The sequence below is a fragment of the Sciurus carolinensis genome, chromosome 4, assembly GCF_902686445.1.
Source record: "Sciurus carolinensis chromosome 4, mSciCar1.2, whole genome shotgun sequence".
Taxonomy (NCBI): domain Eukaryota; kingdom Metazoa; phylum Chordata; class Mammalia; order Rodentia; family Sciuridae; genus Sciurus; species Sciurus carolinensis.
The window spans coordinates 109,296,685-109,433,376 of NC_062216.1; the positions used below are offsets into that span (position 1 = coordinate 109,296,685).

The window sequence follows — 136,692 nt, forward strand, 5'->3', positions numbered from 1 at the left end:
TACTATGATTTTATTTAGAGACAGGTTCTCACTGAGTTGCTTAGCGCCTTGCTTTTGCTGAGGCTGGCTTTGAACTCATGATCCTCCTAACTCAGCCTCCCTAGGTTGCTGGGATTACAGGCATAATAAACCACCATGCCCAGCTAAGGTGTTAATTCTGTTAACTGTGGATAACCTAAAAGCATTAATAATAAGAACCCAATGGGAAAACTCCAAGCCAAGACCAATCATTTTGATTGGTCTTTCAATTAAACTTCTGGACAAAGCAAGTATATTATATATTTGTTCATGGCAAATCATAGCTTCTAAATGGTAAGACAATTTAAGATAATCATCACAAGTTGAGATTTCTTACCTCGAACAAGTTGAGTGCACTTTACCACATGTGTATGTGGGTGATCAATTGTTAATTCAAAGCCTTCAACAACAACAACAAAAAAAACTGGTTAAAAAGCCAGATACTCAACACATTTCATATTTCTTTTAGTTGAGTCATTGTTAAAGGCCACCCTCATTTCTCTCTCCCAACATTACTGTTCAGAGACTGAGTCAAAGTATGCAGCATATTCTTCTCTAAAATATATTATCTCCAAAGTTGTTACACTCTAAGCTAGAGAGTACCAGTAAGATCTCAGAAACACTGAAGAACCACAAACCTTTAAACACAAAATATTTAGGGATGGTAGAACATAATATAAGCTAGAAGAAGCTGTCACTGGAATTATGACTACTTTCTAAAGCTTATCCTAGAAAAATATTTTAAAACCTATTCCTCTCTCACCATCTCATCATCTATTTCAATACTGATCATTTTATCCAATCTCAAATGGTCTTCACAAAAATTACTTAAGTGGGACACCAACCACTAGGCCACATCCCCAGCTCTATTTCTGTATTTTATTTAGAGACTGGGTCTCACTGAGTTGCTTAGCACCTCGCTTTTGCCAAGGCTGGCTTTGAACTTGTGATCTTCTTGCCTCAGCCTCCCAAGCTGCTAGGAATACAGGCATGCACCACTGCGCCCAGCTACTTCAGTTCATTTTTGAGAAGGGGTCTCACTAAATTGCCCAGTCTAAATTCAAACTTGCAATCTTTCCATCTCAACCACCTGAGTAGCTGGAAGAACTCAACGTGCATAGATACATGTGCAAAAAAAACACAGTTGTACCAATAACAACTCATGAAATCCTACCATACATAAGGATAAGAAAAAATGATAGCCCTAAAGAACAGGAAAAATAAAATCCTTATTTTCATATTTGCTATGCATCATCAGAGTTGCTCATGCAACCACTACAGCTTGAATTCCTCCACTTTCACTGTGCTGTGCTGAACACTGGTTACCAATTTTACAAATAAATGCTATATCTAAATATAAAAACTGAAAGAACAGAATAATCCATGGGAGGAAACCGTTCTTCAGACACTTTTTTAATTTATTTTTTATTTTTTTGCAGTACTGGGGATTGAACTCAGGGCCTTGTGCTTACGAGGCAAGCACTCCACCAGCTGAGCTATCTCCCCAGTCCTCTTTAGATAGTTTTGACATTATTTATCAGATTAAAAACTGCCAAGCCCTAAAAAAGAAGCCTAGAGTGGGGAAAAAAGAAGAGAAAAAAAAAAACCTCACTGCTATTTCAAAGATTCCCCCTATGGTACAGGTAAGGTTAAAACTCTAAGTTCTACAACCTCTATAATCTGGAAACATACGGGATGCTTTGCAAAAACCTTCCCAAGGTATTTTCTTACTGTTTCCTATTTTGTAATTTTTAATGTCAAGTAATTATATTATACATATGATTTTTAATCTTTTAAAGGAAAATACACTTACCTAAAGTTTGCAAAATTATGCTTTCTAAAATCACCAGATCTTGAACTTGCTGCAGGTAAGCCTACAGATGAGAAGTCAGAAATTATTTCCTTAAAAAGGCATAATATATAAAATATAAACAACTGTAACAATTCCTTCCAGAGAAACCAAACAATAAAAGGCAGAGGTGGAGTCATGAGGTAAAGTAGGAATTGAAATGCAATCCTTATCCCTATTCCCAAGCGGCACAGATTTTCCTTTTTTTTTTTTTTTGCGGTGCTGGGGATCGAACCCAGGGCCTCGCACTTGCAAGGCAAGCACTCTACCGACTGAGCTATCTCCCCAGCCCAGATTTTCCTTTATCTAAAAAAAAAAAAAAAAAAAAAAAAGTAACACGAATGCCTGTAATCCATGAGACTCAGGAGGCTGAGGCATCGAGTTCAAAGCTAGCCTCAATGACAGCGAGGCGCTAAGCAACTCAGTGAGACCTGTCTCTAAATAAAATACAAAATAGGGCTGGGGATGTGGCTCAGTGGTTGAGTGTTCCTGTGTTCAATCCCCAGTACCCACCCCCCCCAAAAAAAAAAAAAAGTAAAGCAGACACAAGTAATAAAACTTTATATATGGCTATAGAAAAAGCACCAGATTTTGTTCATTTTCAGATTAATTTTTTTTTTCATACCAGAGATTGAACCAAGGGCACTTAACCACTGAGCCACATTCAGTTCTTTTTATTTTTCACTGGCCTCTCTAAGTTGCTGAGGCTGGCTTTGAATTTATAATTCTCCTGCCTTAGCCTCCTGAGCCACTGGGATTATATTTGTGTGCCACCACATCAGTCTAACTAACATTTTGTGTTAAAATTAAAATGATTTAGACACAAAAAATTTATGTTAACACCTTTTTCCAACACCATTAAAATACATTTGCAGAATCCTTCCTATACTATCATAAGCATCTCTTTGGGATAATACTAGATTTTTAAAAACTTAATATAAGAGTTCAAAGGAAAAATGAACAAAAAAATACAGATTTGTGCCAGTCAAACCTATAGCCACTAGCCACATGTGGCTATGGAGAACCTGAAACACTGTTAGTCTAAATTGAAATATGTTACTGCTATAAAATAAATAGTGGATTTTAAACACTTGATTTTTAAAAAAGGATGTAAAATTTAGTAACTTTTAAATACTGTGCTGAAATGAAAATATTTTAGAGACACTAAGTTACATAAAATGTATTAAAATTATTTTTTTATGAGGATTTTTTTTTTTGCTAGTGCTAGGAATGGAATCCAGGACCTTATACATGCTAGGCAAGAACTCTACCACTGAGCTCACAAGCCCAGCCTACAAAATGAAGATTTTTAATAAAATTTAATAAAAACTGAAAATGTTTCAATTTTCATAAATGTGGCTTTCATTTTACTTCTATTAGAAAGCAATAATCTCTAGGAAAATGAGATCTGGGTCAGGAATTCAGAGACCTATATTGAAGTTAACTTTCCACTTAGTTCTATGATTTGAATAAATCCAATAAGGACTGAAGCTATGCTAGTTCTCCTTTCCATATAGTAGAGAAAATATCTTTCTCTAACTATTTCAAAAGGACTGAAGGTTCAGGTAAGAAATTATGTAAATATATTTTGGAGAAGGGAAAAAAAAGTGGGGATATGTTTTCATTTTATTTTGTTAACTCAATTATATGAACCAGTGGCATTTACTACTCTCAAACCTAAATAAAAATCTATAGTAATCACTCTTTAACAAGAAGTACCATTGTGAGCCAAAGAGAAAAATGAAGGTCAGACATTGCCATGCAAAACATAATTAGGCTGGGCACAGGGGCGCGTGCCCAAATCCCAGCAGCTGGGGAGGCTGAGAAGGATTCCAAGTTCAAAGCCAACCTCAGCAACTTAGCAAGGCCCTAAGCAACTTAGTGAGACCCTGCGCTGATAAAGTATAAAAAAGGGCTGGGGATGTGACTCAGTGGTTAAGCGCCCTTGCCTTTAATCCCTGGTACAAAAATAAATAAATAAAATAATTAGGAAGGATTATTACTAAAAATAAAACAAACCCCCCCCCAAAGCAAAACTTTGTTCCATATATTCAAAACATACAATTCCATTTATTTCATAAAAGGAGGACCCATGCATTCATTTTAAGAAATTTAAATAATATCACATTAGAAATCCATACTTTTTCCTCAATTAGCTACAAATGTAAATTTTCTCAATACTCCCCAACCACCAACTTCTAAAACCAAGAGTTTCCCTTCTTTAAGAAAGTCAAGAAAGAATGGAAGAAAACAAAAAGCTATATATACAAATATAGAATAAAGGTCTGGAAGAGTATATATGGAACTGTAATCAGTAGCATCATCCCAGGAGATTGGAAGATGAATTTTAACTTGTATTTGAAATGGGTTTTTTTTTGTTTTTTTGGTTTTTTTTTTTTTTTTTTGAGTACTGGAGATTGAGCCCAGGAGCACTTAACCAATGATTCACATCCCCAGTCCATGTTATATATTATTTAGAGACAGTCTTGCTAATAGAGCCTTGCTAAGTTACTGAGGCTGGTTTTGAACGTGAAATGCTCCTGCCTCAGCCTCCCAAGCCACTAGGCTTACAGCATGCATTACTACTACACCCAGTTGAAATGTTTCTTAAGCATCTGAATTTTCTGTGTTTTTACAATTTCTTTAAAACAACCCAGAGATTTAGTTCATTTTCATACTGATATTTTAAGTTGATCTGAAAAAATTAGTGACAGAACTCATTTTTTAAAAATTTTTAGTTGTAGATGGGCATAATACCTTTATTTTATTTACTTTTATATGGACTGAGGATCGAATCCAGTGCCTCACACATGCTAGATAAGTGCTCCGGCACTGAGCTACAACTGCAGCCCCCAAAACTCATTTTTTTTTTAAGTATCCATAACAAAAATCTATCTATAAGAATGACTTCAGGGTTAGGTATGTAACCCAGTGGTAAAATGCATTAGGCACTGAGTTCAATTTCCAACACCACCAAAAAAAAAAAAAGCTACAAGATTAATTAAGATAGGAAAATATGGAACTGTTATATAACTCAGTAGTAGAGGGCTTGCCTAGCACGTGTGAGGCACTGGGTTCAATCCTTAGCACCACATAAAAATAAAGTTATTTTGTCCAACTACAATAAAAATATTACAAATAAAATTAAATAAAATAAAGGTGTGTCCATCTACAACAAAAAAAGATGTTTAAAAAAATGGGTAGGAAAATATTTTGGATATAGTAAGTGGAAAAAAAAAAAAGATATAAATCCACATTCAAAACTTCAGCAAATTAAAGTTATAACACTGTTACAGTCAACATAAAGAAAAACATATAATCAATTGCCTACCTCACTCCTGGTATCAGGAAGTGATTCCTGTGGATGGAGACAAGCATGTGCTACTTTGATGACATGTTCCAATTTTTTTGGCTGTTCCTCCACTTTAGCCGCCAGAAACAAGGCTGCTGGAGCCACAGACTAGGTAGAAAGAAATAATTACTTACAGATCAAGGTAGATGAAAAAACAAGCTGTCTCAAATCAAGTTCTTTGACTTGTCCCAACCTCTTCATCCTGTTTATGCTTTTCCCCCTATGTTTAACACCTTTCCCTCTCCCACCCATTAATCCATGTCCACATTCAAACACCAATCCTTCAAATTGTCATTAAAAGCTATTGCTGGGTAAAGCAACTAGACATAAACAACTTCCTACTTAAAAATGAGATTCTTTAATTTGTATCAAATCATTTTTTTTTGTTTTGTTGTTGTTTTGTTGTATTTTTTTGTACCAGGGATTGAACCCAGGGGCACTTAACCACTGAGCCACATTCCCAGTTCTTTTTATTTATTTTTTTAAATTTAGAGATAGGGTCTCACTAAATTGCTTAGGGCCTCACTAAATTGCTACAGCCAGCTTTGAACTCAATATCCTCCTGCCCTCAGTCTCCCAAGTCGCTGAGATTACTGGTGTTTGGCATAGCGCCCAGCACTCTATGTTTTTTAAATAATAAACTGAAATATGCAGAATAGGCAAATCCATAGAAACAAAAAATTCAGTGGATGCCAGGGGTTACAGAGAGTGGGAATAACTGCTAACAGATGATAAGTTTTTAGGGTGATGTAAATGTTCTGAAATTACACAGTGGTGAGGGTTATACAATTTTATGAATATACTAAACACCAGTGAATTGTGTACTTTAAAACAATGAATTTTACTGTATGTAAATCACATCATTTACATATATGAATATTAAATCTTTTAAAAAATATAAAGCACAGTATTATACTCATGAGACTATGTAAGAAAGCATCTAGGAAGGAAAAAATTCAAGCCAATAAACAAGTAGACAACTTGTAATATAAAAGATTACAAGGGTGTGTAGTTCAGTGGCTGAGCCCTTGCCTAGCATATGTAAGGCCAAGGGATAAAATTTTAACTCCAGTGCTGCAAAGAAAATTAATTAATTAAAAAATGTATCAATGAATCAAAGATTACAATGGTAAAAGCTAAAATTCACCAGGAGTCAACAGAAATGCAATAAATAGTTTTACAGGACTTAAAAATCTATTTCACTTTATTAACTAGAACTGAAACATTCTAATACTTATTTGTATCCCCACTGTTTCCTGTTATATTTTTCTAAATAAAATTTTCTCCACATACTTAATTCATAGTAACAACTCTTTTCTTTCACATTTGTTTCAGTTGTACACTGAGCTTGCTACATATGCATTCCTGACTTTAGGAATAAAGAATTAGCAGAAAATGGGCATGAAAGAAAATGTCAGTATGAAGGGCTAAGCATTAAGATACAAAGTCTCAGGGTATAAAGAATATTTTTTTAAAAAATATTTTTAGTTGTAGGACACAGTACTTTTATTTATTTATTTTTATGTGGTGCTGAAGATGGAAACCAGTGCCTCACATGTGCTAGGCAAGCCCTCTATCACTGAGCTACAACTCCAGTCCATGAAGAACATTTTGAACACTAAACTGAACAGCTAAATGAAATAGATAATGGGCTTTGGGAACACTAAAGATCTTCAACAAGAGTGACACTAAAGATTTTAGAAAAAATGTGGAGTGTAAGAAATATTTAGGAAAATTAGCAGACAGGACTAGAAGGATGAAAATATGAGAAACATTAAAAGTTAGTTTTTAAGGAAGAGAAAATATAGTAACTCAGGTATTAGGAAATAAAGTTTAGAGTGAGCAAAAAGAGTAAAAATTTTTAAAAAAATTTAAAAAACCACAGGCACCACCTCTGGAAAAATAGGGCAGCGCTAAAAATATGTATGTATTTATACACAGAAAAAAAAATCTAATGGAATATGCTTCTCATGGGATCACTTTTCAAGATGGCTTATCAATAATTTTCCCATTAAAGGCAACGTTTCTCTAAGAGAAATTCTTATACTAATTTGAGTAAAAAAATTTCTCCATTAAAAAAAGTTATCGACTGTCTACTTTGACCAGGCACTTTATAAATTAATTTAATTAAACCTTATCAACTATTCTATGAAGTAAATAGACACTATCAATGACTATTAAGAGGAGAAATCTGAGGTCTATGGTCACTTGCCCAGAGGTTCCAAATCTAGACATGTCTGACCCAGAACCCACACTTTTAACCATTAAGCTTTATCTCGGATTTTTTTTTTTCTTTTTTTTTGGTAATACTGGAGATTAAACAGGGATTGAACCAGGGCCTCACACATGCTAGACAAGTGTTCTACCACTAAGCCACATCCCCGGTCAACTTTCTTTTTTTTTTTTTTTTTTTTTTTTGCTGCTTGGGTCTCTACCATTATCTTGAAATACATAAAATACAACATAATAACACAAAAACCACCATTGCTTTTATATTTCATCACTTGAAAGCTTTTAAATATACAAATTCAATTAAGGAGGTTAAATTTCATATCCCAAATAGAATAAAAAGAGTTCCTGAATTCAAATGAAGCAAAGTCTTTTAACCACCTCTACTAAATAAATAAAATTCATTTAAATTAAAAAACATTAACACATCTCTACCACGGTGTTAATTACAAATATATAATGCAAAAATTAATTAATTTGAATGTTTTAGATTTTTGTCCTTTATTGTATGTTATACCTCAATAAAAAAAATTTTTTTAAATAAAATAGCCAGATGCAGTGGTGCACCCTGTAGTCTCAGTGCCTACAGAGGCTGAGACAAGGATTACAAGTTCAAAGTCAGCAATTTAGCAGGCCATAAGCAACTTAGTAAGATCCTGTCTCAATTTTTTTTTTAAAAAGTGGGATCAGGGATATGGCTTAGAGGTTAAGCGCCTCTGGGTTTAATCCCAGGTAACCAAATTGAACACACACCAGAATGCTAAAAAAAGGGGGGCAACAATCAACAGTTTTTCATTCATTTATTTCAGAAGTGTTTTTTTGTTTTTTTTTTTCCATCTCCACATCCTGCTGCCCTGGGGATTGGAACCCCGGTCATGCGTATGCTAGGCAAGCACCCAACGAGATGAGCTATTTCGTCAGCACCATTCATTTATTTCAATATCATGAGAGCAAGAATCAAAAGGCAAAAGAAGTTCAACTTTACTAATTGAAGAAAGGCAAATTAAGAAAATAATTTGACCCCATCTCTCTAATTCACCAATATATTCCTTGAACTTGATGAGCATAGTACTCAACAAATATTTCTTAAATTAATGAATATTTGTGGTTAGTTTGAATGTAGAAAAAAGGACACTTTCCTGAATAGTCCTATCTTTCAGTGAATTACACAACAAAAATTTTACATATGCATACTCTTGGGCCCAGCAAATCTATCTACTAAAATTTACATTAAAATCTCACATAAGTATACTTTATAAGACTATCCCACATAACATTTATAATAAAGAAACAACTTGAATATCCACCAATAGGGAGCTAGTTAAACAAATGATGGTAACACAAAAATTATGTGGCCATTTAAAAAGATGAGAAACTAATATGAGCCGGGCACAGTAACATACACCTATAATCCCAGTTACTTGCTACTTGGAAGGATGAGCAGGAGGATCACCAAGTTCAAGGTCAGTCTTTGGCAATTTAGTGAGACCCTATCTCAAAACAAAATACAAAAAGGGATGTAGGGTGGTGGTAAAGCACTACTGGGTTCAATCCCCAGTATAATGTGAAAAAGAAAAAAAAAAAAAAAAAAGATCTGGGTTTGTAGCTCAGTGGTAGAGTACTTGCCCAGCACATGTGAGGCACTGGGTTCAATACTCAGCACCACATAAAAAATAAATAAAATAAAGTTTGTACGTCCGTGTACAAATAAAAATTTTAAAAAGATATCTAATATACACTATCAAGTAATAAAGGCAAACTGCACTACAGTGGTATAGTTAAGACATGATTTTTTAAATAGAAATCATAAATGCTAGTTTATGTACAGAAAAACGTCTGAGATACTATGCCAAACATTGATGAATGGTAACTCTAGAGGGAGGGATTACAGAGGAGCTTTCACTTTCTGCTTTATGAACTTAATTTTTACCTTGTGAATTTATTATCTTTATAAGTAAGATGAAAAATGCATGAGATTTTTGATGGGTTATATAACATTAATGCTAAAACAATGTGTTAAACCCTCTCAAATCTGAATTTAAAATCATCACAGTTAAATTCTTAGAATTCAGGTAGTAAAGGGGTGATAATTTCAATCTGTAATCCCACAATATGCCCAAAATCAATCTTCTAAAAAGGAACAATGACCCTAAATTAATCTAATGACAGGATTTTTGGAAAAGCTTATAATATGCAAAGGAATACCTCTATGTTAAAAATTATCAGAGCATTAATTAATTCAACCAGTTTACTCAGGATGCTTTGGAGAATGCACAGAAAAGGAAGACTCTGTTCTTGCTAATATAAAGGAAAAAAAAGAAAAGATGCATCTTAAAAGATATAAGCATAGGGAAGCCAAGCCTGCCTGTAATCCCAGCCAAATGGAAGGGTGAGGCAGAAAGACCACGAGTTTGAAGCCAGTCTCAGCAATTTAGGGAGATCCTGTCTCAAAATAAAAAGCATACCAATGGCTCGGGAGGCTGAAGCAAAAGGATCCCAAGTTCCAAGCCAGCCTCAGCAATTTAGTGAGGCCCTAAGCAACTTAGTGAAACCCTGTTTCAAAAAATAAAAGGGGTTGGGGATGTTGGTTCAGTGACTGCATGCCACTGGGTTCAATCCCTGGTACCAAAAAGAAAAATTAAAAATAAAAAGTAGAGAGTTGGGGTTTGTAGGTCAGTAGTAGAGCACTTGCCTAGCACATGTAAAGCACTAGGTTTGATACTCAGTACTACATATAAATAAAATAAATATATTATGTACATGTACAAACTAAAAAAAGAAAAGAGAGTAGAAAGGACTGGGAATGTAGCTTAGTGTTAAAGCACCCTTAGATTCAATCCCTAGTACTATACCATCCAAAAAAAAAAAAAAAGTACAGGGAAGATACAGTAACCTATATAAGAACAAAGTAAAACTAAATTGAGATTTATCTCAATTTATCTCATAAAGATTTCAAATCTTTATCGTAATAAAAAAGAAATACAGAAAACCTTCAAAACTGCCAACAACTCTATAAACCTCTATAAATCTCGCTCTTTATTCACACCCTTCTATTCTGGAGCTATCAGCCTCATTAAAATGCTAACATGTTCATCTCTCTCTTAATAAGGGTGTATTGGCAATCAGAGGAAGGGCATGACTGGAAGTATGGTGGACAAGGACAGAAAAAAGTCAAACTGGATAATAAGCATATAATAGGAATACTTAATCCACAGATCCAAAGTATTCCCTGTGCATTTACTCCCAAATCCTGATTCTGCCAATTTCTTACATTACAGGAACTATATCTAGCTTCACTGATTCTCTTCCTACAGTATTAAAAAAAACTCAAAATGTATTATCCTAAACCTGAAACAAGTCCCACAAAAACATAACCTTTTAAAAACAACAATAATAATAATGAAATGTTTGACTCACGAATCCATAAGTGCTCATAAAGTTTATTCCTTGGGATTTTATTAAACAATTATAGTCTTACCTGCAACTAGGATATTACTGTGTATTCACTTCCAAATCATTTATAATAATGATAAATAAGACCATTTCAGGTAGCAAAATTGAAAACAGCACTACTGTATTTACAATTCTGTCCGGAAAAAAAATCCTTTCATTACTATTATTTTCTTTCTCCTGTTATTTAAGTCATTTCCCCAGTGATTATCACATAATGTACCTTCCCCTCCAGCATTCATCAGAATTTTATCAAAGGTTTCTGAAAGAATCTAAGTAACTTACATTCATTTGTCTTTCTGACCATATATGTATTTACACTTTTAAATATTTTATTTAAATTAAACAAGATTGCCCCTTTAATGCTACTCCTCCAGCTCAAAAACATTAATTTACTAAATGTTCACTTATCTATTTCTTTACTAAAGAATCCATCTACTCTATGGATGTACTAACCCTACCAGAAAATTAGACACTTAACAGCAAACTGCAAGGCTGAATTCAGAACAGTAGTTTGACACATAATGAAAGTGAACAACATTAAATTCTAAAATTCAAATGCCAGTTCAGTAGCAAAGACCTACCAAAAACAGGCAGTTGAAATCAATCACAAAAAAGATTACACCAGACAAGAAAATATACTTACATTTCGATGAAACTGTGTAAAAGACTGAATCATGTAGAATCGATGCATGTATACTATAGCTGTGTTGATAGTCAATTGTGAGCTGAAAAGCTCAAGTTAAGGTCCAAATCAGGTAGACAGGCAGTATAATTCCCAAAATATAATCTCTCTCTCCCAAAAAAAAAAGACCACATGGTCAAGCACGGTAGCTAATCCTAAGGGAAAATCATACTTACCTTTCCAAATCAAAAAGCAGGTCTTGTTTTCTTTCACCAAAATTATTAACCACCTATTGGCAGCACTGTGCCAGGTATTTAATATAAATTAACAGACATTTAATATAAATTTTCTGAATGAATACACAGCAACAAAATAAACTTCTCAGAATGTGTAAATCAAGATGTATAAACAACACTGAATAATTTTTAAATCTTCCTGTCATTTGCCTTCTGCAAATCCTGCAATGATGATCCATTATCTCAGGATATCTCTTTAACATGATTTACAAGGTCTTCCCTAATTTGGCCCCTGGGCATATTTCCACTATCTCTCACCTAAACTCCAGCAATTAACTTTTCAGTTCCACTTCTCCCTGCATTCTCACCTGGTGATCCCAGTGTCTAGAAACACTTTAAAATGACTAGACAGTCATTCACTAAAAGAAAATACTTTTCAAACCCTGGCACTTGCCTGCACTGTTCCTCTGAGTTATACCAACAGCCCCTAGAAAAACTTTTAAGTGCTTTACTTCTAAAGATCTCAGCAGATCTGGGAATGTAGCACTTCTACAATGGCAGAGCACTTGCCTAGCATTGGTGAGGCCCTGGGTTTGATCCCTAGCAGCGCAAAAAAATAAAAACCTCAGCAGACAATGTGCTCAATGCGCAGTATAAAGATGGCACAGTCCCATGATGGCAACAACCTAAATACTACAAAAGGAATTTTAAGGATACAGTGAAATAGAACTGGGGGTGGGGGGCTAATTCCACAGACTGGATGCTTAGGAAACAAACTGGCAATAAAGAGGACACCTATTTTGAAGCAAGCATATCCTTAAGACACAAACATCACAGTCAGCAACATTGTGAAAGTTGCATATACAAAAGTTTCATCCAAGAAAAAAATTTTTTTAAGCAGGGTGGAAATGACTGTAAAAGTATATTATTAGGGTTGGGGTTGTGGCTCAGTGACACAGCGACTGCCTGGCATATGTGAGGCACTGGGTTCGATTCTCAGCATCACATATAAATAAAATAAAGGTCCATCGACAACTGAAAAAATATTTTTTAAAAAATTAGTTTTCTCCACCACAAAATGAGTATATTTTCTGACAAACGAAAATAATTACGGAGGGGGAATCACTAAATTACCTTATCTTTGAAACGTGACTGAAAACGAATACCCTGAGTAACCTAAGGGCACAATATTTGGTAAACTAAACATTAGATCCATGGGTCTACATCCCTACAAACCTAAATTGACATCTTTTCTTCCTCTGAAATTCTGTAACACTCTAGCAAACAATACTACTTGAACGTCTGAATGTTTAGCATTTTGGGGGGCACAGAATCAAAAGCAAGAGGTATCCATTTTACAGACAAGACGACCAAGAACTTGACAGGTTATTTACACAGCTACTAAGTAGGAGGAATGGATTTTGAACCAATGCTGGGGTACTGTCTAGACCAGCTTTGTAAGACTTTCAGGTACTGACTCTGCCGAAACAATTTTTACACACTAAGTTTGGGGGACAGACGTCAACAGTGAAACTTCTACCAGACTCCTAAGACAGCAGAATCTAGGAGAATCTCAAAGTCACGAAAGCAGGTCAGAACACAGTGAAGAAGGCCTAAGAAAATACCGGCTAAAACACAAAGACGGGAAAAAATACGAATTCCCAGCAAGGTTGGTGGCACGGGTGAGCGAGCGGGAAACTGACTCCGCCTCGCTTCCCTAGCGTGAACAGCTTCGGTCAGCCCGATCGTGGGCTCTCCCCACCAGACATTCAGCTTCTGCCGACCTTCTTACCCCCTTCCTTCCCCGCCAGAGCCTGAGGCCTGAACGCCGGGGCACTGCAGAATCAACTCCAAGGCCGAAGGCCTAGGCCACAAGGATACACGTTAAGACGTTGTCCCATGTCCTGGAGAAGATTGGCCGCCTGCTGGCGATAAGAAAGTTCTTTATCTGGGTCCAGGCCAAAACGACGGGATGGGCTATTTTCCAGCTGTTCTCGAGTAAAATACCACCGTTTGTTGTTGTTCTTCCTCTCTCCCTCCATAGCGCTTCTACTAGAAGGCAGCGGCGGAGGCTGCAAGCACTTCCCAGCGTCACCTCAGCGGCGACACACATCCGCTGTGCGGAGACAACTGCGACGTGACGAACTTCCGCTACGAATCGACAGCCAGGTCTGACACGCTTCCGCTAAGGAAGCGAAAGTCAAAGCGTCTACTTCCGTAATGGACCTCGCGACACCCTGTAGCCGAGTTAACAGCCTGTCCGAGCCCAGGAGAGACCTGGAAGCGAAGACGCAGGCGCGAACCACGTGACCCTAGGGGAGGTAGGGTGAAATTATAAATTCTCGTGTAAAAACCACGTTTCTCCCCGCGAGAACGGGATTGAGCCTTCGCGCCCTGGGCTGAGCGTCAAGGCAACAGTTGTGGCGCTGAGAGGCTCAGGCTCTGGTGCCATTGCCCTGCCCATATCTTCCCTCTGGGCGAACGTTGCGATATAAAATGTGGTAGAGGGAGAGCTTGGTAGAGAAAATTGGTGAAACTGTCAGAAAATTGAAAAAAAGTAATAGTGGCCCTATAAAATCTCGAAATGTAATCCCACCAACTCAGGAGGCTGAGCCAGGAGGATCGCGAGTTCAGACCCAGTCTCAGCAAATTAACGAGGTACTTAGCAACTCATCGAGACCCTGTATCTAAGTAAAATATATATGTATGTATAAGGCGGGGGTCTGGGGGTTTGGCTCAGTGGTTACCGGGGTTCAATCCCCGGTTAAAAAAAAAAAAAAAAAAAAAGATGTAGCAAACACGCTAGGCACAGTGGCGCAGCCCTGTAATCCTAGCTACTTAGGAAACTGAGGCAGGATAACAAGTTCGAGGTCAGCCTAGGCAGTGTAGTGAGGCCCTGCCTCAAAAAGTGCTGAGGGTATAGGTCAGCGTTAGAACACTTTTGCTAGTATCCTCAAGTCCCTGAATGAAATCCCCAGTACCACCAAAAAAAAGTAGTGATAACTGCTAAAAGTGAGTTTTTATATACTTGAGTTCAATCCCAGCTATTCCCCCACTCCTACCACCTTTTGTATAACTATTTGTAAATGTACGGTTCAGTAGCTTCAGCTATATTGACAGTCATGCAACAGATCTCTAGAACTACTTTTTCATCTTGCAAAACTGAAACTGCCCAGAGGCTCAGGAGGCTGAGGTAGGAGGATTGGGAGTTCAAAGCTCGTCTCAGCCACTTTAGCAAGTCAGCGAGATCCTGTCTCTAATAAAAATATAAAAAAAGGGGTTGGGGTTGTGGCTCACTGGTTAAGCATCCCTGGGTTCAATCCCCAATAGCAAAAAGAAAAAAGAAAAAAACTAAAACAAAAAAACGCTGAAGCTGCCAGTTGAACAGCTCCCCATTTACTTTTCTGCCAGCCTCTGGCAACTACCATCCTTCATTATTTTTGACTTCGACTACTTGGATGCTTCACATAAGTGGAATCTTGCAGATTTTGTCTTTTTTGTGACTGGTTTATTTTACTTAGTGTAATATCCTTAAAAATCTCAGCTGTTCTTTTACCTAGTTCAGTGACGTGGAATGCCACCTCTGTGCCTTCAAAAAACACCAACAGGCACATAGGAAGTGTTCATTGCATGTTGATTCCCTAAATAATGTTAGCTTTCAGATACATTGCCCTTAAAGGACAACTGATAAAAATCTTAAGCCAGAGGAATTTTCCTTTTCTCTTAAAAATTTACTAATATAAATGATACATAGTATGCAACTTAATATAAAATTTATAACCTTTATTATAAATTTCCTATAGCCAACTGAATCTCACAAAATGCTTTGAGTTTTGCCTATCTCTTGAATCACAAACCAACCTACAATTGCATTTGACAAGTCCAATAGTTTGGACTATTCACTGATATTTTCATTTGCATGAATAAGATGGAAATGAAACAATGAGACTTATATAGGAACTTCATTAATTTTCAGTGACTTGAGGAACATCTTTGCTGAACTGTATAATTTTTGGAACACTGGAAGAGTATCTCAGTGTTGCCATTCACAGTGTAATGGCTATAGATATGATACACTTTTAATATACATTATTAACATTTTCTCTACTTTCTTAAGTCTAGACAGTCAACAAAATAAGTAAGTCCAGCCTTGTCTAACATTGCCAATTTCTGTGATGTACATTCTCCCACCATGGCTGATTTCAGTCTACCATTATGCAGCATCACTGATGATGAAATTGAAAAGAGACGTATGCATCATCGCATAGTGTTTCCTCCAGACCAATTCAGTAGATTAGGCCTTCTACTCTTTAGTCTTGATATGTAAAGAGCTTAGAAATCATCACTCCCAGACTTGGGATGGAGTTCAGTGGTTGAGCACTTGCCTGGCATATACTGGGCCCTGGGTTCAATCCCTAGTACTGCAAAAAAATTTTAAAAAGTCATCATGTCTGTCCTCACAACAAGAAAAAAGACAAATGTAACAATACCTCTTCACTCAGAATTGAGATCACAGGGCAGATCTCACCCCCAAAGATGGAGAGACAGGTGAAATCAGAAAAAGTTAGAATATAAAGTCATGACTACTGAGAGCAAAAGCTACTATGGGAACCAGTAACTCATAGGAATACTTATAGGACAATTGACTAATTGCTGGCAACTAAACACAGACTAGCTTGAGAGATTTAAGAACTCTTAGGGGCCCATCCTTAAGGGGTTCCTCACATTTTTATGCATTTTACCTTCAGGAGTCCCACCAGAGTCTCACTGAAGACTAAAGAAAAAAATCCCTTCATGCTTCCAGTAGGGAGAGGGGGAAAGTAGTCATTTTGTAGTATGGCATTCACAAAGGTATGCTTCTGGAGAAATTTTTAACAGAAACTTGGTTTTTACCAGATCCTATCTAATGTGGGAGGAAGGAATTACCCAACTGCAATCTCCTGTAACCTTGTTTCTCTTCATATTTTTCCTTCTGGGAAAATACTACAAACAGACACACATACGGCAGAAATTTTGGACTTATGAGACTGAGAATTTAAAATAACTATGATTAATATGCTGACGACCCTAATGGAAAAAGTAGACTATACACAAGAACAGATGGGTAATGTTAGCAGAGACATGAAAACTAAGAATCAAGCTGGGCATGGCAGCACATACCTGTAATCCCAGTTATTAGAAGACTGAAGCAGGAGGGTGGCAAGTTCAAAGCCAGCCTGGGCAACTTAGCAAAACCCTGTCTCAAAAGTGAAACAAAAGGGCCAGGTGCAGTGGTGCACGCCTGTAATCCCAGCAGCTCGGGAGGCTGAGGCAGGAGTATCACGAGTTCAAAGCCAGCCTCACTGATTAAGCAAGGCCCTGAGCAACTCAATGAGACCCTGTCTCTAAATAAAATACAAAATAGGATTGGGGATGTGGCTCAGTGATCGGTGCCCTTGAGTTCAATCCCCAGTACCCCCAAAATAAAAGATCTGGGGATATAACACAGTAGTAAGAGTACCCCTGGGTTCAATCCCCAGTGCAAAAAAATAATAAAAGGAAAAGGATAAAGAAAGAAAAGGAAAGGCTAGAAATCAATAGAAAAGAATACCTTTGGTGGATCAATAGACTGGAGATGACTAAAGAAAGAATCAGTTGGCTTGAAAATACGCCAACAGAAACTTCCCAAGCAGAAAAGCAAAGAGAATAAAAAATGAAAAAATAGTGAAATATACAGATAACAGTAAAAGTAAATAAACTCATGATTATAGGAAATAGTATAATAATTAGGAAGTGATGTTTTTAATATTTACTGCCCTTATTTTTAATGGTTTTTATTTTATTTATTTATTTATGCATACCAGGGATTGAACCCAGGGGCGCTTAACCACTGAACCACATCCTCAGACCTTCTTATATTTTATTTAGAAGCAGGGTCTCACTGAGTTGCTCAGGGCCTTGCTTACTCGGTGAGGCTGGCTTTGAACTTGTGATCCTCCTGCCTTAGCCTCCTGAGCCGCTGGGATTACAGGTGTGCACCACTGCACCCAGCACTACCTTTAGTTTTTAAGGTAAAATTCAATGTTAAGTTTAGATCGTTTAATTTTTAATAATGACATTTAACAACAGCTTGTAAAACCAATGAAAATTTGACAAGCTCTTCAAAGCATCAACTGGCACGCCACTGATAAATATTCATTGGAAGTATCACATTTAGATTTAAATACTATTAGTTTTCATTACATGCTGAACCCTGTGGTAAGGAATTTGTGTAGATTATTTCAATTTTATAACTGAGATATCATCATTGCCATTTTTTAAATAAAAAACTAAAAACTGAGGCTTAATTAATCTTAAGGCAGACCCCTAGAGTATGACAAAACTTACATTTGAGCCCAAGTTAGTGTTCTTTCTACTCCCTGCTTCCTGAGGCTTACAGTGTGAGACTGGCGCAAGAAAAAAGATACTGACACTTGGTTCCTCCATTTTCCTCCAACTCCACTGTGAACCCAGGAATCCTGTGCCTTATTAGACAAAGGAAGTGTCAACCACAGTAATTCTTCAGGACATTGCCATGGTTACCAAACAGTTCAGTGCTCAAGGCTGGACATTCCAGAAGAGGACAAGGAGGAGTCAAGATGGCCTTCTTCAATTTATATCTATTGGGATATCAAAATTCCTTTCGGAACAAAAAAAGGGACACAATGGAAGAAACAAGTAAGGGTAATATAGAGTAGAGGGTTAGAAGAACCACTTGTTTTCCTAGCCACTTCTACTGGTCACTTTGTAGCTACTTCCTTTCCTACCTTGGGTTAGAGATTTATCCTCCAAGGTCAACCCTTGCCCTAATTAAAATTCTGGAGCAAGTATATCCATTCACTTTTCTATCATTTAACATCAAATAAATGTATTCTTATTCATTCATTTGCTCACTTAGCCAACATTTATTAAGCACCAACTGTGTGCAAGGCTTTATGTTGGTGACCAGGGTTACAAAGACGAAAAGGCCTCTGCTACAAAATGGCTGAATATCTAATTAGGAATATAAGTATACAAACAAAAAATAATATATGATTAAATATGAACTTATGCAACTGCATAGGAGAAAGTATCTCATACTATTGGGCTTAGAATAAGAATAGGGGAATCCTGGGCTGGGGAGATAGCTCAGTCCGTAGAGTGCTTGCCTTGCATGCACAAGGCCCTGGGTTCGATCCCCAGCACTGCAAAAAAAAAAAAGAAAGAAAGAAAGAAAAAGAATGGGGGGATCCTTTAGCAAAGACTTCACAGAGGAAATGCTTCTAAACTAAGTGTTAAAGGATGACTAAAGTTCATTAAGTAAACAAGAAGGGAATATAGTACAGACAAAGGAACAGATCTGGGGAGAACTATATTAAGTGAATTCTAAGCATTAATACAGATGCTGGGTAAAGTGGAAAGGTGCTAGGAGGCAGACCTTGAAAACTAGTCACAGGTAGATAATTGAAGATGCTGTTAACCATGCTAAGCATTTAACTTTGTAGGGAAATACTGAAGAATTTCTAGTAGGCAGTGAGTAAATATTTGATCTGTATTATATTCATGATGCCTAGTTGCGCCCCATACATAATATATGTTTAATAAATACTTGTGTAAATGAATAAATGATTTTGAATGGCTATAAAATAGGAAGTTAGAGGAGACTTTGCAGATGATATGACAATTTGTTTAGATCTTAAAAGATGAATTGTCCGAAAGCACAAAATTGAGGGAAAAGGGTCTTCCAGATAGAATGGGAACAAGTGAATGAAAATAAGTATAGTTGGATGCTAAGCAAAAGCTAAACTGGGTTAGGGGAAGAGATGACCAGGAAAGTATACAAGCACAAAGTAAATATTATGAAGGACAATCTATATATTAAGTAGTCCTCCAGTAGGCATTCTCTGACCTCTTTCTAATTCCACCAAAGTTCTATTCTTCTACTCATCTTCCAGGTAAGATTTATACAAAGATCCCAGTGATGGACCCTAGAAATCCCTTAATAGTTCTATTCCAATCCTTTCCATGCTTGTTGCCCACATTCCACCTGGGTCCCAGCATTATGTCATGGGGCTGTTTTTGAATAAAGAAGAACTCTTCTGATCCTCTCAGAAAAACACTCCTCTTTGGGAAACAAACAAATTTCCCTTGTTCCAGCCTCTCCTGGCTGCTGTAACTGTACTACTTTTACTAGATGGGCCTGCATCACCAAAAACAAACTGATATTTTCCTACCCAGTGAGCCATTTAAACACTGGTGAGGACCGAGGGTGTAGCTCAGTGGTGCAACACTTGCTCAGCATGTGCAAGGCCCTGATTTCAATCCCTAGCACCCAAAACAAAAATATAAAAGCCCACTGAGGCCTGGGCCTTTGAATTAATTTCTTTGTAGGTGAGGCAGAAAGGAAGACTATAAAGACCAGAGTCCTCACCAAGTGTGGTGGCACACACCTGTAATCCCAAGCAGCTAGGGAGGCTGAGGCAGGAAGATAGCAAGTTCAAAGCCAGCCTCAGCAAAAGCAAGGCACTAAGCAACTCAGTGAGACCCTGTTTATAAATAAAATACAAAATAGGGCTGGGGATGTGGCTCAGCAATCAAGTATCCCTGAGTTCAATCCCTGGTACCTCCACCTCCAAAAAAAAAAAAAAAAAAAAAAGACCAGAGGGCTGGGGCTGTAGCTCAGTGGCAGAGCACTTGCCTGGCATGTTTGAGGCACTAGATTTGATCCTTAGCACCACATAAAAATAAACAAAGAAATTCTGTCCATCTACAACTACAAAAATTTTTTTAAAAAATCAGAGTCCTCTATGGGGTGATAGGGAAGTATCTTGATATCATCTGCTTACTCAAGTTTTCTTATTCTGGTGTTGGAGCATCAGAGGCAGGAGCCTTGGTCAAATTGGTGGCCTACATAGAATGTGAGGTTAAAGGGAAGGACTGGACTGTCAAATTTGCTACCCCTACTCCCTGCTCATTTCCCCTGATTCCCAAATTATCTTCTTAAGAGGACAGAGGGGTAGGCACAGTAACACACAGCTGTAATCCCAGCTATTCAGGAGTCTGAGGTAGAATGATCACAAGTTCAAGGCCAACCTCAGCAACTTAGCAACACCCTGTCTCAAAATTAAAAAATAAAAAGATCTAGAGATGTAGCTCAGTGGTGGAGTACCCATGGATTCAATCCCTAGTACTAATAAAATAACAGGACAAAAGATTTCTACTTGATAATTTCCAATTAATTTATACTTTTATTGATTGAAGTATTTAATAATAAATATTTACTACATACATAATAAATATATTTATGAATCCTGAATGACTTAGATTCCTTTGTATCTTTTTTTCTTTAAACTTGGAATTGAACCGAGGGTGCTTTACCACTAAGATGCATCCCCAACCCTTTTTATTTTTTATTTTGTGACAGGTTCTTATGTTGTCCTTAAAGGTTAATGCCATCACATTGATGATGAGGAGGAGGAGGAAGATGAGGAAGAAGATGTCAGTTTAATAAATTTGAAAAGGAAAGGAAATAAACTCATATGGTCAATCCACCATTTTTCAGAATTTTTTAATGATATAATTTCAAAATTATAGAAAAGTTGTAAGGCTAGTATAAGGAGATTTCCTACACCTTACCCAAATTAGTCAATTATTAATATTTTTCCTTCTTATGAGACTGAGATGTAGTTCACTGGTAGAGCACTTGTGTAGCACATGCAAGGTCCCAAGTTCGATCCCCAGCATCACACATGCACACGTGTGTGCACATGCACACGTGCAAAAAAAAAAAGCCACTTTCTTTGTCTCATCTCATCTATTTATCTAATATCTATTTTTCTCAGCTGAGAATAAGTTGCTCATAACCCTTTACTACTAAATTTTTTTTTATTTCCTCAAAACAACAACCTACACACGGTACAGGTTTCAATTCAGCAAATCTTAATGTGGATACAAGATTATCTAACTACATAGTTCATATTCCAATTTTTGCCAAAGGTTCCATTAATATTCTTTAGAGTGCATTTTTTTCCTTCCATGATCCAGTAAAAGGATCAAGAGTTGATAAATTGTTGAATTTAGTAAACTTGTCCCTTTAATCTCCTTTAATCTGGAACAGTTCCTCTGTCTTTATAATACTGACATTTTTGTAATAATACAGGCATATACATATAATACATTTTGTGGAATATTCCTTAATTTGGGTTTGTCTGATGTTTCACATGATTAGACATCATGGTTTAAACATTTTTGCAGAAATAGTGACATTATGTCCTCAGTACACCATATAAGGATTTATTGTGTTATTATTATCCCATTACTGGTGATGTTAACTTTGACCACTTAAAGTGATTTGCCAGTTTTCTCCACTGTTGGGTTACCATTTTCCTTTTGTAATTAATAATTTCTGGGATGATACTTTGAAAAAATGTAAATATCCTCTTATTCATCAAGCTTTCACCCACTAGTTTCAGCATCCATTAATGATTCTGTGCAAATCAGTTATTTCTATGATAGTGGTAAAGTGGTGATTTTTCTAATTCCAGGAGACTTTAATTCAAAATTTACAGCAATGTGGTTTTTTGTTTTGTTGTGCTCTGTGTGTATGTGTGTTTGTATGTGTGTGTGTTTTGGGCTATGTGGGAGAGCTGTTGGGGATAGAACCCAAGGGCGCTCTACCACTGAGCTATATCCCACTTCTTTTTATTTTTTATTTTGAGACAGCATCTCACTAAGTTGCCAAGGCTGGCCTCAAACTTGCAATCCTCCTATAACAGTCTCCCAAGTCACTGGGCTCACAGGCATTGTCACTGTTCCTGACTATAGCAATGTTTTAAGTGACCAACCTTCACTGAATTTTTCCAAAACATTCAATTTGGCTTTTGTAGAAACCCCTGCTCTTATTTTCACACTTTTTAATCGTTTAAGTAATATTTCACTAAATTAAAAATTGCAATCATAAAGTTAACCTGAATAAAGTGGGGGTTTTTTTGGAGGGGGGTCACAACAGACTCTGGGTAAGCTTGCAATTCAACTTGTGGGAGCAAAAGAATGCAGATATTCTAGAAATTCCTCTCAGCTACAATGGGAGTGTTGCAGGCATCTTTAAAATGTTTTCAGAGGAAATGGAAACCATAAATTAATTAAATTCAATCCTAATAATTGAAGCATTCTTAAGAGAATTTCTACTGCATATAATTTTGAGTTATTCATATTTAATGTTCTAGAACACTTCAAGAAACTAGGGTATCTTGCCAGGTGTGATGGCACATACCTACAATCCCAGTGACTGGAGCTAAGGCAGAAGGATTGAAGTTCAAGGCCAGCCTTAGCAACTTAGAGAAGCCCTAGGTAACTTAGCAAAACCTTGTCTCAAAATAAAAAGGACTAGGGATGTAACTCAGTGGTAAAGTGCTCTTGCATTCAATCCCCAGTACCAAAAAAAAAAAAAAAAAGAAAAGAAAAAGGAAAAGAAAAAAAAAATACGGAGCGAGAGAGAGAAACTGGGAGACATCTTAATGACTAATAAAAAACTTAAATGACCTTTCCCTAACCAAGTTGGAAACTAACAAATTCAATATGGGGGGACAGGATCAGAGAAAACATTAGATACTTTCCAGACAGTTTAGACTTTCAGAATTCCTTATGATGAAATATCACTCAAATATAACAGATATTGACAAACTATCCCACAATTCAGATGGACTCAGAATAGCCAAGGCAGTCTTGAACAAACACAGTTTTAATTTAAAATATTCTACAAAGCTAAAGTAATCAAGACAATAGGGACTATCATAAGGATTAACATATAGATCAATGGAATAGAACTTAGATTCCAGAAGTAAACCCTATACTTCACGGTCAATTGACTTTCAATGAGCATGCCAAGACACCTCAGTGGTGAAAGAATAGTCTTTTCAACAAATGGTTCTGGAAAAACTGAATATTCACATGCAAAAGAATGAAATTATACCTCTACATCATACCATGTACAAAAATTAACTCAAAATGGATATTAGATATAAGTATAAAACTAAAAATTTAAAACTCTTAGAATAAAATAGAAAAGTAAATTTTTGTAACCTTAGATTAGGCAATTTTTTTTTAGATATGACAATACAAATACAAGTAACAGAAGGAAAAATAGATAAATTAGATTTCATCAAAACAAAAAACCTGGGGCTGGGGTTGTAGCTCAGTGGTAGAGGCTTGCCTAGCACGTGTGAGGCACTGGGTTCGATCCTCAACACCACATAAAAATAAGTGAATAAAATAAAGGCATTGTGGTCTGGGGTTGTAGCTCAGTGATAGAGTGCTTGCCTAGTATGTGTGAGGCAGTGGGTTTGATTCTCAGCACCATATATAAATAAATAAAATAAAGGTCCATCAACAACTAAAAAGTATAAAAAATAAAGGCATTGTGTCCATCTACAACTAAAAATATTTAAAAAAAAAAAAAACCTTGCCAGGTGCAGTGTTGCAAGCCTGTAATCCCAGCAACTCAGGAGGCTAAGGCAGGAGATCATAAGTTAGAGGCCAGCTTTGGTGACTTAGTGAGACCCAGTCTCAAAATAAAAAATAAAAAGGGTTGGGGATGTGGCTCAGTGGTAGAGCACCCCTGGGTTCCATCCTCAATATCAAAAAAAAAATTACATGTTTAGATTATAGGAAAGATTTAAAATAAAGAAGTATAAACCTTTGTTAAATCAATAATCATGAAAGAAAATTAAACTTGTTGAACAATTACATGAAAAATGACTCTGAACCCAGGTAATTTTGATGGGAAAAAATTTTTAAAACACAGATAATTCCATTCTAAAAGGCACAAAAAGCAGTGTAATTTGTTAATTCTATAATGCCAAAACAAAACTGATAAAATAATAAAAATAATAAGAATATAGTACAGGGCTGGAGTTGTGACTCAGAGATAGCATGCTCACCTAGCATGTGTGAGGCCCTGGGTTCAATCCTCAACATCACATAATAATAAAGGTATTGTGTCCACCTACAACTAAATATATATATATATATATATATATATATATATATATATATATATACATACATACATATATATATATATATATATCCCTAAAGACTAAAAATATATTTTTTAAAAAAGAATATAGTACAAAATAAGCGATAAACAAATGTAAATATAAATTAACAAATCACTAGCATATAAAATTCAAGAATATATTAAAAATAACATTAAAATCAAGTCAGGGGGCTGGGGCTATAGCTCAGTGGCAGAGCACCTGCCCAGTTCATAAAAAGCACTGGGTTTGATCCTTAGCACCACATAAAATTAAACAAATAAAGGCATTCTGTCCATCTACAACTAAAAAAATTTTAAATCGTCAGGTTTATTCCAGGAATACAATGATGATTTAATATTGGAGAATATATTAATATATAAGGCATTACACCTATATGTCAAATTAAATACACACACATATGCACACACACACACACACCCTCTCACGAAACTAAAAAGACAATTGATATATTTTTAAAAAACACTTTGTAAATTAGAAATAAAAGTGCCTCCCAGGTACTGAGGAGGTTGAGGTGAGATTACAAGTTCCAGACCAGCCTGGGGAACCTAGAGGGATGTTATCTCAAAATAAAAAAATAAAACGGGCTGGGGATGTAGCTCAGTGGTAAAGTGTCCCTGGGTTCAATCCCCAATACCACCAAAAAAAGAAAAAAAGAATAAAAGCATGACCAAAGCTGGGCCTGGTGATATATTCCTATAGTCCCAGATGAGTCAGGAGTCTAAGGCAAAAGGCACCCTGGAGTTTGAGGCTAGCCTGGGCAACATAGCAAGACCCTTTCTCAAATTAGAAAGGATTACCAATGTGCCTGATGAACACAGATGCAAAAAAATCCTCAACAGAACACTAGCAAAGCAAATCAAGAAGATTATAACTATGATCACATATCTTGGAGATACAAGGATGTTTCAACATATACCAATCCATAAATGTAATAAATTACATCAACAGAGTAAAAGACAAACACCATATGATTATCTCAGAATATGCAGAAAAGGCATTTGATCAAATTCAGCATCCCTTCATGATAAAAAAGACTGAACAAATTAGATATATAAGGAATGTGCTTCAACATACTAAAAGCCATATATAATTATTCAACATCATATTGAATTGAGAAACAAGGATGCCCACTTTCACCACTTTTATTCAACATAGTACCAAATGCATACATATATATTCATACGTATAATTCATGTATTCACTAATATTCAGAATATATAAGAAGCTCATAAGTAAGGCACTAATCTAGACTTCTCCTGTGGATCAGGGAGACCTCCCTTGACCACACAATCCCTTTGCTCTGTTGCACCCATTTCTTTCACCACCATCCTCTCCCCACTCCTATTCCCAATTATAACAAAACTAGAAAGATAATTTTATACTCACAGCCTAGAGAAAAACACCCATGCCGATTGGTCTTGCTTTAAATTCATGATCATTAAACTCCAGTGGGTCTTTATGGCTACCCAGAAGTCACACTACATTTCCATTTTTTTTTTTTTTTTTCTGTGCTGGGTATTGAACTGATGGCCTCACGTGTGCTACACAAGCACTTTACCACTGAGCCACATCCCCATTCCATGACTTACTTTCTATTTCACAGGGAAAATAAAAGCAAATTATATTTCTAGAAGCTCTCACAAACCACATCTGTCTACCCATATCTATGACCATGTCTCTTCTATTATAATGAATAAACTGGGCCACACACCTATTAAGACAAACCCTTCACTTACACACCAGATTCCATCTCTTTTTGACTACTCAAGGACACCTACTCACTCTCACATTAATTTTACCACCTCTGATCATTTCTGTCTATACATAAATGTGATAATTTCTTTTTTCCCTCTTCAAGCACCATGTTTCCTGCTTCCCTGACTCCCATCACCACAGAGCAAAATTCTTCAAAGGAGTTGTCTGTTCTTGCTGTCCTTGGTTCTGCCATTCTCTCTTGAACCTGTTCCAGTCAGGCTCTTGCCCCTACCACTCCACAAAACTGTCAGTATCCAGTCACTCATAACTTAAATGTATGCTAACTTATATAATAAAATTTTATTTCTCATCTTACTTAACACATCAGCAGAAATGTACAACAGAACTCAGATGGTTCTGAATCTTGGTGCTGCTGAGGTTGCTTGAAATAAATGGTTGGCTAAGAGGGATTTAAGCCTGTGAACCAGTAGTAGGGGATATGCATCATACCTTTCTACTGCCTCAGAACTAGTTTGGGAAATTCACAAGGGGAGCAGGGAGATTTTAAATAAAATATATCATTCTCTTTGATTCCTAGCAAGCCCACATCCATTTTGCTCACCCCATTTTTTTGTCATCTCAATTTCTATCTGTATCAATTCAGAGAACCCACAGTTCCTTGACTACTTACCCTTGGTTCCAAAAGCCAAACCATTTTTAAGCCACCCTTGTCTCCAGAATGATTCCTTAGTCCTCAGTTATTTTCTAGCCAAGCTCACCTTGTTAATTTCCCTGTTTATCCTTTTCAGATACCTATCATTAATCATGATCCAAAAATATTAAATGGAAAATTCCAGAAACAATTCCTATGTTTTAAATTGTGTACTCTTTTGAGTATCATGATAAAATCTTGCACTGTCCTGCCTGGTACATAAATTGTCCCTTTGTCCAGTGTATCCATGCTACATATGCTACTTACCCATTAGCCATTTTGTAGTCATCTTGGTTCTCCGAACCATTTTCACAGTGCTTGTATTCAAGGAACTCCTAATGTAGTAGCCTAAGGTTCCATCCCAATGCCTACATCATCCACCTCACTTCATCTCACAGGGTAAACACTGTATCATCTCACATCATCACAAGAAGTGTGAGTACTGTAATAAGATTTTGAGAGACAGATCACATTCACATAACTTTTATTAAAGTAAATTGTCCTATTTTACTTAATTATTGTTAATCTATTACTGTGCCTAATTTACTAATGAAAACTTTGTAATAGGTAATATGTACAGGGAAAAACATAGTATATACAGGTTTTGGTACTATCCATGGTTTCAGGAACCCACTGGGGGTCTTGGAACATGTGTCCCTCAGATAAGAGGAACTACCATACATTCATTCAAGCCACTTGACTTTTATCTGTCTACCTGCTCCAGCACTTCCATCTGTTCTCTATGCTCAAATCATCCACATTCTTACCTGGCTCCTCAGCTAAACCTTTTACTACAACTGTTAAAAACCTATTAATTTTCACCCTTTTCATTCTGAATATTCTATCATTTGTTTTTAGGTCATTCAGTTTTTCTTTGAAAGATAGGTTGTTTTGTCTCCTAGTAGGTGTGAGTGTATTAACATTCAACTCAAAAGGGCCCACTCAAGCTTCCCTTATTATAGTCATAATGAAAACTCACAGGTGAGTCAACACATGTAATAAAAAATTCTACTAGTCCCACCTTCTTCTTTTCTTCCTGATAACCAAAACAGAAAAACCAAAGAGGAAAATATGGTATGTGGAACATGTTTTGGTCTATCCTCAACTTCAGAAATTCAGTTTTATCAGGTACCCAAAATTGTTCAGTTTGAGGGGGCTGACTCACTAAGCAAATTCACAGTGCCTCTGTTTTCTCACCTATAAGTGGAAGTCATAATGTCTGCCTTTTGTTGTGGAGTTTCAATAATGTGTGTAATATACCTAATACCTAGCATATAAAGGTGTACAACAGATGATTGGAGGAAAAGTCATAAATCATATGAAATTAACTGTATATATATGGAATATGTTCCTTTCCTATGACTTGAATATCTTTGTCCACTGCTTAAGACACACTTGCCAAGACTGGATGCCTGGAAAACAGCTTTTGGGTTTGTTTGGTTATTTTGGTACTGGGACTGAACCTAGAGGCTCTTTACCACTGAGCTACATTCCCAGCCTTTTTTATTTTTTATTTTGAGGAAAGGCCTCACTGAGTTGTCTAGAGCCTCACTAAATTGCTGGTCTCAAACTTTGCAATCCTGCCTCAGCCTTCCAGGTTGCTGGGTTTAGAGGTGTGCACCACTGTACCCAGCTGGAAAACAGTAAACACTGTTTACTGTTACTAAAAAGTGTTTTTAACCCTAAGATTCCTTGAGGAGCAAAAACTGCTAGCTAGTTTCAAAAGATATTTCATCTAGGCCCTGAAAGAACCTGATCAACTACAACTACCCACATAAGAGCACCCCTGACCAATGACGAGAACTCTCATCCACCAATCAGTAGCTTCCTGTCCCTCCCAGACTCACCCTTCCTAATCCTAATCGGAGTTACTCTACAGGTTCCACCTAACTTCCATAATTTGTTCAGAACCTTATGCCCTGGTCTTTTGAGTAAGTTTTCCCTTCCATCCTGCCTGGCAGAGCAAGCCCTTGTATTTATACCCCTTCCTTTGATAAATCTGTTTCACCTCCTGCTTTGAGCCCTGCTTCCCTATTACTCTTAGCTTCATACCTACACACTCCTTTTGATCCAGGAGTGTCTTAGTCTTGATTTCAGACAAACTGCCTCTAATCTGGCCCTTTGCTGGGATGACTTCCTTGCCTTGTTATCTGAAGACTGTAGGCCAAGCTAGATCTCAGCATAACACAAGTATAGGAACTCAGGACATTGCCCACTGAAAGGAGTCTCAGAGGCCAATGGATGAGGGTGAGTGGTAGGGAGAGATTATGCTTGTTCTTGTCTTGAGACAAATTACCTCTCCCTGACAGACTCTAGTGACTCCCCTCTAACCACAGACCCACAGACCTCCAAGCTCTGCACATCCAAAGGTCCTCAATCCATTTTCCTCCACTGCTTGTCCTTATTCCCCTTCCCCTACCAAGTCTTCAGAGTTGCTCTCACTCCTAGTTCCAAATTAATTTATTCAAAGAAAGGCTAAACCTCAAGACTGGTAAATAGCTAAACACAACTCTCTTATGTTCTTATTTTCTGGATCTTGTCACAGGATACAACAGGTGATTTCCCAATCCTGGTTGGACTGTCTTCTGCTCAATCTCCTAGGCCCCCTGGCCCCTCAGCTGCTTGCTTGGTGACCTACCTTTTCTGAGATGGCAAGAGGTGCCACTCTTAATTTCCAGCAGAGGGCACTGTAGGTCTGACTTTTCAAACGAGTATGAATGGCACAATATTCAGCCAAGAATGAACTGGCCACAGCCTGAGCCCCTCTACCTTTCCAAATGGATAGACCTACCAAAGTTATAGATATATATCTTGGAAACAACCCACACTGTCTCATAACTGCTATAGACCACCATGCCCTATCCACATGAAACTAGAGGGGAGGTACTCCTGCTCTGTTGAAGCCTAGGGAGTGGGCTCCAAGCAGGTGACCATGTCTGTAAGCAGCAGACAGGCCACTTTTTCCACAGGGGCTCAGCCTTTCCCCACAAGTCTTCCCCACTGGGACTGGTTTATGCACTGGCAGAATGACCCGCCAGATTCCAGTACTCTTCTCTCCTGAGGCTGGCCATAGGAAATGAAGTTCCACATTTGGTAGAGTTCAGAGAGGCAGGGTTTTGCCTCCATATCAAGTCTATTTTGTCATGTCTCCTACTCAACTCAAGGCTGCTCCAAGGTAGCAGACACCCTTGATAGGATACCTAATCAGCTGTGTGAAAGGAGTTCATCATGGGGCTGGTTCTATTAGTCTAAAATCCTTGGTCCTTCCTCAAAGTCCTGATGAGGTTTCCTAAAGAGGCAGTTCAGTCTTGCGGAGTAAGAGCATGGGCTTCAGAGCCAAGCTTCTTGGGTTAATCTCATGTCTCTATCACAAGCTTGTTATATGACTGTGGGCAAATTTCTAAAATTCTATGTGCCTGTCTCCCCTCTGTAAAATAAATAGTAGAGCTTACCTTATGGAGTTGTGCTAAACACATACATCGAGTATTTGCTTTTATTATCTCTAGAAAATCCGTGCATTCCACTTTACATCAGTCGTCTACAATCAACACTAAGTTCCATTGCTATCTCATGGCCCAGCTACTTCCCCTGTGTTCAGAATTCTGAACAGGCACACTGCTGTGAGGAAGATATTTTTGGATATGGAGGCAAAAGAACTGCCCCCTTATCGAAAACATGCTCCAGGGCCTGGTCTGGTTCCCTGGACATATGCTTCCCTGGGTTCCTGTCCACTTCCTCCCAAAACACCGATAATTTCCTTGCATCAGGGGAAGACAGTAAATCCAAGATAGCCCTCCAAAAACACTTCAGCTGATTTCAGTACATCTTATGTTCCAGCCAACTTCAAGTGTTTAATGTCCAATATTTGATATGACTTCCTAGAGAGGAATTATTTTTATATACAATTTCATGACTTTTTCTCTCAAGCTAACCTTGTATGAATTTCTAGTCAGGACGGTATTACTCTGCTTGCAACAACCAAACTCCAAGACAATTGCAATTAATGTGTTGGATATTATCGCCACCATGTCTCAAATATCTGGAACTAAACCTTAATCTAGAGTCACACTTCTGGAATCCCAAAGTCAAATGACAAACTCAAATGTCACTGCTTTCAGGGAATGATCCCTCATTGTGATAATCTGTGATTAAATATAAATCAGAATCCTGGTTCAGTCCAAGCTTCCAGAAATCTATATACTCTAACCAAGGTTTCAGTACTATTATCTCTTTTTTGCCTCAGATATACAGGGAGGATGTTCAAACTGTGTCCCACTCTGGTGGTAATTATTTCAGATACATAATGTTAAAGGTGATTTTGATTTGAGGGCAAAAGTGAGAGAGGAGGGTCAGAGATGATGAATGAGTGGGGTCAAGCTAAGAAAAAGAGACAAGCAGGAGCGGGAATAGAACTCTAGAACAAAAGTAGCATCCCTATACTACTATTGCATCCCTACACTATCCCTACACCAGAGATGAGTCAGCAGTCCTCAGACATTTCCAGAGAGTATGGCAAACACTGATCTAGTTCTTAACAAGCATCAAAAAGAAAGAAATATAAAAATCTGAAAGGGTGAGACAGAGCCACTGCTCCATGAAAACAGAACAAAGGCATTGAAATCATCAGATGTAGAGCTGGATTTTACTCTACAACAGAGACTAGCTAGAAGAAATATAGCAAGGGGCCTAGCACCTTTTTGGCTTGGGTGACAGAATGGATGTAAGGCCAAGAGGCAAAAATCTTGGAGGAGGCTACCCTGAACACTTCCCTTTTTCTCACTTCCTCACCAAGTCATATCTTCTGCATCTTAAATTTTTCTCAAATCCATCCATTCTTGTTCAAGATTCTGAAATGCAAGCTGAATTAGCCTATTTAAGTAGAACATGAATGTATTCTATTTTCTAAAATATTTTTAGTATAGATGGACATTATAACTTTATTTATTTTTATGTGGTACCAAGGCTTGAACCCAGTGCCTCACACATGCTAGGCAAGCACTCTATCACTGAGCCACAACCCCACCGCATGAATATATTCTAAAATAATATTGGGAAATATATAAAAGCTGCAGGAGGAATGGAAAACCAATTTTGATGTGGAATAACCAGAAACAATGCTCAGAATCATGCCAAAGACTAGGTCTGGCACAGACACTACCTGCATTCAGAGGGCACTGCTGACACCAAGGACACTAGGTCCTGGATACTGCTGTCAGAAACAAGATTTAGTGTCACTTCTCCCAATGCTTGATTCAAAATCTGGAGCAGATGTATTTCATTAGCTTAAACAAAAGTTGTCTATGTCCTTGCCATAAAAGAGGCTAGGTGAGGAAGATCTGGTCTTCTCAGCCTCCAAAGTAAGATACAGGTTTTGTTTCTTAACAGATGATTCCCAAGCATAATGAATGTTAGGTAATCACTACACTACCTTTCCAGTTCCATCCCCTGTCCCTTTCCACTTCACCCAGCACTCCAGGCACCAGATCAACAAAAGCTCTCTGCTGCCTCTCTAAAGCTTCTAATGCATTTGCCATCCTGCTGCCTAAAATGCTCTTCCTGGTTCTATTGTGGCTTAGGGACTCCTACTTATAGACTAAGACTTAGATCAAACATAACTTCCCCTTTTAGACCATTTGAAATTCTATAAACATGCCAATCCCAGGAAAGGAGTATCTATCCAGATAAGAAGCCATCTTCACCAGCACTAACCCTAGGTATCTATCCAATATCCTGAGTTCAGCAGGAGGCAGAGAGAAGCAAGACAACAATAAAGGAGTTCTTGTGATCACTGGGTTCTCCCTTCCTCCCCTCTGTCACAGGCATGGTGATTTGAATCCTGAGATCCTGAGAATCTGAAGTAAGTGGCTCGGAGAGATCCCTGCCATGTACCTTGCTGATATGGAGACTGGGGAATCAGAGAATCAAATAGCCCCATTTGCCAGGTACTCATTGAATGAGTTTGTTCTCGTTTCAGACCAGAGGGAACCACTGTCCACTAGGCTCCCCCCCATTATCTCAGAAGATGGGAATTATTACCTGCACCAGAATAGTCACATGAGGTACCATGAAGCTGTACGGAAGGTGTTGTTAAAAACATGTAAGTACCTTGGAATGGGCACCATGCTGAGGTTCTGTCACAAGGCATGATTATAGGGCAGGAAGAGAGAAAGAAAGCCAGAAAGAGAGACTGAGAAGAGGTGGGAGAAAGCAGACTTGAATGATAGGTGAGCCTGGTGAAATATAAATCGAATCAGACTTGAAAGCACAATATCCAGGTTTAAATCCTAGTTCTGCCTCTTTTTAGACATCTGATCTTCAGTGAGTTACTTATTCATTATTAACCTACTTCCTTATTCATTTTGAGAGAGATAAAGAGAATGCCTGCTTTATCAATCTTAACAGAATTGTTATGAAGATCACACCAAAGCTGAAGTAATTTAGGAAAGAACTTTATGTATTATGACACAGTACCCCATGATGAATACTAGAGGAAGCATCAGCTTTGAAATTTGACTAAACTGAGCTTAAACTCCAGGCAAGTTGTGTGATTTTGGACAAGTTCCATTAGCTACTTAACTTCTCTGAACCATCTAAAAATGGGAATAAAACTCTAGCACTGTTGTGAAAAAGCATGTAGGACAAATTCCTGATGCATGTGATACATTGTAGAAATCTGGAGAGAATTATGCTCTGTAAAGAAAGGAAATCCTGAAAGGTTACAATCTGTACGTCATTTAATAGCATTTTTTTTTTTTTTTTTTTTGTAGTGGGGATTGAACTCAACCACTAAGCCATATCCTCAGCCCTATTTTGTATTTTATTTAGAGACAGGGTCTCACTGAATTGCTTAGCAGCTGGCTGTTTGCTGAGGCTGGCTTTGAACTTGCTATTCTTCTGCCTCAGCAGCCCCAGCCACAGGGATTACAGGTGTGTGCCACTGCACCCTATTTTTTTTCTTAAATTTACAAACTTATAGAAATGAAGAACAGATTATTGGTTACTAAAGGCTATAAAATGGCAACTCCAGGATCAACAGCAATGGAACTGTTCTGTATTAATATATTAATATCTTGGTTCTGGTAGTATACTATAGTTTTGCAACATAATACCATTGAGGGGACCTCCAGGTATTACTTTTAAAACTGTATGTGAATCTACCTATAATGAACTAAAAATTAAAGTTTAATTTTAAAAGCTAAAATGCTTTTAGCTTATTATTAATTAGTAGGAAACAGTTAACTAATTTTATTTACTCAGTGAATTATTAGAAATTTTTTAAAAATCATGATTATAAAAACTACAAAGTAAATCAAAATATTAGACCATAAATCTAATTTTTAAAAATATCCAAATTTTATGCACCAGTAGAATTAGATTTATCCAAACAGTGGAAATTCTGTTTTTGGTACCAGGGATTAAACCCAGAGGCACTTTACCACTAAGCCACATCCCCAGCCTTTTTTTTTTTTTTTTTTTTTTTTAATTATTTAGTTGTAGATGGATACATATCTTTATTTATTTTTATGTGGTGCTGAGGATTTAACCCAGTGCCTTGCACGTTCAAGGCAAGTGCTCTACCACTGAGCTACAGCCCTAGACCCCCTTTTTTTTTTCTATTTTGAGACCTGGTCTCACTAAATTGCTTAGGGCCTCACCAAATTGCTGAAGCTAGCTTTAAACTTGTGATCCTTCTGCCTCAGCCTCCCAGGTCTCTGGGATATAAGCACATACAACTGCAGCAAATATATATAAATATTTTCTTAAATATATATTTTTAAAAAGTATGTAGGTAAGTTTTTAAAAACACCTAATACCTCTTGAATATGATAGGCACTTGATAAACGACATCTGTTAGTATTATCCAACGGTAAGTTGTTTCAGAGAATTACCAGAACAGAGAAAAGGAAGGCATTATTTCAGAGAGGAGGGAAAGAAGTAAGGATGAGTAAGCCCAGAAAAAAAGAAAAAATAATGAATGAATAAAAAGAAAGATAATGAATCAATCGACACCATCTTATACACTTCCCAAGAGGGTCGACCAGTCGACCACTTGTTTTTCCAACATCTTAGCACTTAAGGAGGCTCTCTTGGAGATGGCTTACTAGCAACAGGAAGAACCAAGACTAATTCATCTGACCATGAAAGGTGTGAGATGCTGGAATCCGGAAGTGAAGCAGGGTGTGGTGACCACATTCCTAGGACCTCTGAGCACCTGGTTAGGCCCAGTTGCTGGGTTGGGCTTCTGGGGAGGCAGAAAAATAAGTGGTAAACTTGAAGGAATTCAGTAACCTGCCCATTCAGTCCCCAATCAGGTCTTCAGAGTCCCTCTGACTGATGCTCAGAACTTCAGCTTCTGGCGGTCCCATGATCCAGGAGTACGTCCGGAGGAAACCATGCCATGGATCTGGAGCCCACGCCACTGTCTCATTAAAAGCCCAATGACCAGGTTAGGTTAGGCGGGGTCAGGGTGGGGAAACCAAGGGAAGTATTGCTATTAGGCTATTTTATTGCTGCTCAACATTAGAGAATTAGGAGAGGTTTGGGTCTTACTAGGAAAGGCTGGTCACAGAACCTGGGCAGTGGTGGCATTCAGTGGAGTTAAAGATTTCTTTTATACTGGGGATTACACCCAAGAGCACTTTACCACTGAGCTACATCCCCAGCCCTTTTATTGTTTTTGTTGTTGTTGTTTTGTTTTGTTTTTGTTTTTTCGCCGTGCTGGGGATTGAACCCAGGGTCTTGTGCTTGCAAGGTAGGCACTCTACCAACTGAGCTATATCCCAAGCCCTCTTTTTATTGTTTTTAAAATTTGAGACAGGAACTCACTAAGTTGCTAAGGGTCTCCTTAAGTTGCTGAGACTGGTCTTAAACTTGCAATCTTCCTGCCTCAGCCTCCCAAGTCATTGGGATTATAGGAATGAAACACAGAACCCAGCTAGGCTTTGTGTTTTCACCTTGTGAATATGATTTCTGAGCAGGCACAACACATGTCTATAGCATTTCTGTGACATACCTTTGTTGCTCCCCACAACCACCATCCATTCACTGAAGTCCTGCTTTTTCATCTACCCCTGCCCATTCTGCTCTGAGGCAGTTCTGGGGAATATTTGTAAGGGTTTCCCCCAACTCTCCAGCCTGGCTTGGCTGAATCTAAGACCATTTCTCCCCTTTCCAGGTTTGTGGATCACTCCATTCTTAATGACAGAAACTTCAGTCTATATTGAAGAGGATATGGTTGTACAGGACAAGATATATGGACTATGAAAGAAGTACGAGGAGTGAGAAAGAGGGAGAAGTGTCCCAGTTCCGATGACTGACTAATGGGAAGAGGGAATCAAGAAAGCAGAGTAAACAGATTGGACAAGAAGTCCCTTGTGTGCACTAGGGTTGGGGGTAGGGAAGTCATTCCAAAGCCCTAATTTTTGTGAGAGGAGGTGTGTGAGAGATCCCTGAAGAGACCAGATCTTGGTATATGAGGGGTTTGCAGGGGTCAAGGCACTGGAAAGACAACCATAGGGGTCTGGACCTAAGGTATAGCAGAAGTCAAAGTAACAAATCTTGGAAGACACACACTGGTCCTCATGATGCTGAAGGGCTTAGAGTAGTCAAGCTCTCTGAAGATACTGCAGCTTCACCTTGGCAGGGAGAAAGCCACAGGAAGCCCTCAGACCACAGACCAGAGAGGCCCATAGAGCCCTGGGGCAAAAGATGGCCTCCTACAACCAGGCTTTGCCACTTCTGATCCAACCCAGGACCCAGAACAGCTGCAGAAAACAGGGAATTTTACAAAGAGTTTGATTTTATTGATATTTAAATATATTAAATATTTCACTGAAATACATGGTACAACCACCCTCCCCCACTCCCACAGTGGTTACATTATAAAACCAAAGTCCATAGCTTCCCATCCCCTGACTCCTCCACCAACTGGTGAGGAAAGGGGCAATGGTAACCAGGGGAAGGGCATGGCTGGCACTGTGGTACAGGGAGCAAGGGTATGGACAGGCCACTCCAACTTGGCAAGAAGCAGAGACAAGTCATCCAAGGTTGAGGTCTTCCCACTCTAGCTTAAACCCTCACTCCCACCCCCTGGCCCCAAGTAGTCCCTTCCTATCCAGAGATATCAAAGAGGAATCAATTTTCTGTCAGAAACAGCTAGTCTTTTCCCCTCCTCTGCCTTGGCTAATGATGTGCCTACTGGCCCATTTGGTTGATGCATGGAGATCCCCAAGATAGGCAGTACTGAGCCAGAAACCAGACCTCTGTGCAAGGAGCTGGTGCTGAAGGAATATGAGGAAGAGCAAGAGCAACTACTTTCCCCTTCTACCCCCAAACCCCTTTCTCCTCTGATTCTAATCATTTCTAAGACAAAGTGATCTTCAAGCAAAATTCAGGCTAATGCCTCTGGCTTAAATAGATAGAGATAAAGAAACCAAGGCACCAACTAATTCAGGCCAAAGTTGAGGAGGTGGCAGGGAAAGGGGTAAAAGGAAACAAAGGACAGGAAGGGAATCTGAGTCTAACCTCCTAATCCTTCTACCAGCCCTTGCAGACTTAATGGGGATTGGGAGCCAGGAACATGCTAGACTCAGGCTAATGACTTGGAAAAGCCAAGTTTAAGGTTCCCCTGCCCCATCCCCTAGTACCAGTATCAAGTCCCAAAGCATACTACATTGCAGGACACAAGCTGGGGAACCCAGGACATTCCTGAACCTCTGCCCACCAAACCCCAGACAGTTCAAGTGCACGGAGCACTGGGGCTTAAGCAAGTGCTTGGGTTCCTGCCCTAGGCAGGGAGACAGTCATACTGCACATATGGCCCCCAAACGGCACTTAGGGATTTGGCACAAAAAGGATTCCCCTCCCCAGGCCACCCTCCTTTTGCTACCATGCCCCATCCCATTCCTGTGCAACCTGGGCATCTCTGCATATCCCTTAAACTAGGAAACCCTGCCTTATTCCCAGAAGACAGAGGCCCATGGGAGAGAGGCAACCCTGGTTGCAGAGCTGAGGAGCACAACTACAAGGACACACAGACCTGGAAAACAGATATGCACACAAAGAGCAACATGCACACACAGTTATACAAACACACAGGCTCTCCCCAGTGCCAGAGACCTGGGAGACCAGGTTTGGGGATCAGGATCATCTTCCTCTGTGCCCTGACCCTTTTTTATTTGGCAATGGAAGGGGTAGAGATGCTCCCTGCCCCCTTGCCAGCAGATAGCAAGCGAGCGCTGGGGCCAAGGAACCTGATCCTGGCCACTTCTGAGCCTCAGATCAGTCTGGCACCACCCCCCTCCCTGGCCGCCTGCACTCTTTGGCACCTGCAGGTGAATGTCCAGCTCCTGATCTAACATCCTCACACACAGGCTTGCTCTCTGGCTGGGCATTTTCACAGTACCAATGAGGCCAGACACCCCTTTCCCTGGAGCGTGCAGGAATTGGGGCTAAATCTGAGCTGTCAGAGGTCCCTTTGTTCCCCTTTGGGGACAGATCATGGGACTAGGATTTGGCAAATGGAAACATTCCCCTGAAATGTAGACAGAGCTGGATCCCTAGAGTATCTCCCTCCTGCTCTATGCTTAGGAGTGAGACCTGGCCAGGGCCTGTGCACCCAGGACCAGTGCTGGGGATGCAGGCATAGCAAAGGCAAGCATGGAATAGGCACTCCTCATGCCTGGCCCCAGTATTTGTACAAAATATTCCCAGGGGAAGGAGGGAAAGGAAGGACCCATCCCTGAGCCTATTACCCAAACAGAGAAAGGGTAGGCAAGGCAAGTTGCCATTTTAATCTTTCAGGCAGAAGAGCTCCCCTGCCACTGCTGCTGCCCCTTCCCCTGCTCCCAAAAGCTGGAAGAAAGGAAAGGGAACAGCCCAATGCCAACTGAAAAAGAAAATCACTTGCATAATACTCTTGTTATCCCCTTGATCACCAGTCTGAGGGCAGTTGAGCATGGTCTAAGCACAGCCTGCTGGGTATGTTCCCTTCTGTGGTCAGCAAGAACTGGAGGCTCAGTGCCCCCTGCCACAACTCCACCCAGTAAGCACAGAATCTGCTCAATGCCCACCTTGGTCCCTTCAGTGGAATCTGTAGCTGGGTCCTGCTAGCTGCTGGGGCCCCCATTGAGGAAGTAGGTGGTCATCTCCCCCTTGCCTTTCACCTTGACCACCCCTCGACACTCCAGTTGGTAGCCCTTGGCAGCTAGAACCTGGTACAGGTCCGTGGTCACCTAGGGGAGTGGGAGGGGAGCCCGCTTAGCCTGGAATCCGTCTTTCTGCATTTGCAGAAGCTCAGGGTTTCTCCAGTCAGGTTATCTCCCCTCCCCCGACCCCCACCCCACCAGCCACAGAAGACTGCCACCCTGCCCCTGCCTGTAGAGACCTGTGGAAGCCCTCTGGACCCATACCCCTCCCAGCCTTGGCTCATAACCATCTCACCTGTATTCGGTCAGGGACCCCTGTGCTGTCCATACGACTAGAGACATTCACTGTGTTCCCCCAGATGTCATACTGTGGTTTCCGAGCCCCAATGACACCTGCCACAACTGGACCCATGTTCAGCCCTGAGGTGGGGAAAACAGCAAGGGATTGAGACTAGTGAATGATCCATAGTCAGTCCAGGGAGTTGTCCCACTACTTGGTACCTTGAGAAGGGCTCAGAGAAAAAGTTGAAAAAGAACAAGTCTCCTGGCAATAGAGTGGAAAGTCTGAGCATGTTGGCTGACTCCAAACAACAGTGCAGTAACAGTAGCTAACGTACTGAACACTTGCTCATACCAACTACTGAAATAAACATTTTATGTGGTTGCATCCTCTCAACACTCTCAAAGGGAGGTATTTTTATCTCCATTTTACAGACAAGATTGGTGGGGGGGTGGGGGGGGACTTATTAAATAAACAAGTAGATGAAACAGCCAGTCAAACCAGTCTGAGTGCAGAATCCATGCTGTTAACCAGTCCTCCACCAGCTCATCCAACAGGAAGTAGCTCTATTGAACTGGCCACAGATAAGGACACAGGCATTGGAATTTAGATTAGGTAGGCCTGGTCTCAAATCCCAGCTTAGCCACCTACTAGTTGTTTAATATCTGAGAATCACTCTCCTTACCTTTACAAAGGGAAGAGTAATGTGAGGATTAAAATATACTCAAAACGTCTAGGGCAGAGTCTAGCACAGAGTAGTACCATAATAATTATCTTCTTTTTTTTTTTTTCCCCTTGTAGTACTGAGGATTGAGCCCAGGGGTGCTCTACCACTGAGCTACATCCCCCGTCCTTTTTTTTTTTTTTTTTTTTTTTAATTTTGAGACAGGGTCTCTCTAAATTGCCCAGGGTGGTCTCAAACTTGAGATCCTTCTGCCTCAGCCTCCCAAGTTGCTGAGATTATAGGTGTGCCCACTACACCTGGCTGGACTGTGTGTATATGTGTGTGTGTGACATACACATATATATATATATATTTTTTTTAAGTTGTATATGGACACAATGCCTTTATTTTTATGTGGTGCTGAGGATCAAACCCAGTGCCTCACACATGCTAGGCAAGCACTCTACCACTGAGCTATAGCTGCAGCCCTGGTCTCTCTTCTTAATATCAAATGATATAGAAGGTGGGAGGGAAGAAAACCCTACAGGAGCCCTGATGGAGAACCTGCGACTCCCACTCCAGCCTGTACCCTCAACTTCACCCAGAATCGGTCCTGGGAACACCTGCCAAGGAACCAGGCCTTCTCACCAATCTTCATCTGGAAATTGTTGAAGGAGTGTTCATTGATGTGCTTCATCTGCTCCATGAGCCGCATTGCATAGTCTGCGAGGGCAGTGATGTGGGAGCGTCCCACCTGATCATAGGTGCTGGCATTCAGCCCTGAGGCAGCCATGTAGGTGCTACCAATTGTCTTGATCTTCTCCAGTTGCCTGAACCGTTCCTCGCTGATGATCTAGATAATACAGGGGAATCTGGTCATCAAGGCAAAAAGTCTAAACCCAGCTCTGCTCCAAGGCTCATTCCTCACCATACCTTGGCTCCCTTCCCCTCTTCTCTGTCTCAACAGACCCTTTTAATGAATGAGCTCCCTTCCAGCTGCTGCTCTCACTGTAGAACTGAACAGCCAGAAAAACAGGCAGTCTTGGGACCCAGGCAAGGCCTTGAGAGTAACACTTGAGATGATCAACTGTGATGATCCACTCAGAGACACAGAACAACAGAAGGGCCATTGAGCATCAGCTACACCAGTGCTCACCTCTGGAGGGAACTGAGTCTCATAGGGAGGAAGGGACTTCCCATTCCTGACCTGAATGTTCAGAACATTCCCTCACATTTTGCTTCCATTTTCTCTATTCAGGGAATGATCTTATTTGCGTGGTCCCATGAGGCTCTGTCCACAGGCCTTCCTTTTCATGACATCCACCTAGCACCTATACTCTCCCTCACAAATCCTCATATCCTTCTTTGTTCCCCAACAAGAATGTCCTACCCCACTGGGGCTGACCCCCCTGCTGCCTCTGATACCTTCATGGGTTCTTGCCCTCACCTCCACTGTACCTACTCTTACCCCTAGCCATGACATCACTGGTTCCCTTTAAATCTCCCTTTCTCCTCTAGTACCACCCACCCCCTCCAATTGTGGCCTTCTGATCCAAAGTTCACTTCACTCCCCTGGTACCCAAGTTCCCCCACTCTCTGCCAACACCCTCAACCAGACAAGTACCTCATCAAAGTCAGCGATGATCTCGTTGAGCAGCCGCAGGCACTCGACACCCTCATTGTTTGCCTCCAGCTCCACATAGAACTCAGAGAAGTTGGCAATGGAGGCAAACATAACAGCCACACACTCACACGACTGATAGTAGAGCTCATCATTCCGGCGCTCACGGGCCAGGAAGTGGGCAGCCACGTCCTTGGGTAGAATGTTATGCAGCAACCGCCGATTATATGCCTGGAGCTCCTCCATCTCCTCCTTCTCCCCTGTTGCCTGTGGATACCACACCCATCGCCCATTACCCAACATTTACAAGGAGTGGGTGTAGTGGCCAAGGCCTGGAGATGGGCATCATGCAAAGGAAGAAAAACACTGAGAGATAAGGCCCAAAGATCGGGCAAAGAGGTGAAGAGGGCAAATACAGGAGGGGATAGGGAGCAGGGCACAGAGAAGGCATAGAACTAGTTGGGTTTAGGGCAGCCTGAGCCTTAGCCAGCTAGCAAGAGATGCATTTCTGGCTTGGCCCAGGCTCTGTCCCCAAGTTCCTCCCCGCTCTGCCAAAGGCCCATCCAAGTCACCTGCAGTTTCCAGAGGAAATCCAGGCGAGCAGTTGACTCCACCTGCTGGGCATGCAGATACAGCGCCAGTGCAAACACCAACAAGATCACAGGGGTCATGTATTTGAGTGCCACCCTCCCTGCAGCTGGGCTAAGGATAAGCAGAGACATGCTTGGTATCTGCAGGAGGTAGCTAACGGCCTCACCCTTTGCTTTCCCAGAGCCCTCACTTACCAGTCCAGCCCATCGAAGGTCTCATTGGATGAAGTCCTGGCATGAAAATACAAGAGACAGGAAGCATCATCAGTGCTTCCTGGGTTGCTGGGCAGGACACGGACAGGGGACTGAGACTACATTACTGAGCCCGTATCACTAGTCAGATATTGGACCAGAGCTTTTCCATATATTAACTCATTAAGAGCAGAGGCCTTAAGAGAACCTCTATTCCTAGTGGCTCGTGGTAAGTATACTCCTACTGGTAAGTATATGGTGGTCATATACTTACCAGTTATATGACCTGGGACAAGCTGCTTAAAACTGAGTCAGATCTAAATAATACATAAAAAAATCTTAGTACATGCCTGGCATGCAGTAAACCTTCATAAATGTTAATTACTATTATCTTTATAACTACCCTATGTGGCATCACCATTTTACAGATGAGAAAACTGAGGCTCAGAGAAGTTAACTCACCTGGCCAAGGTCACACAGCTAATAAATGGTAGAGCAGGGATTCAAACCCAACAGTCTCCAGAGGCTCTCTACCACAACAAACTATGGCCACATATCACAAGGGGTAGGGTTTTGCATAAGAAAAGCCAGTGTGGTGTCCCACACAAAGCCCTCAAGCAGGAGTTAGAAATTTTGGTTCCAAGTCAGGGCTCTACCACCAAGCAGCTCTGTGACCCACAAGTGGTTAAGACAGTGGGTAGGAAAGCACCAGGCAAATGTCAGAGGGAATTTTTGTTAATGTCTAGCCTAAAGACACAGGGATTTCTGAGGACTGGGGTGTTCCCTAGGGGTAACTACTTCAGGGTCACATGCCAGGAGTTCCTCCATCTCCTCCCTTTCTCCCAGGGGGAAGTTGTAGCATTCCAAGGGCATAAGGGCCTGGGCATAAAGAGATGCTCTCAGTGACCCAGCAGGGTCAGGGAGACTCCTGGGGTATTAAGGGGTCTGAGGATACACTTACAAGCCATGGACACCAAGCAGTAGGTCATAGTTGTCGAAAATGGTGGCCGGGGGACCCAGAAGAAGCAGCACCAAATAAATGAGCCCCAAGACAAAGATCATAGCCAACTTGCCGATGCTGCTGATGTGCAGGAAGACAGAGCTGGCCAAAAGACTCAGGAGCATGTTCCCAACGAAGTACTGGGGGAGGGACGATGGCAGAGGCAGCGTTGGGTGACGGCAGAGGCAGTGGCACCCGAGGCGGGAAGAGCCCTGAACTCCCCTGCCTGACCTATCTTCCCCTCCAAAACCCTCAAACTCCAATATCCTTCACCCTCCATGCCCAGCCTACACCACACCAGGGCCCCTGGTTACTTCTTGAGTTGGGGAGTCTGGTGAGTTCCTGGGTACCCAGTGCCCATCATTAGGCCTGGCACAGGAGGGCCAATAAGAGTGCCAGGACACCCCCCTCTGCCTGAACACTGCTTGGACACCTCAGGGAAGCCGCAGGTGGGTGCGGTGCCCTCACACAGGGGAGCATCCAGGCCAAGAGAGTAATTGAGCTGTTGCAGATGGCAGGCAGTGATGTCAGCAGGTGTTAAATTCAGCATCTGGGCTGCACAGGTTCTTATGGAGGTACGGTCACAGGTGAACTGCAAAAGCCAGGTATGTATCAGGGTATGTATCAAGGAGAGGAAGGGTTACAAAGGCCATGCCCATGTGCCTTATTGCCTTAGACTCCAGGGGCCAAAGTTATCAGGGGATGACAAAAGATGGAGAAAATGAAGAAGGAAAACTGGCTTTAAATATTCCCCTCATCAATGACAGTAGGCTCCCTGAGGGCAGAAAACATTCCCAGTGCCAGAGTAGAGCTTGGCACAAAGAAGAGGTGGAAGAAGTCCCAGTGGACCCTTACCATGTTAGCAACAGCAGAAATGAACACAAGGAGGACTGAAAAGATGCCAACTGTGGTACTATGTGCCCGCGAGCGTACGATGCTACGGGACAGACGCTGCAGAGCCTTGGGGAACAGCTGGAGTAGCAAGAGACCAAAAGTTAGAGGCCACATCATCCAAGAAGGAAGGCCACCCACAAATGGGACGCAGCAGGAGAGGAATGACTTCTCCTCCTTCTCCCCATGGGACCCCCCTCCCTGCCACCCCAACATCCCTGAGGAAGTCCCCCTACGTACAGAACCACAGGAGTACACAGCACAGATCAGCACAGTGACCAGCAACAGCAGGAAGATACTAGCATAGATCCCAAGCATCAGGGTGGAGCTGAGGGAGGGAAAATGTTGCTCAGGAAGATGTAGGCACCTTATTCCAACCCCAGAACAGGCAGGGGTGCAGGCTCCAGGGACCAGGGCCTTGTGTGGGTATTCAGGAAGATTCTGGGAAGGGTAATGAGGGGTAGGGCTCTCACTGTGGGAAGATGAGGAGCTGGATGAAGCAGATGAAGCAGAAGACCAACAGGGCACAGGCGACATAGGCTCCGAAGCGGGGATCCACCTTCCGTGAGTACTGAGGGACAGGGGGCTGAGCTGAGCACTGGGCACTGATGCCCTGGGGGAGGCAGGGACAGCAAAGGCAAGGCACTACCAGGGGCCTCAGGGGAAGAGAAACAGTTGAACCAATTGATGTGAATCTCTACCCTACTCTATGGTCCCTCCTCATTCCCCAAAATTTTCTCCTGCTCCCTCAGTTGTGTTCAACCTTTCCTGCCTGGATCTGCCCTCCCCCCAGCACTCATCCCCCAAACCTTCTTCTCAAGATCATCTCTCTGGAAGGTGAGCAGGAACCGGCGCACATGGTCCTTACGCAGCTGATCAATACTTCGGGCATCAATGGCACGGCCCAGGAACTCATCCACCTCATCCTCAGGGTTCAGGGCATCTTGGGCACCCCGGCTGAGGGCAGGGGACATGCTTCACCAAGTGCATGAGCAATAGCATGTGATAAATAGTAAGAGGAGGAGAGCATAGGCAGAAACCAAGCCAGGGCATGTGAGCCACGTATGTGGCTCCTGTTCCCACGCACATATCAAAGGCCCAGGAAAGAGGGGATCTCAGGTCCTATAGCTCCAGTCCAGGGTATAAGTGCCTTGTCCCTCCTTGTCCGCCCCTGCCCCCAACAACAACCTGACTTACTTGTCTTTGCTGGAATCATCAATGCCCTGGAGAAGGGAACAGAGTGTTAATGAGGAAAGGGGCCACCACCTTCACCTCTGCAGTTCCTTCTCCCATTCCCAACACTGTGTGGAGGATGACCCCACATATACTTTGGGGTACATGGGACCCCAGGGATGAAGCCATCTTCCTGCCCCCAGTGCAACAAATGAAGTTGGCAGCAGCAGGAAGGACAGGGGCACAGTGTCAAAGGAGGAAAAAAAAAAAGTGTGGCCCCGTGTCCTGGTGCTGAGGGTCCCTCACCATCTGGCGGAAAGCTTTGGAGTCCTTGGTCCGGGAGAAAGCACGGTCAGGCACCCAGCGTGGCATTAGCCCTTCCATGGAGTTGGCCCGTGTCCGCTGCAGCTTGGCCAGCATGGCCTTCTCCTCTTTCTGTAAGGTGGTATGGGCACAGGTTCAGAAGAGGGTCCCCAAGAAGGCCTTTGCCCACTCATCTCCACTGATCCCTGCCAGTCCCTCCCCCCAGCCCTGCCTTGGCCCTGACCCTTTTTTGGCTGGCACCCAAGATGAGGAAGGTCTCAATACGCTGTTCCTTGAGGTATGCGTTGCGCTCACCACCACGGCCTGGCTCCACCTCATAGTCCCCATTCAGGTACTGCAGTGTGGCCCGAGTGATGTGGATACGTCTGTGTGGGGCCAGGAGATGAGTACCTGAATCTCCCACCTCATCCCCATCCCCTGCCACCTGGATCCCTCTACTCACCCAGCCCGGCCCCCTGCCTCCATATGGTTGGCCAGGGTCACATCATTGGACCACACATCAAACTGCCATTTCCGCAGGCCAAGGACACCACAGTGTACACGCCCACTGTGAATGCCCACACGCATGTTCACGTTCACGCCTGTCACCTCACGCACAAGCCTGGGAAGATTCAGCTTGGGATCAGCTCCTGGCACAGTCTTTCCCTCCCCCAGTCCACAACTCAGGCAGCCCAGTGGGCAAGTACAGACACAGTTGCAGGGAACAGAAGCATAGCCTTGGCCGGACATTGGCAGAAGGCTGAATGGGGCACAGGGACAAAGGTTTGAGAGCTATGTCAGCAGGACCTGTAGCATTTTGTGAAACTGAGCTGGGAGAGGAAGAATCACACTTCTCACCCTCGGCCTGCTCAGTTGGCATTTTCTGCAGCCCCATTCCCCACCACCCCAGCTCCCAGCACCCTCCAGGCTGGCTGGAGTCTAAGGGTGCACATGGGTCTTCATACAGGGTGGAGAAAGAGCCAAGGCTGAGGAAAATTCCCGAAGATACATTTAAAGAGTAGGAATAGTATGGGACACCCACAATTCCAGGAATCCTGGGAAGGGAGCACTGCTTACGAGATGGCCTCGATCATGTCCACCCCCATCTCCACACAGCAATGGGCATGGTCTGCTCGGGCCTCCGGCAGCCCTGACACACAGTAGTAACAATCCCCTAAGATTTTGATCCTGAGGCAATGATTTTCCTGAAGGGGAAGAGGTAAAGGAAAGGGTCACCTTTACTCTCCTGCCCACTCAGTCTACCTGGCTCACTGCCCTCACTATACCCTATCTGCCACCCATACCCCCAGCTGCCACAGGCAAAGCTAGGCTCTCACCACAACTGGCACCACCCCCAAGTCCCAGCACCCTCACCGCGGCCAGCTTGTCAAACCGGGCAAAGAGCTCATTCAAGGTCATGACCAGCTCCTGAGCAGTGCACTGAGAGGCCAGGCTGGTGAAGCCCTCAATGTCCGCAAATAGGATGCTGTGGACGACAGCAAAGTATAGATGGGCCATGCAGCCCTCAAAGTCTCCCAGAACCTCCCACCCCTCCTGGCATCCTCCTATCCCTGCCCTACCTGACGTTGTCATGCTTCTGGATGTAGATCTTGTGGAACATCATGTCTTCTTTTTTTGTGTTGATGTCTTCTTTCATCTCCATGGCAACATGCTGGGGCAACACCGAGAGCAGCAGCCTCTCCTAGACCAGTGGTTCCAACAGGGCACTGCTATCCTCTTTACAATTCTTCCTGGTCCTTCCACATTATCAAAGCCCTCCCATGTATGTGTCCCTGGTGACTTGAACTTCCCTTCTGGACTGTGACCCAACCCTGTCCACCAGAGTCCTCAGCAGACTTCAATCCCAGCCCTCTCTGATCAACCCTCACTCAATCTCCCAAATGTACTCCTGTCTACTCCCACCCTTGAACAAGACAGAATCCCAGTATCACAGGACCTCTGTGATGCACCATCCAGGGGGAACTATTCACGCTGAGTTCCACAGACTTGGACAAGCAACAGATCCAATCTGCAAGTTATTTGGGGGTCAGAAGGGAAACACTGGTCAGGGGAAACAGCTCCCACCTGCTGCCGATTCTCATGCTGCAGATGCAGACGAGCCTGGATATAACCGCGGGTCTCCTGAAAGGCCTGGCGCTGAGACACCTCAGCTGGGTAGTGTGTGCAGATGCCAATGACGTTGGTGCAGAGGAACAGCACCACGTTAGCACCAAGCTGCAGAATGGTGGCAGAGGCAGATGGGTGAGCACCAACACACACACACATGCACACACAACTTGCTAGGCTTTCTCTGGATGTACTCCTTTGTCCTCATCCCTACAACACTCCCATTCCTCAAGGACTTCAGATTCTGGCCCCCTGCCTGGATCACTCCATGACTAGAAAGGTGATCTTATCACAGCTTCTGGGAACAAGAGCACCAACTAGGACCAGGTGATGCCCATCCCAGATCCCTAACATCCACTGCCCCACAAACACCCCAAACAAAAGACAGATGCTACTCCCTCTATATGTGGCTCTCCTTACAGAAGAATAGCACCCAGGAGACCTGAGCTCTCCATCCTCCTATGAGTGCCCCAGGACAAGCCACCTCATCTCTGGGCCTCTGTTTGCACATCTGTAACTCCAACAGGGAAGAATAAGAAGATCTCTAAAACTTTGGCTGCTAATTAATGGTAAATTTGTTTAAAGCAGGCTGTGTAGTTTCATTTGCCATTAAAATAATAATACCACACTACTGTTTAATGATCCCTAGTGACCTGAACTGATCCTGAATTTTGATCTTGTTAATTTAGCCTGTGACTAGTGCATTATTTTGGTAATGTAGTCTTATAAAGTTCAATACAGCATAAAAATTCCTTGATTAATTTAAAAAAATCTCTAGTCTCTCACTGCCCTGCAGACTGAATAACAATGACCATTATTATTATTATTATTATTATTATTATTATTACCATAGCTAGTTTGTTGGCCATCTGCAAGGTGCCAGGATTCTATGGACACTTTCTATATATTAACTAATGCATTTCTTACAACTCTATGAATTGACAATATCCCATTTTATTTATTTGTTTTAGGTATTAGGGATTGAATCTAGGGGCACTTTACCACTAAGCTACATCCCTAGTCCTATTTATTTATTTATTTATTTTTAATTTTGAGACAGGGTCTGGCTAGTTTGGTAAGTGTCTCACTAAACTGCTGACATTGGCCTTGAACTTGAAATCCTCCTACCTTAGCTATTGAGTTGCTGGAATTACAGGGGTAAACCACCATAACCAGCAACAGCATCCCATTTTAAAGGTAAGGGACTCTGGGTACAGAGAAGTTCAGTAACCTGCCTAAGATCACACAGTTGGTGTGGCGGGTAAGGGATTTGAGCTTAGGACAGTTAGACTCCAAAGCCTGTGTCCTAACCCTTCTGTCTAGTGCATTCCTGGTTTCCAAGAGTCCTCCTTCCTTCACTCACTCAAGCTCAAGGTCCAGCTCAGAGCCTGGGCTTGGAGTCATCAGTTCCACTGATACAAAGAACTCTCTATAACTGGGGGTGAGGTGCCTCCATGTCTGGCCACCCCCAAGATATAACTCCACCCCTGCACACATTGGGTCCTGCTAGGCCCTGCCAGGTCCCACACCAAGGCCACCACCTTAGGCATGGTCAGCCCCCAGTCATCATCACTAGCTGAGTGGAGAGCAAATCCAAGAAAAGCTGGTCTAGTGCTTTTGGAAACTAGGGGGTTAACCTGGCACTTACAGCTCCACCCCAGAGTGGATGGGGCAGGGCTCAGGTTGGGGAGAAGGGAGGGAAAGCTTACCAACTGATCTGAACCAGAACTAGTCCTACAGACTTCAAAAGGTCACTTAATTTGAGGGACCTCAGTTTCCTCTGTGTAAAATTGAAAAGTAGATCTGGCTAACTCCTAGTCATTTTCAGCTCTGACCCCCATAAGACTGGCCTCCCAGCTTTCCTCCCAGTCCAGTGTACAAGGCCCCAGGCCAACTAGCCTGAGCTCTCCGTCCTAGCAGCAGGGGTGAAGAGGGGCACTATCTCCCCACGGGGCTTCTAAGAATAGCCCCCAGTGGGGGAGAAGGAAAAGGGGGGCAAACAAGGCAACTTCCCTTCCTGGCCCCAGGAGCCCAAAAGGAAAATGTGAGTCACAGTAGAGGGAAGAGGCAGGGGGATGAGAGACTGAAATAACTGTTCACACACATCCCTGTCCAACTGTGAGAAAAAATGGATGCCAGGGCACTGGAGGAGATGCCAGGCTGGACTGGGTCACTGGGTGAAACTGCTCAATGTGCCTGAATGAGTGGGCTGGGGAGAAAGGTCCTTCTCAACAACATGAGTGGGGCTGGATCTGTGAAAGGGCTGCCCAAAGGAAGCTAGAAGGAGGTCATCACAAAACCCCACCCCATCCAAAACCCACAGGCCCGAATGGGCCAAGGGAATTGTTCTCACCTCGTAGGAGGCTGAATGAGAAACCCTGGACCCACAGACAGGCACAGGGCGGGACAACTTTCTCTATCACCCCAAGAATGTATCTGCCAAGACCCATAGGATAAGGCTAGGCACCCCACGGAGGTGGGAGGCTGGCAGTTCTGGCCTTCCTGAAGCTGAACTTCCCCAGTCAGGCAGCAGGCCTGACTCTGGGCACCATGCCAGCAGAGAGCAACGAAGAGACCCCACCCGCCCCTGGCCATACAGAGGAGAAGGGGGAAGGGAGGCACCACCTGTAAGCTCTCTTTCCTCCAGGATGGCGGTCTAGCCCCAAAGCCCACCTTAACAACCTGAAAGAAAAGCTGGGGGACCAGCAAGGGGCAGAAGGACCTATCGCTTTAAGAGGTTCAATAGTGCCCTACAGGCACGTGCTCCACAAACAAATGGGCTATAAAGTTACTTTTAAAAAGGTACGTTGTGTTCTGGAGCACAGGCTGGGCGGGGAAGGGCATCATGCCAGAGCACCAAGCTTCTCACCCTGGGAGCCCCAGGCAACTTTCTCTCCATGGTGAGACCAGGGTGGGCTACAGACCACAAGCCCTGGGCAAGGCAGAGGCTAGTCCCTGGCATGCTGAGTGAAGCAGAGGTCAGCACTCAAGCCTGGGTGCCAATGATGGCCCATATGATGTGCTGACTAGGGAACTGTACCAACAGCAGCCTGGCCTTTGCACCATAGCATGAGAACCCACCAACATGTCTCTGAAAGGAGTTTCCCCAAAACCCTTGTAGCACTCCCCACAGGTCACTGCCACAGGTGGGAACCCTGACTTGTCAGGTTCTATTCCACTCGGGGAAGGATAAAGTCCTCACAGCAACACTACAGGTACAGGTTATTTTTACCCTGGTTTTTACAGACTGGGAAACTAGGGCTGGAAAGGCGAGTTAGTTGTCTAAGATCCCACAGAGCAAGATGCAACACATTGGACAACCAGGTCTGCTGCAATCACACCCTTATTCTCACTCCATTTGGTGCTACTGAACCCCATTTCACTCACACTCAGCACCCCAAGACAGTAGCTAGCATATTCAGAAAACCTCAGAGCAGGACTGCCAGACCCCTGGCACCCAGTGTACCAAGATGGGTGGACATCAGATTCTAGTGCTCCTCTCTTCTGTAGTACAAGCCCATTCAAATCACCCCCAGCTCCAGAGAGACCCAAGCTCTCTACCTTCTTTGTCTTAGAAATAGCCATAGTCCAGGAAAGAGGTGACCCCTTCCTTACCAGTTCCATCCAAAATCTGCTAATCCCTCCAGATCACCACCTAGAGTTGCTCTTCGGGATGGTACCAGGGTCTGAGTCTCAGGGGCAACTTGGGGAAAGAGGATATAACCTGCACAACCTACTCAGTCCCAACACAGCCCAGGGATTAAACACCACATCCCCACCTCCAGTCCTACATCCTGTCTCTGCAGGCTGCATCATTTCAGCAGGCTCAGGCCAAAGAGCTAGAGATTGTGGTCTATGGTGACAAGACTACAGGCAGGTTCTGGAACCCTCCTTCCCCTCAGCAGTATCCCCTGCCAGATTCTAACTGGAGTCCCATTCCTCAAACCTGGCCTTCCAAACACAGCTAGAAATCCCCACACTCAGGATCCACCCATGACTCCCCTGCCCTTCCTTACCATTCCCATCCTAGTGCCCTCCACACCCACCTGCTTCCAGAGGAAGGTGTCGCCACGGTTGAGTTGCCAAGCCAAGATCAAATGCAGTGTGGAGAGGCCCAGGCCACTGAGCACAGCAGCCCGCATGCGGATGGGTAGGAGTGTGTAGGTGATGTAGACAAAGAACACAGGGCACCAGAGGCCTGCAGAGGGGCTGTGCGGGTTGGCTGCCAGGGCGCCCCCGACCTGCACAGCCGCCAGGATGCCCAGCACCACGTAACTCACCACCCACATGGAGTCCTGGCGGAAACTATGTCGGTTACATACCACCATGAGTACCACAAAGAGGGTGGCAGCACAGGCCAGCAGGGCCATGTAGGCAGGCTGAGGGCGTGTGGGCGCTGCATGGAAAACGAGCAGCACCACGGTGAGCAGCACAAGCACCGCCATCAGCAGCGTCAGGCTGTTCTGGTTCATCTGGAAGAAGTAGCGCTGGTACAGGCGTTCCAGCTTAGCTGAGCGGAACTGCTTTGACTGGAACACTTGCACCAGACGGCGCCAGCAAGATCGCTGGCTCCTGGGTGCCACATCGGGTGCCACCTCAGCTGTTCCAACTGCTGCTGTCACCTCAGTGTCCTCAAACCCCAGGGCCACTGCCCGCAGCCCCAACTCCATGCCCTTGCCTGGGCCAGCCCTCCGGATGAAGGCCTCATCCTGCCAGGGGCACCGAGCAGGAGCTGCAGGAGTGGGGCTGGGTGGCTCTGCATCCTGGAGGCAGCTCATATAGCGGGGTGTACAGAAGCCACTGGACCGAGTCCCACGGCGTGGACGCTTCTGTCCATTGCGTTCACCCCAGGCTGTTTTCCGTTCATCCACTTTGGGGACCAGGAGACCACTAAACCATGACATGCTGCTGGGAGGAAAGGCATGAGATGGTCTTAACAACACCATTAGGGTTACTGCCACCTTTAGTGGTGCATCACCTGAGCACTTCCCACGGCCCAGCTAAGCACTTCGTACATATCATGTTCATAAAACTTCATTGAGGTAAGAAGTGGCATCCCCATTCAACAGGTGAGGAACGAAGACACTGGGAGATGAAGAAACTTGCCCAGGATCCAGCAAGCACAAAAGTGCAAGAACCAAGATTCTAAGCCAAAGTCGTACGCTTAACAATTCTCCTCTTCCCTAAAGGCACTGATTTCCTGGTGGTCACAAACACAAGAGCCCATGTCAAGGAGTGAAGCAACCCATAGCTCAGGAGAACTAGAAGGAACGGTTGAGCATGGAAGGTAATCACTACCTAGCACCAGTAGATTATTGCCATCAGTGTCCTAGTGGGGCCGAAGCTTCTGATTTTTCAACAGAAACTAAAGGATAAAACCCTGGATTTCAATGTGACATCTCCTGATTCTTTAACACTGGCAACCTATCCACATTTGTAACACTGCAAGCCAAATAAATCCTGTCTGTGGAATGAGTTCTCCTGTGAGCTGTACATCGATGACCTCTGTACTAAAGGGAATCTCTTTCACATCCTTCCTCATCATTCACACACACCCTGCACACTTCATCAAGCTAAATTCAACTTCCCAGTCAGGTCACAGCTTAAGTGTAACTTCCTAAGGGATGAATTCCCAGCTCCCCCACCCAAACTAAGTTTGGTCCCTTACCCCTATACATTTCCTCCATAGTACTCATTGCAATTATAATTAAATAATTCCTTGTGTAATGAATGTCCCTCCCACTCTACCTACAACCTTTGTGAGGGCAGGTATTATCTCAATTTTATCACTTTTATCACCAGAGCCATGTACTGGACCTGGCTTAGGGACTCAATAAATACGTATTGAAAGGATAGAAAGCTAGCAAGCTTAAGGGCATGGATATGGAGCAGTTAACATGAAATAATAGCTAATAATGATATCCTAATTCTTTGCCTTCCTCACTCCACCTAGTCACATTAGCTTCTGTGCTGTTCCCCAATACACTAAGCTCAGGCCAGCCTGGAACTCTGGTGTTTGCTGTTCCCTCATCTGGAACAAGAGCTCCTTTAGGTCACAGCCCAAATGTCCCCCTTATCAGTGAGGCTTTCTTTGACCACTCTATTATAATAGCAACTCCTTTTCCTGGGGCTCCCTATCTCTCTTCCCAGCTTTATACTTTCTATTGCTCCTCAGCTCTTATCAGCAACTGCCATTCTATATATTTTTCTTATTTGTTCATTGTCTCTCCTAACTGGAATGTCAACTTCATGAAGGCAAGGATTTGGGCCTGTTTTGCTCACCCGGTATCTACAACACCTAGTAGGATATAAATAAATATTTGCTGAGTGGATGGATGGCTGCTGGATGAATTATACTTGTTATGTACTTTGTGTTTTAAACTTTTCAGTCTTTTCACATGCCTAATTCCATCTGATATTCATTAAAATGCTATGAAGCTGATCCTGTGGCCACCTAGGGCACAGGACAAATTCAACAGAAATAAATAAATAGCTGAAGTCCATGCCAGTTTTACATGTCTGGTCCAAGTTATAGAGATCCTAGGTAACCAAATCAGTCTTAGATCCCAGGTTTCCTGGAGGGACGGAGTTTTGGTCTGGGGTGGGAAGACTCCATGACAACAACTCTAACATGTCTCCTAACTGAGCCCAGGTCAAGAGTAGATGAACATGAAAGAACTGTCATCGGTGGATGCCTGTATTCCCACCTGCCCACAGGGCACCCTGAGGGGCCCCTTGTACTTAACCTGCCGAGCAACATTGACATCTGTACTCACTCACTAGGGAGCTGGAAGGAAGTGTACCCAGTGTTTGCCCCAGGTGGCCACAAAACCAGACACCCATGCCAGTTGAGCAGTGCTTCAGACACCACGAAGTACAAGGCAAGCTGGGACTTCTCTGCAAACCCCAAAACCTCCATCTCCTCAGCCAAGTTGTGTTGGCATCCCTTCTCCTATATTCCATACAGCAGCATGCCATTCAAACTCTTAACATCACCAACAGCATCATCTGGAAGGACAGATCAGACTACAAGACTTTTGGTCAGGCTGACATTTGGAAAAGGTCACCAAATAAAGCCTGACTCTTGAAAATACTTCCTTAGAGGCAACTTTGGCGTGAGACCAGTTTTCAAACCTTAGTGTGATTATTTGCTAGCTACACCACCTTGGACAAGTTATTTAACCACCCTGCATCATTTTCTTCATCTATAAAATGGGAATAATAATGATCCTGGGGAAATAATCTAATAATACCTGTCATATGGTATACACTTGGTAAATATTAGTCCTTCTCCCCACCCTACAACACTTTGAACCCAAACCTCTGCCAGTGTCCAAGAGATGGAAAGACTAGTCATGAGTAAGAAAACGCATCCTTTCAGCCAGTTAGATGATTGGTTCTATCAGTCCCTGTGTCCTCAGCTGTCAGTCCCCAGAGTTGCTGAGGACAGAACCCAGGCTGAGCAGGTTTCCCACCCCACCCCCACGACATTTTGTTTCAGTCTCTTTCCATTCACCAGTCCCCTGCCCTGTTCTTATCTCCAACCACTACTGACCCAGACCTCTGTTCCCAAAGGACCTCTTTCTGGCCATGTTCCCAGCCCCCTGGAAGCACAATCTAGCATCTGGCTCATACCCACAGAGGAAGGGGCAGACACTGTCCAGGGGAACATATCACCCTTCCAAGAACACTGTGACCCCACAAGGGAATAGCTTCAGAGCTCTGTAACTGTCCAACCAACTGTAACCATCCCACCCTGGGCTCCACTGCAGGCACTGCCCATCCTGGAGAACTTGCTGGACTCCCAGCACTCCTGGCACCCTGTGCCAGGGTTACTATGGTAGGAAACAGGGGATGTCACTGTTTCGAGCCACAAAACTTCTCTGTATGGTCCCCTAACCCTGTCCAAGAGCCCATCACTATGAATACCTAGAACACAGACCACCTCCCTTACCAGCAATCAGGAGCTTGACCCTTGAATCTTTGACCTCCTCCTTCCCTGAGTCTTAGACCCTTTCTCCCACAGATCTGCTGCTTCTGGAATCACAGGCTCCCACAAGTGGAGCTATGTCCCATTCAGCCCTCAGTCCCAGGCCCAGTGCCTCCCAGACCTCTGAGTCCCTCCCAAATCATGATCCTTCTGCCTGAGATCAGAGTCTGGAGAAACCAAAGCCCAGCCCCAAGGATGGCTCTGCCCACTGCTTGGCTCAATCCTCTTCCTGGCCACCTCTCATCCATCCCATCCCCAGGGTCCATCTGCCCCTGCCCTCCTTGGCAAAAGGCTCCAGGGGTTTTAAAACAACTTCAGAAAGTTCATGGCAAAAGAGGCGCCCAGGCGGAGCCCAAGAGTGCCAGCACCGCCCACCATGCTGGGACATGGGCCTCAATTCCAGGCCTTTCCAGATGTAGAGGAGCCTCCCCAAGGCCTGTAGCTGTAGGTTCAGCGCTGCCTTTTCCTCTCTTCCCAGCTCTCCCTAAGGGCTGCAAAGGGTTCCCACATCCAGTCCCAACCATACAACCCACCAGGGTCTTCCAGTTCACAGCAGGACTCTGGCAAGGGAAAGGTCTTGGGAAAGGGTCTCTCACTACCTAATTCCACCTCTCGCCCCCCACCACCACCTCTGAGTCTGCTCTGAATAAATTCTACCCCACTGCAGCAGGCCTTGGGGGAAAACGGGGATTGACACCACCCCTTTCATTCCAAAGGCTTGGGGGCGAGGGAGACTCCAGCAGACAGCTTCCCTCTCCCTAAATACAATCACACTCTACCCTAAACTTAGACACGCACCCCACAGCCCCGCTCCAAACCCACGGGCCAGCCCCTCCCCCAGTACATGCTTCTCCCCGACTTCAGGGCAAGGCTGGAAACTCCAGCGAGTGGAGGAAGGGAAGCGTGTGGCAGGGAGAGAGGGTGGGGAGCCTCCAGCCGGGAGCGAGGATTCATCCCCCATCTCCAGGACCTTCTTCGCCAGCCCCATTGCCTCAGGTTTCCCCCCAAATAGTCGAGACTTCCCATCCCCAGATTCGCTGCCCCCACCAAAAGAAACTCGTCGGGAGCCGCGCCGGTGTGCTCCAGCCCCGCAGCCCGAGTGCCGGCGCGGCCACTTCCCCAGCACTGCTTCGCGCGGGCTCACCTGCCGGCCCGGGTCGGCGCCTCCCCGGGGTCCCCGCCCCGCCGCCCCTGCGGGCTCCGGCCGGCCGGCCGGCCGTCCCGCGGTCCTGCTCCGTGTCCGCGCGTCCCGGCTGTCCCGCCCGCCGTCCAGCAGTCCGAGCAGCCCTCGCCCCCTCCCTTGTTGTCCAGCGCAGCCGCCCTCTACCCCGGATCCAGAAGTCCCCTCCCCGCCGGCTCCCGGACTCCCCGCCTTAAAGGCACAAGCTCCTTTTGTCTGGGTACCCCCTCCCCCTCCCCAGGAGCGGGGGCAGAGTTGCCCATTCCCCTTCCGAGGAACCGAGTCGAAATCGGGGGAGATCGAAGAATGGGACCCTCTCCCTCCGCGCGCCCCTTCCTCTCCTCCGGCCGCTTCCTCCCCGAGTCTTGAGAAAACAAGCGGCTACTGTTCTGGGATCAAGACCCAGGCGGGCGGGGGGAGCCGCACATCGCTCCCCCATCCCTTCACCCCAGTGCAACATCCTCCAGCATTCCAGCCCACCCTCACCCAGGGGTCTGCGCGCCAACAAACCCACCCTCACACTGCGAAAACGTCCCACCCCGCCCACCGAGGGTCGGCTTCCTTCCTGTCAGGGTCCCCAGGGGTAGAGCTGGAGCCCAGCGTTCACTCCCCACCCCTCCTTTCCACCCGCCCCAGCCGCAGCCCCCGCCCCGCCGTGCCCGCCCTCCCTTCGGCGGCCCCGCTCCCTCCCGCGGGAACTCAGTTTAATAATTAATAAAATTTCATTCCACAAGGCGCCAGGTGTGTGCGGCCTGCTTGCCTACACACCACTTCTTTCCTCTCCCCCCAGCCCTCGGGGGGCTTCGGCCCCGCGCGAACCTGGAGCGCCCAGGGCATAGAAGGGGGATGTGGGAAGAGGCGTTTTCAGTGTCGCCCTCTGGCCCTGCGCTCTCTGAGTGGCCCTTTCCCCACACCTCCCCGCACCTGCTAACTTGCAGTCCCTCCCCTAGTACCTTTTACCCAAAGGTTTGTGCTTCTCCGCGGGGAGCGGGTGTGTGCATTGCCAGATACAAGAACTGAGAAATTCTTTGGGACTTTTATTTATTTCCCGTTTGAAGCAGCTGCCCAAGTTACCTGGGAGATGGGAAAATCGTGTGAAAGCTCCTTTAACTCTTTGAGGGTTAGAATGATGGTGCTACCAGAAAGTAGAGGAGGGTTAATTCCAAGGACGTGGGTGAGGCTGACTTAAGAGGGGGTACGATTCCTCCAGAATTGGGAAGAAGGCAGCCTGCCAGGCTTCCCTAAGAGCCACCACCCCTCCCGCGTCCCGGCCCGCGGCCCCCAATTCACTCAGCCAGACCTGTAGCTCCTCCTTCCATTTCAGCCCCGCCAGCACCTTCCCCACCCAATATCCCACTGCTTACCGCAGTCCTCTTCCAGGCTGATATCTAAAGCTGCTTCTTCCTCAGATTCAGCCCTCCATATATTCTTGTCCTTCAAGGCCCTAGTTTGTCCACTCCAAATCCTCACCAAGATTCCTAAGCCCGAACAGGGCTTGAAATAAGGAAGACAGGGGAAGAGTTAGGAAGTTTCCATCACTTATTAGCCATATATCACTGCCATTTATCACGTTGGATAAATAATCACTTACTCTCTTGGAGCCTCATCTATAAAATGGGGATAAAACCATCTGCCATGTCTTTTTCTAAGGGTTTCAAGAGTAGATAGCAAAATGTTGGTTATAATGTTTGAAAATGGGAAGTGAAAATAAGAAAGTGGTAGTTTATTCTACCATATATGATTGGCAGTTGTGCAGGCCTGGCCTCTAATTTGACCTGTGGGGCCTCTTTGCCTGATTTCTGTCTTCAAATAGGCAGTGTTCTTACCACTATCAAAATTTCCTCTCCAACTCGAATCAAATATCCACCATCTACCTCTTAGAATAATGTGTTTATGGGCTACAGGGGGAAATGCAAAAACAATCAAGGTAAAGAAATATAGAGGAGCAACTGGAGACATAGTGCAGAGGTAGGGTGCTTTGCCTAGCATGTGTGAGACCCTGGACTCTACTCCCTGTACTGTCAAAAAAAATTGGGTATAAAATGAAATTTTATATTTTGGAATGGAAGACTTTTCCCTTCATTTTATTTTGGAGTGGAAAAAAGTTTGTATACCAATCAAGGAAGCTGGAAAAAATATTGTTAGGGGTCCTTCTCTGGGTATATTAAGTCACACTGGCTGCCTCTACTCAAGACAGCAGGTATGTCAATCTGGACCCCCAAGCTCCTTTTTCAGTTCCTGGAGGGCAGGGCCACCATCAGCCCGCTTTCTTGGATCCCCACCACCAAGTCTGTTTCTAGCACTAGCACTATAGATTGTTGGGACCTTTAGAATGATTCTAATCTCTTATTCCATAGATAGGAAACATAAACTAGTGCTAGGCATGTGGGAAATGCTCAATTATTGAATGTTTAAATTTGTAGGCTAGCCAGTTGTGGTGTTGCACACCTGTAATCCTACCTACTTAGGAGGCCAAGGCAGGAGGTTCACAAGTTCCAGGTCAACCTCTGCAACTTAGTAAAACCCTGTCTCCAATTTTTTAAAAAGAAGATGTAGCTGAGAAGTAAAGTGCCCCTGGGTTCAATCTATAGGATATTCAAACAGTAAGAAGTCTTAAAGATGATCTAGTTCAGCTGTTATACTTTTAGTAATTATAATAACAAACTTTTATATAACATTTATTATGTGCTGAATATTCTCCTAAACCCTTGATGTTAAATAGCTCATTTAAGCCAGATGCAGTGGCACAAACCTGTAATCCCAGCAATTCAGGAGGCTGAGGCAGGAGGATACTAAATTCTGAGCCAGGTTAGGCAAACTTAGCAAGACCCTGCCTCGAAATTTATAAAATAAATAAATTATAATTAATAAATAACTCATTTACTCCTCAAAACACTTCTGATACTATTATTACCTTCCCAAGCTTGGAGATGAGACAAATAAGGCACAGAGAGCTACAACAATTTTTTCAAGAACAGACAGTAAGCAGTAGATTCAGATTATGAACTCTTGCAGTCTGGCAAAAGATTTGCAACCACTTTGCTACACTAATTACAAAAAAATTAAATCCTTGAGATGTGAGATGACTTATCCACTCACACAGACAGTTGGTGACTTGAGTTGAACCAGAATTCATAGCCACTGACCGAGATCACTGCTCTTTTTATTCTACCTTACCATGATTATGTCTGTGTATATTACAGACATGAATTGTGCCAATCCTTCCCTGATGTGTCCTTGGAAGCACAGACATTCTTCTGCTGGCTTTGTCCCCATTTGGCTATGGGGAATATTTTGATGGGCAGTGGACCTTTGATCTCTAGCTTCTGTGACCCCAGAGGTGTGAGAACTACTGCCATTAGCAACTATAAAGGGGCAGAGAGTCCTCAGACCAACAGGTTAGAGTTTGAGTCTTTGCTCTCCCCTTCCAATGACAGAGGATTGCCCCTTCTGGACATGTTTCAACCAAATCATGTGTCTCTGAAATGCATTTGGGCTGTTAGAAAGGTTTGTAGGGTGAGCAGGAAACATGAAGTCTCTAAGGCTGGTTCTCAGCCCTACCTTGAGTTCTTCAAAGAAACAGAACCCTTAGCAGAATATGATTAAATATTAATATATTATAATAACTCAGTACATAATTTGTGCTATGACAGATTTTAAAATTCTAGAATAGCAAGTATCACAAGTACTAGACAATAATATGGAAAAACCTTAAAATGGAGAGAATTCTATCTTTTTTTTTCTTAACTTGTATTGGAATAAGTTGGTTATTCAATTTCCATGGCAGTGCCCTTGATCCAGCTTGTGGAACACCAATCCTACTGAGCCAAGTTTGAAAATCACTGCAGTAAGTAAAATATTCAAAAAGGACCTCCTTATCCAAGGGTAAAGAATAAACAATAAATCAGGAATTAATTGAAAAGTTTTAACTGTGACAAAGAGAAAGAAAAATAGAGGCAGTCAGCTGAAACTGTATTTCTCCAAGTCTAACTTGGTCTCAATGGCCGTTTTGGTTTTTTATAATACAGACCACAGTCATAAGAGGGATGTATTCTCAACCTCTCATTTTCAGGAAGAGGAAATTCCTACTTGGAGCATGTATTATATGTAAATGCAAGTTCCACAAAGCTCTAAGTGTATCTGGACAGCACTCTATAAATATGCAGTGTTGAAAATACCCTGTAATATAACATGGATAGGCTTTAGTCCCCTGAGCATTCCACGGGTTGCTTAAATAACAGCTAAGCTTTAACAATGCAAAGAACCATTCCCTAACTTTTCTATTTCAAAGATCAGATTTCTGCACATTTCATTTTCTGAAAGTACAAAAGATCTGTAAGGGCTAAGGCTATATGTAGATCAGAGGTAGAGTGCTTGCCTAACACGAGTTAGGCCCTGGGTTCGATCCCCAGCACTGCAAAAAGAAAGAAATATATAAGCCAGGTATGGTGATAAATACCTGTATCCCAGCTACATTCGAGGCTGAGGTAGAAAGAACATAAGTTTGAGGTCACCCTGGGTAACTTGGTGAGATCTTGTCTCAAGATAAGATGTAAAAAGGGCTAGCGATGTTGCTTGGTGGTAAAATGTCCCTGGTACCCTGGTACCTCAAGGGAAAAAAAAAAGTAAACTCAATCCACATTCATTCAAACCAGCAAATATGTCCTTTCCGTTTTACCACCCTCAACATGATTTCTGCTACTACTAAGACTCTCAGAGACTCACCTTCCTCTAGGGTCCAGAATTGGTATAGTCCTTGGCCAATCCTATCCCACAACCTGCCCCCCATGTCAACTCAAGAGGGATAACACGTATTCCCCATTCCCTTTGGTCCCCACTATATTCATGCATTCCACAAACATTTGAGTGTGTACTATATGTTAGACACTGTTCTATTAATAGATGCTGGGGATACAGGAATTGAACTCAACAGACCCTATTCTTGTGGAGTTTGCCTTTCAGAAACAATGAATAGATGAGAAGACAGTTAATGAAAATCGGTGCTATGGTGATCAATGATTAGCATCGGGATGGATTGGAAGTGACTGGGGGAGAAACCTAGTTTGGGTTTTGAAGAGAGCTGAGGAAATGACATTTACATGGAGACCTGAATGACAAGGAGGCAGCCATGCAAAGAATCTGGGTAAAGAGCATTCCAGGCAGAGGGAACAGCTAATGCAAAGCCCTGAAGCAATAACAAGCTCCCTGTGCTCAAGAAACAGAAAGTCAGTGAGGCTGAAAACAGTAGAAGATGAGGTCAGAGAGGCAGGCATGCCCTGGCTAGTGCAGAGGCTCATAGGCCAGGGTAAGGAGTTTGGATCTCATTCAAAGTGTAATGAGAAGCCTTTGGAAGGTGTTAAGCTCGGAAGTGGCATGATCTGACTTATGGTTTTAAAAGATCATGCTGGCTGCTGGGTGGAGAATAAATGACAGGATCAAGGGATGCAAGAGAAACCACTTAGGAAGCTATTATAGTGGTCCAGGTGAAAAGATCAGTGGCTTGGGAAAGGACTGTAATAGTGGGAGGTTAAGAAGTGGAAGGACTCAAGAAATATTGTGGAGTTGGAATGCCCAGGTGACCTTCTTTGGTTCCCTCTGCATGATTTATTCACATCAAATAATTTTTGACAGGGGACAAATATTTCATGAGCACCTACTGTGCTAAACATTGGAAGTTCCAGTCCAAAGAGAAGCCACATTTGACCTCCTTCTGACTTACTGCCAAGGAAGTTCTCAGGTGGGATTGCTATTGACCACCTCAACCCTACCCCATTTGCAGGGCCAGAGGCACACCCACTGCCCCACCCCCAACCCTGCCCTGTTCCCAGGGCTGAACTGGGATTGATGGTGTCCCGGAGTGTTTACAGTTAGAGAATTGATGTCATAAAGAGTTCAAAGTCCTCTCAAGGTCTCAGTGCAAAGACCAGGGGAACCCAAAGCTCCCAGAGTGGGAAGAGAGTGCAACCAGGACCTCAAGGACCAGAGAAACCTCTTGAGGCCCATACCACTGCTGGTCCTTATCTGGGTACCCACAGCCCAGCTTGCCTGAGCCCCACTCAAGCCAGACTTCCTCAGCCTTTTCCACCACCCTGTTCTGCTACACCAATTCCCCCAAGTCTCCTTGGTAAATTTCTGAGTCTCATGCGCCCTCTGATGGCACATTCCTGACACTGCCACCCATAGTTCACCTCCCAGCATTTCACTACCTCCATCTGGCTCAGAGCTCCCAGAGGCATACTACTCAGGGGCTGTATGGGAAATTCCAGAAATCTGGGAAGTACTGAGAATGTCATTGCATTGGAGCAAAGGGCTACATCAGTGTCTGAGTCTTCAAGGCATGAGCTAACCCTCAATTTATTCTGTACACAATGTCAAATGGACCTTTTGTTTGCGAGTTGAATAAACCATTTTTGAGCACCTACTGCCAACTGATCCCAATCACCAACAGTTGCAGAGCTGACCCACACTCAGATGCCAGCTTTGAGCCTAAAGCTAATGATGTAAAGAAGCTAGGACAGTTTAGTATTAATTCTGGTCTCAGCAGCAGGGACAGGAACTAGAACTAGACTCTTCATTCTTTCTATCCAATTTCCCTTTGTTCCTGTCTGATTTTTAAGCCTGGGTTCTCTGGCCTTTCCATCATTTCTGTGAGCAAATCATTCACTATCCTTCCAAATAAATGTCTTTTCTGCTCAGATCATTTAGAATCTGTTTCTATTTTTGCAACCAAGAAGATGACTGGTACATTAGACAATTGATCAAGCCTATCTGAGCCCTAGTTTCCTCAGTAAAAAGGGATGATGCTGGGCTTAGTGTCACACACCTATAATCCCAGAAATTTAGGAGACTGAGGCAGGAGGATCACAAGTTTAAGTCCACCCCCCAGCAAATTAGCAAGACCCTCAACAATTTAGTGAGACTCTGTCTCAAAATTTAAAAGGGGCGGGGTGAGGGAGATGACAATGACTTTCATATGCAAGGCTGTTTTTTAGTAGCTTATAACAACACACATTTATTATTTCATTGGAGTCTGGGCATGGCTAGCAGAATGCTCTGTTTCACAGTCACGTAAAGTACAAGCAAGGGCTTAACTGGGGCTTCAGTTTTGTAGGTGGCTAGAATGGGGAAGAATCCAATTCCAAGCTCATGTGATTGTTGATAGGATTCTGTTTCTTGCTGGCTATTGGACTGAGGGCCTCAGCTCCTTGCCACATGGGGCTCTCCAACGTGGCAGCTTGCTTCCTCAAAGCCAGCAAGAAAGTCTGCTAATAAAACAGAAGCTGTGATCTCTTGTAGCCCCATCAAAGGGCCATTCCATCACTTTTGCTGTGTTCTGTGGATCAGAAGCAAGTCAGTAGGCCAGCTAATATTCAAGGGAAAGGAAATAAAGAGGGAATGAATACCAAGAGATGAGGATCATTTGTGGCCATCTTGGTCAGCTTGCCACAGTGAGGTGGCCATTAGTCATCATTCAGGCCCTGTTCAAAATCCGGCTTTCTCCTTGACTTTTTAAGTCCCTCCCAAACCCAAACCCATCAAAATTAACCCCCTTTTACAAATAAGGAAATTTCTTTTCTTTTCTTCCTTCCTTCCTTTCTTTCTTTCTTTTTCTTTTTCTTTTTTTCTTTTTGTTTTTTTCTGGTAGTGGGGACTGAACCCAGGAGTGCTCTACCATTGAACTATATTCCCAGCCCTTTTTATCTTTATTTTGAGACAGGGTTTCACTAAGTTATTTAGGGCCTCACTAAGTTGCTGAGGCTGGCCTTGAACTTTCAATCCTCATGCCCCAGCCTCCTGAGTCACTGGGACTATTTATAGGCATGTGCCACTCTGCTTGGTCATAAATGAGGAAAATTTTTAAAATTTCTATCTGTTATATATACATAGATGCTCCTCAGCATCCTATGTATTTAAACCCACCATAAATTGGAAATATCTTAAGTGAAAATGCACTTGACAAATGAGGAAATTTGAAGATGTGAATTACATAGATTTTTTTCCTTTTTTTTCTTTCTTTTTTTTTTTGCTGAGGATAGAGCCCAGGGCCTTGCGTATAGTAGGCAAGTAGGCAAGTACTAAAGTACTATACCACTGAGGCACATCCCCTGTCTGGAATTTTTTGTGGAGTGGACTGGAGAATGAACCCAAGCAGCACTCTACCACTGCACTACATCTGCAGACCTTTTTGTATTTTTATTTTGAGATGGGGTCTTACTAACTTGCCCAGGCTGGCCTAGAACGTGTGATCCTCCTGCCTCAACCTGTGGAATAGCTGGAATTATAGATATCCATCACCTCACCCTGCTCGGATTCAAGATTTAAAACAAACAAAAAAATAAGGACAGTAATGGGACAGTTGGGGAAAGTTAGATTAGATATTAGTGTAATGTTAAGTTTCCCAAGTGTGATAACTGTGATATGGCTATATGGAAATTACTCTGTTCCTGGGATATGCATGATGAAGAACTTAGGAATGAAGCTGATGTCTGCAACTCTCACATGGTTCTGCAAAACCAAAGAGAAAAAGCAAATGGAGGAACGTTGACAGCTAAAGAATCTAAATGAAAGGTATATATGCAATCATTGTATTATTCTTGCCAGTTTTCTGTAAGTTTAAAATTTTTTAAGATAGAATGTTAAGGAAATGCCAAGCCTTCTAAGTTTTGATACCAGCAGGAAAGTACTCCAAATGAGGAAAATAACAGTGTACTGTGGTTCCCCTAAATTCCCAACTTCCCACAGAGGGAAATGACCATGAATATCTACTCTACCCAACAGGCATCATGAGTGCCAGGTACCAGCAAAGCAGGACCACTGAGTAATATTTATTCAGAATTTGACATTTCCCATAAAATATCAAATTTGTCATGGAATTTTTATTTTTGGACCAGGGATTAAATCCAAGGGTGCTTAACCACTGAGCCACTTCCCCAGCCCTATTTTATATTTTATTCAGAGAGGGTCTCACTGAGTTGCTTAGAGCCTCACTAAATTGCTGAGTCTGGCTTTGAACTTGCAATCCTCCTGTCTCAGCCTCCTGAGCCACTAGGATTCTAGGCATGCGCCACCACACCCGACTGTCATGGAAATTTTTTTTTCTTTTTTAGTTGTCAGTGGGCCTTTATTTTATTTACATGCAGTGCTGTCAGCCCTGTCATGGAAATTTTAACAATTTTGTTCACCTTCTTAAATTTTTAAAAAAATTTTTTGCAGTTGAACTGATTTTCACTGAATAGGGTCATGATAATCTTTTTAGTGCTTAGAACATCTAAAGTCATAAGGTAACCCCACACCCATGCAGGCAAGCAGGTTGGGAGCCCTAGCTCCTAAGACAGGAAAACTAGGAAGCTACACAAGGTGAATGCAAAATTGGTTTTTAAAAAACCCTTTGGTTAGGACGGGGGTTGTAGCTCAGTGGTAGAGCACTTGCCTAGCATGTGTGAGGCACTAGGGTCAGTTCTCAGCACTGCATATAAACAAATGAATAAAATAACGTCCATCCACATCTTTAAAAAATTTAAAAATAAATTAATTAATTAAAAAGAATTTTAAAAAGTCCTTCAGAATAGGTAGCAGTTATGTGGGAGGCAAGATGTGCAAAGGGTCCTAGTCTGGGGGTCTAGGGATGAAGCTAGCTGAAGTGAGGATGGAAACTTTTATACTGCAGTCTACCCTGGGCTGTTTTTTGCTGTTGTTTGGTTGAACTTTTTTTTTTAATCTTATTTTAGTTGTAGATTGACACAATACCTTTATTTTATTTATTTATTTTTTATGTGGTGCTGAGGATCGAACCCAGTGTCTCACACATGCAATTAAAGTGCTCACCACTGAGCTACAACCCCTACAACTGACCTAGGGTTTTTGTTTTGGGGTGGGTACTGGGGATTGAACTCGGAACACTCAACCACTGAACCACATACCCAGTCCTATTTTGTATTCATTTTAGAGACAGAGTCTCACTGAGTTGTTTAGTGCCTTGCTTTTGCTGAGGCTGACTTTGAACTTGCAATCCTCCTGTCTCAGACTCCTGAGCTGCTAGGATTACAGGTGTGAGTCACTGCACCTGGTTTGGGGTTTTGTTTGTTGGTTTGTTTCTTTTGGTGCTGAAGGATGAATATCCTGGACTGTTTTAGAATTCATGTATTTTCTTTTAAAAAAGTTTAAATTTGTTTTAATTTGTTACACATGACAGTAGAATGCATTTTGACACATACATAAATGGAGTATAATCTCTCATTCTTCTGGTTGTACAATGATGTGGAATCACACAGGTCATGTAGTCACATATGTATATAGGGTAATAATATCACATCAGTTCTACTATCCTTCCTACCCCTGTACCCCTAGAGTTTATGTATTTCATTGTTTCTTTTCTTTTTTTTTAAATATTTTTTTTAGTTGTCAGTGGACCCTTATTTTACTTATTTATATGTAGTGCTGAGAATGGAACGCAGTGCATCCACATGCCAGGCAAGAGCTACAACCCAGTCCTTATTTTCTTTTAGTACTTCCTTAATATTAGGTAAAGCTTTTTGTTCACTTATCCTGTGAACCTCTCAGCTTTGTTGAGAAGAATCAAGACAAGAGGATTATATCTACTTTGGGGCAGAGGTCTAAAGGGAAGGGAGCCTTCCAGAGCAGGAGTGGCCAAGTGTGTCTTACAGAAATCTATTTGCCCCCGCCTCCCATCCTCCTCCTGCTCTTTCCCTCTTCTGGATTACCCCCTCCTCCCAACACATACTCTATACTCTTCCCAGTGTGGAATAATGAACAGAACAATCTGGGCTCTGCAGTCAAGGATATGGGGTTTCCAATTAGTTAGAATGTAACATGAACGAACCTCAAAAATTATTCTTCCTGTCAGATGCACAGTGACTCAGAAGACTGAGGCAGGAGGATCACAAGTTCAAAGCAGCCTCAGCAACTTAGTGAGACCCTAAGCAACTTAGCAGGACCCTTACTCTAAATAAAATATAAAAAAAGGTTGAGCATGTGGCTCCGCAGTTAAGAGCCCCTGGGTTCAATCCCAAGAGGAAATATATATGTATTTCCTTTAAACAAATATTCTCTAATGCCTGCTAGGCTGCAAGCACATTTCTAGGTGCTGGGGATACAGTGGTAAGCAAAGACTGACCAGGTTCCTGCCCTCATGCAACTTGTACTCTAGTCCAGGGAGGCAACAATAGAGACATACACAAATGAAAAATGAGTAAGGAAAGTATAGAGCATGAAAAGTGTGTTGTGGAATCTGGCTACATTCTATGATTCCAGCTATATGACCTTCTGGAAAAAGCAAAACTATGGATATAGTAAAAAGATCAGTAATCTCCAGGGGATAGGGGAGAGGAAGGAGTGAAGAGGTGGAGCACAGAGGATGTTTAGAACTGTGAAACTACTCCACATGAAGTCTAATAGTAGATACATGTCATTACATTTGTTCAAACCCACAGAGTGCTCAACACCAAGAGTGAACCCTAGTGTAAACTTTAGATTTTGAGTGGTAATGATGTGTCAGTATAGATTGATTTTAACAAATTTACCATACTGGTATTGGATACTGATATTGGGAGAGGTTGTGCATGTGTGGAGGCAGAAGGTAAATGGAAGCTCTTGATTTTCTGCTCAATTTCACTATTAATTTAAAACTATCTAAAAAATAAAGTCAGTTTTTTATAAAGTATGCTGCAGGAAATCCACATGTGATAAGAGGTAACTAAAGGCACTTACTTTTAGGTAGGGTGAAAAGGAAAGTTCTAAGGCTGTTTTCTTGTGTCTAAAACAGAGGTGAGGATATTTGTCTTCACGGGGTTGCTCTGAAGTTGAAATAATGTATACATGAAAATACCTCCGGGCTGGGGTTGTAGCTCAGTGAGGTTGGGGGTAGAGCGCATACCTGGCATGTGTGAGGCACTGTGTTCAATTCTTAGCACCACATACAAATAAATGAATAAAGTAAAGGTCTATTAACATCTAAAATTTTTTTTAAAAAAGAAAATGCCTCTTAAATTGCTCTATCTCTTCTCATGTGACAAAATATGGAACAGTATCCATAATGTATTGGTAAGCCCCCTCAGGGACCCCTGCCAACTAGTATTCGGGCCCTGATGTAACTTCTATTCAACACTGAGTGTGGCCTGGAATCAGTGATTCCCTTAAGAATAAAATGCAGCAAAAGTGATGAGATGTCACTTTCAAAATTAGATTATAAAGAGACTGACTTTTATTTCCATCTCTACTCCTCTCCGAAATAAGCTGCCATGCTGTGAATGGCCTTATCAAAGAGATCCAGATGCAAGGGACTGATAATCCAGCCAACAGCCTACAAGGACCTAAGTGAGTGAGGTCTCACAAGATGCAACTACAAGATACAATGTGTGTACACTGTGTGGTCCTCAAGTGCATACTGATTGGGATTTATCAGCTGTAAAAGACATTTTGGGGCTGACTGGGAAGATATGAACATTGATTAGAATTAGATAAAATAAAAATGAATGAAATGGAAAGGTGGAGATCATTGACAGAAAAAAAAAAAAAGTCCAAAACAGCGTGTTTATTATGATCTCATTTTGCAAAAAAAAAAAAAAAGCATTAATGTATTCAAGCTTGAAAGGAGATACAGCCTATTCTATAACCACATAGTTTCATTTCTAGATAAATATTCAAGAGAGAAATGAGTTTATATGTATGTCTACTAAAAAATATTTTCAAGAATGTTCAGAGCAATTTTATTCATTATAGACCAAATTGGAATCACCTTAAATGTTCCCCAAGCCAGAAGAAGGGATAACTAAATTATGGTATATTCTACTAATAGAACACCACTACACAGCAGTGAAAAGACCAAATGCTGACAAGGATAAATCTCAGAAATACAATGCTGTGTGAAAGAAGACATACACAAAAGAGCACAGTACACACTGTAGCATCCTTTTATATGAAGTTCAAGAACAGGCCAATCTAAGATGATAGGCATCTGATGGTCCCACTTGATACTAACTGGGAAAGGGTATGAGGGAAATGTCTAGGTTGAAGATAAGGTCTTCTATCTTGATTTGGAAATGGTTACATTGATGGTAGATATACAGATAAAAATACAAAAAAAAAAAACACAACTTGACATTTAATATTCGCACACTTAAAACAATGGTTATATCTCACTTTGGGCATCTTTCCTTTTTTTTTTTCCTGCAGCGCTGGGAATCAAACCCAAGACTTTGCACATATTGGGTAAGTTCTCTGCCACTGCCACTGAACTATAGGCCCAGTTTCTGTACATTTTTCTTCCTTTTTTTTTTTTTTTTTTTTTTTTTTGATACTGGGAATTGAACTCAGAGTCTTTGAACTACTGAGCCCTGTCCGCAGCCCTTTTGTGTTTCATTTTGAGATAGGGTCTACCTAAATTGCTGAGGCTGGCTTTGAACTTGCAAGCTCCTGCCTCAGCCTCCCCAGTCACTGGGATTACAGGCATGCACCACCACAACCAACTTCCAGCACATTTTTCTTAAGAAAAATATTCAGGGGACTGGGAATGTAGTTTAGAGGTAGAATGTTTGTCTAGTATGTGGGAGGTCCTGGATTCCACCACTAAATAAAGAAAAAGAAAAAAGATCCAGATGGACTACACTAAAACTGTGAATAGTAGTAATTTCTTAATGGTAGGAATATGACATTTTGATTTATTTTATTGCTTATCTGTATTTTTCTAATTTTTTACAATATATAGGCCCTGCATCTGTAATAATAGAAGGTTTTTTAAAAACTACATTCCAAATCCTTGATATTATTCATGATGCCTAAAGGTAAAGTCAAGAAATGTACTTACTGCATCATTCCTGAAGGAAAGAGGGGTGTGGCCACACATAACACAAAGGAATGAAGTGCTAATCACTGTGGCATCCGCTCTGGGGGACTTTTCAGGGGAAGTCCCAAGTCTTGAGTCTGGAGCATGTGGAAGGTCCCAGTGGACCAGACTATTCGGCCCATGCACTGTAATGGAAAGAACCCAGGAGGTAGAATCTGAAGATCTAGGTCTGAATCCAGGTCCAACCCTAGATTCAACCAAATTGTGGCCTTTGGCAAGTCATTTAATCTCAGAAGTGGAAGGAACCTTTAAAGTTCCTTCTGTGGGTTAGTCACAGGGCAGGAGCTAAAACCCCAGACACTGATCTGTGCAGGTTCTTTCCACTACGTGCTGCTTCCCTGCCTTTTTTTTTTTTTTTTTTTTTGTACAGGGATACTTAACTGCTGAGCTATATCCCAGCCCCACTTCTTTTGTCTATTCTGAGACAGGGTCTCACTAAGCTGCGTAGGGCCTTGCTAAATTGCTGAGGTTGGCCTCAACTTGTGATCCTCCTGCCTCAGCCTCTTGGGTCTCTGGCATTATAGGTGTGGACCACCATTCCAGTCACTTCACTGTTGATACTCCTCCCCCCAATAATAACTAGCTTTGATATAGCAACTTACTATTTTTTTTTCTTTTGGTGGTGCTGGAGATTGAACCCAGGGCTTGCACTCTACCAACGGAGCTATACCACAGTCCAGCAATTAACACTTTTGAAACACAATGCTCCTGTTGAATACTCCGAGAACCTTGTGATAAATGAGCATTGTTTTTTCCCCCTTTTTATTTTTTTCAAAGACAGCTTTAGCCGAGCATGGTGGTACTCACCTATGTTCCTAGAAACTCAGGAGGCTGAGGAAGGAGAATTGAAGTTCCAGGACAGTCTCAGCAATGTAGGAGACCCTGTCTCAAATTTTAAAAAATATATTAAAAGGTTTGCAGATGTAGCTCAGTGGTAAAGTGCCCCTGAGTTCAACCCCCAGTACCAAATAATACATAAATTTCAAAATAAACAAAGATATCTTGCTTGCTATATTTATTTATCTGTTGTGGTGCTGGGATGGAACCCAGGGTCTTGTGTATGCTAGGGCAAGCACTCTGCCCCTGAACCACATCAGTCATTCATTGGCACATCCAGTGGTTTCTGAGATAATAAGTGGCTTGCCCACAACTAGTAAATGGTAGGATTAGGACTTGCCTTCTTGTCTTCAGACTCCAAATCCTGCCTTCTTCCCATGATACCAGGTGGCCTGTATAGATCCCTGATGCTTAACTGCCCTCTACTCACAAACACATGCAGGACCTCATTTGGAGCAGAGGCAGGAGGGCTCTGCACAGGGCATCCTTGATTAGCTAACATACCATACTGGGACTGACCTCAGGTGGTTGAAGGAAGAACCCAGACTCCTTCTGGCTCTAGTACCCCAGATGCTTATAGGAATACAAACTTCCAAATCTGGGCAGCCATAAGGGGCAAGGGTCTTTCAGTTCCAGTTCCCAACCTGGTTCCAGGATGGCTGCCAGTTCCCTCTGTTCTAAGAATACCCTCCTTATTCATGATGGAGGGCCACAATTTTTTTAATTAAAATACTTTTTATTTTTACAGACACATTTTGATTCATTGTACACAAATGGGGTACAACTTTTCATTTCTATGGTTGTACACAATGTAGATTCACACCACTCATGTAATCATACACATATATAGGGTAATACTGTTTCATTCTACTGTTTTTCCAACCCCACCCCTCCTACCCCTTTTTCCTCCACACCATCCAAAGTTCTTTCATTCTTCTCTTCCCCCCATCACCTCTCCTTGTTATATATTGTCACACACTTATCAGAGAAAAACATTCGGCCTTTGGTTTTTTGGGCTTGGTCTATTTCACTTAGCATGATATTTTCCAACTTCATCCATTTACCAGCAAACGCCATAACTTTATTCTTCTTTATGGCTGAGTAATATTCCTTGTGTATATATGCCACAGTTTCTTTATCCATTCGTCAATTGAAGGACATCTAGGTTGGTTCCACAATCTAGCTATTGTGAATTGAGCTGCTATGAACATTGATATGGCTGCATCACTGTAGTATGCTGATTTTAAGTCCTTTGGGTATAAACCAAGGAGTGGGATAGCTGGGTCAAATGGTGGGTCCATTCCAAGTTTTCTGAGGAATCTCCATATTGCTTTCCTGAGTGAGAGTCACAATTTATCAGCCCACTTGCCTCCTCCCCAAGGCCCTGCTGCTTCCTCATCCATAGCATTTCTTCCTCTCCCTAACATTCCCTTCTCAGGACCCCAGGATTCATCACCCCTTGAAGTGGTGAGAAGCAGAGCAAAAGGCAATGTTGGACCCAAGGGGCAGCAGCTATGAGCAGCTGACACTATGCCCTCTTTAATAATTCATTACTGAGGAGGCTGTAGGCACTATGCCCTCATTCTGAGTCAAAGATGGCTACCACAGCTCAGAGCCTTACACTGGGCGAGTCAGAGGTGAGGCAGAGGGCTGGTGGAGCAAGTAGAAGGTACCCAACTACCACATCCATGCTGGTACCTCATCTCCTGCTCTTTGTTAGAGGGGCTCTGGTCTGGGTAAGAGGAATCACACACTGTAAAGAAACACACTGCAGTGAACCAGAGAGGCAGAGAGGACGGATCATGAGAGAGCCTCAACCCCACTCAGTCCAGCTGTACGTGCCAGGGTCAGCTTCATACCCCATGTCTCTGAGCTTTCTCCAGGATATACTCCTAAAGGATGCCCAAATCCCTTCTGTCCCAAGTTTATGGAAACCCTGGCATGTTTCAGCTGCTCCCACTTGGGGAACCTTTCCCCTAAAGCTCTATAATCTGAATCAAACACTGCTGCCCCTATAGCTTTTTCTGCCCCAGCTTCCCTGGCTAGCCTCTGAGGTTTACTCAGCTTATAAACCTGCAGGGGCGGGTAAGGAGGTGAACCAACCCCTTGAATGGTGCTATGATTCAGAATCCTAAAGTGTTGGGTGTTTGGCAAAAGCGGTTCTTTGCCTCCAGAGAGGAGAAAGGGTAGTAAAGTGTAGCCAGCCTCCTTTCCCACCATCCTAGGGATCCTGCCTTCCATGCCACATGCTGAGGCAGCCCTAAAGTTCTGCTCCTACCCCAGCCTGGTTCCCACTCCTACCCATTCTGTGGAATTGGAATCACATAACACATGCAATGGAGCCAGAGGGGAAACTGAAGTCTACGACTAAAACAAACACATATCAAGCACCTACTGTGTGCCAGGAAGAGCCAGACTCTGGGCAAGTAGAAGGATGACAGTCAAGCATCTCAGCTTTCTCACCTTCCCCTTCAAAAGGAAGAACTCCCAAGTCCACAGAGCAGTCACACTGTCTGTCCCACAGCGGGTAAGTGTTAGGTCTTGAAGCCATAGCTGACTCCTCAGTCCCTCGAGGCCTGGTTGCAGGAAGGAGGGTGTAATCTTTCTGGGCACTGTCAGCAAGAAACTCTACAGATATATTTATAGCAAATGCTGCATCAGGAGATGGAGACTGAAAGTGCCTCAAGGCATCAAATAACACCATGGACCCAGAGGCAGGAGGCCAGGAAAAGGAAGACTGATTGCAGCAGGAGAGACTGAGGTTTGATGTCAGAGGAACTTCCCTAGAGTAATATCTGGAGTTGGCAAAGGGGATTCCCTGTGGAAACTACTGCCAAATTTTCTCAGAAGAGAGGAGTCAGACATCTTTTTTTTTGGTCTGGTAGAATAGATATAAAGGAATGGCTGTGGTGATCTCTGTCTTCATGGTGCATGGATTTTTCAAATGCTAGGGCCACAAGCACAGGTGTATAGGTCATGCCATGCTGAGGAGGCAAACAGAGGCTGAAATTCAGCTCAATACCCTTAGGGCAAACTCCTGGTGCAGAGCTGCATCGGTGCAGAAATTAGTCAGACAGACCAGCACAGGCCCTGCCAAGTATCCTGAGTCCTGACTACCTGGGAGGTCAGGGGACAAGGTGAGTTGAATCCAGGGAGAAGGGATGAGGGCTGCTTAGAAAGTCCTCTGGCTTGTATGCTAAAGTCCAGGGCCTGAACAGGCAAGTTAGGGCAAGGGTCCCAGCAATGTATACATGCTAGATACCCCTCTTAGGATGCCCTGCCCAGATACTGTGAGGTCAGAGCCCAAAAAGGGAAACCTGAGGAACCTCTCTTAAGGAGGAAGAGGGTATATGTCCCAGGCAGGTCCCAGAGAGGAATGATCCTACCAGTCAACTCACACAAAGGGGCTTGGGAAAGGGCAGCTTGGGAAATCTAGATACGGGTCTCCTGGCTGTAGATCTCAAGTTCCGACCTTCTCTGTAGCATATGTATATGTGGACACGATCCTGTACACCTCAGATTCACTCTGATAGGCTCAGAAAGAAGTAATTGATATTTCTATTTTAAAGAAGGGGAGATGGTTTCTAACCATAAGTTCAGGCAGAGGGAGTAGAGGGAAGGAAGGAAAGCGGGGGAGCCAGGGACAATTACTTCTCCTTTGGAAACTCAAGCTGCCCCAAGGCCCAGAGGAGCTAGTCCATTAGCCGTGGTCAGCAGGGGGGTAGGGGAGGGAGGGGGAGCCTCTCTCCCTCCAGGTCTTATTGCCAAATGAAAGGCAAAGCTTTTGCTCCATTAGAGCCCCCAAACAAAAACGAAACAAAAAAACCTCCACACACATTGTGAACACTCACACAACCATTTTATCTCCTCTGAAGGCTGAAGCTGAGTAACTTGGGCGTGTTGGCAGTAGGGGATCCTTGGATCCGCTAACTGGACCACAAAGGGAGGGGAGGCAGCACCTTCACAAAACCCTTTTCAGGTTAAATCCAGTCCAGGAAGAGCTGAGCGGGGCGAGTTGTGAGAATGGACTCTCCTACAATGTAGCTCCTTCTGGAATGAGGACAAACGGAGGGACAGCTGGGCAGAGAGGGAGAAAGAGTATCCGGAGATCCTCAGGGAATGAGAAAGTTGAAAGGTGGGGTCCTGGTCACCCGAGAGGAAGTGACCCGAGAGGGTTTTAAAGTAGAGCTGGAAAAGGGAGAGTTCTAGTTGTGCTGAGGGTAAGTTGGAGACGCAGGTCTTTCAATCTCAGGCCTGCTTCCTTGAGACCGTCGGTCGCCCCTGCTCCCAGACGCCGTCTTTGGTATGGAGAAGGGTCCAGCCTGGGTGTTTAGGGTAAGGAGGAACCAATGAGAGGTTGGTCCGCTGAGAAGGGTGCAGGGAGAGAGCCAACTGGGACTACACCCCCGCTCCCCCCCTCCCCCGCCAGAACTTGGGCTTGTCCTATTTGACGTGCCCGCCGGAGGGGCGGGAGGGGGTACTGACCCGAGAAGCTGTCCCTAGACTCTGCTCCAGCGGTCCAGTCCCGACTGGGACGTTGCCCGCTTAACCGGACGCCCCTTTAGACCAGGATGGAGGTAGGAATGATCTAGAGTCCGGGGATCAAGGGTGCCTCAAAGGAGCCCCACGGGGATGGGTATAGAGTATAGCCCGGAATCCCTTCCTGGGGGTCTGGAGGTGGGACTGCAGTTCCCGGAAAGAGGGAGTGGAATTCGTCCCAGCGTTCGGCGGGATCTGTACAGGGGCTGAGGCCAGTTAGGGCAGCGCCTCCTGCTGGCAAGAGACCGGACCCCCGGTGGGTGCCGCCACCTGGAGGGCGTGTGTCGCCACCCGGTCAGCGAGCCCAGAAGGCGCTGCAACCAGTGGGGAAGGAGCCAACTCGCTTCGCCTTGCCCTTCCCCTTCGCGGAGTGCCAGGACCCAGGAAAAAGGGATGACACTAGAGACTCTCCGGGAGCAGGGCGCGTCGCGGCTGGACTCTCTCCAAATGAACCCGTCAGAAGCCCCAGGGTCTGGGTCTGGGAGGGGTGGATGAACTTGGCTCTCCTGGAGCCCTGAGAGGGCGCCTTGAAGCTTCGGCAAGCAAGCCGAGCACTATAGCATTCTTCCTTCTTGGTCCTTCCCTCGGCTTAAGTCGCAGTCGCGGCCGCCGCAGGGACCGCGGCGCCTTTCTTCCTAGGGCGCAGGAGTGTGGGCGCTGAGCGCGCCAAGCAAGGTCGGGGACAGAAGAACCTTTCGCCTAAAGCTCAGGTGCCAGGGCAGACTTTGAACTACTCCCGCCCGTTTGCCTATGGCGGTGGGAGCTCCAGGGTCCCTACCCTTTCCCAGGAGGAGATATAGGAAGACGTGTAGGGGGAGGGAGCGCGAGAGATCGGGACGGAAGGACAGTGGGAGGCACCCAGATGATCACAGAACAGGGATCGTAGAGAGACGGAAGTGGAAAGAGGCTGGACTGAAAGGCGAAAGGAGGCGGCGAGAAAGGGAGGGGGAAGGGAGGGAGGAGGAAAAGGGGAGGAACCAGGAGCGAGGGAAGGGAGCAGGCGGCTGAGTCGGGCGGGCGTGGGGCGAGGCCAAGCGTGCAGGCGGGAGCCAGTGTGCAGAGCGGCGGCTGGGTCCTGCTCCCGCCTCGGAGCCCCTGGCCCGGGGGAGGGGGAGAGGCCGCTAACTCGGTCTATGTCTTTTTCTGACTCCAGTGCAACCTTCCTGCTGAACGAGGTAACTACGGGGGGTCCCCCTTCCCAGTGGGTGGGAGGAGAGCTCTGCTTCAAGCTAAGGAGAGGGCCCGCATTTGGGGGAGACTGCAGCATGAGGAGGGAGGAGGGAGGGAAATCAGAGGTGAGGCCAAGGATGAAAGGCCCACTGGGTAAGAGAGGAAGGGGCGGCCAGAGCACCCAAGTATTGGTACTGGAATGGGAGGAAGAATTGACTGGGGAGCTAGAAAGGGGCTGGATTAGAAGACAAGCCTCTGCAAGTTCCCCTACTGCCCACTCTAAGTTCCCTGGGGGCAGCCTACCAGCTAGAATGCTGCTGACCTCCATCTAGTCCAGAGTCCTGCTCTTGCTCAGTTTCTCCATTCGATGCCTGGGGATAGGTTATGCATAGATTAGATAAGCTATAAGGCATTCTAGAGACTCTTAAGAACTCCAGCTCCTTAAACCTGGTTATTTCAGCTTTGCCTCTTAGGTCTTGCATCCATGATTAGGTTGGTATGAGAAATGGAGTAGGCAGGTGTGGGTGAGGTGAGAAATGAAAGGGGCATTGAGTAGCAATCTAGAGTATGGGGAGATGGAAGGGAAGCTCTGAAGCACCAGAGGGTCCCAGGGGATGGGTCCAGGTATAAGGAACTTGAACCCATCTCCTGGGGTTGGTTGGCATGTCAACTCATGCCTTAGGAGCAAACTTAGACATCATTGTCCCAGCTGGGAATGAAGGCGATAAGTGTGTGAAGAAGGACTACTGCTAATGGCAGATCCACTGTTACCTACAGTCCCAGGACCCCATGTACCTGGGGAGAATCCCAAAAGAAGAGACCAGGAGAGTAGGTTCAGGAATGGGAGAGAACCATAAGAACAGTCTCCCAGGAGTGCACTGTTTCACACCTCTCTACCCTCTGGATGGAGAGAAGAAATCGAAGTGACAGAACAAAAAAGGAGATACAAGGAATAGTATGGAACTGGGAGAGGATACAAAAGTGAAAAGACAGTATCTGGGAACTTCCAGTACAGGAAAACCAATGTATCACCCCAAACCTGCAAAACTCAGAGGGAATTGTGAAATCAGACTGCCTCCCCGAGTTGTGACCAGCACCCTCAGCCACAGGGACTCCTACAAAGTTGTCTGCCAACCCCAACAGGAAGAAGATGCTGAGCAGGGCTGCAGTGGCTCACCCAAGGGTGTAGGCAGGCAAAAGACAATCTTAAGATGAGTCCCCTTCTCTTTTTCTTGCCAAGGGAATAAGAAATGATACAGGTGGGCAGTTATATGATTCGTGGGTCTTCCTCACTCTCCCATGCACTGTGCCTTCTGCTATGGATCTCATCAAACCCATTACAATTTTGGCATTCTGATTTCTCTCTAGCCCCCAAAGGTAAAGGGATGAATGCACAGATATCTGAACTCACTCTTCCAGGGACTGGAAACTGGGAATGGAAAGGACTGAATTTAGGCACAATAGCATAGATTAAAGTGCATGTTTCAAGTGTAACTCAGGTCTAAGACATCCTCCTCTTGGGGTGCCCGGTGGTGAGAATTCAAATGAATAATTATGCTCAGGAAATGCAAAAAGGAGGAAACTTAAGTGGGTAGACCTTGGGGAAATTTCTTCAAGATAAGGGCTGCTGCTCTCTCAAATCGCAGTGCTCCTTTGAAGGAGACTGAGTGATGCAGAGCAGTATTGTGGCTAGAACCAAGATACTGCCCACCCTATCCCGGGTCTTTTGCAAAGCGGGAGACTTGCTGCTTCCTCCTCCCAACCCTAGTGTGCCACGATCCCACCTTTTGTCTCACCCACAACTATCCCCCTACCGCCACCCTCTGGTTTCTTCCCCTTTCTCTTAGGCTCACCTAAAACAGCCCCTATCTGCCCCAGTTCCCACAGTTGCCTTGGCAATGCCTGGCACGATCCTTGGCAAGGAATTTAGGAAGGGAACCTCCATCCTGGCCGGGCTAGGATGAAATCTGCCCGCGCAACAGGTGTAACGGGGCCTACCCGTCTCCACGAAACTCCCCACTTCTCAAGGGTTGGGCTACACCACCCTTTGCTGCAGCCCAATACAGACGAGGCTGATCACCTATCTGCCTTGTGACAGGGGCTGCCTTCATGGCATCGGCCTGGGGTCGCCAAACCCATTCCTCCCCACTATTATTACGGGGTTTGCATTTGGAGTGTCACAGGGAGCGGAAACACTCCAAACACACAGCCGTCTCACCTGGGACCTCTTCCCGTCTGCCGCCCGACCCCCTCCCCCATCCCCGTTCCACCTCCCCGGCCTCTTCGGTGTCCCTCAGTCTTCGCATTTTCTCCCCCGACCCCCAGACTTCCTCCCTCTGCCTCGACTGCTGCTTTCTTTCTCTCCAGCCTTCCCGTCACCCCTGTTCTCTCCGGTCTCCGCTCAGGTCGCGTCTCCTCCCTGCCCGCGCCCCCTCCCCTCCCCCGCACCAGCCCTTTGTTTCCCCGCGGAGTAGTTCCTGGGTTGCTGAGCGTCTCTGTCTCCGCATCTCTCCTCGCCCCGCCTCCTCCTGCCCGGATCCGCCCCGCCCGCAGCCTCTCCTGCCTCCCTCCCCGCAGCCCCTGCCCCAGAGGTGCTGGGGGACCCACCTTCCCCCGCTCGCGCCCGCCGCCTCCCCGGCCCAGTCCCCTGCTCCCCGGCCGCGGCGCCCCCGCCGCCCCCGCCGCCCCCGCCTTCCCGGGAGGGGGTCAGGTGGGCGGGCACTATTGTTGTAGGAGCCGGCGCCAGATTCCTCAGCGGCGCTCGGGGTGGGACCGGCTGGGTTTGGGGGGTGGGGAGGGGGGAGCGGTGATTTGAGCTCGGAGCAGCTGGTCTTCGCGGCTCGTTCCCTCCTTCGCGCTCTCTCGCTCTCCGCCGCCGCCCGCAGGGCTGCGGGGCTCGGTGGCATCTCGGGCGCGGCCCGCTGTCCTCGCCCCTGCCTCCGGGCCGCTCCCGCCCCCGGCGCCGCTCGCTTCCCCCACCCGGACTCCCCCATGTATGACGACTCCTACGTGCCCGGGTTTGAGGACTCGGAGGCGGTGAGTGCCCACGGGGAGGGTGGGGGTGGGGCAGTTGGGGTGACACCTCCTCCCCCTTCAACCCTTCCCCCAGTTCAGGACTTTGAAAAAACGCCTCAGTGGCGGGTCAGGGCGCGTAGTGGGGAGCTCTAGAAAAGTGGGGAGATGGGTTTTCATGCCAGGGGCTTCCCAGTGCCCCAGGCCTAGACCCAGGGGCATCGCATATGTGTGTGGAGGGGCATTGGAGTGGGGGAGATTGAGCAGGTGGCTTCAAAGCCCAGGGCAGAAGGGGCAGAGGGAGAAAGACCTGGAGGCTGTGGTCACGGAGGCTTTAGAGAGAGAACACGCAATGTCTGGAGTTTCAAATTCTGGGTTTATGGGGTCTGAAACATAACAGGAGAGAAATTGGTGATCCTGGGCAGGGGGACACTCCAGACCACTGCCCCAAGTAAATGACAATTGGGGAGTGTCGGAGAACATCAGAGAGTTAGGTACCAGCTTCTTCAGACCGAGAATCCTAAAACTTGCGGAGCTTCATCATTCCCCTCTGCTCTCCATCTCTGCGAATTCCTTATCTCCTTACTCTTCCTCTAGCCCAGTTTCTCTCCCAGGCTGAACCTGGACACCCAGCACATGGGTGGCCCGCTGACTGAGCCCCATCGATTACTCAGCCCCCTGCGGAGGCTTCCTCAGAGCAGCGGGTGTCCTGAGCTCCTGCTTAGCATGGAGGGCCTGGAGGTGAGGCCCAGAGGAGCTGAGGGCCTGGGATGGAAAGGAAGCTCTTTGCTCAGAGACCAGGCAACCAATAAATAGTTTAATTCTTCTCTTTGCTTTTATCTCCTGACCCACTGAGACAAATCAGCTCATTAGGCAGTGATTCCCGGAGCAGGAGCTCAGAGAACAGGGGTATCCTGGAAAGATGAAGCAAGAGTGGGAAGCAGCCTCAGTCCCTTGGAGCGCAGCCTTTCCTCAAACATCCCACAAGAAGACCTTAGTAAAAGACCACTGGCTTGGAGGGGGCCTCTGATACGCATAAGGGTTGAGCATCCCCAGGTCTGAAAGCACATTGAATCAAGTCTTCTCCATCACTCACCACCAGCCCCAGGACAGATGATTGTTGGGACTCAGAACAGGCAACTGTCAGTCTTTTCCTGGGACTGAGCTCCTCCTGGGCCCATTTTCCATGGGGCCGCTCTGGCTAATTACATTGCAGCTAGAGCATATGATTTTCAAGGCTCTGGTGGACACCTCTTTCTGACAGTTGAAGGGACAGCTGGTGTAGCCCAGGGTGCCAAGGTGAGCTTGAGAACAAACCTCTCTGTGGGGCTGCAGGGCCCTTAGGAGGTTCTTCCCATCCCTGGTGAGAAGGCAAGGGCTACTACAAGGAAAAGACTGACACTGACACATGGTGGTATTTGAGAGGAGCCTGCTGACCTATTGCTCCCTTACTGTCCCTTCTAGTTCCTGGATCACCTCCCCCACTTTGCTTCCCCTTGCCTGGCTCCTTGCTCTCCCTGAGGCCCCCTCTGAAGCAGTAGGAGGGAGATCAGGCTCTAAATAAATCCACCGGCTCATCTCCCTCCTCTCCTTCCCCCGTGCCAGGCAAGAGAGGAGCTGCAGCCTGCCCACACACTCACCAGGCAAGGGGGGGCACCACCAGGGCACTGTGCCAACCCTGGCAGCTCCCAAGTACTGAGCCTCTGGCTGTTTTGGCATAGCAGGGAATGGGGAAAGTAAGACCCCAGTATATACTTGACAGGACAGGCCTGACTTTCCCAAAGTGATACCATAGCATGAAAGATGAGCAAGCCCTGAGGACTTGGGAAGCATGGAGAGGGGTTCCATTCTGAGCACAACTCATTAAATATTTAGGGAGAGATTCTGTCATTCCCTTCCCAGTGTGAGAGACCAGCTAACTCAGATGCCCCAGATAGGGGTATTAAGATCCCTAAATTAGGCTGAAAGCCTGGGAAGCAGGGAATAAAGATGGGACTCTTCTCTCAGCACCATGCTGGGCATCTAGGAGGTCTCTATCTGACATATGCCAAGTGAGTGGTCATCCTTGCCTTGCCTCCTGCCTCCTGCCCTTTTGACCTCTGTCCACTCACTCAGCCAGCCATGTCTCACAGAGTTAGCACTTGTCTTCTAAGACCACTAGGAATGAGGCCCCTCACACTATACAAAGGTTCTTTCTGAGGCTCAGCCTCTCATTACCCTGCCACCAACCCAGTCTTATTTTCAGTAAATATGGAGAACAGCAGGTAAACTCCGCTCCTTTCAAATGAAAGCTTTCCCCCTGTGCTGTCTCCACGCCTGGGGTCTCCTGTAGACATTTGCCTTAGCTTAGGCTCTAGGCCCTTGACTGACACCAAGCTGACCAGCCCTCTTGTTCAAGGCAAGTGATGAAGAAGAAGGCAGGTCAATGGGCAGGTGCTTGATGTTGCCTTCTCCACTGCACTCTAGCCTCTGCTGCCTTCTGGAGGTGGCCATGCCTATAGGCTTGAGGGAATGAATATTCCTCAGCCCAAGAACATCCTAAAACCCTCTTCTCCCACACATTCCTGCATGAACCCTTTTATCTAAACTCCTCCCTTCTCTCTGCCACTGGCATCTCAGAATTGAGGTAAAGTACCCCTTCAGACTTTGCCTGTAGAGAGGGAAAACTGAGGTAGGAAACAAGATTTCATTTTCCCTAGGACTTGTGGGGAAAACAGACGTCCTAAATTCAACCACTTGATTCAAACTCTGACTTTTCTCATTTGTTTGAACACTGTGTTGAAGGTGGGACTCTGCAATCCCTCAAATGCACCCTCATTGCTCAAAGATCCTTCCTATGGGAAGAACTCAGAGACTCCTTTCTCACATTACAAGAGATACCCTTGCACATCCCCAGGGTCCTGCACCTCAGCTGGGTTGCTTGGCACCAGTGTGGTCTTCCTCCAGGGCCTGATATCCCCCTGGGTCCAGGAAAGGGGTGGGGAGATGTAGACCAAGCAGGTGTGGCCCAGGTTTCCTGTGCCCAAGGAGATAGCTTTGTGTTATCCTCTTAGTCTGTATTGTTTGTTGCTCACACCTGGCCATTTGCCTCAGCAGTGTGAAGTGAAAGAAATGGGGTGGTAGGGATAATAAAGGGGAGGAAGCTTCCAAGAGTTGACAGCTCAGTCTCCACAGGAGAAGAGCAAGGGCTCACCATTTGGGAGCCTTCAAAAACCTCGTTGGAGTAGGGAAGGTAGAACCCAAGAGGGCAATGGCTACATCCCAACACTTAGGCCTGTGAGGTAGCAACCAGCATCTCTTGGCTGTTTCTGGCTGTACTCCTCTCAGGATCCTTAAGGGATGATGTCCAGGCTGCTTTGCAGGCTGATGTGAACGAGGGGGCCTTGTCTCTTGGATTCAGAATCATCTCCAGCATATCATCTTCAGTACATCTCCCTCTCTGCTTCAGAGGACATGGTAGAGAAGAGAAAAAGGGAGGAAGGAGAAGTGATGCCTCTATACAAAGCTGCAGTGTTAATAGGCTGGGAGGGAGAGGCCCTGGTCTTTGCACATGTGGATCAGACCAGCTTCCCTATAGGTTCAGAGGCACTGGTTCCTTCTCAGTGAATAGAAGAAACATGGGGGTCCAGCCACCCACTGGGAGATGGAGAGACTGTGAGTAGCAGAGGCACCAGTATAGGGTTAAGAGGGTGCCTTTATGATGTCCTTCCACCCCTGAGCCCAGGGATCACAGCCTGTCTCCCATCTCAGGGTTCAGCCGACTCCTATACCAGCCGCCCATCTCTGGACTCAGACGTCTCCCTGGAAGAGGACGGGAGAGTGCCCGGCGTGAAGTGGAGAGCCAGGCTCAACAGCAGCTTGAGAGGGCCAAGGTATACCTTCTGGGCAGGAGGCCGGACTGGGTGGAAACCTGTACTGGGTCCTGGATCCTGTGTCCTGCGGATTTAGGCAGGATGAACTTGAGCATGAGTGTGTGTGTGTGTGTGTGTGTGTGTGTGTGTGGGTGGGTGGGTGTATGTGCTGGGCAGAGGCCTCAGGCTGACACCAAACTCCTTCATTGGAGCTTCCCACCTTCCCCTGATGGTGTACCAAAACTGGAAGGGGTGGCCTCTGAGGCGCCTCTCACTTGTACTGACTGCTGAATTCTTCAGCATAAACCTGTGGCATTTGCTGTGAGACCAATGTCAGCTATCTGTGGTGTACTGGACGAGGAGTGCCCAGTCCAGGGCTCTGGATGTCAACTTTGAGGCCCAAAGATTTTCTGCACATTAAAGAGGTGATCATCTCCCCTTCCCCAAAAAGCTTCTAGTTTTTTCCTGCTTTTCCTCCAATGCCTGTTACTTTAATTCTAGTCTATAAATAAGAAATCCCCAGACTCTTCCATTCTTACCTTTACACACACACCTGTACACCCTTTACACCCTAGACCTGATCCTCAGGTCTTTACCCTTCTGAGATCTGGCTTCATCCTTAGTTTCTTTATTTTTTTTAATATGTATTTTTTAGATGTTGATGGACTTTTATTTTATTCATTTATTTATATACAGTGCTGAGAATCGAACCCAGTGCCTCACATGTGCTAGGCAAGGGCTCTACCACTGAGCCACAACCCCAGACCCTCCTTTTTTAAAAAATATTTTTAGTTGTAGATGAACGCAATGTCTTTATTTTATTTATTTTTTTTAATGTGGTGCTGAGAATAGAACCTAGTGCTTCACACATGCTAGGCAAGTGCTCTACCACTAAGCCACAGTCCCAGCTCTTGATCCTCAGTTTCTGTATCTGTAAAGGTTAGCATTCAGATTAGCTGCTTCTGAGGTCCCCTGGGACCACTGTGATGCTGCACTCTGAATTCCTGTGGCTTAACCCTGGCTGCCCTTCCCCCTACAACACCTTCTGTCACTGCCCCTGGTGCTACTTTCCTCAGACCAGATCAGCCTGGGGCCTGGGCTGGCTCCTCTCACTGCCCCTTTTGCTCCACTCCAGAAGTACAGCAATGACTGGTGGATCGGGCGGCTAGTGAAAGAGGGTGGGGACATCGCCTTCATCCCCAGCCCCCAGCGCCTGGAGAGCATCCGACTCAAACAGGAGCAGAAGGCCAGGTGAGAGCAGGCTGCAGTTCAGTAAACACACACCCGAACACATGCACTTGGCCCATGATACATGTCTCATGCACTACACATGTATATCCTACCCCTCACAAATACACAGCTGTACATATTTACACCAGATTTACACATACACCCACAGATGCATGCTTAGCAGAGATACTCCATTTTCCTAAGTAGATGGGCATTTATACAACTATTGGATAATATAGAACATACACAGGGACACATTTATATTCTTCTTCCTCCTTTTCTTCCCTCAGGAGATCCGGGAACCCTTCTAGCCTGAGTGACATTGGCAACCGACGTTCCCCTCCTCCGTCTCTAGGTAGTTTCCCCTTAACCCACCCACCTTGGGTAGATGGGTAACTAGACCACAGGGGAAAAGAGGATCCTCCGCAGTGAACGTGTGGGAAGGGGCTGGTGGAGGGTTCAAGGAACGGGGAGAAAGCCAGTGTCTCCCCTGGGGAAGGGAATACCATGCTTTCAGGCCCTTTTCCCTTCACCAACTTTAATCTTTTATTTCCTTTTCCAAAAAGCCAAGCAGAAGCAAAAGCAGGTGAGTCAAGAAAGGGAGATGGGCTGGGGGGCTCATGGCTATAGGGACACTTTTCTGGGCAGTCATTGTTGGAGGGGAAGAACAGAGGGGAGGGAATCCAGAACTTGACTATCCCCTCCCCATCAGTCAGGCATAACGCTGGAGCCAGGGCCATAATTTTGTTTGATCTCCTGTTCATTCTGCAGGCAGAACATATTCCCCCATATGATGTGGTGCCCTCCATGCGGCCTGTGGTGCTGGTGGGACCCTCTCTGAAAGGTTATGAGGTGAGAGGAAATCCCTAACCCCAAAGAGTCACCCCTAGCAAGCCTACCATACACAGACCCCAGAGGAAGGAGAAGACTCTGGGACCATGTATGGGGGATACTGCCTCTTTTCAAGACAGCTTGCATTAGTACTGTGCCCTCCCTGCAGGTCACAGACATGATGCAGAAGGCTCTCTTCGACTTCCTCAAACATAGGTTTGATGGCAGGTAAGCTGCCCTGACCTGGCCTGACCTGACCTGAGAACCAGGGAGAAGATCACTGACTACTTCCCCATGCCTAGAGCAAGTCTCTAAAGGGAAGCTAGAGAGCTGGGTAAGGAGAGGCTGAGGCTTTTATGGTTAGAGGTTTGAAGCCAGCTGTGGTTTCCCACCCTACTCCAGGATCTCCATTACACGAGTTACAGCAGACCTCTCACTAGCAAAGAGATCTGTGCTTAACAATCCTGGCAAGAGGACCATCATTGAGCGCTCCTCCGCCCGTTCCAGCATTGGTGAGGAGTCCCCATCTCCTGCTTCTCTGTCCACTCCAGTACTAGTGAGAACCTTCCTTCTCCCTTTTCTCTTCTCCAAGTCCTTGTTTTTCTGCCCATCTCCTCTACCTGCCCCAAGATAATCAGGAACCCATCCCCTTCCTCAATTCCCTGGTCCTCTGCCAGCATAGGCCTCTAGTTCCTTCTAGATCATCATTCGGGAGCCTTTAAATCCCTGGGAGTAAATAGTGGGTGGATCCCCTGATGAGCACTGTGCTCCCCTCCTTAGCTGAAGTACAGAGTGAGATCGAGCGTATATTTGAGCTGGCCAAATCCCTGCAGCTAGTAGTGTTGGATGCTGACACCATCAATCACCCAGCACAGCTGGCCAAGACCTCCCTGGCTCCCATCATCGTCTTTGTTAAAGTATCCTCACCTAAGGTAAGTCAACAAGGGTCTGGGGGAGGCCCAGAACTGCTTCCTTGCATGTGGCACACATCTGCTTGGGCCCTACCTAGGGAACCAGAGTTCCCTTTTTCTGTTGCTCCTGAATACCACTCTTTGTGTTCCACCCTCCCCCCTTCAGGTACTCCAGCGGCTCATTCGCTCCCGTGGGAAATCACAGATGAAGCATCTGACAGTACAGATGATGGCATATGATAAACTGGTTCAGTGCCCACCAGTGAGTGCCTGGGTCAGCGGTTCCTATACCCACTCTTCCTGGGCAGCAGATGTGGTAGAGATGGACAGGGACTGCTGCCAAGAGGAAGCCAACATTCTCCCTTCACCCTCCCTCCCCAGGAATCATTTGATGTGATTCTGGATGAGAACCAGCTGGAGGATGCCTGTGAGCACCTGGCTGAATACCTAGAGGTTTACTGGCGGGCCACCCACCACCCAGCCCCTGGCACTGGACTTCTGGGCCCTCCCAGTGCCATCCCCGGACTTCAGGTAACCATTTCCAATGGGTAATCATTTTCAGATGTGCAGGTTAAGTCAGCCAAACACATATCCTTTCTGCTCAAAGGATCATCCTTGGCCTGCAGTTCAGAAGGCCAAGGGATTGTTGAGCTCTCAGCTCTACTTCTGCTTTGCACAAAGCTAGTGCACATGGACCAAAGAACTTCCTGGTTAGAGAGTAAATCAATGAGATGGGTAATCAAGGATTTGTTTTCTAGGGGTCAAGAGAAACATTATCTCCAGGAGGCTGAGGCAGGAGGATCGCAAGTTCGAGGCCAGCCTCAGCAACTTAGTGAGGCCCTAAACAACTTAGTGAGAACCTGTCTCAAAATAAAAAACACAGAGGGCTGGGGATGTGGCTCAGTGGTAAAGCCGTGCTCTGGGTTCTTGGTTTAATTTCCAGTAGCAAAAAAAAACAGAAAAAAGGAAGGAAAACATCATTATCTCCAAACCCTCCTCCCAGTCAGTTTTGAAGGCAGAGCCTGAATTTTGCAGAGGTCAAAAGCTCCAATATTCTTTATCTGGCCCGGAAAAATATTCCAGTATGCTTCTTCCTCACACCAATTCCTCCTATACCTGGAAATTGAGTTGAGAGGAAGAATCTTCCACTCTACCAGAGGTGGGAGGGAGGCAGAGGCCAGATCCCGTACTGCCTCACTTAGAGCTGTTGTGTGGCCCTCAGAACCAGCAGCTGCTGGGGGAGAGAGGTGAGGAGCACTCGCCCCTGGAGCGGGACAGCTTGATGCCCTCAGACGAGGCCAGCGAGAGCTCCCGCCAGGCTTGGACAGGATCTTCACAACGCAGCTCCCGCCACCTGGAGGAGGACTATGCAGATGCCTACCAGGACCTGTATCAGCCTCATCGCCAACACACCTCGGGGCTGCCCAGTGCTAATGGGCATGACCCCCAAGACCGGCTCCTAGCACAGGACTCGGAGCACAACCACAATGACCGGAACTGGCAGCGCAACAGGCCTTGGCCCAAGGATAGTTACTGATGGCCTCCTGCTGCCCTACCCTGGCAGGCATAGGCACAGCTGGCTGGGATGCCCACTCCAGGCAGGTTGGAGTTAGACTGGCATTAGGCTGCCACTAAGCTCAGCTCCCACAACCCCCTGCCCAGCCCCAGGGCTGCCTGTGGTCCCAAGGTTCTGGTAGAAGCAGGGGAACCCCTCACCTGGGCACAGTGACCCCTAGGCTCCCATTCCAGGTACTAGCTGTGTTCTGCACCCCTGGCACCTTCCTTGCCTCCTGTACAAGAAGCTGCCCCACTGGGCAGTGCCCTCAGGCCAGGATCCCCTTAGCAGGGACCTTCCCATCAGACTCAGGGAAGGGATGCCCCCTCATAGTGACAAGAGGGTGGGGCTGTGGGCAAACATGGCACAAGGAAGAAACAAGATTCCCAAGCAGACAAGTCTTAACAGTCAAGGGATTGAGGAGTTGTGCTTTGGTCCAAGGGTCTCCATTCACCTCACTGCCACGCATCAGAAACCAGACAATCAAAGCCCAATAGGGTGGCACTTCCACCCATCAGCTGGAGTGGGGCATCCACATCCAAGACTAGAGCAGCAGGCAGGTGAGGCTGGGCCAGAGAAAGCCCTCCCAGCTGAGGCTCTTCGAGGAAAGGGCCCTCCTCACACCTCCAGGAAGCTTAGCATCTGACAGGACCAGGGATGTTGAAGCATGGTCAAACCAAAGGCAGCAGAAGCCAAACCTGGATTAGAAGTCTGGGGAGGGAGGAACAGCTTGGGGGCCTCCTCGCATTCTCATCCTGCCTTGCATCCTGTCATTTCTATTCTCACCTCCTGGAAGGTGGGGGCTCCAGACTATTCCCTGACTCATAGCTGCTGCTTGTTAGGTTAGGGTTAGATGGGGAGACATAGGACACAGTGGACAGCCCCCAGAGGCCCTGGCTACCCTTGCCTTATGGCTCTAGTGTGTGATCTACAGAGCATGCTCACAAGACCCGGGCCCATTTCACTGTCATCAATAAAACAACCATACAAGTCTCGGCAGGTGTGTATTCTATATCTTCTGGCTCAGGTGGCTCACCATGTGCTCCAACTCTGACAGAAGTAGGTATTTTGTTCTCCATTCTCTCCAACCATCCATTGAATGGGCAAGAAAAGGGCAGAGCTCCAGGAGACCCTGTGCTCCCAGGCATCCCCACCCTCTCATCCCCATGGTGTCTGGAGAGAGACACTTGGCAGCACAGAAGAGACTTGTTCTGAGAAGTGGGGAAGAGGCTTAGTCAAGTTTTCCACTGTCTCTGCCTCAGGCCAGAAAAGCCCTAAAAGTAGCTACACTTTGCCCAACTGAGGGGTAGAGTATTTGCATAAGAGGGGCATGGATGGGAACAGTGCCACCCCTCCTTCACTGTCTCCTCCTCTAGTAACTGCGGATCCACAAAGGTACTATGACAAGGTGTCAGATGCATAGCAACAGGGTGCATCTGAGTGGTTCTGATTGCCTTACCTGTCCAATTTCATATGCTTTCTTTTTTCCCTAGGCGGCATCCAGGCTAGGGCCACGAGTTACATGAGGTTCAAGCAGGAGAGGGGAGATGCATTATGATCCTGCTGTCATGGCTTGTCCATCTCCCCTCAAGTGCTATTTATGACTTAAGAGTATCAGCTGAGACCCTAGGTTTCCCACTGGATGTGACTTTCATTTTCCCAAACAATCTGCTGTGCCCAATGTTGTCCCTCCTATCCTATGTATCAGGGAACCTAGGAGATGAGTTTGGTTAGAACTAAACACAGCCTTAATATTCATTATTTATTCTCAGAACATACAAACTCATCTTCTCAGAGAATAGAAAACAGAAATTTCACTCAGTGACTTAAAGATGGACACAGCCAGCTCACCCTGTCCCCACATCTACTAAAAAAATTCCCTGGGGGAGGGATGCCTAGAGTGCACAGCACCCTTTGGCACAGGGCTGTGCACAGTTCTAAAGGCTCTCGACTTGTTTTATATGCCAAATGGGAAAACAGCTGTCAAAATGACAGAGTCCAAGGTCCACAATCCTCATGGTGCCAGATCCCCTGGGTCATCTAGGGCGACAGCATTGCTGCAGTGCACATGGTTACGCTGTCGAGTCCTTGCCGAAGAAGGACCTACGCAGGCAGCCAGGTGTGTGTTCAGTCTTGGGGGTAGTGCCAGTAGGTTGCCCTATAACCTGGAAGAGTTCATGGCCCAGTACAATCTGAAAGCCCCCCCAAGGGGCAAAGGTGGGCCTAAATCTGTGCTTTCCCTGCCTCCTACAGTATCCTGTCCTTTTATAGCCTCATTCAGGCCTCCAGACTTGAGGGTCTAAGCCAGGGAGTATGACTGTTTCCAAAGCTCCCATAACCCAAGACTGAGAACCTGGAAAGAGGAACGTGAGGGTCTTAAAGAACAGGCATCACGCAACTTCACAGCATGCCCTTAAACCCATGGGAGGAGTCCTGTGTCAAGCAAAGCATGGTCTCTCTTCTCGGCGCTTCTTGGTGAGGATGGTGCCTGGATTATGCTGGGCATCTGGGTGGTTGGCTAGCTCTGGGGGACAGGAAGACACTGGGCTCTCCAGGATGGCTTGCTTCAGCTCGTAGAACACAGCCGAGTCCTCTTTGGTGAGGAAGGTGATGGCCACGCCACTCTTGCCTGCTCGACCCGTGCGGCCAATACGGTGGATATAATCTAAGGAGCAGGAGGAACATCGCCTTGGGACCAGGCCAGAAGCCCTGGTGAGCACTATCTGAAGCACGTATTATTAAAGGCATCCGGTTCCCTGTGAACCTCTATGGGCAGAGAATCCACTTTACCCTGCCCATATCTGATGCTCCCACCGAGCATTCTGCTGTCTCCCATTCCACTGCTGACTGTTGTCATCCTACCACACCACAGCGTCACCTAGTCCCATTCTTTTCCATAACCTTGAGGACAGAAGTGTTATCCCATGTGCCAGGATGACAAACCCAGAGAGCTAAAGGGCAAGAGCTTTTCTCATCAGGACAGGTATCCCCAGAATGGGAGCTGGGAGCTCCTCAGGATAGCATTGACCCTAAGGGAGGAGATATGGAGTCTCAACATTAACTGGACTGAAGCTGCCTTCCCCTGCACTTACCTTCAATATTTTGGCCATATCATAGTTGACAACCATAGACACATCCTGGATGTCGATACCACGACCAGCCACATCTGTAGCCACCAAAATATCCTTGGCCCCAGCCTTGAGGTTGGACAGTGCAAATTCTCGCTGCTCCTGACCTTTTCCGCCATGCAGTGTACAAGCATTGTACTGTTGGAAGAATGGTAAGGTGGACAATAATGGGAATATGGGAAGACACAGAAATAAAGAGAATGGGGATGGAGGAGAAGGGTTGGGGACAGCAGCAGGTAGGAAAAGGGAAGGAGGCAATGAGAAAGACTAAGTACAATTGAAAGGGAGAAAGAATAGGTGACTGAAAAAAGGGGTGGGAGGAGAACAGGGTGTGGCAGAGATGGTAAGGTCAAAGGCAAAGCAATCTGGTGAGAGTAGAATCAGGTGAGAAGTTCTCAGAGAATTAGAAGGAGAGATTAGCATGGAAAGCAGGGTCAGGAAATTTAAAGGTGAAGAGTTGAGTGGTAAGGGACACACTCTCTCCCACCAAGGGCAATGATTATCATATTTGTCTCCTGACCCTATCATCTCCACTCCCAAACATACACAAACAATATGGACCCAACTCTATTTCACACCTTCAGACTCTGCTAAGGCTGTGTCTCAAAAACCTCTTTCTGCCCACACTCTACTTGGATGAAGACCCACAGTAGCTTTTGGCTGGTACTGCTAGAATGGACAGGGAGTCACAGCAACTGCCTTGGTTCTCCTCAAACATCCTTTTCTCTTTGGCCCTGACTGGCTGAATACTAGAAAGGTTGAAGAACGAGTGAGAACTGAAAGCAGGTGCCTAGGGGACTCCTCCACCCCACTTCAGAAAGCAGCCACAGACCCTGCTCTCCCTTGCCAGACATACCCCCATCTTCTCCAGGGACTTGGCCAACACATCACAACCCTTCTTCTGATTGACAAAAATGATGATGGGTGGATCAAAGCCTTGTTCCAATATTGCCAGCAGCTTTTTCCTGGGGAAAAATGAGATGCATATTTCCTACTCCAAGTGAAACACCAACCCTGATCTATGAACACCAATTTCAGGCATTCTAAAGAAAACAGCAGAAACAATTGCCCAGCAGACACTGCACTAAAAGAAAGTTCTCACAACTTTTCTCTTGCCACCAGTTTCCCTCAGCTCAGCTGCCCCCCATACCTCTTTTCTGACTATGACATGAGGAAGACCTTCTGTTCCAACGCGCTCATGGGGCTTGCCTGCAGAGCCAATGTACACCACAGCAGGTCGTCGAAGATAGCTCCTGGCCAGACGCTCCACCGCTGGGGGCATGGTGGCCGTGAACATGACTGTCTATGAAAACAGGAGGCTCAGCCCTGGCCCCAGGCAGATATAATCACATATCCCATTGTCACCACTGGCTAAAGAATCTAAAATGAGTTCTACTATATATAAGTTCTACTGTAGAAATAAGGTCTACTGTAATGACAGCTTAGGAACAGTGTCCTTTGCCTTCCTATTTTTCCCAGTACCTGTTCATCCAGGCATTTTACATCCTACAATGACAAGAAGGGCTAGAGCATTTGCTACCTGTGGTCTAGACAGTAGCATGATTTTTTTGAAATCATTTTTCCAGGACTAAGTTAAATAGCTCCATCCCTAAAGACTGTCAGAGGATTGTACCTAGGCATACCACATCATTCCAGAAACAGGTGCTCTGGCCCATCTAAGGCAAAAAAGGGTCTAAGAGCAGGTGTAGGAACTTGCCCAACCAGGGAAGCAGTCTTACTTGGCGGTACTTATGTTTCCTGACTCAAAGTTGGCCAACATCTTCTCAGGGTCCTCAGGCCTCATCCGTGTCTGGTTTTGGTTGCTGACAGGCATGTGCTCCAGGATCTTCTGGACATCTGGCTCAAAGCCCATGTCAATCATCCTATCTGCTTCATCCAGAACCACATAGGTACAGCGGCTCAACACTAGGTAACGGTTCTCCAGCACATCAATCAGACGTCCCGGGGTAGCAATCACGATCTAGGGAGTACTGTGTAATTATATAGGGCCCCAGAAGGCAAACCCCTTCTTTTCTCTGATGTGAACTATCCACCCAGTTGGGTAATAGACCTCCAGTGCTAAAGGACTTGGATTTCAACCACCAGACAGGTTTGGCAGTTCTTAGGAACTTTCATGAAATCATTTGTTGCTTTTGATTTTTTTTCAGGAATAAATGGAGTCTCTAAAGTAAGGGGTTAGACAGAGAAGGCAAAATCAGAAGGAAATTTCTATATAGGAGAGAGACTAAGGAGTATTTTGGAAGTGGCTACATGAAGAGATGACACTGAGAAGTCTATACATGACTCAATTCCTACAGAGTTCTAAAAGGCTCACTTCCCCTTTCCTGAGAGGAAGGTAACATGCAAAGTCAGTGACATGGGCTGGCAGAGTAATAGGGAGCACAGGCTTTGGATATGAACCTCCATTATGTCTCCTGCCAGCCAGCTGTGTGGAACTTCAAGCAATTTATAACCCAGTCTCAAGCTTTATAAAATGGAGATACCACTCTATACTCTCATATACGTGTTGTGAGAATTAATAAGCTAATATTTATGCATTATGTGCAGTATGATCCAATGGTATGTAAGTTCTAAAAAAGTAGTACATATACATAAACCAGGCCCTTTCTTCATTTTACTGCACATCTATTCCAGAAACTAGGACCAAATCCCCAAGAGAGGGAGCCTTCCCAAATAGCAGGTGGCTGCTGGCTAGGGAAACAAACCTCACAACCCATTCGCAGTCTGAAGCCCTGGTCTTCTCTGGAGATGCCACCAATGACAGCCACAGTGCGGATGCCAAGCGGTTTCCCAAACTTGATGGTCTCTTCCTCAATCTGCTGAGCCAACTCACGAGTAGGAGCCAGGATGATGGCATAAGGGCCCTGGTCTGACTCTTCGATCCTGTGGTAAATGGGGTGTCCCACAGCTTCATGAGCTTTGGTTCTTATCCAACCACAAACAGGAGCAAGACAAAATCACTTTTAAGGGTAGCTATGGGAATAGGGAGGCTAGTGGGAAAAGATGTGGGGATCCCACTTAAAAATTAACAGACTCCAGAATAACAAATTTCTCTAAGGTAAGATCCCTGCCAGCAACAAGCATACACTTCTTTGATATCACGATCCAATTATTCCCTCATATCCAACCCAGAATAAAGAAGGGAGTTTTTGATTATAGACTTAGAAAGACAACACTAGGGACTGGGATGTAGCTCACTTCTAGAGCACTTGCCTAGCACTTGCCTAGCACATGCGAGGCCCTGGGTTCAATCCCCAGCACTGCAGAAATAAAACAAAAAACCAAAATACCTCACCAAACATTCGTTTGCCATTTTCACTTCTCCTACCCAGCCAAACTCACTGCAACTGAAGCCAGCTGAACCTACCTGTCAATTTTGGGAAGTGTGGTGATCCACACCAGCAAAGGGATGAGGAAGGCTGCCGTTTTACCACTGCCAGTCTCAGCCACACCAATGATGTCACGATTCTGTAACCCAATGGGAATTGCCTGGCGCTGGATAGGTGTTGGTTCCTGCAATGACCCAGAGAAAGAATAACGGGTACAGGTACTACCTGGGCTACTGCTAACACAGTGGGCCTATGTGCCCGCACAATGTATTTGGGAGGGACACAGAGTACCATTCAGAGGAAAGAGGGCACAAAAAGAAAACACCAATCCCTCAAATGGAAAATACTTCCACCAGAAAGTGACAGATAAGGTCATTTTGGTGCCCATGTGCAGAGAAAATACCAAATAATCAAGGAACAAATTCTCTATTCACAAACTAAGATTGTATCCCCAGAATGTAGGAACATGGCAGGTCTCCTGGGCCAATCGTCCCTTCTTACCTTATAGCCACACTTATCAATGACCTCCAAGATGTGTGGGGGCAGAGAAGAGTCTTTCCAGGATCGGATGGGATTGGGGATTTTGCCACCTTTGGTGGTGATGCTATAGTCTTCACGGAAGATCCGCCAGTCCCCTGTCTGTCATCTCATCTAATTTCTTCTGCGGACCAGTGACGATCATCCCAGCGCTGTTGGCTTCCTTCTTCCGAAGTTTGCGAAGTCTTGCTCTGGAGCAGAATGCAAGCAAGAATCAGTAACTTCTGCCTCCTTTCGTAGAGATCCTGGACTCTGTCCAATAACCTTAACTACTCACTCCTCCTGCTCCTTTTCTTCCAACGTTCGCCTCTTCCTCCATTAGGTCTCCATAGAAGCGTGACTGCTCTCGTTGTCTGCTGCTTTAGGTCAATGCCTGCAATGAAGCCTCGCCCTAACAACTGCACCTGGTGGCGTTCTTTGTACCTAGAATTGAGACAAAGAAAGAAAAAAGAGAAGGAGCTATTACAGCAGCAGGGGGTAAAGACAGACTGCCAATATGCATCAGTTCTCTAACCAGCATCTTTCCTTGCCCAGAGCTGGTTGAATACTATTCTACCAATTTCTCCGTATCAGTTTATCCTACTTCTACCTTTGTCATCGCCAGCTCTCTCTCTCTCTCTAGGGCTGCCTAGTGTCAAAGACAAAGTACTCAGGCCCAAAGTCACTCACAGGGGGTTGTAATCGATGGATGTGTCCTCAGATGCATCCCACTCAAAGACAAACTTTCGATCATTGAGATGCCTTGTTCGGCGCCGCTTTTTGATGCCACCCAGGTAACGTTCCTGCCCAGACAGCACAAAATCAGTCAACTTATCACATCCAGAGAACAGAATGGCCAAATAACCAAGTTTCGTGTGTGTGTGTGTATGTGTGAAGCCAAGGCCTGCACCTTAATAGCATGCAGTTCCTTGCTCTTATCCTTCTCTTCCCGGATCTTCTGCCGACCTTCCTCATCCTCATTTCCATTGGTCTCCCGCTCCATCCTCTCTCTGCGTTCCCGACGTTCCCGTTCCTGAGGGTCTTCTGCAGAACAAAGAAAGAAAAGTTGCAGAATTTAGTGGAAGAAAAAAGGAAAAGGAATGAAGGGAATCCAGATGACACAAAATGAGGAAAAAGAGGGGTAGACATGATACAAGGGAGATCCAATAAGATACTTTACTCATAAATTTCCATCATCCTTCCCTCTTCCAAATTCTGGAGTAAACAGGTTTCTCTCTTTCTAAGTGACACCATAATCCCACACTTTCCACACAGCATAGAAAACGAACCCAACATCTTCCTGCCCAAGTCTTGGAACTGTTTCCTTTTCTTCCTTTCTTCTTCAAGCATTCTCTGCCGCTCTTCCACCTCCTGCTGCCGTCGCTTTAGAGCTTCAGCTTCCCGCTCTGCTTTGGAAAGGAACTTAGGCTACAAAATAAATGGGAGGGTCTGGGGATGTGGCTCAGTGGTAGAGCACACTTGCCTATAACATGTGTGAGCTCCTGGTTTCAGTCCCCAGCACCACAAAAAATAAAATAAATAGGGAATTGTGATCTGGGAGCAGGAAATAATCACATTAGCGCTAGGAAGACTGCATGGAGCCCCCCAAAATATTTGCAAAGGCATTAAACTTATTAAGGAAAATACAAATAGGCCTAGGACCTTGTTATGGGCTGAACTATGTGCACCCCCAAATTCACATATTGAATCCCTAACCCCCAGTACCTCAGGATTTGTGTATTTAGAGACAGAGCCTTTAAAGAAGAAATCAAATTAAAATGAGGCAGCAGAATAGGTCCTAATCCAACAGGACTGGGGACCTTATAATAAAAAGAAGAAATCTGGACACAGAGACACCAGGGGCACATGTGCACAAAGAGACGACCATGTGAATACAGCAGGAAAAAAATCTACAAGCCAGGAGAGGGACCTCAGAAGATATAACTCTACTGATATCCTACCCTTGGGCTTCTTTTTAAAATCTTTTTATTTGAGATTAGTGAAATTCGAGATTTCCTTCTCTTTTTTTTCCTTCTAATTCTGTAGATTGAACACAAGTTCTCACATATGCTAGGCAAGTGCTCTACCAATGAGTTACATCTCCAACCCTTTTATTTTATTTTTGAGACAGTATCTAGTCACCCAGGGCTGGCCTCAATCTTGTGATCTTCCTTTCTTTGGTCTCCTAAGTAGCTGGGATTACTGGTGTGAACCACCCCAACCCAGCTTGACGTAGGTTCAAAATAATTTCTATTGTTAAAGACACCCAGCATATGGTATTGTTGTCATGTCAGTCAGAGTATACAAATAGAGACCCCCAAATTCTTACCTTAGCCTCAGCTTCTTCCTCAGCCTTTTTCTTGGCTAAAAGTTCCTCCAGAGATAGTGGCTGGGCCTGAAGATAAAACACAGGATTTCATTCCATAGAAGCTCTCTTCCATTGGACCAACAAAGCAGGGCTCAACTTTGGAGGAAGACAAAAAAATTATTTCTCTTTTTTTTACCTTAGGCTTCTTATCACCATGCTCATCATCTTCATCCTTTTTAGAGTCTCTGTCCTTCCGAGATTTAAAATCTTTTCCTCGGCCAGGAGATAAACTTTAAGGGAAAAGACCAAGAAAGGTCCATATTGCTGTCTTACTCTAGTCTTTTTTGGATGAGGTACAGACTGAGCCCCAAGAAGAGGACAGAAGTTTCCCCACAACTCAACAAGACAGAAGATAGCCTGGCCCATGGTTATCTATCATGTCCTAAGGCTCTCTTAGTAGGCAAGGTCCCCTCTCTGCCTACTCTGAAATCTAACTATGGTCCTGTCTTAGCCCTATTCTACCTGAATCTCCTTTTCTAAGACCAGTCTTTTCTGGGAAGGGCCTTCTCTATTAATGTCAAAAATATACCTCCAGTTCTGGAGGTATAGCTCAGTGGTAAATACTTGCCTAGCATGCACAAGGCCCTGGGTTCTATCCCCAGCATCACAAAACAAAAATATTTCCTCCAAACAGCAGTTGCACACTGAGGGAAAAAAATTCTTAACTTTAGAATACGCAATGAATTGAGCCTACCTGGCCATCCCCACAAGCAGAGGAGATACTACCACAGCTTTCCCTACTATCTAGGCCAGCAGTCCTTTCCCCACAGTGGCTACATGCTTAATCTACAAGAGATCTCAAACAATCCCACTGAGTTTCTATTTTAAGTATTTTATCCTTTGCCTTACTCAGGGTCTGTTAAGAACTTTATAAAGAAAATTTTCAAAGGAAAGAGATCAAAACACTGGGACATTAAGTTATTCTATTCTATTCATTTAGGTACTAGGGGTTGAACTCAGGGGTGCTTAACCACTGAGCTACATCCCCAATCCTTTTTTATTTTGACACAGGGTCTTGCTAAGCTGTCTAGTATTATGGTTTAGATATGAGGTATCCCCCAAAAGCTCATGTGTGAGACAATGCAATAAAGTTTAGAGATGAAATGATTGGGTTAAGAAATTCTTAACCTAATCAATACATTAATCCCAGAGAGGGATTAACTGGGAAGTAACTGTAGGCAGGGCGGATGTGACTGGAGGATGTGAGTTCCTAGGGTACGCCTTTGGGGTATATATTTTTGCCTTACTGAGTAGAAGCTCTCTTTCTGCTCCTGGTGCCAAGTTCCCAGCTGCTTTCCTCCATCACACACTTTTGCCATGATGTTTTACTGCATCCAAAGCCCAAGAAATGGAGTCAGTCATCTACCAACTGAGACCCCTGAAATGTGAGCCCCAAAATAAACTTTTTCCTCCTATAACTTTTCTTGTTGGGTCTTTTGTCACAGCACCAAAAAAGCTGATGAAAATACCCAGAGTATCCTTGAATTGGTGATTCCTTCTGCCTCAGTCTCCCAAGTAGCTGGGATTAGAGGCACGTGCCACATTGCAAACGACATTAGGCTATGGGAGGACACTGGGGATTTAACCCAGGGGCCCTTAACCATTGAGCCACATCTCAAGCACCCCCCACCCCATTTAGGTGTTCATGGACCTTTTTATTTATTTATTTATATGTGGTGCGAGAATTAAACCAATGCCTCACACATGCTAGACAAGCACTCTACCACTGAGCTACAATCCCAGCATAGCAGCCCTTAATTTTTTGAGATAGAGTCTCACTAAGTTCCTGAGGGTTTTGCTAAATTGCTGAGGCTGTCTTCAAACTTGCAATCCTCCTGCCTTAACTTCCCAAATTGCTGGCATTACAGGAGTGTACCACCATACCAGTGACATTAAGTTCTTTTAACAAATATATGTTGTATATATCCTGGGTATGAAATTGAATGGTATACTAGAGCTACAGGAGTGTTTTGTAGACTGATAAACTTTTCAAACTAATTTCTAATTCCAAGCATAAGTTGAGCCTCAAAATGTTGTGACTTTACTAACTATTAAACTATTACTAACTCTCTAAAGAAAATACATACTTTCTTAGAAGACAGTTCTGCAATACTACCAACAAGATCTGCTATGAGAAATTACTTTTCCTATGAAGCTGAGCCAAATGAGATGCAGAAAGGAAGAAATAAGAACACCCCCTAAAACCCACTCTCATTCCCTCAGGTACCTGGATCGCTTACGGTCCTTGTCTCGCCTGTGCCCATCCTTGTCTCTATCTCGGTCCTTCTTATTCCGATCTCGTTCCTTATCTCTTTCTCGTTCTTTGTGCCGTCGTTCTCTGGAAGACAGCAAATTTAAGAAATCACTTGATATTTTCATAGTATCTTACTTCACTGTAGCCCCAATAAGGTTTTCATGCACTTTCCTCTCCAAAGTAATTTTCACAAATTGTGGAATGTATTTCCCAGGGCAGTAACAATGAAATTCAAAGAATATCTTACAGATAAGAGTTGCAATTCTAAGTAATAATGGCAATGACCACAGACAACCATGCAAACATGTGAACTACCTTCCCTGATCATCTGGACCTTCATCTCTCAAGTTCCCCCTCAACTTGAGAGCTGAGTGACTGAGGAAAACTGAAAACACTTGCAGGTTCGACTGGAATGGCAGTACACTAATGTAGGAAAAGTAGATGCCTAATACCAGAGGCATTGAAGGAACCAAGAAAGAAGTTTGAAATGTATCTTCCCTTCTCATGTAACAAACATGCAAAGTCACTTTACCTCTCTGTAGACTTAGAACGGGAACGGGAGCGAGAGCGGCTGCCTCCTCGACGTCTATCCCTTGACCGATGCCTCTTCCTATCTTTAGATGGGGAGGGACTTCCGGTCCCGGTCTCTATCCCGCTCTCTCTCAGGTGTCCGTGATCGCTTCCTTTCTTCCTTGGCAGGGTGACGCATCTCGGTCCTTTTTATCAGCCAGTTCTCCTGCCATCTGTTGTAGGCAAGAGGAGGGCTTAATACACAATTCACTCAATCTCAAAACAACTCTGAGGTAGATATACTAGTCTACTTACTTTACAGATGAAGAAATTGAAATTCAGAAGCATAAACTCACTTGACTGAGGACACAGGAGCAGTTTGGCTCCAGAAGTTCCCTCTTACTCACTGTACTGTACTGTCTCTCTGGGATTTTTTATTTTATTTTTTGAGGGGTACTGGGATTGAACCCAGGGGTACTTAGCTACATCCCAGTCCTTTTTTATTTGAGATAGGTCTTGCTAAGTTGCCAGGCTGGCCTTGAACTTTGAGATTTCCTGCCTCAGTCTCCCCAGTAGCTGGGATTCCTTGAGTATAGCATATTTCTATAGACTCAAGAGTATTAAAATATGTAGTGAATGAACAGGTACCAACAATTTCTAGAAATATCCTATATGCTTATCTTAGGAGGTCATTAAGTATGCTAGCCTGCCAGGATTAGTCTATATATATATCTAGAAGATAGATATAGATATAGATTATAGATAGATATCTAAGGGAGATAAATTTACCTTGAGCTTAAAAGAGAAAAAGTTCATCTCTGAGATTTAGATTATAAACATACAAAGAAAACCTAAATTTAAAAGGAGAAGCAACTGTGCGTGGTGGTGCCTGCCTATAATTCCAGCAACTCAGGAAACTGAGGCAAGAGGGTCACAATTTGAGGACAGTCTCAGCAAATTAGCAAGGCTCTAAGCAACTTAGTGAGACGCTTTTTAAAAAAAAGGTATGGGGGGTGGCTGGGGATGTGGCTCAGTGATCAAGCACCCCTGAGTTCAATCCCTGGTATCTAAATAACCAAATAAAGGAGAAACAAAGGTGGGCACAATGTTGCATACCTCTAATCCCATCTACTAAGGAGGCTGAAGCAGAAGGATCACAAGTTAGCAAGCAGTCTAGGAAACATAGTAAGACTGTCTCAAAATAAATGAAAAAGGTTTGGGTTATAGCTCAGTGGTAGTGCCCCTGGGCTCAATTCCTAGTACCACTAAAATAAATAAATAATAATAATAATAATAATAATAATAATAATAAAGAGAGAGAAATGATCACCTTATACAAGATTTTAAAAAAACTGTAGCTCCCCAACTGGAGAAACTTGGTGAAGGGTACACAGGACCTCCTGCATATTTTTTTCCAACTTCCCATGAATCTACAATTCATAGATTCAAATTAAACATTAAAAAAGTACAAAAACTAGAAGTCCTGACTGATATTCCCTACACGTTTCTCACAGCCTTGATCATCTATGTTATCCAGTATCATGGAAAGGTTTGAGTAGGAATTTGATCTGTTCCCCTCCTATCTGGGGGACGCTGAACCACCATGCTATACTGTTCCTTTGACTATAAAATCAATTCAGTCAGGAGCTAAAATGACGTCAAGTCTGAATTTGCTTCTACATCATCATCATCATCATCACCATAATCATCATCCCTAAGACTTGGGATACATTTCTCAGAACGTATCCTCTAACTGGGCCAGCTGGAATATCAGTTCCCTAAGCTTTTATATACAATCCTCCTTTCCTATGCCATTCCTTGCCACATAGTCTTAAAAAAGGAAAATGTGTAAGAATAAGAAAACAAAAATGAACAAGTATACTTTCAAAAGATGCAGACAACCCATTTTATCTTAAAGATAACTGTTCTATATGTGCAATCACACACACCATATAGAAATACTTACATTTCTTCCTTTAATAACTAAGAAAATCCAAAAGAAAGGATATAATCTCTATAAAATATCCTGGGCCTTATTCATTCTTTCAACAAATATTCATTTAGTACCTACTGGGTGCCAGAAATTGTTCTAGATACTAGAGATAGAGTAGTAAACAACATAGAACCTCTGACTTCATAAAACTTAAATCCTAGTGTAGTAGAGAGAATTTCAAATAGTAGTGAGAGCTAATAAAGAGAATAAAACAGGATGATATGATGGGGAGTCCCCCCTCTCCTGCCTTCCTGGGTACTGCAAATTGAACCCAGAGGTACTCTATAAGTTACATTCCCAGTCCTTTTTATTTTTTATTTTGAGACAGTGTCTAGTTCGGTTGCCCAAACTGATCTAGAACTTTTGATCCTCCTGCCTCAGCCTCCTGAGTAGCTGGGATTATAGGTGTGTGCCACTGTGCCAAATGGGAAAAATACTTTAGTAGATTGACATCTAAGCCGAAACCTGAATGATGGAAGAGAAAGAATCACACAAAGATCAAGGAAAAGAACTTTTAGATAGAAGAGACAGCAAGTACTAAGGCACTGGGGCAGGAACTAGACTTAAAAAGATTTGAGGGGCTGGGGTTGTGGCTCAGTAATAGAACACTTGCCTAACACATGTGAGGCACTGGGTTCGATCCTCGGCACCACATAAAAATAAATAAATAAGGCTTAAAAAAAAAAAAAGGATTTGAGTGGTTGACTGGGACTGAGCCTGGCAGGGAGGGGGGTAGTTGATTGGAGATGAGTCCAGTGAGGTAGGCAGGAGTAAATCATGAAAATGTGTTAGGACAGGGCAAAGAAACTTGAATTTCAAGTTAACTGCAATGGAACCTTAGAATGGCTTTAAGCAGGATGTGGTGAGACCCAATTTTACATTAGGAATTACTTTGGTAACTTACAAGACAATATATAGTTTTACATATAAAACCACTGAGAATGCTATTACAGTAGTCAGCCCTCTATATCCATCCAAGGTTCTATATCTATGGATTCAACCAATCACAGATGGAAAATATTTTTTAAAAGTTACATGTGCACGTGCACACACACACACACACACACACGGAGTAGAAAGAAGCAGCAGCCAGTAAGGAAAAAAAAATTTTTTTTAAGTAAACTGTAGCAATGCAGAAAAGGGGGGTGTGGGTCAATTGTGTCAGGTACTACCCAAGTGGAGAAAGACTAAAGGGTAAAGAAGCAACCATTACACTTGGAAAATGGAAATCACTGGCAACCTTGACAAAAGCTGTTTCAATGGCAAGGAGGGAACAGAAAAGAAGCATGACTAGTGAATCTGGAAGAGGATGAGAAGTGAGAATAAAAAGACAGTAAATATAGACAACTTTATTACAGATAATCAGGCCACCTCCGGCTATGCTTCCCAGCAGCCTTCCTCTTAATCTCCACACCTTTGAGTTCCTCTGATCTGGTAGAGCAAAGGGCGGATTCTTTTCATTCACCGAAGTATTTATCAAGCATGTACCATAAGCATGGCTCTGTGCAAGGCGCTGTGTGAGTTACAAAGGAAATTCTGTCCACAGGAAGCTTTTAGAACAACAGAGGGCCTAAGACATATACCAAGATGAAGGCTCAGATGAAGTATTACAGGAGTTCATTGTAAAGGGGGATTTGGAAGGCTCCATAGGGTAAGAGGCTTTTGAGCCTTTACGTATATACAGAATTTGAAGATGTGTAATTGAGGGCGCGGAAAAGAAACATTCCCCTCAAAATAATGCAGGCGGTGCAGAGGCGGGAAGGTATGGACTGGTTTGTAAACGAGGTTACAGTTTAGCTGGAGCACGGGCTACTCGAACAAGCAATAGGTCAGACTACGGGTATCACAGGCGCTATGCCCATGGCAAAGGTCTAGGCCCATAACATCGTCCAGAGACTAGGGGGTGAGACCTCAGCAGTCAATACTACCCCTGGGGCCCGCGCCCCTGCACTCCTGCCCGCCAGAGCTTCCGGGCTTGTGCCCCTTCGCTGAAGCGTTCTTGCCCGCCTCGTCCCGGAAGCGGGGGCCACATTAGTAGCCCCCACTCTTGCCCCTCTGCAGCAGCTCGTGGGGACAGCCTCCGCCGCCCGGGACTCACCACCCTGAGTATGAACCGCCTAACGCGGCCTCACCGTCGCCGAGCCGTCGCCATCTTTCCCATTTCCTGGTGCGAGGAGCACCCCGGCCGCGCGGCAAACTGGGAAGGCGAGTCCGCTGGCCTGCCCGGCTCAGGCAGACAGTGAGATCTGGAACTACCAATTCCAGTATGCACAGCGCGCGCGCCGACCGAGCCGCGGGGTCTGCTGGGCAATGTGGTCCGCCAAACCTTTGAGGTCTGCGGGAGTAAGAGATTTCAGTGAGCTTGTAGCCCACCGCGCAGTATTCTTCGAATGTGCTGGTCCTGTTAGAAACTACAGTTAATGATTATCATGACTGGTGCCTGAGGAATTTAGGGCTTTTTTAGTAATACTAGCACACGATGAAGTAACAGGAGTTGTGGGAAAAGCAGAATTTACGAAAATTCTGCGAGTAATTCGTTCTGTCCATGTTACAGAAATTATTAGTACACTTTACAAACAAGACAAACTAAAGATTAGGTTACAGGAGTAGACTAGTATTTCACAATGGGTTAGTTCATTGTGTGGAACTACCCCAGGTTTAGGAGGATATTTTAGTAACCCTGATCCCGCAACAGGGTGAGTGCTGAACAACCCGTATTAGGACAACTCAAAATGAGCCAACACAATGGGACTCCAAAAGCCTCCAGAAAGGAGCTGGGGCACCTGTTTTCCCAACATTCCAGATAGGACCCTGGTTTCCTCATTTTCTTGCTCTTTGGGATCTGGATTATCTCATTATTGTTGCTTCTTCCTCCTAGTTCCCCTACTTAAGTTCTCCACTGAACTTTTTACCCCAAATCATGCTCACTTTGGTCTCACAGGGTCAGAATTCCGCCCCCCTTTCACCCCAACAAGCGCACATACAAGCACATAGTTGTCACTGCTAAGATGGTTGAGATAACTTGCGTTTTACCATATTGTAGCCTTTGCTCTTTCAAGCCTGCATGACTGCAGGTCTGTTTTTTTCTCTTCGAGCATACTTTCACTTCTCAAGCAAAGTCTTAAGATAGATAACCTTGAGCATAACGCACAATGGACCAGAGTAACTCAAGGATACGCACACTTTCTGTTCTAGCCCAGAAGGAACAGAACGCAGTTTATCTATTAAGTCTAATACATGCAGTGAACACTAGAGGGCTCTCTACTCATAGAATGGAACGGCAACTAAGAATCAGACCAAGGAAGCTAGAACCTGTATTTATTGAGAATCTTCTAAGGGCCCAACTCAGTGATGGACTCTTAATATGCCACACTTACTTTACTTATTAGAGTTATTTACTTATCAGTTATTATAACAGTATGACATGTGTATTATCTACATTTTTTACTTGTAATATTATGACCCAAAAGGATGAATTATGCTTTCAAAGTCCACATAGTTAAAAGAATGGCTCCAGAATTGACTCCAGATTCATTACATTCAGAGTCCATTCTTTTCCCTATTTCCGGGGTACTATCTCCATTATCTCTAAAGATGAGGAAATTTAGACTCACAAAGGTGACAAAGATTGTCCAAGTTCATGGTGATAGAATTCCCCCCCTAGACTTGTGTACACATCTCACAACACATTTAAGACTTTGAACTTAAAGAATACTTGTTTGGGGGGTGAGGGGGGCGGTGGCACAGTCCTGTAATCCCAGTGACTCAAGAGGCTGAGGCAGGAGGATCTAAAGTTCAAGGCCAACCTCAGCAACTTAGGGAAGCCCCAAGCAACTATCACAAAATAAAATTAAAAAGGGTTGAGGATGTACCTCAGTGATAAAGTGCCCCTGGTTTAAATCCCAGTACCCCCCACACCCACACACACAAAAAGGAATACGACTTGTTTATCTTACTTTGCTAATTCTATCACAAACATGCATCTCTGGAGATGGAGATAGGAGTAAAAAGCATCAGTGGTTTCTTATTTAGTTACAACATGGCTAGTAGTAAGGGGTCCATGGGAGCTAACAGTGAGACCTGGATTGAATCCTGATCAAATACTTACTAGCAGCATAATCTTGTGCATGTTATATGACACCTGTTTTTTCTCTCTTCACATTTATAAAATAGAGATAACAATACTTATAAAATAGATTATAAAATAAAGATAACAATACTTCTTGTCTCACAGGATAGGATAGCAGAGTAGTTAAGAGTGCATGTTCTAGAACCAGATTGCCTGGATTTGTGACCATGTTATACCACTTTCTAGCTGCATTACCATGGACACATTAACTAATCTCTTTGAAACTCAATGATTTTGCTGTAAAATGAAGTAGCTAGTACTTCAAAGGGTTAGCACAGGAATAAATCATAACTCAAAAGTACACCTGACCCATAGCAAATGAATAGTAAATGTTAGCTGTGATAATTTATAAGGATAAATTTGATAATGTAGGTAAATCCCTTATGTGCTGAGCACATAAGTACACAGTACCTTTTTGGGGGGTGGTACCAGGGATTGAACTCAGTGACACTTAACCACTGAGCCACATCTCCAGCCCTATTTTGTATTTTATTTAGAGACAGTGTCTGAGTTACTTAGCACCTTGCTTTTGCTGAGGCAGCCTTTGAACTTGAGATCCTCTTGCCTCAGTCTCCCAAGCCATTGGGATTATAGGTGTGCCTCACCACACCTGGCCACAGTAACTTAATTTCTAGCATTATACTATGAAATTTGGAAAACAAGAGTTGTGAATCTTTGAGAGGAAGGAAAGACCCCTGAGCTACAATCAACAGGAACAGGAATTAAGTTTTTTGGTTTGGGTTTGATTTGACTTGGTACTGAAGATTGAACCCAGGCACTTAACCATTGAGCCACATCTCCAGCCCTTTTTTATCTTGCTAGGTTGCTAAGGCTGACCTCAAACTTGCAATCCTCCTGCCTCAGCCTCTTGAGTCACTGGGATTATAAGTGTGCACCTCTGCACCCTGCAGGAACTGCAATTGAAAGGTCAATGACAGAGGCCACCTTTCTTGAACTCAAGAAACTGGCACCTCAGAAGTCTACACCTACTTTGGCTTAGTCTGTACATCTTCTGCTGGGGGTGGGATTTAGCTGCTTTCTCTCTCAAGATTTTGTAGAGCAGTGGTCCTCAACTGGAAGTAATTTTTCCAGGGGACATTTAGCAATAACTGGAGACAGTTTTGTTTATGACAGTTTTGGTTTTGTCATCTAGTGCCTGCTAGATGCCAGGGATGCTGTTAGACATCCCATCTGCATAGGACAGCCCCCTACCAAAAAAAAAAAAAAGCATTTTCCATTCCAAAAATGTCATCAGTCAAAAGGTTAAGAAACTTTGCTCTAGGACTAAGGAACTCTTCCTTGGCTTAAGAGGACTTGGGTGGATTGGAGCTGGGAATGGAGGGAAATGAAGGAATTCTTTGTTAGAGGTGCTAGGAAACCATGGAGGCAGTCACTCTGCAACCCACAGAAAGGGCTCCAAAAAAGTTTTTTTCCTGATTATTAATCAATGACTGAGGAAAACAGAAACAACAACAACAAATAAAATAGAGTCAACTTATTATATGTGTTATATTTTTCATTAATAAATAGGTTTTCTTCTTTAAACACAGAACATATAACAGATTGAAACACTCCCCCCTCCCCCCCAATTCCAAAGACAAGAGTCTATAAAACAAATGCCAGCTGTACTGCCCGAAGGGCAGGAAAAGTCTGGTGACCCCCACCCGGCCCTGCCCCTGCAGCACCACCACCCCCACACTCTTCAAGAGAAGGGGGTCTGGGGCTTCTCCCTTGGACCCTGGGGACTTAGGTGAGAAGCATGTGAATGTGATGTCACCTCTCTATGAGGCTATGCAAAGATGAGGTTTCCTTCTCATCAGCTCTGACCAGCCCCTGCCCCTCTGATTTCATTGCAAAGCACCCGGGCTAAGCTCCCAAGAGAGCTGCCTCTTGGCTTCCCCACTCTTCATTCCTCTGCTTAGACGGGAAGAGAAGAGCTCAGGGACCCCTCTCATCTCCCAGGCTGCATGGAAACACTGTGTGGAACAGGCATGATGCTGAAGGTGAGGCTCCTGTAGGCCCCCAAGTCCATGAGGCCAACATGCCACCCCATCCCCCCACATCTTTCCTTTCTCTGGAATGAGGGGCACTGGGGCAACTACCCCCTGCAAACCTAGTGCCTGGCTTGGGGAGTGATGGTTCTTGCAAAGTGTCAGGTCCTCATGCCAGGCCTGGATCCTTCCTCATCCCATTCCTTTCTCCTTCCAAGCCCTCACATTGGCCATCTGAAAACTCATGTCCAGTGTCCTAAATTGTCTCATCCTCCCTCTTCCCCGTGCCTCTGCACCCCAAGGGAGGAAGTGGGGGGGTTGTCTCCCCCTTCCAACTCCCACTTCACATAATGGAACAGCTTTTGGCCTTTCCTTCTTGAAGGTAGAAGAGATGAGTTCAGAGCGACTGGGGAGATGGAGTAGTCGCTTGGAGAGGCTTCTGACAGGGCTCTTCGGGGGCACTGGGTTGGGCTTGTTCAAACACACCATGGATGCCATCCGAAAGATGCTGTGGACACTCTTCTCTGAGGTGAAAGCTGAGCCTTCCAGGTAGATTTCTGCACCCAGCTGCTTGGCTATTGCACATCCCTGAGGGAGAGGGTGAGGTCATTAATATAGTGGTCCAAGATGGTTGTGAGACACAGTGGCCTTCTATGTGTTACTCCCCAGGGTTATTCCAAATGGTACCCCACTGCCAGCCTCCTACCACCAGCCTAAGCCAGTTATTTATATATATATTTAGTTGTAGATGGACACAATACCTTTATTTTTCTTTATTTTTATGTGGTGCTGAGGATTGAATCCAGTGCCTCACAGGTGTTAGGCAAGCACTCTAACACTGAGCTACAACTCCAACCCCTAAGCCAGTTATTTTTGTGAAAGTGAAGCCTGACTGCACATCAGGATCACCTGAAACACTTTTTTTAAAAATTATTTTTTAGACGTTGATAGATCTTCATTTTATTCATTTATTTATATGTGGTGCTAAGAATTGAACCTAGTGCCTCGCACATTCTAGGTAAGTGCTCTACCATTGAACCACAACCCCAGCCCACCTGAAACACTTTTAAAACTATAGTGATCCTGGACCAAGTAAATAAGAATTTGGGGGATAGTGTATAGGCATTTGGTTTTTGTTTATTATTTGTGTGGTGCTAGGAATCTAATCCGGGGCCTCATGCATGTGAAGCACATGCTGTACCACTGAGCTACATCCACAACCCCAGCATTGTATATATGTATGTATGTGTGTTCTTTGTATGTGTGTGTGTGTGTGTGTGTATTTTTTGTGGGGGGTACCATGGATTGAACCCAGAGGCACTGAACTTCTGAACTACATCTATAGCTCTTTTTATTTGCTTATTTTTAATTTTGAGACAAGGTCTCACTAAGTTGCTGAGGTTGGCTTTGAATTTTCACTCTTCCTGCCTCAGCTTCCCAAGTCACTGGGATTATAGGTGTGCAGCACTATGCCCAGCTAGCATTAGTATTTTTAAGAACTCTTCCAGATACTCTAATAGGAAACACTGGCTTAAGAGAAATGATTTTATGTGTTAGAAATTATCCAGGATTCTCATTAAAAATGCAGATTTTCATGTCTTTCTCCCAAAGTGATTTTACAGGTATGGAGACAGGAATTGAAGTACCTCTAATGTTTTTTAAAATTAAAAAATTTTTAGTTGTCAATGGACCTTTATTTTATTTATTTATTTATTAATTTCTATATGTGGTGCTGAGGATTGAACCCAGGGTCTCACACATGCCAGGCAAGTGCTCCACCACTGAGCCACAACTCCAGCCCTCTAATCATTTTTTTTTTTTTTTCCTTCATGGTTCTGGGGATTGAACCTGGGGGCCCTCCACCACTGAACTTCATTGCCAACCCTTTTTATTTTTTATTTTGACACAAAGTCTCACTAAGTTGCCCAGCTAGCCTGGAACTTGATGATCCTCCTGCCTTAGCCTCCCAAGTAGCTGAGATTATAGGCATGCACTACTGCACCCAATTAAGCAGCTCTAATGATTCCATTGCAAGTGGTCTACAGAAAACAATCTTAAAAACTCACACAGGAATTGTTTACCCACTAACCTATAGCATATATCTGGGTAAACAGGCACCCAATACCCTACCCAGGTGATTAGTTTGCTAATTATAGATTAAGCCCCTAACACAAATTCCCTCTTGCATAGTGAGAAAGTTTGAGCAAGGACCATGTATCAAGGCCTCTGCCTGTAGCCTTTCTCACCCCACCTTCCAGCTGGTACACATGCGAGTGGGCACACACACACACCTGCTCATAGGAGATAGGTGCCTGCTTCTGGTGGGACAGCTCCATCAGTGTGCTCAGGTCTGTTCTCAGGTCTGTCTTGCAACCAATAAGCAAAACACGGGTGCTGGGACAATAATCTAAGATTTCCGTCCTCCACTAAGGTGCCAAGTGAAAAGAAGGTAAGGGGAAAGGGGAAGGAAGGAGAATCAGTGACAGATACTGGAAGAAGCCTGGTTGGCAAAACCACATACACCACTCAGATTATCACCAACCCAGTCCTCCCTCTGAGTCACAGCATCTCTGCTGCACTAATTACATCATCTTCCTGCCCATGAGGCCTTTGGTGGCACCAGAGTGCTGACCCAAGAGCCTGTCCCTTCAGTCAGCAACCCAGTCACCAAGGAGAACTTAGGGGCCAGTCTCCTCCCACTTACTGCCAAGCAGAGAAGACATGGATCTATTCCCCAATCTCAAAGGGCTTCATAAGTCCAGAATAGCAGGTGAAAGACAACCAATCTCTTCCCAAGGGAAGGACATAATCCCAGAGTCTTCTAGGAAACTAGGCTAGTTCCCTAAGACTTCCTGGGACTCCTCAGTATAGGCAGATCTTGCCACCCAGACACAAGCATTTTCTGTCACCACTTCAGCTCCAAACTGCCTAGCTTAGTGGGCTTGGCATCAAGGTCAATAGAAGCTACCTTCAAGAGATCCCATTCCTAACCCTCAAATCACATCACCAGAAGGTTCATTGTCAGTCCTTTATTTTCTGCATCTTCAACACCACTCTCCCTTGCTAGGCCTCTAGAAAAGCAGTATGGGATAGTGGAATGGTCAGAAGGCAGAGGGGTAAGGAGCCCTAGGTTCTAGTCACAGAGCTGTAGTTAATGCTGTGATCCAGGCAAATCTCTCCTTTTCCTGGCCTCAGTTTCCTGATAGTGCATTAGAATAGAAGACAAGTCCCCAAGATTCCTTCAGTACTCTTGCTGGGTTCAAGGTTGTAGAGTTATCTACCTTACCTTCTTGAGGGCACTGTCCCACTGTCTCTGGACGGCTGATGTCAAAGCATAGTAATACTGCATCTGAGTCGCTATAGCAGAGTGGGCGGACATTGTCATAGTAGGGAGATCCTGGTATAGGGGAGAAAGGGCTGATGGTGAGGCATGGCATTTTCCCTATGTATAGGCATGCTGCCTGGAAGCTTGGAACCTGACTACCTGCCAGAAGGCTCTGTAAGAGTATTATCTTCCTTAGTCCTAAAAAAGGGAAAGAGGGCAAAATAAAAAGGATTGGAATATAATTTGACTCTCTCTGCATCTCCTACAGTGGCTTAATTTAAGGTCTGTTAGTTTTTCTGAGTCCCAAAAGATGCTGCCAACCCCTGCAGAGGAACCAGGGCTTGTTTAAGGTCTCCTTGAGAGTCTGCTTGCTGCCCAACCTGTGCTCCCTTCCTCTGCCCCAGGGTCTTCTCAGTGAAGAAACAAACCTGACTGTTACATAACTGGCTTCCCTGTTTCTTTGCACGGGGTCAAAACTCTAGGAGTTGGATGGGGGAGAGCATCAAGGATTCAGCACCCCGCACCTCCACCCACCCAAATCAACTTACACTGAAAAGGGCAAAAAGGAAAGTTCTAACCCCTAGCTCCTAAGATCTCAGGGAGGTAATCTCAAAGACGACAACAGCACCAATAGCTGGGGACTTAGAGGCTGGAGCAAGGGTCCTTCATTGGATGGATAGGCAATGCAGATCCACGGGTCTGATAGGGGTGAAAACTAGGAGTTAAGCCTTCCCCCCTCCACCCTGGGGAAGGAACAGTAGCGGATTTGGAACCCAGACAATCCGTGCTCAGAATAGCAAGCAGCCCCTCTCCCTGCACCACATCGCCATGGAAACTAGGGGGGAATCCAAGCTGGGGTTGGGGGAGTTGGTCATTTAAAAAATAATAATAAGTAAGGGGGAGTTAGGATAGCTGCCTGCTCCTTCAGCAATCCACCCAGTCCCTTTCTGAGGTGGGGGTCTGACCACCGCAGCACTGAGGAGAGGGAGCACTGAAGCACAGGGGAAAGGGGAGGGGGGGAGGTCTCCATTTTGGCTTAAGGGGTCCCCCTCCCTTAAGACCAGCAAATGAATAATGGGAACAGGTCACCCTGGCTCTAATGTGTGGAAGCCCCATTCCACACATTATCACCACTTCCTCCCCTTATGGAACCTAATTTGAAGGAGGGAGTCTGAGGATGACTGATAACCTTCATCCTTTTAGAAATCGGAGGGCAGGAGTGCGACACAGGATATAGAGACCACACTTGCTGATTTTCCATTATCTGGATGGGGATTCAAGGACTGCATTCTGACTGGGGGGGCGGGGCAAGGGGAGCGGGAGAGACGGTTTTTGGGCGGTGGTGGTGAAAAGAGATGAGATGCAGTAAGGTTCTGAGAAGATTGGGAGGTGGGAGGGTATAGCAGAATAAAAACCATATATCATGCAACTAAGCGCATTCCAGTCCGATCCAGGTCAGCATAGCACAGACCAGGATAATCCGAACCCTGCCTCCCCACCTCTAGAACTGCAACCGAGGAAAGCATACCAGCTTGAGGAATTTTTGTTTGGGGAAAAATAAAGTCTCATTTTCTGTCTACCCATCTTCCCACCCCCAATCTTTTCAGACCTCAAAATTGGAGGATGGCAACAACAGTTTTGGGAGGAACAGGGCAGCATTCTTATTACAGATAATAGGAAACCCCTAGTGATTTATAGTTCCTCTTTAAACTCAGCCTGAATATGCCTTTTTCTTTTCTTTTCTTTTTTTTCTACTCTGCATTTTGACTCTGAGCCAGTCTATTAAAAATGATTGGGGGAAAAGAGAAAGTGGGAAGGATGCAGAATCAAAGCAAAGGGTAGCCCAGCACTAAGGGGTTGGGGTTGAGAGCCTGGGAAAACATTGTTTCCCACATTTTCAAAAGAGATCATCTTCTACTTCACCCCAGAAACAGGTTAAATAGTCAGCGACAACCCCCTTCACCCTGCAGGCCACTATTCACAACATGACCAATGCCCTAGATGGCTTACATCTCCCCCACCCTCAAAGACATTGATGATGCATCGCTTCATCCCCAAGCCGCAGCAGTGTGACGAGTGGAGCTGAGCTGCGGCAGGCTGAGTGGTAGCCGGAGATGGAATGCAGGAGAGAAAATTGAGTCTGGGCAATATTCACTCCAAAGCAGGCTTGTCTTCCTGCCCTACCAACCTACCAGCACCCTCCAGCAACACTGCCTCCTGATCTAACTTTGCTCTGGGGAAGTAAAGGTTGTGTGCAGGGATGGGTAAGTGTGTGTGTGTGTGTGAGGGGGGGGGGAGAGAGGGAGAGAGGGAGAGAGAGAGAGAGAGAGAGAGAGAGAGAGAGGGGCAGAGAGAGAGAGAAAGAGTGTTAAGTAGCAGGGAGTAGAAATGGAGAAGCCCTGCCTGCTACCCCCAGGAGTATTCATGGGCCACTTCACCTCACCATTCCAGCCTCTGAAGGATGGAACTAGACCCAGGGAAGTGAGTGGCTTCTGGGGTTTATCCACATTGCACCCGTGGACCATTCAACTGAGTTTACCAATGGCCCCCACTCACAATTAAGGAATCTCTAGCTCCCACCAAATGGGAAAATAATTTCTAAAAGACACAGCTGCAGACTACCAGTGGAAAGGGGCATTTGGAATCATAGCCTTACCTGATGTATCCCAGAGACTAAAGCTCAACTCTCTGTTCCTCTGTCTCCAAACAAGCTGTGTAATTCTCAAACACTGTAGGCACATAAGTCTGTGAAAGAGAGGAAGTATTCATACCTGAAGCACCCCTGTCCTCAGAACCCTCCAGTTAGTGTTGGTTACAGAGAAGCCACTCACCACCCTCTGAGACACCAAAGTGTCAGGGCATAAAGAACCAGAGGAGGGGATACATGGGGCAGGAGGGAACACGTGGGACAGAAGGAAAAGGACTGTAGAGGCACAGGCACCTGGGTCCATGGAAATAAGAAATAGGGATGAGAGACCCCTTCCCCAGCCAGGGGCAAGCCCCTCAATCTCCTAGATGGTTTACACACACACACAAACACTCCTCGCATCCCCAGATTCTCTCCCAATTCAGAGTCACAAATCAATTCAGACCTCCTTCTTTTCCCCTCAAGCCCTTTGGCCCAGGTGAACAACAAAAAAGGGCAACTGAATTCTGCCTGCAGCCATACTCATGGAACATTTGAGGAGGGGTGAGAGGGTCGGCAAGTATTCCCTCAAGAAGAAACCCCAGACTCTCCAGTGCCTCCAGGGACCAAGGAAAGGAGGGGATGTAATAGGTGAAGAGGTGAGGAGGAGCCGGCGGGGCGGCAGAAGTGGGACAGGTCTCAGGGGAAGCCATGGCAGGGCAATCCTCCAGCCAGAAACCGCTGAGGGTGGAGCAGGCTGGGGGTGGGAAGACGGCTCTCCTGAGCAGGTGGGAATCGACCCCGATGGGCGGACAGGGAGAAAGGCGGGCCGGCGGGCATCTCACCTCCGGATAGCAGTCCTTCGCTAGCACCTGTAACATCGCTGTCTTCCCACACTGCACATCTCCCACCAGCACGAGCTTCATCTGACCACCACTGGCTGAGGCGCCCGCTCTCCTTCATAGTTGCAGCCTCCGAGGGACGTGGACTCGGATTCAGAAAGGAGCGGGTTGCGCCAGGCGTGCCCCAGCACACCAACTCAGCCGGAGTCCCTGCCTTCCTCCAACTGAGGAGGAGAGCGGCACAGTTCCCTTATATCACCCTGGTTGAGCCAATCCAAGAGGAGGCGGGCTCTGTCGAAGCCAATCCCTGGGGTGGGATCCCCTACAGCATCCAATGGTAAGAGGATCTGAGTCAGTGCCCTCTTCCTCCCGTCCCTTTCTCTTAAAGCTGCATCGCTGCCTTCCTCCTGAAAGGGGATTCCCACGCTGTTTTTTTATTTGTATTAGGAGGTAAGGAGGGGAGTTGAAGCAAAATTAAATAATCTGGAGTATCCACCAGATAACAAAAAACATAAGCTAGCCACGGAAACAGAAAGTGAAGTCAAGCTGGAGTTTTAGGGACTGTCCCAGGAGGAGAACAGGACCTGCCTAAATTATGGACAAGCAGCACCTGGGGTTGGCGGTGGGCAGGGGGATGGTCCCAGAGACCTCTAACTCTTGTTTCATCTAATTCCTACCCAACCAGTTCCCACTTCTGGCTTACCCTCCCTATATCAGCTCCTACTTTACCCTTTTAAAGTCTCTTCCTCAGGAATCACTTCACCAAAAATGAACAAACAGGTCTGGGGTTGTGGCTCAGTGGCAGAGTGCTTGCCTAGCATGTGTGAGGCACTGGGTTCAATTCTTAGCACCACATGTGAATAAATAAAATAAAGGTCCATTGCCAATTTTAAAAAAAAAGAAAACCTTTAAAAAAATGAACGAACAATACAGTTTCTGAACCAGAGATGGGCAGAGAGAAAAAGAGGGAGTCTGCAAGTGGGGGTGAAGAACAGGAAGAGAGCAAAAGGAAGTCATGCTCTGTTGGCCAGACAACCTCTCACCCCAGACCTAGCAGGAGCTGCTTAAAGTAGTTTGTTCTGCTGCATGGGTTCAGCTTCCTGGATGAATCAGATGCAGGTCAGTTCCAGGTTGACACCAACTGATATTGACACACTAACTTCTGTTACCTGGGTAAAGTCCAGCCTGGAAGACTAGACCTGGAACTTTGGGACTAGAAGCTGGAGGGTAATCTAAGGTTAGGATGAGCTTCGTCACTGCCTACCCACCCTGCCCCTCAGAGCACTTGCATCTCAGGGGCGTCTCTACTAGACAGAACCATGTATATACAAGGCTTCTGTAAATCCCTGACTATCCAGTAACCAAGGTTGTCCAAATAAGGCATCCAGGGGATTAGGGATTGAAGGAAGGCCAACTTTCGTTGAATTGAGAGCAATCCAGAGTCTGTCTTTAGATCTCTTCACCTGGATAAGTCTAGTGCCTCTGGAGCTTGCCCTGGGTCTTTGTTGTTGTTTTGTTGTTGTTGTTGTTGTTGTTGTTTGTTTTTGGTTTTGGTACCAGGGATTAAAATCAGAGGGCAATTAACCACGGAGTCACATCCCCAGCTCTTTTTATTTTTATAGTGAGACAGGTCTCCCTTAGTTGCTTAGGGCCTCACTAAGTTGTTGAGACTGGCTTCGAATTTGCAATCCTCCTGCCTCAGCTTCCTGGGCCTCTGGGATTACAGGCCGGGTGCCACCGTGCCCAGCAACATGACCCTGGGTCTTATTCCATCTGAGCTTTACTCTAAATTCACAACTGTTGCTGTCCAAGGATATTTTCCCTGCAATGGATATTTAAAAGCCTTCCAAGACCCAAAGGGACAGATCTTTAAAAGTGAGATTTCCATTGCTCACTGTGGACAGCAGAGAGTGGGGGGTTATTTTGAAAATGTAGCCTAACCAGTGTCCTTCCATTCTACCCTGTGGTTTCCAAGTCCAAGCTGCTTAATGGAGGGCTGTTGGGCCAAGGCCTGCACTGCTCTTTGCCCATCTCCTGAGCCCCATCATTTTCAGGGATGGCAATCACCTGAGAGGAAACTCTAAGATAGAAAAAGAGTTATCCAGGGGTTACCATTAGCTGGTTATCTTCCTCTCTGGCTCTGGAAGTTTCTTCCCTTGACCTTCCCCCAGGGTCTCATCCTCAGTCTTCAGATAATATTCTATCTATGGAATTTGTCCTCTTTGGCCCTTTTATAGCATCCTGACAGCTTATCTGAGCTGCCATAAGTGTAGTTTGGGAGAGTTCCAGGACAGCTGCCTCACCTGGAGACCTTTCCCTCAGCCTGACCTTCTCTTTCTGCACCTGATTATTCCCCACCCTCTGTCCCATCTGTACTTGGTTCTGGAAACATCAGTGGGATACCTATGCATCATCCTCTTAACCCTTACCTGGGTTCCCTCCAATTACCAACCCAAAGATTTTAGCCCTCGCCCTCTGTGCTCTCCCAGCCTACCCCTCCACATACACATTCCACCAGCCATTCCAAATAACATCAATACAAGTAAAAACTGTTCCTGCTATGCGCATAGCTTCCTCTAACTTCTAACAAGATTGCCATTCCTGAATTCCTCTGAGGTAGAAATTCTGGGAGCTGATGCCAACACTGACTTTTCCCTGGGTGGCTACATTTCAGGATCAGACAGCAGAATGCCTGAGCAGTGACACAGAGTAGCCTCCTCCATGACTGAGTTTCAAGATATCTGAAGATATCTTGTGGGTCACATGTTTATGAGTCGTGATGGAAAAGGTTGGTGTGGAGGGTGGGTGTGTGCTAGGTCAGAAGGCAGTGTGGCAAGACAAAAAGAGGATGGAGCCAAAGTTCCCCAGATCTGGTATTGGATTCAGCTCTGTCCCTTAAGCTGTGCACCTTGGTGTGAGTCACTTCCCTCTCTGGGCCCTTATTTCATTAAATGTGAAGTGAGGAGTTTAACTAGATAAGAATTTTTTAGATTTAGGTTCCCTGGCCCAACTTTATTTAAACGTCTTCCAAGTGTCTATTTAAAACTCCCTAAGATGGTTCTTTCCTATCAAGTCCAGAAAAGTTTAAATAAGGTTATACTTGAAAGCATTATGCCAAGGTGAAAAAAAGCCAGGTCACAAATACTACATAGTGTATGATTCATTTATATGAAACCTTCAGAATAGGCAAATCCAAAGAGACAGAAAGTAGATTAGTGATGGCCCAGGGCTGTAGGGTTGGAGGAATTGTACAGTTTAAATTGGTGAATTGTATGGAATGTGAATTATATTTTGATAAAGTTCTTACATTAAAAGATAAGATAATTCCAAATCATCTTTATAAAGTCTCTGTTAATTGTTTTTTTTCCTTGTGGAAATGTTCAAACATTTAAAAAGAAAGAATAATGTGGTGAAACCCCATTACCCATCTCTCAGCTCCAACAATTATGAGTACAATCCTGATTCATCTCTTACCCCCACCCACTAGCTCCCCTACTTCTTCTATACTGAATGATTTTTAAATAATTTTTTACACTCTTTTTTTCATATCAGGGATTAAACCAAGTGCACTAACCATTGAGCAACATCCCTAGCCCTTTTTATTTTTTTATTTTGAGACAGGGTCTTGCTAAATTGCTTACGGCCTCGACCGAGTTACTGAGGCTGGCCTTGAACTTGTGATCCTCCTGCCTCAGCCTCCTGTGCCACTGGCTTTTAAAACAAATTTTAGACAGATAGATATTATTTTCATCCGTATATAGTCAGTATTCATCTTTAAAAGAAAGGGACTCTTTGCTAACAACTACACACCATTATTACAGCTAAAAATAAATAGCTTAACTCTTCATATTGCCAAATATCCTGTCTGTGTTAAAATTTTTCTTTGCTATATATTGATGTATTCAAACAAGAATCTAAACAAGGTTTACACACTGAATTAGTTGATATGGCTCTTATTTCATAGACTTTTTCTTTTTCTTCTTTGTGTTATGTGCATGTACGATTCTAGGGATAGAACCCAGGGGCTCTCTATCACTGAGCAGCACAGCCTGACTTTTATTTTTGATTTTGAGACAGGGTCTTACTAAGTTGCCCAGACTGGCCTGGAACATGTGATCCTCCTGCCTCAGCCTCCCAGACGCTGGGGTTGCATGGGCGTGCCGCCATGCTGGGTCTCATGGACCTTCATTCTATAGGTTTGACCTCCCTTTGTTGTTATTGTTGTTGTTTTCCTTGCCATTATTTCTTGAAGAAACTAGGTTTTATATTCTATAGTGTCTTCCATATTCTCGATTTTACTGATTATATCAGTGGTGTTGTTTATACATATAAACTCTTAAAGATTAACATGAAAGATGAAAAGCAAAACTGGTTGAATCAGAATGGGGACATGCAGTGGGACTCACCCAATCTCCACTCCCCTCCTTGGGTCCTTTTCAAAGGACAAATCTCAGGGAATGCAGTTTAAAAACTGCTAAATCTGCCAGGCTCAGTGACACACACCTATAATCCCAGCTATTGGGAAGCTGAAAGCAGGAGTATCATAAATTTGAGGCCAGTCTGAGCAACTTAGTGAGAACCTTCCAAAATTTAAAAAATAAGGATTGGGATATAGCTCAGTGTAGAGTGCCTCTGGGTTCAATCCCTACTACTATAAAAAATAAAAATAAAAACTACTAAGTCTCCATAATATCTTCTTAGCTGAATGTGATTGTGTGTGTGTGTGTGTGTGTGTGTACTCTGTGCTCAAAGCTCAGAACTGCCTTTTTTTGTTTTGTTTTTTGTTTTTTGGTTCTGATTTCTCTGATAAGTTTCCTATCTAGGACAGTGGCATAATACACAAAGACATTCAGGATGCTAGCAAATTAAATTCACTTGACTCTTAGCAGAGAGTACACAACCCCAGTACTTTCTCTGCCCTAGGAATGTTTGCTAAGACCTTCTAAGTACCCTGTCACCTTTGTCTCCCACAAATCTGGCAGGGCCAGCCCATTCTCCCCTTCCCTTAATATGGCTCAGGAGCTACACCCGCAGTGTACCTTCTCATGATCTCAAGAATCTCTGGTCCTTAGCACTTGGCCACATCTGACCTTTTGACTGCTGGTATTTAAGCTGGAGTAACCATTTAGAGTGCCAACTAAGTTGGTAAGACACACTCCTCTTTCAGAGATTAGAGCTAAGAGGGTAGACCAGCAAGAGGTCTAGTGGAATGAGGATCAAGAACAACAGAAGGCTGGGGGAAAGCAGATCTGGTTAAGTGATCATGGAAGAGGGTGCTGTCATATTGGGAGGTGCTAAGCATAGCCAAGACTGAAGAATCAGTCCATCGACTGGAATGGACAATTCAGGATGGAGCATGGAACAGTTTGCCTGAGAACATAATTAGGAAGGGAAATCTGCTGCTAAAATACCATAAAAAAGCAGTTCAAATACAAAAATACAGGAGTTTGTAGTTTAAAGAAATACAAATAAGTGTATCTACACATTGTTCTTGATTGTTAATACCCCATAGCCAAAGACCACTAGCAGACACCAATAGCTGAACAAAACTGGGTTTATTGACTCACTTCAATGAGAATACACACAACAGAACTGAGGCACATCCAGTAAAAAGATATTAGGAAGGACTTAGAATTTGAACTTAGGTTTGGTGATTTGGGAAGAGGTCAAGTAAGTGAGACTTTGCTCTAGATTGGATGCTGTCAGAAAGTGGTATTTCTTACTAACCCTTGTCTAGGAGGTAGAGAATGAAGCAAGACTAAAGCTTTGATTGGTAAAGAAGCAGCATTCCCTCAGATTAGCTAAAACAGGTGGATGTGGACTGGGGTTATGGCTCAGTGGAAGAGCACTTGCCTGGCATGTGTGAGGCACTGGGTTCAATCCTCAGCACTACGTATAAATAAAATAAAGGTCAACTGACAACTAAGAAATATTTTAAAAGTGATAGGTGGATGTTCAGTTATTTTTGTGACTTCAGCAACGTTCTTGTTTTTGTCTTTGTTCAGATGTGATTACAGCGAATTCTTGTTTTCATCTCAATCTATCCTGGTCCTAGAGTGGTCTTGCCCAATGATGGTATTCTGTGAAATGGCTTATCTTCAACAGGAGTAGACCAAAGCACCCATCACTGAAAGTGTCCCATGGGTTCCTATCTTTCAGGGGCTGCCTTCGTCCTTCTCAGCTCCTCTTCTGTTTCTCTTCCCAGGAGTTGAGCATGTTACATCTGCTTAGAGAGAAGGGGGAAATAAAGGCAAGAGGAGAATCTTCCAGGAAAACTTCTTAGAAGAAGTAGTATTATGGTAGAATACAAATCAAGAATAGGATATTGAGAGCTGGACCAGAGTATAGGGAATGTTCTAGAGGAATGGGATGACTTGGAAGAAAGAGATGGAGGTCTAGAGAAGAAGATCATTGTATGCAGTGGATGTGTGTATGTGAATAAATGTAGATATAGGAGGGAAACAGACAAAATCAACCTATCAAATAAATAATTCAAAAGCAAATAAAACAAAAATTTTAAAAATCAAGCCACCTGAGGTGGACTAAGAATTAAGAGGGACATATGGAAATGGCCAAGAATGAGACCACAGCAGAAACAGGGAGGTGCTGAAGAGAGTGGTCCTAAAGCAGCCTGTGTTCTGTCTGGTTTGGGCTGGGCTTGTAGATGGGCGTGGAGGTAGCCAAAGGGAGTTCAGTCTAGTCCCCAGAGGGCAGGCACTTGGAAAGACCATGGCGTGGTCCTTCTTGCCTTCTTTTGCACCACCCAAGGCTTGATCAAGACCAAGGTGTGGTCTTGGTGGGTGAGCCAGAGGGGAGTTTTGGCACTAGGGAAATCCTCAAGAGGACCAACCTCAGGGACACAGGAATGAGCTGGGAAATTATGCCAACCCTGGGCCAGTCCTCCAGTTTTCCAGGTCTAGCTACTTCCTCATACTCTGGTGTGCCAACTCTGTTACCCTCCTATTTTTCACCATCCACTACACCTTTACCAGGAATATTGCTTCCACTCTTTGGACTCCTCTGGGAGCTCCTTCTTGAACTGGCAAAGATGTGTGTTCAGTATAATTCTCCCCATCTTGCTCTTGCCCCTATGTTTCCTGCCTCCAAAAATGAGGTAAGTACACTGTGGCAGAAAAATGACTGTAAGGAGTCTTCATCTTTCTGTTTCCAAATAGATTAGCCAGGTGTGGTGGCACATGCCTGTAATTCCCAGTGACCCAGGAGGCTGAGGCAGGAGGATTGCAACTTCAAGGCCAGCCTCAGCAACTCAGTGAGGCCCTAAGCAACTTAGTGAGACCCTGTCTCAAAATCAAAACAAAACAAGAGTGGAGCACAAGAAGGTATGTAGATCATGTCTATTATTGGCTTAAGGTCTTCCTATGGGTCAGGTCCACTTTGAATAAAATCCAGTTTCTTATTCTGGCTCGTAAAGCTATATATGACCTGCTCTAGCCCCAGCCTGCCCTCATCTTCTGTAGTTCTTCCTCTTTTCACTACGCTCCAGCCACATTGAACTTTCTTTTCTTTTTAAAATTTCATTTCAATTTATGATTTTTTTAAAAAAAATTACTTTTTAATTTATTTATTTTTATGGTACTGGGGATTTAACCCCGAACCTCATGCATGCTGGGTAAGTGCTTTACCACTAAGCTACATTCCTAGTCCTATTTTTAATTTTTTAAAAAACAGGGTCTCCCAGTCCAGGCTGTCCTGGAAATCCTTAGCTTCAAGCAATTCTCTGCCTCAGTCTCCTGAGTAGCTGGGACTACAGGTGATTGTCACCACACCTGGCTTATATTTTTATTTTAATTGATATATAGTAATTGGACATATTTATGGGATATAGTGTGACATTTTCATACATGCACATAATGTATAATGATCAGGGTAATTGGCATATATATCACCTTAGACATTTATCATTTCTTTATGTTGTAGAACTTTTTTTCATTCCTCCAATAAAGACTTTCAAACTTTTCTGTCGACAAGTCAGTCAGAAATACCTGATAAATAGTGGGGCATGGTGGCACACACCTGTAATCCCAGTGGCTGGGGAGACTGAGAGAGGAGAATTGCAAGTTCAAGGCCAAATTCAACAACTTAGCAAGACCTTGTCTCAAAATAAAAATTTTAAAAAGGGCTCGGGATGTGCTCCTGGGGTCAATCCCTGGTATCAAAAAAGAAAAAAGAAAAAAAAAAAAGGAAGGAAGAAAGAAAGAAAGAAAGAAAGACATGAAAATCATCACAATCCAAAACAACAGATACACATACACAGATATAGACATATGGATTATCATACTATGTCTATGTTTACAAATCTCCTAAAGTTTCCTGACACATTTGCTAAGTACAATGTACTCTCATATTTTCTACTTCATTAAAAAACAAAAAGAACTTGTCAGGACTCACTAAATTGATTTTCCTGTCTACTCTGCTCTGGCAAGCCAAATGTATACTCAGGGCTTTTTCCCTGGCTCTTCCCTCTGCCAGAATGCCCTTCTCCTTGATTGTCCCAAGTGGCACCTTTTAATCCTTTAGATCTCAGGTTAGTATCAACAGCCCAAAGAGGTCACCAAGACTGGACCACTTGATCCTTCTCTTTTGTGTGCTCAGTAAGGCCTTTATCATTGATGTTTTTCTGGTTTATATTTTTTTGTTCACCTATTTTCTGTTGATGGTCTTTCTCCCTCCAAGATGAACTCTGCAGGGACAGCGACCTTTTGGTATCATGCCTAAACAGTGCCTGTGGTACAGAAGACCCTAAGTTACATTGGTAGAGCAAAGAAATGAGCTTTGTCCAGACTATTCGTCTTATCAGACCTTGGCCTTCTCCTCTATAATGTGTGGCATTGGATCATTCCCAGGAGCCCCTCTAGCTCTACTGACATTCCAGTTTTCTGGGACACATCAGAGCAGGCTCTCCATACTCCCAGAGTCAAGCCTGGGGGGCCGGGCAGAGGTGATCAGGCTCTTTACCCACAATCCTACACACCAGCTGAGAACAGATACTGAGGAAGGGCCTTACACAGACCCAGGAAGAGAACAACTGATGGAAAGGCAGAACTGGAGGCAGCTGGACATAATGAAGACAACAGTGTTGGTGTACTTCCTGTGTGCTGAATGCTCTGCCTGAATTTTCTCACTCAATCTTCAGTCCTCTGAGGGTGGAAGAGGTGGTGTAGAATATCATGACGCATTCCACTCTGGAGGCAGCCGAGTTGGATTCAAAACCTGACTCCAACACTCACAGAGCAGCACAGGTTGAGCTCTGGCACAGGCTTGAGCCACACTGCATGGTTTGAATCCTGGCTGTACCAGCTACTACTGTGTGACCTTGGATAAATCGCTTCCCTCCCACTGAGCTTTCTCATGTCTCAGACGATGCCATTAATTACATTACCTCATGTCTTTTCAGCATGTCTCCAGGAAACTTTCCTGGGAATTAGAAATCTGAAGCAATCAGGAGTCTCCAGTTGTTCTCCCATTCCACGTGATTCCACGGGGCTCCTGGCCTTTGAGTACAGCTGGGGGTTGGAGGTCTGAGTACAGGGTCCAGCACTGACTACTTGAGACCTAAATAAGCCACAACCTCTGGGAGCCTCAGTTGCTCCCAGCAAGGACTTTGGATTTCTCCAGAGCCTGAGTTTCATCCAAAGCGGGATGTTCTGATGCTGAGACTCTAGTGTAGTCTCAGTCTCACCATCCCAACAACTTTCTGCTCCCTCTGAAGAGCAAGTCAATTACCACAGAGAGCCCTGAACTCTGAACTCTGTTTTTTCCTTTTTCTCTTTCTCTTGCCTCCCCTCCCCTCCTCCTACCTCCCTCCCCCCCCTCCCCCCCCCCCTACCCCTCACCCTCTACTCCTCCCCTCTCCCCCTCCCCCTCCCCCTCCCCCTCTCCCTCCTCCTCATCCTCCTTCTCCTTCTCCCTTCTCCTTCTTTTTTGGCAGTTCTGGAGATCAACTCAGGCCTCAGGCATGCTGGACAAGTGCTCTACTACTGGACTAAATCCCCAAGCCTCTATATTTTTGTTTTGATATAGGGTCTCACCAAGTTGTCCAAACTGGCGATCCTCCTGCCTCAGTATCTCCAGTTGCTGGGATTACAAGGGTGCACTACCAGGTTCCAATTCTATCATTCTTGAATCTCTCCTTTCCCTCCTCAGTTTCCTCCAGGTTGAATAATGAAAATCCCTTTTTCTTGCCCTCCAAGGCTAATTCTCATCTTTCCCGCCTCTCTCCCTCACCACCTCACCTTACCATCTGCTTCTTCTGACTCTAGCAGCACCAGGTCCAGCACTATGACCCTGGCTAGGGTTTGAACTGAGTTGAACAAGAGGGCTGTCAAATAACCTTTTGTCCTGAAGGCCCCTAAGATGCAGGGAATAATAGCTCTGTTCTTGAGGCCTTTGTCCTTGCAAGGTGCTGTGCAAGTGCTCTTCTTGAGCGATTTCACTCAAATCCCTCTACAATCTGTTTATTCAATACTATTTTACTGATGGTGATGCCTGAATATAATAGGGAGGGAACAGGGTCTTACATTCATCCCACTTCACAGCTCCTTCTTTGAATCAGTGCTCTGCAGTGGGTTGAGCCAGAACCACGGATAGAGTGCTTTTTCTGAAGGGAGGGACAACTGCCCTGTGAGGGGAGCTTCTGGAAACAAGATAACAATATAAAAAGGATAAAAGACTCAGAGGCACTAGCAACACAGTGCACAGGTTCAGAACAGTGTTAAAAGCCTCATGTATCGGTCCTGAAGGAATGGGATAGGCAGAATGTTGGGAGGTGGGTGGGGTAAGTCCGGGAATTTACAAGAGAAAGACTGTGCAGTGGCGGGTAGGCAGGGTTGAAGAACAGTCAGGGAGAGAAGTGTCTTGGCACCCACGCCTGTGGAGAACCAAAAAGATCAGGAAGGTGCTAGTGTGCACACTGTGTTTATTTTATTTTTTCTAAAGTCTAAAATAATAGAGAAAAGGAAACACACACACACTAACCTAACCAGAAGTGGGGAAAAGTGGTCACAGCGACAGTTGAGAAATTTGAGACAGGAATTTCAGGAACTGGGATAATTCAGTGACCTGAGCTTGGAAATTCCACCCCATGACGTGACCTAGCTCTTGAAGCTGCTGGCTTCCGATCAGAGTTAGGGGCACTTTCCAGCAACCCAGGAGGGGCAGAGAAGGAATGAGAGAGACTGAGTGAAAACAGAGGGCAGACCTGTCATGTCCAGGACTGGGGGTGCAAAGGATCCAGGGTGGGGTCCTTCATTTAGCCCACTCTCATAGTAATCGTAACCAGTACAACAAAAACAACCCTTTACTCAGTGTTCACCAGATGCCAATAATCTTGTAAAGTAGTATCATTCCTACTTTACAGTTGAGGACACAAGCCCTGAGAGGTTAAGAAATTTGCCTAGCCACTCTGGAAAGCAGTGTGGAGATTCCTCAGAAAACTTGGAATGGACCCACCATTTGACCCAGCTATCCCACTCCTTGGCCTATACCCAAAGGACTTAAAATCAGCATACTACAGAGATACAGTCGCATCAATGTTCATAGCTGCTCAATTCACAATAGCCAGACTGTGGAACCAACCTAGATGTCCTTCAATTGATGAATGGATAAAGAAACTGTGGTATATATATACAATGGAATATTACCTCAGCTATAAAGAATGATAAAATTATGGCATTTGCAGGCAAATAGATGAAATTGGAGAATATCATGTTAAGTGAGATAAGCCAATCTAAAAAATCCAAAAGACGAATGATCTCACTGATAAGCGGATGATGACACATTATGGGGGGTGAGAGGGGGGCAAGAATGGAGGATGGAGGAACTGTGTAGAGGGAAAAGAGGGGTGGGAGGGGTGGGGGGGAAGGAAAAAATAACAGAATGAATCAAACATCATTACCCTAGGTAAATGTATGATTACGCAAATGGTATGCTGTTACTCCATGTACAAACAGAAACAACATGTATCCCATTTGTTTACAATAAAAATAAATTAAAAAAAAAAAAAGAAAAAGAAAAAGAAATTTGCCTAAGGTCTCACAGCTGACAAATGACAGCACTAGAAACCTTGCTGAAACCACAATCTCTGTGAAGATCTGATGAAAGCGACATATCCAGCACCCAAGAAAAAAATAATAATGAACTTATATACACATTTCTTATTCAACTTCAGAGGGTTCAAAGAGGTAAGAAAAGTAGAGATAGTAGGGTCAATGTTATCTATCTCCAACCCTTATCTCAATCCCATAGTCCAGTAAACAAAGCAATAGTGTACAAGGGGGATAGCTTATAGCAAATCTGTCTATGGCCCCTTGAAACCTCTCCTTTCCTGGAATAGGGGGTTTGCCCTCCCTGGTTTGAGAGTCCACTTTGGGGTGAGGTGGGGATAGCAGTGGCAGGTGGAAGGGGGCGTGTCAGGAATGCCATAATGGACTCTGGGAAGAAGCCGGCATTGTGCTATATTGGAGGACAACACTTTTCCCTCGCCCCCTCAGGGTATCCTTTTTGGGCTGAGATTTGGAACTGCCCAGCCTAGAAAAGATGAAGGCCTCCTCCCTTAATTAAATGCCCAGAGGTTGCTATGGAAACCAGAGCTTCCAAATCCTGACCAGGACAATGGGGAGAGGAGCTGTCTCCAGCCTAGATAAGTGAAGCTTCAGGGGCCTTATTGGGACAGGGATGGGGGCCAGACATTGAGAAAAAAAGGGGGTGTGCCAACCTAAGAGCTCAGCATCCCCTCTCCCTGGAAGTATGGGAAGGGGTGTCTGAGAACTCCAGGGTCTGTCTGGGACCAGGGCAACCCTCCTGGAAAAGGAAAGGGAGTGGGGGGAGTAGCTGGAGCAGGCACTGCCCAGAACTGAACACTGCCTTTGTTCCCAGAGGAGAAAGCCAGCCAAGTTGGTAAACAAAGGGAAGAGGCCAGAGGGCAGACAGCAAAGCGATAAGGCCTGGAACTGCAAAGAACTGAGTAATGGAGCCTGAGAAAGGGAGGGGAAATCTCTAGAGACCCAGTGACGGGCAGAAGTGGCAGCATGTTTGCATACATTGTCAGCTGAGATACACGGGACACATGTGTGGCAGACAAGCACCTCTATAGAAACTCCATTTCTTGGGGACACTCAGGCCCGCTTCTCCTTTGTCCCCTGCTTCTCTTCAGGAGCCCCCTTTCAGTTTCCACTGTTCTGAGTGTCTGTTTAGGGAAGGGTGAGGTGCGTCCAATCTTCTCTTTAATAAGTTCCAACCCCCACAAGATGTTCTGGGTACTTCAGTGGGTCATGGGTTATGTTACCTCCCATGGAGAGGAACATCTCAATTTTGGAAACATTACAATACCTATATTCATGCAATACTTATGTGCCAGGAACAGTGCTAAAGGCCATGGTCCTTCATTAATGTCCCCTGCAACTCTGTGAGATAAAAATTATAGTCTTGTTTCTTTTTTTATGAGAGCGATAAATCTATAGGGAGTTAGGTACATGAGGCCAGGGTTTAAGCCAGGAAACAGCAGAGCTGGGATTTAACTCAAGTTCATCTGACTCTTCCCATTTTTTCCTATCTTTACTTCAAGAGCTTCTTGGAAACTTTTCTGAGCAAGCCCACTCTGTTCTTATCCCTTCATTCTCCCACTCAGTGCTACCTAAATACATCTATAGAAGCAGCTCCCAATTCTAAGCTGGTTATTTAAGGGTTATGTATAACTTGGTGCTTGGAACCAAAAGACAATTTTTCAGATTTAAAAAAAAAGAAAGAAAGAAAGAAATGTTAAATGGGCCCAGAAAGACCACTTGATGCAGAAGGTAGCCAACAGTAGTATGTGTAGTTCAGGACCACCCTAGACCCCCAACCATCATTAGCAACAATATTTCCTAGAGAAATACCTCTGGTCACATATGAGAAAGAAACCACCTTGTTCTCCTCCCTCATCCTGTAGACCTGTTTTTCATCCTGTGGAAGTGGAGTGCAGGAGGAGGGGAGGTTGGAAACCTGGGTACTGATCCAAAGGAGCATTTCTTGAGAAGGGGGACCAGGGTGGAGAATGGTTAAGAAGTCACACCTCTGGAGCTGAAAGAACTGTTTAAATGGCACAGAGAAGACTTGAGAGCACGATGCTGTCTGCAAGTGTTAAAGGAGGAAGTTTCAGGGGCCAACCAGGACCAAAAAGGGACAAAGCAGATTTTTCTTCTGTAAGGAAGAACATTCTATTAAAATCTCCTCAAAAGTAGAATGGGCCTCTTGGGAAAGTAGTGAGTTCTCTGTTACTGGGAGAATTCAAGGAGAAGGAAGATGACTGACTACTGTGTGTATAGTAGAAGGAAAGAACCACTGGACCAGTGGACCTCTGAGAGCCATCTAAATTTATAAATCCATTTAGCAAAATGATAAGGAGTATCTCTATGTGCCCAACTCTATGCCAGGAACAAAGATGAGGTCCTAAGACTGGGGATGTAACTCAGTGGTAGAGCACTTGCCTGGCATGCCCTAGATTCCACCCTAGCACCAAAAAACACAAAAGATGGAGTCCTTGCCCTCATGAGTTTATAGCTGAATAGGAGAATTAGACATTATATAAACACAATTGAATGTATAACTTCAAGTTCTGATGAGGTTTTAAGGAAAATAATAAGGATCCACTATGAGGGACTATCAGAGGGATCTAATTTAGAGATTGAACCTGAGAGGGCCTCTCCGACAAACCGTGTGTGCATGGGGAGAGGGTGTTCAGAATAGAGGCAGTAACAAGAAAGGAAGTACAGAGAAGGACAGGGCATTGTGACTGGAAAATTGTGAATGAAGGAAGAACAGTGAGAAATGACAATAAGGGAGACAAGGGCTAGATTTCATAGACCACTGTATAGATAGAGTTACCCTGTGCCCAATGCCCTGACCCTGTTGACCCTCTCCAGTGCTGACCCGGAGGTCATGGTATCCAGCAGCTCCTCCCATTTGCAAGCCTCATCATTTCTCAAGATTCCTCCCAATTCCTGGGACCTCCTAACTAGCAGGTACTCTTTGTACCTCATCAGTGTCTTGGGAGGTGGAGTGGTGGACTTTCCACCCATCTTGTGGGCAGCCCAGCTTCAATTTTTAACCCTTGCAACTGCTTCTCAAGAAGTAGAGTAGTTTACTGGTGAAGAATTCACTCTAGAGTCAGACTGCCTGCTCTGTCACTTACTTGCTGTTTGACCTTGCCAAGTTACTTAAAAGTTTACCTGTGTCTAAATGGACTGATGAGCATGCCTATCCCCTAGCAGTATTGTTAGGTAATATTTGCCAAGTGTATAGGACAGTGCCTGACATATAGCAAGTACTATATATGTTGTTAAATAAACTAAATCACTGGCAATAAATCATTGCATCATTTCTGTTTCCCTGTCTCATCCCATGTTCTTGTAGTCCCATCACTAGGGCTACAGCAGTGAACCAGGTCCAAGCCTACTGCTCTCTCTCCTCACCCACTTTTCTGTCAAGACTGCCTCTGGCCTCAAAATAATACCTTAAAAAAGAGGACAGAACTGAGTTCACCCCCAACCAGCCCTCCTTACCCCCAAAATGAAAGATATTCCTAATGGTAGTCTGTTGTCAAATTCAGGTACCCTTGTGAGGGCCTCCTCCTTCTCACCCCTCAGCTGTTTTCCAAGACTGAAAGTACTCTGCACTCACTAAATATATCACTAACCCACCTCCCACTCGGAGCCCCACTTCATAGGTCCTAGACTTGATCCCCAAGACTGAGTTTAATCTCCTCCTGCATGCTATCACCCTATGCTCATAACCAGTGTGGAATTTAAACTTGTGTGTGTAACCACCAGCTTTCTCATCTCTGTCCTTGAGGGCAGTAGCTGTCTCCTGTTCTCTGTTGCATCCCAGAGCCTACATATGGCACTTTCCCCTCTAGCCTCATTTCTCATCAGTCCTCCTGGCATCTCTGAGCCAGCCATGTGGGCCTGCTGTCAGTTTCTCAGGTTTGCTGTCCTCTCTGCTCAGAGCCTTTACTGGTACTTTCCTCCTTGCCTCCAGTGTTTCCTTGCCTAGACAGCTTCTACTCCTCCAGGTCTCCGCTTACCTGTTACTTCCTTAAGGAAGACTCTCTGGGGCCCCTGGTCTAGGTAAGTTGCCCTCTTTTAGGATGTTCCAGCATCTGCATCTGCATTTCCTCCACTGTGTTTTAAGCATCTTTTGTCTGTGCCTCCCACTAGTCTGTATGGGAGGATCACATTTATCTGATTTGCTACTCTATCCCAGTGCTCAGGACAGGACCACCACATAAAACACCTAAGAGGAGGATGGGATGTAACTCAGTGGTAGAGAACTTGCCTAGCATGTAGGAGGCCCTGGGTTCTGTATCCCCAGCACCAAAAGAACAACTACAACTCCCCCCACCTGCAAACAAAGCAAAACAAAACAAAAATCAAAACAAAACCAACCTGTGTGTTTAAGATATGCAACACCTCCCCCTCAAAAGAGGTTAAGAACCACTGTGTAGACATTCCATAGATACTTGTTTTTTTTTTTTTTTTTGGATGTATCCATCCACAAATGGATGTTTATGATGCTCAATAACAGTTATTAAGTGAATAAATAAGCTTCTCCCTCAGGTTAGGGTGTTTTTCCATGATTTCCGTGCGTCAAGAATAATCTCAAAAGAAGCTTCAGCCCCTGACCCTGTGGCCCTATTACTCCCTTCTCAGTGCAGCCCACAGCTTAAGACCAACGCTTCAGTGGCTCTCAGACCCTGCCAGAATCCATCTCCCGCCCGAAATCCACCTACTGCGCTTTTGCAGCCTGTCAGCTGAAAATAATCCTTGTGAAAGCAGGGAGGTAGGACACGAACAGGGAGGAAGTCCTGCAGAAGCTTTAATGAGGGAGACTCTGCCCCCTGCCGGCTGCCTGCTCCCCTTCAACACCTGGTAGAGAGCCCAGGTGACTCAAAACCGAGGTCAGAGCCGCGAAGAGGAAAGGGAGCGCGGGTAGAGGACCGGGAGGGGTCGGTCCCCAGCTGGGCAATCTTTCCTTTGGCAGTTTTTCTTTATCTTCCAAAATGTCCAGGGAAGCTTTTGAAGGCCCCTCCGCTTCCTTCCCAAGGCCCGTGTCTTCCACTCCCAGGCTAGGAGCTTAGGGAGGCAGGGGTGTGAAGTGGGTGGAGACTCTTCTGGAGCTCCAAGGAGGTCCAGTCCTCCAGACTTGGCTTTCTCATCGATTTCTTTTCCCTGAGCCTGGTTACTGCCGACACCTTTGGATCCTCAGCCAATTCTCTGCATCGCCTACACTTGGCGGTGCGGCGTAGCAGCCTCCCCACATCACCATGGAAACAGGAGCCTCTGCATCCATCCCAGAGCTGATTTGCGAAGCTATGAGAAGAATCTGGATTTCAGGAAGGGAATGCAGATGGATACAGAAAGGGCAAAGGGGAACGTTCACCGAAATAAGAGAGACAGAGAAAGTCAGAGTGGTGGGAGGATTGCTTTACAAAGGTTATTAAATAACTTGTACCCTGTGAAGCCGGTCAGCTTCCTTGACAAGACAAAAATGCTGTATTCTCACCGGCCGTCAGTCCATCCAAACTGACCAATCCTTCCGCACAGATCGTCATTCAGGAACCACATAATTTTGAGTTAACCCTCTAAAATATCACTTTTCTCATCTGTAAATAAAAATAATAGCAGCACTTACTTCACAAGGTTATTGTAAGAATTCCATGAGGTAATGCATATATAACACTTAACTCAGTGCTTAGCACAAATGAGTGCTCAAAAATTTGGTTATTGAGTACTCAAAAATTTGGTTATTTTTATACATGCTTATGTATCTGTATATATTTTATTTCCTCTGCTAAATTGCCAGCCCCTCAACAATAATGCATTTCTATATTTTTTACAATTTTCTTTTCTCTCTTTCTTTTCCCACTGGTATTAGGGAGTAAACCCAGAGGATCCTCCACCACCGAGTGACATCCCCAGCCCTTTATATTTTTTGAAACAGGGTTTTGCTAAGTTATCCAGGTTGGCCACAGAAGTTGTGATCAGCCTCTCAGGTAGTTGGAATCACAGGGATGTGCCACCATGTCCAGCTTATTTATAATTTTCAAAATGCTTTTTTTTTCTTTTTCTTTCTTTCTTTCTTTTTTTTTTTTTTTTTTTTGTACCAAGAATTGAACAAACCCAGGGGTGCTTAACCACTGAGCCACATCCCCAGCTTTTTAATTTTTTACAAAAATATTTTTTAATTGTAGAAGAACACCATACTTTCTTTTAATTTTTAAATTTTTTCTGTGGTGCTGAGGATCGAACCCAGTGCTTCACACATGCTAGGCAAGCACTATACCACTGAGCTACATTGCACCAACCCTTAATTTTTTATTTTGAGACAGGCCTGCAACACTGTGCCTGGCTCAAAGTGCTTTTTACACACATTCTCACATTTGTTAAGCTCCAGTCCTGAAAAATAGGAAGGGATTATTCTCTTCACTTTGCAGATGAAGATTTATTCAAAGTTTAAGTTTGTTCAAAACTTGGTTCTGACCTTGTGCTAAAACACAGGATTTTGTTGAACTGTAATTCAGAGCCCTATCCACTCACTTCCATGTTGTGTGCCTCTGTGTCCAGCATAATATCACAAGCAGTCAGGGCCTCAGTTTGATAACCCTGATTTCCTGGAGCAAGAGTTCTGTGAAGGACTAATCCTGAACTATGGGCATTTGGGTTGGGCAATGATGGGAGTAAAAACTCTTAATTGAATTTATAATTTTAAAAAATTTCAAACCATACGTGGTGGCACTCTCCTGTAATCCCAGCTGAGGCAAGAGGATTCCAAGTTCAAGGCCAACCACGGCAACTTAGACCCCGTCTCAAAATAAAATAAAAGGCACTGGGAGTGTAGCTCTGTCATAGAGGGCTACTGGGTTCAATCCCCAGTACTCTACCCTGACAAAAATTCTGGGTTGGGGGTATAGCTCAGTTGTGAGCACTTGTCTAGCATATACAAGGCCCTAGGTTTAATCTTCAGTATCCCCCTCCAAAAAAAATTATTATAAGCAAATGTCATACTTAGTGATATGTTGAAAGCTTTCTCTTTGAGTAAATGGGAAGCAACAAAATGCCCACTATTGTCTATTTAATATTGTTTTACATTGTCCTAGAGATCCTAACCAATGTAAGAAGGCAAGAAAAAGGAATAACAGGTTTGAGGAAAACAGAATGAACTCACCATTTTAGAGATGATATAATCGTGATATGGAAAATCTAGAGAAATCTACAAATAAAGTACATGGATTAAGAAGTGAGTTTAGGGGCTGGGGAGATAGCTCAGTTGGTAGAGTGCTTGCCTTGCAAGCCCAAAGCCCTGGGTTCAATCCCCAGCACCGCAAAAAAAAAAAAAAAAAAAAAAAAAGAAATGAGTTTAGGGGCTAGGATTGTGACTCAGTGATAGAGCACTTGCTCACATGCGTGGAGGCACTGGATTTGATCCTCAGCACCACATAAATAAATAAATTAAAAACATTGTGTTTGTCTACAACTAAAAAATTAAAAAAAAAAAAAGAGTGAGTTTAGTAATGCTGCTGAATCAGGCTGTGGGTACAGTTCAGTGGCAGAGTGCCTGCTTAGTATACACAAGGTCCCGGATTCAATCTCCAGCACCAAAAATACATAATAATAATAATAATAATAATAATAATAATAATAATAATTAAAAGAAATAGTGTTAAATACAAGATCAATTTTCAAAAAGTTCATTTCATTCTTACATGTTAGAAACAAAAATGTTTGAAAAAATGCCATTTATACTGGAATAAAATTATCAATGCCTAATTCTAACAAAATATGTTTAAGACCTCTGGCAGACTGGGGATATAGCTGAATGGTAAGGTACTTGCCTAGCAGACATGAGGCCCTAACAAAAATAAAATAAAACAAAAGACCTGCATATAACAATATTAAGACAAAGAATAACCTAAATAAATTGATATATCATGTTCATGAATTGGAAGACTTCTTATAAAGTTCTCTTCAAACTCATCTAGAGATTGACTGCAATTCCCCATAAATCTGAAAGGCTTGAAAACTGAAACTGATTTATGAATGTACATGGAGACTCAAAGACCAAGAATAACTAAGATGCTTTTCAAGAAGAACAAATGTAAGTTCTTGGTCTAGCATATATTAACACTTATCATAATCTATGATAATTAAGACAGTGTGATATCGGTACAAAGATAAACAAGGTCAATGGAATAGAATAAAGAACCCAAACACAAATCCACACATATATGTACACTTTATTTATTTATTTTGGGGTACAGGGATTGAACCCAGGGGCACTTAAATCCTGAGCCACATCCCCAGCTCTTTTTATTTTTATTTTTTTATTTAGAGACAGGGTCTTGCTAAATTGCTAAGGCTGATTTCAGCTCACTATCCTCCTGCCTCAACCACCCAAGCTGATGGGATTACAGACATGTGCCACTGCATCCGCC

The 136,692-nt window shown here is 44.6% G+C and overlaps 6 protein-coding genes across 12 annotated transcripts in view; 2 read left to right on the forward strand and 4 right to left on the reverse strand.

Moving 5' to 3' along the window:
* Ccnt1 (cyclin T1) overlaps positions 1–14,038 on the reverse strand; it is a 20,710-nt gene extending 6,672 nt beyond the window's left edge. Inside the window, exons 1-5 of one of the 2 annotated variants that reach the window (XR_007108495.1) lie at positions 13,641–14,038; positions 11,545–11,626; positions 5,199–5,327; positions 1,832–1,892; positions 356–418 (exon numbers count right to left, since the gene is read on the reverse strand). Coding sequence is in view for 1 of the 2 variants with exons in the window: in XM_047551339.1 (XP_047407295.1) it covers positions 356–418; positions 1,832–1,892; positions 5,199–5,327; positions 11,545–11,626; positions 13,641–13,801 (496 nt within the window). In the remaining variant the exon portion in view is untranslated. The remainder of the gene's footprint in view (positions 1–355; positions 419–1,831; positions 1,893–5,198; positions 5,328–11,544; positions 11,627–13,640) is intronic. The other variant, XM_047551339.1, reaches the window with a different exon arrangement.
* A 3,894-nt stretch (positions 14,039–17,932) lies between these two features.
* Tex49 (testis expressed 49) lies at positions 17,933–40,085 on the forward strand. 2 transcript variants are annotated; one of them, XM_047551341.1, is made up of 4 exons: positions 17,933–18,455; positions 33,196–33,318; positions 35,523–35,667; positions 36,397–40,085. In XM_047551341.1, exons 1-4 carry the CDS (start codon positions 18,377–18,379, stop codon positions 36,443–36,445), a joined length of 396 nt encoding a protein of 131 aa, XP_047407297.1. In that variant the 5' UTR covers positions 17,933–18,376; the 3' UTR covers positions 36,446–40,085. The 2 variants fall into 2 exon arrangements, with proteins under 2 accessions (XP_047407297.1, XP_047407296.1); XM_047551340.1 differs by lacking the exon at positions 17,933–18,455 and having other exon boundaries at positions 32,986–33,318.
* Positions 36,995–71,352, reverse strand: Adcy6 (adenylate cyclase 6). Of its 5 annotated transcripts, XM_047551334.1 has the most exons (23): positions 71,201–71,352; positions 58,743–58,872; positions 52,255–53,113; positions 48,167–48,316; positions 47,662–47,783; positions 47,456–47,567; positions 47,159–47,286; positions 46,545–46,703; positions 46,326–46,467; positions 46,085–46,213; positions 45,803–45,828; positions 45,415–45,562; positions 45,079–45,176; positions 44,846–44,933; positions 44,570–44,686; positions 44,148–44,306; positions 43,676–43,854; positions 42,718–42,753; positions 42,505–42,634; positions 41,936–42,199; positions 40,960–41,164; positions 39,663–39,787; positions 36,995–39,454 (listed from the first exon to the last, which is right to left on the reverse strand). In XM_047551334.1, exons 3-23 carry the CDS (start codon positions 53,110–53,112, stop codon positions 39,329–39,331), a joined length of 3,501 nt encoding a protein of 1,166 aa, XP_047407290.1. In that variant the 5' UTR covers position 53,113; positions 58,743–58,872; positions 71,201–71,352; the 3' UTR covers positions 36,995–39,328. The 5 variants fall into 5 exon arrangements, with proteins under 5 accessions (XP_047407290.1, XP_047407293.1, XP_047407291.1 ...); XM_047551337.1 differs by lacking the exons at positions 58,743–58,872; positions 71,201–71,352 and adding an exon at positions 58,332–58,355; XM_047551335.1 differs by lacking the exons at positions 58,743–58,872; positions 71,201–71,352 and adding an exon at positions 57,893–57,915.
* Positions 71,353–80,210: 8,858 nt separating this feature from the next.
* On the forward strand, positions 80,211–90,162 carry Cacnb3 (calcium voltage-gated channel auxiliary subunit beta 3). The gene is given in 15 exon segments (XM_047549128.1): positions 80,211–80,821; positions 84,548–84,608; positions 84,611–84,669; positions 84,949–85,035; positions 85,038–85,073; positions 85,784–85,899; positions 86,169–86,233; positions 86,445–86,464; positions 86,650–86,730; positions 86,879–86,937; positions 87,112–87,221; positions 87,490–87,641; positions 87,787–87,882; positions 88,002–88,151; positions 88,843–90,162. Coding segments are annotated over 15 exon segments (1,452 nt in total). The 5' UTR covers positions 80,211–80,776; the 3' UTR covers positions 89,158–90,162.
* Positions 90,163–90,900: 738 nt separating this feature from the next.
* Ddx23 (DEAD-box helicase 23) lies at positions 90,901–101,534 on the reverse strand. The gene is given in 26 exon segments (XM_053743382.1): positions 90,901–91,840; position 92,204; positions 92,268–92,441; positions 93,160–93,268; positions 93,454–93,491; positions 93,493–93,606; positions 94,043–94,059; positions 94,062–94,284; positions 95,030–95,207; positions 95,692–95,837; positions 96,155–96,286; positions 96,288–96,317; positions 96,319–96,347; positions 96,350–96,381; positions 96,468–96,502; positions 96,504–96,542; positions 96,544–96,613; positions 96,860–96,972; positions 97,080–97,213; positions 97,459–97,597; positions 98,499–98,564; positions 98,674–98,767; positions 100,765–100,875; positions 101,324–101,418; positions 101,420–101,491; positions 101,493–101,534. Coding segments are annotated over 26 exon segments (2,460 nt in total). The 3' UTR covers positions 90,901–91,613.
* A 7,365-nt stretch (positions 101,535–108,899) lies between these two features.
* On the reverse strand, positions 108,900–116,420 carry Rnd1 (Rho family GTPase 1). The gene is given in 7 exon segments (XM_047547907.1): positions 108,900–110,002; positions 111,706–111,840; positions 112,701–112,718; positions 112,720–112,811; positions 115,396–115,414; positions 115,416–115,484; positions 116,211–116,420. Coding segments are annotated over 7 exon segments (810 nt in total). The 5' UTR covers positions 116,292–116,420; the 3' UTR covers positions 108,900–109,606.
* Between the last annotated feature and the right edge of the window lie 20,272 nt (positions 116,421–136,692).

Bases quoted from the DNA above. Each gene is read 5' to 3' on its own strand.
- Adcy6 (XM_047551334.1), bottom strand. From the start codon at position 53,112: ATGTCATGGTTTAGTGGTCTCCTGGTCCCCAAAGTGGATGAACGGAAA. The intron at 48,317-52,254 runs GTGGGTGTGGAG...ACCATTCTGCAG, and splicing joins ACACCTTCCTCTGGAAGCAG to CTTGGTGCTAACGTGGTGCT. The intron at 44,934-45,078 runs GTGAGAGCCCTA...TCCCTCCCTCAG, and splicing joins CAGCTCCTCATCTTCCCACA to CTCCACCCTGATGCTTGGGA.
- Tex49 (XM_047551340.1), top strand. From the start codon at position 33,105: ATGTACCTTGCTGATATGGAGACTGGGGAATCAGAGAATCAAATAGCC. The intron at 33,319-35,522 runs GTAAGTACCTTG...CTGCCCATTCAG, and splicing joins GAAGGTGTTGTTAAAAACAT to TCCCCAATCAGGTCTTCAGA. The intron at 35,668-36,396 runs GTTAGGTTAGGC...TCCCCTTTCCAG, and splicing joins ATTAAAAGCCCAATGACCAG to GTTTGTGGATCACTCCATTC.